The 144,179-nt window shown below is 40.1% G+C and overlaps 3 protein-coding genes across 3 annotated transcripts in view; 2 read left to right on the top strand and 1 right to left on the bottom strand.

Moving 5' to 3' along the window:
• Positions 1-5,286: 5,286 nt before the first annotated feature.
• On the bottom strand, positions 5,287-12,228 carry ap2s1 (adaptor related protein complex 2 subunit sigma 1). The gene is made up of 5 exons (XM_084716908.1): positions 12,068-12,228; positions 10,989-11,138; positions 10,342-10,455; positions 7,438-7,497; positions 5,287-5,603 (listed from the first exon to the last, which is right to left on the bottom strand). Exons 1-5 carry the CDS (start codon positions 12,068-12,070, stop codon positions 5,502-5,504), a joined length of 429 nt encoding a protein of 142 aa, XP_084573034.1. The 5' UTR covers positions 12,071-12,228; the 3' UTR covers positions 5,287-5,501.
• A 5,032-nt stretch (positions 12,229-17,260) lies between these two features.
• arhgap35a (Rho GTPase activating protein 35a) lies at positions 17,261-111,711 on the top strand. The gene is made up of 7 exons (XM_084716909.1): positions 17,261-17,931; positions 75,860-79,706; positions 89,600-89,741; positions 102,417-102,494; positions 105,032-105,163; positions 107,588-107,693; positions 109,588-111,711. The coding sequence occupies exons 2-7, from the start codon at positions 75,972-75,974 to the stop codon at positions 110,084-110,086; spliced, it is 4,692 nt and encodes a 1,563-aa protein (XP_084573035.1). The 5' UTR covers positions 17,261-17,931; positions 75,860-75,971; the 3' UTR covers positions 110,087-111,711.
• Positions 111,712-121,742: 10,031 nt separating this feature from the next.
• Positions 121,743-144,179, top strand: part of npas1 (neuronal PAS domain protein 1) — a 98,137-nt gene continuing 75,700 nt past the window's right edge. Inside the window, exons 1-2 of the mRNA XM_084716911.1 lie at positions 121,743-123,095; positions 123,191-123,331. The gene's annotated coding sequence lies outside the window, so the exon portion shown is untranslated. The remainder of the gene's footprint in view (positions 123,096-123,190; positions 123,332-144,179) is intronic.

The raw sequence follows: 144,179 nt of genomic DNA on the forward strand, positions 1-144,179 counted from the left end.
CATCAAAATAGCCATATGATTAGCATTATTTTCAATCATGTGATGAACACAATCCAACTCAGTTGTTGCTTAGTAACTAATGTTATATAATCAACCTAAATTCTACTGTACATCTCAAGTAACCTATGCTGTAAATAAGATTTGTCTATTGTCAGTCGAGGGTGAGTGTTGCTCATTGATTGTAATGATTATGCAATTCCCAGTAAACTGCTTGTTTTTTCAGTTAATACCTTTCACCTGTTTTTGTCCTGGATGTTTGTCTGTGTGTGCAGAAGAGTTGCTCTTTATGTGCTCAGTTTACTAAAGGGACAGTTCACCCCCAAATCAAAAATGCATAAATCCTCTGGCCTGGCTATTCATCCATCTTGGTAGTTATGGTGTGAGTTGCAGTGTTTAGGCGACAGACATGTCTGCTTTCTCTTTAATGCAGTTGGGCTAAATGCACTTGGCTTGTGGTTCTCAAAGCACCAAACAATAACTTTGAAAAACTAAACAGCAGTGTCTCTTTCCAGAAATCATGACGCGATTATTCAAGATCATCCACAGACCTTACAATCTTAACACTTCATTTAGCTGATACTTTTATCCAAAGTGACGTGCGTCTGAGAGCAGATACAACACAAGCAAGGATCTGGTCACCTAGTTGTGAGCAGTTTCATGTAGGAACTGTTTCTTCCTACTGAACTATACTAGGGTTATTATATGTAAGTAAAACTATACTAAAACAAGAACAAGGTGTGAAGAAACATGTTAGCTAACTGAAATAAAAACTAAAGACAAAATTTAAACTACCTGAAACAATATTGTGCCCCTGTATAATGAAAATATACAGAAATGTCTTTACTTTTTGTCTTTAACAAACACTAAAGACTCAACATGACTGAGAGTCAGTTGCCTTCACAAAGTGTTTGTCTTGTAATACCTATCCTGAACTTGTTAAACATTGCCCCATAATAATACTAAAAGTAATAAAAACTGTGATTTAACAATACATTTTAAACAATAAAAACTCAATTGAGGCGTCTAAGAAAAAAAATGGTTACACATGGTTATCCCTGGGCTAATGAGATGAAATCCTTATTTCATTTGAGTGATTTGTTATTTAATTTCCATAACAGGTGACTTTGTAATATCCAGGAGATTAGGAGTAAAATGTTTCTCATGTACAGAGAAAAATGGTCTGATATTTGGTATAAATAAAAAGGCAAATTTACTGTCTCATAAAGAATTGCTATGAAGTGGAACCATATATGAAGTATAATTAAAGATTCTTATGTGCACAGTTACATTCAGGAACATTAACTTGAGCCCTAGAGATCAGGAGGTTTAATGCCAGTCCAGAGGAGGACAGACTGAAACTGAAACTGAGGTTCAGTTTTTGTTCTGCTGTCCTGCCTACAAGGATTTAAGGGATGTGCTTTTTATTAAAATGCCCTCTATGTATGTTGATTTCTTTTGGCTGAATGAGAATGAGAAACTTGAGTTGTACTGTAGAAAGGGAACCTTTTCTGTAGCAGATTTTATTTGTCAAGCTTGGCAGAGAAGGCAAAATACTCTGTTTAAGACTGAGCTATAAGATGGACTGTAATTTTGTACTGAAAGGAAACTGAACACTGCGGTTGTATCTTCTTAGGTGTTTTGTAAACCCACGATGGTTGGGCACTTTGTGCATGCAACGAAAAGAAAATCAAATCAGAATGACTCTGAACTACACCCACTAACCAAACCTACTCGCACCAAAAATATGTAGATGGACAAACAGCACTGCAGGGAATAAGAAAAAATGTATTTTGGATTTTTGTGGTGAACTGTCCCTTTAATGTAAATCAGCTCCTGAATGCAAGTAAATCTTTTTCCCCCTTCTCTCATGTGAGCAACAAGTTCTAACACATCAGGTTTATAGGCAGCTGACTCAACAGAGCCTGAAATTTAACAATAGAGTCCATGTACATGATTCATTTTCCTCCTCCATCCTTCAGTGGAATCATTTCTCTCAGAGGCAGTCAGGGTGAGGTTAGGATATCAGACGACTCGTATGATGAAGAGTAAATGCCCTCTGTGTCCAATTGTCTGGATTTATGTTCTTGGGTCGATGGAGCAACGGCTAGAGTGGTTTAATGTAGCTGAAGTGGATATATTGACTGATTTATTGATCTGAGACAGGCTGTCAGGATGACCTCATAATAAAGTGGAAGTGCTGGTGTTTCACCACTAGATGGTGCTAAAATGTTGGACTGGAAAATCTATAGTTACTACAGGACTAACAGGTCATCTCCTGACGTTCAGTCAACTGTGTTGTTTTTGTCTTGGTGATGGATACTGAATACTTGTCAAGCTAACAAATCTGCCAAGAGAGGATATTTTAAGACAGTGGGTTGTAGCGGCTCCCCAGCAGAAGGAGGAACAGAATCATTTTTTAATTAAACAGAATTTTTTAACTTTTATCACATTTTCTGGAAGGTGGAACAACAAGAGAAGAATGGTTGGCCATTTTGATTTATTTTCTTTTATAGTGATCCCTCTTTGATCACTGAATGACTATGAAGACTTTTTCATTGTTAAACCTAAAATTAAAGAAATTACTCAGAGGAGTTTCTTTAACTTTGGGTTCTAAGGACCCACTGACTGTGGGGGTCTGTGACACGAAACTGTCTGTGAAAACCTGTTTTAAGACACATCAGTCAAGATGGAAGAAAGTCAAGATTCATTTAAATGTTCTTTTCACAGAAGATTAAAGCTGAGATAAGTAGTTTATTTTTAGCATCCCTGGGCAAAGGTTCTACAATAACCTTTAAAGGGACAGTTCACCATATTGTGTGTCATATTCTCCCCACTTAAAGTCCCACTTCCATTCGCTCCTAATTTATCTTTGAATTTTGCTTCTTCACTTCAAATGTTCTGTTTTCTGTTTCTTCGTGTGCTTTAAGTTTTAGTAGTGTTAGTAGCCCAGTGGCTCCGAGATATCACTTGTTAGCCAGCAACAAAAAGGTGGAAAGAAAATCAAAAAGTTTATGGAACTATAACATGTTTACTCACAGTAAATGAATAATGGACTATTTGGTGGCCACAGACTATCCTTTTGTGGCAACGGGCCATTGTTACTGTTACACCCTGCTTGTGCTCATGATAACGTGGGATGTAAATAATAATGGATGAGAGCAACTCAGACGGGTTCTTTGCTCCTGTGTCCTGGTACATTCCTGCTCTCATCTATGGCATCCTACTTGGCTAAGCTATAACATTAGCACCACAAAGCTAGCAAGCACGGTGATGTAGTTAACAGGTGAAACAAAGGTTCCTACATGAACTATATCACCAAAACTCTGCAGCTCACACCAAAACAATCTAAATGGATAATCAGCACTACCAGAGGAAAAGTGTGTATTTTTGATTGTGGCGTGAAATGTCCCTTTAATAAAATGTTCTTTTCATACATTAATCATCAATTAGAAGTACAAGCAGCTGATATTCATGTATCATTTCATCTGTTTATTTTATTTACATATAATGGGACGTCTTGATGTGGGCAGTCGAGTCAGACAGTAATACACACAAATACACATCTTCCATCAACAAACTCACACAGGTGGACAATAAGGGAAGCAGTACATATTTCACTATTGCCTAATCTTTAAAAAAAAAAAATACAAAAGTTCAACAACAGTAACATCTGAACCCACCTTTTGACACCTTTGTGATTGGATATGGTTAAAATTAGAGCATGACAAGCGATCTCAAACACTGAAATCCAGCGAGGGAAATGAATAAAAGTGGAAGTTTTTAGCCAAAGTTTTTGAGGCTTGTAGGAAGAATTTAAAAGCCAATTTATTTTATGCAGCGCCAAAGGAATTTATGGATCTTTCACAAGTAAACAGTGTTCAGACCATATAGTGAGCGCTCTCTCTGGAATGAATGTATTAATTTCACAATATTCAACAAGATACACTGTATGTACACAGCTTACATACACAGCAAACTTCACAGTACTGCTTTATGTAAAATATACTTTTATTGTCCAGGTCTTTTTCTGTCTGAGTGTGTTTGTGTTTTATAAGTGTTGTAAGTGTAACCAACAAGCACCATTTACTGTAACGATCTGTGTCAAATCATCTAAATAATCTGAAATGCAACGAGGGCAGCCGTCTGAGCGAACATAACCTACACTGTTTATCATCATGAGCCGTGAGGGTGACTGACACGGCACAGGTTGCCATAACACGCCGTCAAAACGGCACTCATCCTAAGTACACTCCATTCAATTATGAACGTGCTGTAGTGGGTCAATTGCTCTAAAGGGCTTTCTAGTCTTGTACTGTGATCCAGATATAAAATGAGCGAACGTAACGAGTCTACTACCACATCACAGGCAAGGTCTGTCCGTACGTGGATTTATAGAACTAGCTGTGAGGCTGGTATAAGTGCTTAATGTACACAGATCATTACAGGCGGTCTCTTTTTATACATGGCGCTTGTTAGTTACAGTAGTGCCATTAAATGAATGTTGAGGTTAATGAAGGGAGGAGAGGAGGAGGGCAGGAGACTGAGATCTACATCAGTGTTTACACACTGCACAGAAATAAATGCAAAGACAATCTGGTTACTACATGAAATGACTCATTTCTTCAGCGTCCAGGCCAGGGGTGTCAAACATATGGTCTGCTGGCCAGAACCCGCCGGTCCAATCCAGCCCACTGGATGACTTTGTAAAGCGTCAAAATTGCAGATTTATAATAAAATGCATTTCATACCTGACTTTTTCCATGGAGTTCAAACTGATAAGTAGTAGTAGGACCTATACTTTGCTTATGCTCAGACTGTGTGACACAACACGGTCAAGTACAGGCTGCTATTAATGCAGGAGTCATCAGTCTTTCTCAAAAAAAGAAGAAAAGTGGGCACAGTGTGTCAGGTTATCCACAAAAATGGAGCAGTCCCTATTCTTTTTATGTGTAGTGTCATCAGACTGACTCAACATGGAAAAACTGAGACATGTTGAAATTGCACTTATTTTTCTTTCAAATTCTGGGGCTGCTCATCATCTGTTTTGTAAATGGATTCATTAACTGTATGCTTCTTTATACCAAAAGAAAGGGAAAATTTGGAGGTTTTGTTATTTATAGGTTATTATGCAGTGGTTCTACTGGTCTGGTCCACCTGAGATCAAACTGCGCTGTTTGTGGCCAATGAACTAAAGTGAGTTTGACACCCCTGCTCTAGGCGGTAGACGAGTTGTTAACATGTTGAAATGTACGGCCTTCATACATAGAAGTCCAACAGACAGACTACTATGAAAAACAGGTCAATTTTACTTCCGTATTATATATCCATATGTAAACAATACTGTGTATTTCTATTTCTAAACACCCCCCCCCCCCCGCCTCCTGAAGTTCTGAAAGGAGTGAAGTCTGCTCTGTAGAGGCAGGCAGATGATAGGGGGTCCTTTCCACTGGAACAAGGGGTAGCAGGGCAGCAGATTTGTGGGAAAGATGGCTGGCCGTTTTCTACTCGAGCGACTGGAGCATGAGAAGCTGCTTGAGGACCTTGGTCTGACTGGTCTCCCTGATCTCTCCGGCCAGGAACATCTCATCCACCACTGTGTACACCTTGGAGTGCAGACAAAGGAAGGACATTAGAGGGCAGGAAATTAGAAGATTAAGACAATTCACGACTAAAATAGACTGTAAATACCACAAACCACATGTAGCATTGTTGGAAGGAATTGAAACCAAAGTGGAATTATCTTCTTCCCTAACTATGAAAGGGTTTAAGTTTCCTGGAAAATTGTCCTATACAATAATAAGTCATCTAACTTGTGGTCATCATTATCCAACCTCACCTCTGTGTCATCAAAATGTAAAAATAACCACTGGATGACTAAATACACGGGCTAACATGACCACACATGAATGAACAGGACATGTACAGTATGACGGGATGAATCAGCCTTCCTTTCCAGACACCTGAGAGAAAACGGTGACTGAGTGTGTGAAAAAGTTTTGGCTACAGAGCAGCAGTACGTCACTGGATGGGAAGAAGAGGGAAGTCAGAGGTGTGGACTCAAGTCACATGACATAATCGTCCCCAAGCCCAAAGCTTATTATTGTTATTTACTTATTATTGTTATTTGAAAAGAGTGAATCCAGGAATTAATTAATTTCTGTTCATTTCCTGAATCATAAATGTTAACTGTATTCACTCCCAGCAAGTCAACACTTAATTTCCAGGACCCACTTTGTTTTTAATCAATCCAACAGCATCAAGTCGCAGCAGAGAACCATGAAGAACTAATGTTACACTACTGAGCGCCAGCTGGAAAAAATTATACCAAAGATAATTGTGTTCTTGTACAAAAGCTACAAGTAGTAGTCAACAAAAAAGGACAAACTGCAGCTTGAAAAACATGCAGGCCGATTACAGACAGAGACACACAACTTCCAACTTCGTTCAACAATGGAAGTTGCACAAAAATGTGAAGTTGATGCTAATATTAACATAGCTAGCAAGCTAATGCTTAGCTAACGCTGGCTTAACAGCTAAGTAGCTTTCTAAATCCATGAGGCTGAAAATCCACTGTTACATTATGACATTCATCATAGAGTTTCACACTCTAAACGTAAAGTTGACTTGAGTGCAAAGTTGTCATAAAGATTTGAGTTGTCACAACTGCACAACTCAAAAACTTTGATACAATACCAGTGTAAAAAACAACAAGCAATACCTGTTTCAATGTCACTGCAAAAGAAATCCAAGGAAAACAAAATAGTTTTTTCTTTGTTTTTCTTTGTTCAGACACACACTGCGACTCACTCACTCACTGAAATCAATTTTTTAAAATGTTCAAATCCACCAGCCACTCAACAGTAAATCATTATTTTGTGTTTCATATTTTACCATCATTTGGCTGATGACTGGTGTTAATTTCCCACCATGCTGAACACTGTTTGTTTTTACTGTGCTTCAAACCAAATTTCAGTCAGGACAATAAAGGCTGAACTGAGGTCTTGAATGAGCACCCAGTTCATTTCAATACTGTCAAATTTTATTACTGTATTGTTTTTAAAACATGATATTGAAAAATTATCAATACTTTTGACAACCTTAAGAGAACTTGGGACTTGCACTGCAGATACTTGGTCCCACCTCCGAGATAAATAATATAAAATTAGAAGTTCCTTATATTGTCCGACAATATTGGCAATATTAGCATCTCTAATTATGACAGAAGTATATCCATCCCCCCAAAAAGTAGAATAGGATGAATCATACTGAATGACTGCTCAAGTTGTGAATATTATATCAGTTGCCATGGTACTGTAATGAAAGAAATGTTTTCTCATCTGCCTTTTGTACTCCTCTGCTCCTTTTGTCTGATCAAGGTGTTGGTAAAATAATATGAAAACCTCACAAGTCTCAAAAATACTCTTACAATGTCCTTACCTTGTAGAAGTTGAACACAAGATCCAATTCACACACGTTGTGGAAATACTCATTCAGCACCTTAAAAGAAAGAAAGAAAGAATTTAAATTCAATTGGAGAGCAACCAGGAGATAACCAAATAGTCTACTTTGAGAAGACATATTGATGTATGGTAATAGTATGTCTTGATGTGGTGCATTATTGCAGAAATAAACTGACACCGTAGCAGCACCAGAATCCACTTAACAACCATGTAATAACCTGATTTCCACTACAAGGACATCCAACTGAAATATGCTAAATTAAAATTGATGGGGTTCTCCTCTCATCTGGTTTCTGCAAGAGACCATTTTAAGCAGTGATATAGTGTAATTTTCAACAGCAGAATTACCGACCACTTGTTGAGAATTTGTGAAAGTGAATATTGAAACGAGCACCTTGAAGTCCTGCTGTGAGTACAGGTAGTGACAAAAATCTGATAAAAAAAAAAAAAACATGCTCTATAATGATTTTAAATTGGTTATTTCTCCTTCAGCACATGGTCATGTGCAAACTCAAGACTGCGTTCTGTGAATTTACAGTGCACTTACATGCATTCCTTCATAGTCAAACATTACAGTAAATGACCTTCATTCCTGAGAGTTCTAGATAGAAAATGGTCTACCGTTTGCCTTAGCCAAAAACAAACAGTAGATTGTACCTTAATCTTACAATTTCAGTTCGTACTATTTGATTTATAAAACTGAATGTGATTAAAAAAAGAAAAATGCCAGTACACAGCAATTACACACACTAAGTAATGGATCAAGATGCACTTGAGTTGCCTAATGCCTCCACATAATCACCAAGATTTATAATAATTGGACAGTTATGATTCAGTCAAATAATACAATAATTAGTTAACTAATGAGTTAGGAGTTTATTAGTTTAATTATTTCATGCAGACTGCTGGTATGAATGTTTTTGAAGGCAGCATACTACGGGGAAAATCTTTCAAAAATACAGATTCTTCCTTCCTGAAATCTTTTCCCACAGTTGTCAAGTTGGTACAAATATCTTTTGCAGAAAGGAGCTGCAAAATCTTGTTACATTATCAGCTTTGTAGGAAAAAGCTGTTGTGCAAGTATGAAATTTATATCTTGGATTTATGGTGTTTGATAAACTATGCTACAGACACACCAGCATGATGATATTATGTGCCACACAGAGTATACTATGAGGCAGGTAATGATGCACTGCAGTCATGTGAAGGACAAATTATGTTGTGACAGACACAATGATCAATACAGGCTGATGTGTCCTCAGTTCCAGGTCACACAGCTCCTGATCAGAGCGCTGGAAGTCTCGTGTTTCATCAAAACCACACTATCACAGTTTTTTAACGCTGATGCTGATACCAGTTTATACTGAATGTATTTAACCTTGTGACTCAGTTCACAAAGAGATTATATAAAGAAACATCCTGGATCACCTGACTTGAATTTGTCTGTTGAAAATGTTGAAGTCGAGATAATTACAAAACCACTTTTCTCTTAATACACATGTGAAAGTAGCTGGACTAATCCACTTCACTGAGCTCTACTGCTGTTTTAAGTATGACTGTACACATTTTCTTTATTGCTACACACTGGTAAGGCTGGGTATCAGTATTCAATACATTTAAGGTATCAACTGGTATGCCACCAAAATATTCAAATGTATGATGGCGCTACATGCCTGTTTCATCTTTTGTACAGGTGTTTAACACATTTCATAATAATTTTAACACTTTCTCAATGTGTTTTCTTCCATGCAACATGATGAGAATCAAATTAAGTAAAAAGAAAAAAATCATTAATAAAAAATAACTATCAAAGGAAATACTCTATTGGTATTGGTATGACTTAACACTTTAAGGGTACTGGTATTGTATTTTTTAAAGGATACCCAGCCCTATACACTGATGAAAAGACTTCAGCCAGGTTTAATTGTGCAATATCTACTACTAAAATAGAATAAGGTTCACCCAGTATCAGATTAGTAAACAAATATTTGAAATGATGAGTAGCACAACATATAGAAATGCCTTTAGTTTGCTGTTTTTGCGTCAGTAGCACCTTATGGACCAACATGAGCACTGATGGGAGGTAACTGTGCAGAAAGAGGTCATACAGTAGTTGGCACAGGCACTTTTAGGCAACTGCAAAGTTTTTATCTGACCAAACTGTCTGCACACTATAGAAATTCTAGCTCCCAAATCTAACATTACTATATCGTTGCTACTAGCAGCATGTCTTTTTGAGCAGGCTGTTATTAGCCTTAGTTATTACTTCAGTGTCTGTGCAGTCAGGTGCTATCAGACTAAGTTTGTTATTAGAGATCAATTTTTATTTTAGTGCTGAAGGCTTGTTTCCAGCATCACTTGACCTGGCATTATCTAACCCTGATCAAAGTCAATGATGACACACCCTGGCCTGAACATAAGAATGTAAAATGAACTTGGAAACTTGCTGTAATGTGTTTTGGAATTTGTACTGACATAGACAGTCACCCTATATTGTTAAACTGTGACTCATTTTTTGTCCTTGCACCAATCTGATAATCCATGTTTCACTGATGACAATACTGCATGTGATGTTTATTGTGGCCATTTAAACACCATTGCGAAATCATACAGTTAGTGAAATACACCCTCTGGCGCAATATAATGTGCATCACCCATAAACCTAAATACTGAATAATAAACCATTTATTTCAACTAAATGTCTCCAGTCCATACTTCCCACAAGAATGCAGGTTTGAGATTAAAGGGCTACAAGACAGCGCAGGAGGGGAAATTTTGAAGGAAATCGTTAACAGACATTCCTGAAAACAATCAGACCATGAGAAGTACATCATAGTTCACTTGCTCAGTCCATATATCATGTGTTGTGTGTGTCAGTTACCTCTACAAAGTTGTGGATTCCCTCGAGGTATGCCAAGTTGTTATCCGTCACGTCCACACAAATACAGAAGTACAGACCAGCATAACGCCGGTAAATGATCTTGAAGTTTCTGAACTGTGAGAACAACACACAAAAAGCTTCTTAGCAGCTTTGTCTCTCATATTATGACAATAACAGAAGCTTTACTTGGCCTTAGGCTTCCCAGCTTTCAGGTAAAACACATCAAGTATATTTCAAGTAACTTAATAACAAAATAAATAATAATACAGATCAACAGGCCAGGATTTCTATCCTTTTGACTTTGTATTTTTTAGAATAAGACCCTATTGTTGTCCCTAGTGTTGTAATGCTCCTTTTTCTATTTGCTTTAGAAAGCTGACTTATGATTTGTTTAAGTAGCTAGTGGAAAATGCTTGTAATGTGGGTCACATATGAGTCACCCAATTATTTACTGTAAAGTAGCAAGAACAGAGATTTTTGAACACAGTGTGGTTTTAGTCATTATACTGTGGCACTTAATAGAATTTCGAAAAAAGCTTTGGTTTAGCTGAACAAAGGAACATAACTAGACATGTCACAGAACCGCCCAGGAAAAAAGAACCATCCAACCAATGCATTCACACATATAATACTGACTAATCCCATACCTCCACAAAGTTGGTGTGCTTGGCATCCCTGACAGTTACCACAGCATGTACTTCCTCAATCAACTTCTGTTTCTCATCATCGTCAAACTGCATGTACCATTTGGCCAATCGTGTCTTCCCTGCTCGGTTCTGGATGAGGATGAAGCGGATCTATGAAAGAAAATTATTCAAAATAGAGAGATTAAAATCAGATTACAACAAAAATAGTCTTCTGAAATACTTGACAAATCATAAATCAGACTATCTAATGTTTCTTTGTTTGCTATTAGCTGTAATAATATAATACTTTATAATGTTACAGTATAAGTTCTTAATATCTTCCAACATGAAAAATTATAGATCTTTTTATGGAGCAGTAGTTATCTGCCCTCATTTAACTGTAACAATAGTATTTTTCCATTCTGCATTATAAACTACAAATTTGACAAACATAAAAAGTTCCAAGAAAGTATCATTTAAAACTGCGCAAATGTCATCAAGATCAAGAATTGGCAAGTACAAATACAAATCACTGAAGGTAAGAAAATCAAAATAAATAAAAATAAATAAATAAATAAAATAAGTTGTGGACTACATCTAGTCCATCTTCTGTGTGGGGTCCAGTTTCTGCTCACCATTATGAGACCATATCTAGTATTACTATAAGTCAGTGCTGGCAAAATAAAATTATTACTCAATACCCAAAAATCCTCCCTAAACAAAGTGTAGATACGTTGACATCAGATGTAACGTTAGCTTGTTAACTACTATTAGCGTTAGCTTTAGCTAACATGAAAGCTAGCAATACTTGAACCACACCCATTTATTTTGGCAACGTGATTGTGCAAGACCTTTCACAATTCAAAATTACTGCCGTGTAATATATTTAAGCTTAGTGCTAGTTTGTGTCTGTGGTAAAACATCGTGACTTCAACATCTGTGGCTTTAGCCTGCTATGGTAAGTTAGTTGGCTAACCAGCTAACGTCCACTGACTGAATGAAGAGGTTATCCAGCTAACTCTCAGATGCTAGCAAGCTAGCGGTAATGTGCTACTACTATGAGAAGAAAATAGAACAATGTTCATCTGTGGCATATTTACCATTGTCGTCTCCTAAAAATGGACCTTGGAGGCTTCAAAATAGCTCGTTCCTGAACAATTATGCCACGATTTCACATAGATACATCAGTAATTTCTTCGACCGCTCGTCCGCTATCTTCGCCGAGCTAACAGGAAGTGAAACACTATGCCCAGTTGCGTTGCATGGTGGGAGTGTAGTTTTTACAGCCACATTTTGAATCAATGGGAATTGATACGGCACTTCAAGAACCATCGTCCCTCCCTTCGAAGAGTCTTTTTGGATCACATGAGAAGCAAAAGTGGGTCGTGTGTAGAAGGGAACCCCAGACCCGCAAAACATCTCGCGAGACTCATTAATTTACCCCAAAACACGATTTTTCTCCGACTCTAATCAAACGTTTACTGGCCATAAACCTATTCAGATTTTAACCACAGCGTGTGACGTTCTATAACGTAATTAGTTAATAACAAAGTACACGCAGCAAAACGAGTGCAAATCTCGCGATAGTTGCGCAAATCAAAGGTTATCTTTTAGTCACGACCTCAAAAGGGACATCACTTGTTTTTATGTAGCATATACATTTTGGTGTGTAGTTACTAAATACGATGATTTAAACAAATGTGAAGATAGATAAGGATGACAAACATCAGAATATTTTAATATGACACTCAATCAGACTTCTCTGTCATTAAGTTGTCTTATATGAAACACATGGAGTATTTTTAACCATACTACATGTAAAATAATATGCCCCCCCCTTTTCTTTTTTTTTTTTACATTTTTAAAAATAATATTTTAGCCACATTTTCACAATTGTGTTTGAGTGTTTGTGTGTGTGGTTAGGTGTGCCACATTTGTGACACACCTCAGAATTACTTGCACACACAAAACAGGATGAAAAAGTAGCAATATATATTTCCAGCCTCTTGAGGTTACATCATTTGTGGTTGTTTTCTGCAGAGTCAGGGCTCAGAGTTTGTTTACTGGTCTGGTTGGGCAGCCAATTCACCACAGAACATTGCCCAGACAGCTTGGACAGCTTGCCTCTCTGAGCTTGTTCTGGGCGTTTAGGGAGTCAGAGGGGGATGGGGGAACTGTGATTGTCAGGGATTGCACAACTGTGAGTGAAGGAATGTGCTTGCCCTTGGGACCCAGAAATATTTCAGCTGCAAATACAGAGAGGTTTGAGGTGGGATAGGGAAAAGAAATAAAATGAAAGGGAAAACCAACCAGTGAGTAAACAATAGAGTTTTTCTTCCATATAATATTTGCAGCTGTGTTTTGACATCGGTGTGTCCAGAAAGGGTAATAAAAGGCACAACAGATGAGATCATCTTTATGAGAATTTAAAAAAGCACAAATATGTGTCATATTATAATACAGTAGAGTAATGAACAAAAAATTTATGAGAGGGCCCAGCCCATGTTGGAAAACAGTGGTAGGATAAAGGGATGTGAAACATTGGCAGATTATTCTGCCGAAACTTTGACCCCTGCTAATCTTGCTCTGTGTGATTGGGGTCATGCAAATATTGTTGAGAACACAGTGGCTAATGTGATTGGACAGAAGCTTGTGGACTTATTCAAACGGAGAGTAGTGCACCTTGAACCCTGCCCGGCCGTGTATTTAATGGTGGGTCACATTTCAAACTGTCACAGCACACACAGCGCACTTTATAAACTCATGAAGGAGTGATAAACCTGCAATACTTACCAATTTATGCATTTGTTTTGCCCAGGCTTTTGGAGTAATGGCTTACAGATACATTTAGTAAAAATGGGGAATATTAGCAGGATTGCAATTTTAAAATATATTTTCAAATAAAGACCAATAAAATTGTGACATTATTTTGTCTTTAAATCAGAAAAAGAAATAACATCACAGTACAGTAAGATACAATAAGTTCTTCCTTTAGCTGTGAAAATGCTGTCATCATCCAAGAACTTGACATCTAATTCAAATAAGCCTTTAACATTAATGTTACAAGTAATGCTAATGTCAGATACACAGATCAACCACTAATGTTAGCGACACAGACAAAATGCTAAAATTAGCCACACTGAAATACAGGTAGCTAGCTAACCTGTCAATATCTACTACTACTGCTAGTATTGAAAAATATTTTAGGACTGTAGGCAGTGATACTGGTGGCTATGATGGTGTGGGTAAGTTCAAGGCAGTTTCCATGAACTTTGAGCATGGAGTGTGAAAATCAGACTTAAAGAACATTAAAATGTGCATAATTACATATATTAATCTAAGTATGCATTCACGCATAACAAAGGGAAAAATAGCTGGACAAACACTTACTAAACCTATAACTAGCATAAAACATTATGATAGGCTAAAAAAAATAACCATATTTGGTATTGGGGTAATCTAAAAGTAATTGAAAGTAATCAAGTTACATTAATTTATTATTGTGATACTTGGATTAGATCACTGGGTACATTTTTAACAGGTATCAGAGCACATTTTAAAAGTAACCCTCCCAACCCTGGTTTGGCTAATATTATAACAGCCTTTACCTCAAGTGTAACCCAAAAAAACAAGCTTCTGACATGTCTGAATTGTTTCCAGTGTGCAGTGCTTCAGTGTTAAATATATCTTAAAGTGTCAAATGCTGTTTCAAGATCAATAAATTGAGTTTTACAGGCTTGTGAGGTATTTGTTTTCATATCCCACACAGTTTAGATTACCAGATTGGAATTGCATGTTTGAGGAAGTTCACGGAAGGACTAACGGGGAGAGAGAGCAGAATTCCAGGAGAAAGTAAGTCCCAGTGCAAGACACTAAACATCTGTTTGAGCTGTTAGTACAGACAGTTGTCTTGTACAACATTGCAGGCATTTCTCCAAATACGTGGAAGTAATTGCATTGTCTTTCTGGGAAAAAAAGAGCTGGAATCTACTTTGGGAGCTTAAATTTTTTATCATTTAGTGGCTAAGTCATCAAAGGACAGCCAACATCTTTGCAACTCTTTTAGTGGATGACTCAGGGAATAACACATATACTGTAATTAAGACTAACCTTTGAGAGGATTGATTTCCTCAGGAAAAGTATAGATATTTTCCCTCTGTGCTGCTGGATAAGGTTAGGGGACACCTCAGTTGAATGCAGAACAAATCTATTATCCCTTACGTATAGCCACAGAATAATAAAATCTGTTAAAGGATGACAAATGTTTGACTTTGTACATGGAAACAAAGATTAGCTGTAAGAGGAAGTGGTGTGTGAGGCATGGGGGCAAGAGGGCAAATGGACCAAAATAAAGTCTATTAATTACAGTCATGATGACATGAAGACATTCCTTTTTCTATAGCTCGGAAACAGTGTCGCAACACAACAGACTGAAATAAACAAGCAAGTAAACCGAGATATTCATTAAGGAGAAGGGCAGATGCACTCACAGTACAAGAGCAAAAGTACTGATTACAAAATAAGACCCCTGTCAGATTGGTATATTGTATTGACTATATACTGACATAAGTAGCATTTTACTTTTGTAGTTGGTCATGGTGAAGCCTACCTTACACATGCTGTGTGCTTTAATCTATAAATGTGTGTCATATTTTGAGATCCCTGAAATGGACAAATTGGATAATATGTGTGTGAAAAATAAAAATGGCAGCTGATTTATCTCCTCCATCTTTACCTTTACCCTCTTCTCCTGAATGCTTTAGTACTGCATGAAACAAAAAGTCTAAAATTTGTAATGTCTGTGATGTTGATGTGATAGTGCCTGGCCTCTTTATGTTATATGTTGCACATAAAAAGAATACAAATGTAGCCCAAGTATGAAAAAAATAACAATCCATTGTATTTTGTAATAGGGAGCAACCAATATGTTTTTTCAGGGCCGATATGGATAGATATTATTAGTAATCGAGGAGACTGATCTTTGAAACAATAAACATTTGTAGTAAAAATGAAAATCTTTGTGTCAAAATTCAGAATAACAATATAAAATACTCAAGTACCTCAAAATTGTTTTCAAAGCACAATTTACTCACCTTTTGCTTTTTCCTTTTTTTTTTGTTTGTGTATATCATAGTGTGTGTTTATTACAGCTATATATTTTTTTTATTTTAGGTAATTAATTTCTCCACTAACACACCTCCAGGTCTGTATAAATGTATCTAATTAAACTACCAAAAAAAAGTAAAGACAAAAAAGTCTTGTATTTTTGCTTTATTATGTCTTTTCACTTTTTAAGATATGGAAGCTTTTTTTCTGCCAATGTGATCAAAACAAGGAGATCTTGTAGGTTATTATAATGAAAAACTTTCTAAAAATAATGACTTTGATATTTAAGTCATTATTTTGAGATTCTAAATCTCACGGTTCTGAGATTGTATCTTATGATTTGAGGGCATTTCTTATATTTTGAGATACTGAGTAATTATTTTAGATACTAACTTGTTATTTTGAGATACTGCTCCATTATATTGAGATACCAACTAATTATTTTAATCATTTTAAGAAAGCTTATCATATTTTGAGACACTAAGTCATTGTTTCGAGAAAGATTCTTTTTATTTTGAGATACTCATTTTTAGATACTATAAGTCATTCATTTGTGAAAGCTTACATTATTTTGAGATAAGTAGGCCTCAGTCATTGTTTTGAGGTATGAATTCAATATTTTGAGAGTCTTCATTATTTATATATTTATTATTATGTATTCAAACTTAATATTTTAAGATACTAGGATACAAATGAGAAAGCTGCTAATTTGTTTGAGACACTAAGAGATTATTTTGAGAGTTTTTCATGATTTTGAGGCACAAACATAATATTTTTAAAATTATATTTTAAATATTTTTTATTAAGTCATAACATTAGAATACTAACTCAACATTTTGATAAAGTTTCTCATTATTTCCAGATACTAAGTCGTTATTTTGAGAAAGTTTCTAATTATTTTAAGAGATTGTCATTATTTTAAGACACAAAATCAATATTTCATGAAAGTTTCTTGTTGGAAATGGTCCTCCATATTACAGGATGTTTAAAAATACAGTTAGTGAGTCTTTTTTTTTATGTAATAGTCATGTGTAGTGATGAGCGGCGGTAATAATATTCATAAACAGTGTGTGTGTGTGTTTTGTAATTGTGTCCATGAACCGCTGGGCGAGTCTCTCTCTCTCTCTCTCTCTCTCTCTCTCTCTCTCTCTCTCTCTCTCTCTCTCTCTCTCTCTCTCTCTCTGTGTGGATAGGAGGGGAGATGCTCGGGAGAAGGTCCGCCATTATTGGGAAGCAGAAAAAAAAAATAGACTTAAACACACCGTCACACATTTCGCCTGTAAGAGGCTCAACGTTAGAAAGGAAAACTGCGGTTTGGGACGAGCTGCTGTTCTCTAAAAGCGGCGCTTTTGTTACATGAAGACGCAGCTTCTGCTCGCGTTTCCTACCGACTCTTTTATTTTTGACACAACAAAGGAAATAATAATTGGTCAAAACAACGTGGTGGTTGAAGCAAGAAGGAAAAACACACCGAAACAGCGCTGCTTTCCAACGCCTCCCCCTTTTTCTCACTGGCAAGACGTTTCCAGCCGTGGAGAAAAGACTGGAGTTTGAACAGCATTTTTTTTTCTTTTTCCTGACGAGAATTGAGTTGTTTTTCCTCTTCTATCCTTCTGTGCTCACACAGGGAGACAAGAGATATGCATGTGAAAACTTCAGACTGATGAAAATGAGCACTTAATGTGGGAAGCACTGGACAGATTCACTGAAAAAAGCGGAAAATGATCGATGTGAGTGCTTGTAGGAAGTGTTTTTGTCTGTTTTGTTAAAAGTCTTTCACCGGCTCAGAGTCGCAGAGGAGCAGAGAGAGAAAGAAAGGAGTGGACGAGAGCTGCTGGAGAGAGAGAGGAATGCTATGGTATGTACACATATACTAGATAATCAGCTTTTACACCAAATTATGCACGAGAATGGTCAAAATGATGAGTTCAAAGACATTTTAAGGCGTTTACCTCTCCCTACATTGCAGCTTGGGTTGATTTGAAGTGCTGCGAATAACAAGAAACTGGGAGTCAACCCCAGTCCCCCTGAGGGCTGGTGTGATTTGAAGCCCTTTAGTAATAATAATAATGATTATTCTACTGATGATGCATGGCCTACAAAGAATAAAACCTGTTCTCATGTTGCTTACAGCTGAGCGTGTTTAAATGGGAAGTTTACAGAGGAGAAAAGGGGAGGTCATAAAAATGGATCTTGTCCAAACATTAAAATTGTTTGTCCAGCAACACCTGGAATGCATTGGTCTTCTTGTCAGGTCTAGAGAAACCTCCCCTTGTATGCCTTAATATAAGGACTTTCAATTGGTAGAGGGGAAATAGGATGTTTGGGTTGGACTGTCAAGCAGCTGTTTGATGCTGTGTCTGCATATTTTGCTTCTTTATTCATGTGCTGATCATCTCCTGGTTTAAAATGAACAATTAAGTAAATTCTAAATGAGGTTTTGTGTAGTTTGACGTTTCGTGTAGCTGCCTCTGCTTTGATTTGGCATGTTTCATCAGATTTAGGTCACAACATGAGAAACTTTTGTCATGAGTAATTATTTTCTCTCTTATTAAATGCCCCACTAACTTTTGCAAACATCAAAGCTGCATGCATGTACAAGGCTTCCTGGTGACACACTTAGATAATGTGTGTACGCCCTGCCGGGAGGTAACTCAACTCCTGACAGGATATACACTGAATGTCTAAGCTTTTTTCCACTAATTAAATATCTCAGGTGGGGATATTTAACTTGCCTGTCTGGATGTTGCATATCTACCCCTATGTATTTGTAAGATAAGGTGCAGATCGCCTTATTATTAGGGTGTCCCAAAGATAATAAAACCATTAATCTATTTTTGTGCCAGGACTAGTCACGGCTTGGTGTGTCACGGCTTAATCTCACTGCCACTGCAAAGTGGTCATTGCCCTGCCAGCCACTCCCTTTCTGTCAGAGTCCTTGCACTGACTTGACTTTCATTTTAAAAGTGATCTTTCTACCTGCAGCTGCAACATTGGTTCAAGATTGACTGTGAAAGACTTCTGAGAGTGAGATAAGTGGGTGAATGTCAGTGGAGGTTTGTGATATGGGCTGTGACAGAAGTGCGTAGCAGCAAGGGCTGTGGCCTGTACTGCTGTGTCACCAACACATAGAGAGGACATTCAAAAAAGCAACTTAAGTCATTTGATAATGGATACACGGTGCTAGGTTGTGGGTTTTAGTTCATCCCAAAATCAAAAATACGCGCATATACTTTCTCTGGCGTGTAGTGCTATTTATTAATATAGATAATTTTGGGAACGGTTTTGAAACCACTGTTATATAAGCCAAATATTGCTCTCTTCAAATAACCCAGTCTCAATAGGCGTAATCAATAATTTTGCCCCACAAAATGCAGGAGTTGCTGGGCTACCGCAGCCTTGATCTGTTAGTGTGTTTTTGTTATTTTGTGACTTTGGTGAATCTGTACTATCCTTTTTAAAACACCAAAGTCACACAATAACACAAACAAACTAACAGATTGAGGCCTCAGTAGACCATGAACTTGGGTCTTCTATGAGGTAAAATTATTGATTTTGCCTATGGAGTCTGGTTGGTTTGGAGAGGGTAGTACTTGGCTTATGTAACAGCAGTTTCCCATCACAAAAGAAACCCTTCTCTGCTTCCCCAAACTGGGGCCGTACCAACTGGCACCTGCTTAAGGTAATAGACTATAAGTTCCTAGTACAACTCTACATCAAATAATCTGAGCCATACCTTTAAGGACTGTCCAACACCTCAGTGACCGAAGGGCTCAAAACAAGTTGAAAAGATTAATGAAGAATGAAAGAAAGATTCTAATGCAGGAAGAAAAAGGTTCTGTTCCAGATTCTAGAAAGAAAATAGGAACATAGTTCATGAAACTGGTAAAAACAGGTCTGTTGATTATCTTGAGTATCTGGATCATGATTTTTGGAAAGAGACGTCTCTACAGTCGATATCCCCAATACTCTGCACACCAAAACAGTCTGGATGAATAAACAGCACTACAGGCCAGAGGAAACATTATGAATTTTTGATCTTGAGGTGAACTGTTCCTTTAAGCAAATCAGTTGACTCATAACCCTGCGTTTGTTGGTGGTGCTTTGACTGAGATTCTGTCTCTTTGATCTCAATCAACCTTATTGGAAAGGCCATGCCATGGAAGTACACACACACACACACACACACACACGGTTTCCTTGGTAAGACAGTCTCTTTGCTCTCAGGTAAATGCATTAGCAGCTGTCAGCACTTCTGTTCTCTGCCTGATTGGGCCCTTTGCAGTGCAGTCACACCTCTCCAGGAAGCCTCTTCTCCCCCTAATAGCCGTGCCATTTGCCCAGGCAGCAGGTTAGCTACCAGCATACCCACTCACCCCTGTCTGCCTGTCTGTCTGTGCCTCTGGGCTGCAGATCGTGTTGTGAGTCCCTGGGCTAGAACATGTTCCTGGGATTAGAGGAGGGCAGGCTTTGTTCGTCAGGATGTAGGCCAGAGATGCGGATACATCCTTTTGATGAGGGCACTGGAAGAGAGATTCTGCCCCGCGTTCTGTGGGCAGATAAACAGGGTTTGGCATGTTTTCCACAGAAATAGTAGCTGTGGTTACATGGACAATAACCGGTTGAAATAATTCTGATTAGAGATTTCAACTTACTTGTTTACATGGACACAAAAAAGTGATTTGAGGAGATGAGTTTTGACATGCCCCAATGCATTTAATTGGAAAATAACATTTTTGACATGGGCAAAGTGTTTCCACCTGCTGTGAAGCGTCTAATCTTCTGGAAACATAACAGAAGAAGAGGTGCTTCCGCCTCTTAAAACAAACTTTTCCAACGTTTTTGATTTGGTCAGTGTTCTGTGGATTGTGTCTTTGTTCATCTTTTCAAACACTTGTTTGAACAACTAATTTTGAGCCTCAATGGCTGAAAGGTTTGCAACAAGACCTTCTACAGTGCTTAAAGGGATAGTTCGTATTATCAGATATAGTGTTATATGATTTACTTATCAATATATTCCAAATATTTTCACACCTTTACTTTGCAGTCAGACTGACTTTTCTGATGGGAAACCGCTGCTATATAAGTCAGATATCACTCTCTCCAAACCAACCAGATTCCACGGGCAAAATCAGTAATTTTACCTTGTGGAACATGGGAATTGCTGGTCTACTGCTGCCTTGACTCCTTAGTTTATTTGTATGACTTTAGTGTTCTAAAAGGTTAGTTTGGATTAACAGAAATCACACAATAACACAAACAAACCAACAGATCAAGGCAGTGGTGGACCAGCAAATCCTGTGGTCTGTAAAGTTGCCGATTTCGCCTGTGGAGTCTGGTTGGTTTGGAGAGAGTGATATTTGGCTTTTATAACGGCAGCTGCCTGTCAGGAAAGGCTGCCTGACAGCAACGTAAAACGGTGAAAATATTCTGAATAAAACGCACATTTCAACTAATATAAAACATTTTTAGGTGGACATTTTTTCAAGTGGCTAAAATACATTTCGTTGCTGACTCTGTCCGTAACAGTACATTGCCTAGCATCCATGCTGGTGGTCCTCTCTGCTTCTAATAGTATAATGTTAGGTGCTAATATTTTTTTATTGAATGGATTACCAAAGGTTTACACCATCTCAACGCAATTGAAAAATCCTTCTGACCGGGCTGGATCCGCCTGGACCAGGCCAGTCTCCTCTGATTGAAGTGGTTGTGATTGGGCTATTATTCTAATCATTTGTGGAAAATCAGGGTCCATGTAAACACACCTAGTGTGGACGGGATATCTACTCCTCATATTGAGTCTAATTATAATAGTCCTCACTTGACTTTTAGGTAATCAAATGGGAAAGGTAATTGGAAAGTACTTGAGCCTTTTAGTGTGAAACATGCCTTAAATCAGTGAGCCCAGCTGTGGGCCGGTTATTTAAATCAGGAATGATGTGTTTCTGTAATACTACTCTATTTGAAAACCTGCCCCGTACCATATTATTTCCATGTCAAGATAGGCTTTTATTTCCAGAATCCACTGTGCCGCTGAATGAAACGATGGCCTCTCACCTGCTCATTTGCAGATTTCACAGCTAGCATACCTGTCAATGTGGGGCGACTCCGTATGCCGAGGATGGAAAATTCCCCCCTGCTCCTCTCTGAAAATGTGCCGTTCGCTAAATCTCTTCCTCTCTCTTGTATTACAGGAGAGGTTTGCTTGTGAGTCAGTGTAAGCCTGTGTTTGATGGAGAAAGGAGCTAATTATAGCGGGCAGCTTTGGAGTTTGGTGGACCAGATTACAGTCACTCTCCTCTCAATGGCTGCCTTGTTCTAGTGGCCGATTATTAGGCAGAGAGAAGTGCATTCTGGGATGATTGTATCTGAATTTCCATTAGAAAGTGTGCCTGCCTCAGTTGAACTGAGGTTCCCTTCTCTCCCCACTGTTTCAGCTCCCTTGCTCATTACAGATTTTGCAGATGGGGACAGCTTGATATAAAGGCCTCTGTAGTGTGCCCCTGCTCTGTTTTAGAGCCAGTTTCACTCTGTATGCTGAATGGACGAATTATGCATGAGGGAACTGACCCCAAAATCAGCAAGGGTGGTTGTGCCTAGTTTTTAAGTAGAGCCTGACAGATACTGGACTTTTGGGAGCAGTACTGATGTAAGGAAGTTAAAAAAATAAATAAATACAATATTAATATATTGCAGGGTTCAGCATAAACAGGGGTCAAAAATCTACTTACCCAAAGTTAATTTTTACTTGTCACCAGGACAAAATGCATTATTTATTTTAGCAGTTATCAAAAAGCAAAAAAATTCATGTTAATGTAGGGATGCAGTGCCTTTAAAATGTCAGTCCAGTCAAAGGTGATGTCTTTAAATGTCTTTTCTGTCAGTCTAAAAGCCAAAGAGGCTAAAATAAGCATGTTCTGCCATTATTTGCATGAAAAATAGCTTTCACAATTAATTGATAATCAAAACAGTTTAATAGTTTAATTCTGTAGTCAGTTTAGCAATTTCTTTTAATAATTTGAAGCAACCATGAATAAAAAACGCAAATATAGCAAAATATAGGTCAGTAATAAATCTGCATTTTGAAAAAAAAGATCAGAAATATACAACATGCTGCCCATAAAGTAAATCAATAAAAACAATCTGTCTTATTCTGTCAAAAAAAAAAAAAAAGAAGAAAAAAAAAAGTTTTCATATAGGTGCATAATGGACAACATATATGCTGATGCCAGTAGAGACCAATATATTGGTTGGGCTCTACAGAAGACATTACAGAACTGATTTTACAGGCTGTGCATTCTTCCCCACGACTAGTAAATTGACTTTTACTCGTAAAATTGCTGGACTACCCCTTTAAAAATGAATTATGGTCACACTTAATGGGCATACAAATTATGGCATGCAAAATTCAAACTTGAAATGTATTATTCAAGGGAGGATAAGGCAAATTTATTAATATAGCACAGTTCATACACAAAGGCAACCCAAAGTGCTTTACAGAGTACACAGGCACACCTTCAAAACAAATGATAAAAAACAATAAAAGCAAGCTAGAAGAAACTGAATAAAAACAATAAAGCAAAGAGGCAAAGGGACATGGAATAAAAAATGCAACAATGAAAGGCACACCAGTTAAAGGCAATAAAGTAAGTTAGAATAAGTTTGATTTAAAGAAATTAAGATTAAAAGCATTAGAATTAAAAGCAGCTGTATGCAGGCAAGTCCTCAGCTTGCGTTTGTAAGTAGTAATTTCAACTGAAATGTGTTTTCATTTTCTAGCTAAATTAAAAAAGACAAGATATATTGGTAGGGCTCTATTTTTAAGGAACAATATTATTTAAAATATCACCAGTATCCCCACACAATAGACAGATAGATAGTCAGTTAATCCCTGGAGGGAAGGTACATTAAAAAACAAAATACATAGTGGTCCAAATACAGCTGAAATACACAGCTAGCAAAGAGCCTTTTCTAACTAATGGTTCACACTAGAACTTAGGAAAAAATTTTAAATGAAATCAATTGGTAATAAAGATTACATTTGCTCTTTATTCCAAGCCCACGTTATTATGGTATTGCTTTTCCAATACAAATGCAATATTAATGGACCAGCATGGATAATGCTAGTGGAAAGTAAGGGATTTAGATATGATTAATGGTTTGAATGGTGGCTCTGTAGGGCTCTGCTGAGATAGTTTGAACCGGTGTTAATATTTCTTTACTAAAAAATCGTCAGTGACACTGTTTGGAAGCACGGTGGCCATGGCGATGGAGGTCCAGGATGTAAGCCACAGAGGAATGGTGACCTCTGGACGTGAACGGCCCTGCTCTGCTAGTTCAGATACAATTACACAACAGAGGGGACAGGGGTAATGGGGCTATGGTAATTTGAAAGAGCCGTAGAGAGGGAACATGAGGGGAGAAGTGCAGTGAGAGAGTGACCCAACAAAGTTGGTAGTCAGTTGGAGGAAGAAAAAAAAGAAAAGCTACAAGAATGGGAGTGAGTGTAAAAGCAAAGCGCAAGCAAACTGCTGCCAGTTTGTGCTTCAGGCTGTGTTCCTGGTATGTGCCCTTTCAGCTTTGTGCTCAGGGATCAACCAATCAATGACAGCCATAAGTAACCCTGCTGCTTGGCTATTGGCCACGGCTGAATTCCATGACTCAGCATGTCCGCAGATAAGATGTTATGATTGAGTCACTGCCAATGAAATGAGGCCACTGCCCCGAGTTCAATAGGTCGGTTTCTGCTGCTCACAGAAAGTTTGCACCACCTACATGCACCGTGCCAACACAGGTTTTAATGTTCTACTAAGTTTTGTGGATTGGACTGAGGTTTGTCGTGCATAAATACATACTCCATTACATTATCATGTTAAGCTTTTAATGGCCTTTGATTATTTTTGGGTGAGTCAGTGTTTACGCTGACTGTACAAGGCTGTAGACACTGGCAACCTCTCGCCCTCTGAAACAAAGACGGACTGCCCTGAAATCCACCTACACACACATTAAAGGATAACGTTGAGCATGTTTGCAGTCTGTGGACACACTCACACATTTCCCACACCAACCCGACACTCACAGTAGTTTTCATTTTTGTCTTAACCTGTCGTGCTGACCTGCCCTCTTCTCCAGACTTCATTGCCTAAATTGGGCTGGAGTCAGGAGGAGAAGTCCCTGTGTGTCATTGTTTGACTTTCTCTCTGGAGATTCTCTCTCATGGCGCCCCTGAATTTCCTGTAGGAAGTCCACCTACGAGGGCTGGTTGTGAATGTGGAGGGGGGAAATGGGAGGCCAGGAGAAGTGGATAGGGTGGAGGAGAAGAGGAGGGTGGAGGGTCAAAGGTGAGGGGAAGATTCAGAGGAGAGCAACAGTTGAGCCTTTTTTACTCTTCTATTATTCAGAATAATATCCAGAAAAATGTTAGCACCTTGATGAGAATAAACTAGCCAATGCTGCTGGAAACATTTTTTTGGCAAATGATAGTTTGTTATGTTCATTCATAGTCCCATGTACATATTTTTGCAGATTATTTGTAATAATTATTAGGTTGTAACTCTTGTTGTTGTCCATGTAGAGTGACCCAGCAATAAAGTAAAGCAAAATTTAAGTAGTTTTAGTGAATGTACCGGTGCAGCACATAGTCTGGGACAAATCTTATTTGCAAGATAAAACTTCAGATAATTTCAGCATAATTGTATAGCAGCATGAGTCTTCACTGGGATGTTATGGTGTGTTCACGATGATGTCAGAAGTTGGAATTTCCCAGTTGAAATTTCCAGTTTATGACCTCAAACCATTCCAGGAGCACAATGCCCAAAGTAAACAAAAACTGACTGACCCTGACAATTTTAGGAGTATTTTTTCTGGATTCTGGATATCTGGATTTGTTTATGAGTAGGAACTTTGACTTTCAGTGGCACTCAATTGTACTTTTTTCTAGAAGGAGGTAGGATATTTTTGAGTTCCGAGTTGTCTGTAATGCAGCATCAGTCTGAGCCAACCGATCACCCAGATGCTGCAACAAGTGCAACAACACTTCTCTTTGTAGCATCCATGTTGTTTCCACATTACGACTTACAAGCTCATGAATACACCCAGGTCGGACGAAAAAATTAATGTCATTATTGGCTTTTTTTTAAACTTCATCCTCATGTTCAATGATATTGCTTTCTTTCACCTCTTCGGATGGGCAAGTTGGTCACAAATTAGACTTTATTGCGAGTATGTTCAAAGAAAATATAATTGGAGTTCATCAGAACAAGGGGACAGTGTGTCATAGATGCGAAGCAATTAACATTCTTGCATATTGAAAGTGGTATGACAGTAAAAAAAAAAAAAAAAAAACCCAATGTGACTCGTTACTTTCCCCTGGCCAAGCAGGCAGTTAATCATTGTTGAGCCCTGCAATCCTCTAAAATCCAGTATCTGTTTGGCTATTTCATAAAACAGCTGTTTAAGCCCTGCTCAGTGATTGCTTTGTCCTTCTGATTGCTTGAGACGGTGCACCTTTGGTTCCCTGTTGCAGTGGATGCTTGGACCTGGTTATACCTGCTGGCATGTCTAGTATTCCTCTCATAATCAGAATAATAGCTGGATCAGATTAAACAAGCCAGCTGTGTTTGAAACACTTCCTTTATGCAGGTGATAGTCTGTCATGTAAATGATCTTTCCAGTTACTTTCTACTTTCATAATGTCTATACACACACTTCCCATTGTAAATGGCAGGTACGGAGGGTGGCACACCTTCTTCCGCTTAATAGCTGCAGAAGTAGTTCTGTATATTCTGATCCAACTTGTTGGTTCAGTAGGAGGCTCAGGAATCGAGCAATAATGGTACTAAGCACTCAATGCATGTCTAGTACATTGCGTATGATAGAGAATTTCTTTCTTATTACCTACTGTGGAACATGTCAACAGGACACCTTGTGCAGACATTTTATTTATACTTCCACAGGCATCATCAGTCAGATTAATTTCATTCTGAAAAAGGGGAAAAACAGCTTCTATAACAGCAACTGAGAGACGTTGAGTTTGGGGTGTTTATCTGTGAAGACTGGCTTTAATACGCTCGTGTCAGGTATAATATCACAACTTAGAAAAAATGAAAACTAGCATCTTCTTCACTTCAGCTCCTCTTCTCTGCTCAAACTGTTCTGTTAGCATTGTTATTGAAATTAATAGGTTTTGTGTCTAACTACAGCTGTTCGCATTTTAATTTAATTTTTACACATTAGCCGTATAATAAGATTTGGTGTAGGTATGTGCACGTTATTGCTCATGGTTAATGCATATTGGCAGTCCTGGAACATGATGTTTAGTTTGTGTTGTCCATCTATCAATGTGTCTCTTACATGCTGTTTCTGCCTGGTGTTCTGACAACTTTATTGGAAATGTCTTGGTACACCTGCAGCACTCAGACAGAGACGAGGGAGGTGGAGAGTGGGAGGCAGAGAGGTTTTCTACTTCTAACGTATTCTAATTAAAGTTGGCAGGTTTAATCACAGACTGATAAGCAACAGTGAGGAAAGACAAGGATGGAAGTAGAGAGGAGAGAGAAGGGAAGAGGGCCTGCACATCCAAACAGAGGCCTTTGAAAGTACCTCACTTGACCCCAAGTCTTTCCCAAACTCCTCTTCCATTGATCGCTTTTATTTCCCCTCTGCTTCTTTTCTCTCTTTGTCTTTTACACATTTTCATCGAATATTTCTCTTTCTGTTTATTTCTGTTCCCATGGCTCCCACCATCCTTTAGTTTTACTGCCCTTGGAGCGCAGTGCGATGTTATTGTCAGCTGTGGTTAAGGACACAGGAAGGGCATCACCTTGTCACTAGACGTTTGTCTCAGATGCCACTTCAGGGGGATCTGGCCACTGCTGTGGTGGCCTTTGGCATCTCCCCAGTGAACATGTGCAGACGCTGTCTCTCTCCTGCACATACAAGGACACACACAACCCTTGTATTTTGACAGGGGACATTTTTTTGCAATGTTGTGATTAGGTATTCCTAACTTGGAGCTTGCCCCGGGCATTTTAACATTTGCAAATCATTACTCGGCTGTTATTGTTTAGTATTCATGTTGATGCAGCTCAACTTTGAAACTCTGGAAATAGGCAACTGTTGTTTTTGGTCATAGGGACACCTAAATGGTCTGAAAAATGTCTGTATGAGGGCTGTAATGGTATGGATTTTTTTTCTTACCAGGGTGATAAAGCAATGTATTCCTGCAGGATGGTGGTTTAATGTGACTGCCTTAATAGTTATGTTTTATTGGACTTTATTGAAGGATTCTGTTAAAGGAATAGTGTAGCTCCTTGTCTGTTGTTTCCCAACAGCTGAAGCATTGAAGGAATTCAGCTGCAAAGTAAGCTTAGGCTAAAGGCTAACACTAAGCTAATGCTAACGCTAGTATTGTAACTCCACAACTTTAGCTCCTGTGTGATCTGTCCATTTTCAGAAACTTTGTAATCCAGCCTTGAACTGCTGTGTCTTTTTGGAGACCTGGTAAAATAAATCCATGATGATGAATCCAGCACCAAATCTCTTCTGTAGTTATTAATCCATCTTTCTGTGTTGAAAACAGCTGTTGTTCAAGGGTTAACAATAAGGATTGCCTGGGGTAGTACAATGCCATGTCGGACTAGTAAATCTAGCTTACCCCACTGGGCAAGTGGTAAGAAATAACAAAAATATGAAACCGTTTTACTTACTGATTAATCATTAATGAGATTTTTCATGTAAAAGCAGAAAATGCTCCTCTCAGTCACTCAATATGGAGATTTCCTGCTTTTCTCTGTTAATGATATTAAACTGAAGCTCTAAAATAAAATTTTCAGTGATGATGACAATGACCTCAACCCTGCAGTATCACATGACCATGGTATTGCAGTAACACAGTTATCATCACATCCTTAGTCTGTATACTACTCTATACAGACATGCACACACTGTGACTAACAGTGGCTGACCCCTCCTCACCCTCATAACATAACTGTCAGAGTGGTTCTGGCCGTTAGGCAGCTGTGTGACAGTGGACATCATATCCTCTTTAAGGTGAGAAGATAAGGTGGCTCTTCATAGCCATTTGTTATCACAGGCTGGCGAGCCCCCGACACCTCCGCATCCCTTATCTGGCCCGGTCCCAGTTTCCCAGCCCAGGCTGGGGCTCATGCAGGCCCAGGGCTGATGAGTAAGCACTGCTCAGCCTGTGGATGGCCGAGCCTGCCGTTATCGATCGCAGCGCCACCGCCTGTCATCCAGCCACCACTTAGCTAATGATGCCCATGCTATTGTCTCACGGCTGGGAAAACGGCCATAAAACGGAGAGCGGCGGCTACTAACGGCGGCGTCGGAGGGAAAGATGGATCTTACCGATAGACAAGGCACACCCAAAGCAGTCCGAGCCAACTGGTGCTGTGTTCTGCTATCTTTAGGATGGTAGCACTGTCATTCTTATTATTACTGCCTGCAGTCTCTCTGTCGCCACCCCTCCCTTTTCTTTCTGCTGTTGGCTGTCTTTATTGTGGTGCTGGTTGGTCCATCTGTATGAAAGAAAGACAGACCACGATTTCCAACAGGCTGCCAGTCTCAGTGTTGGCCTGGTTTTGACCTTGTTACTCTGATTGTTACTCTTGTTGGGCAAACAACACATTTATTTGTGCAAAATAAATAGTCTTAGCGATGAATCACCTGAAATCTAGAGGCAATCAGAAAAGGATGCTCTGACTGTGAAGATATACATCCACTTGTGCCATTTTAGGGGATGTGAATGGATTTAGCTCTGAGTTGGTTTTTCATGGGAGTGACATGGGTCATTTCTCTTCTCAGTGCCATAATTTCCCAGGATGCAGTAGGGGCCCCAAGGTCCATAGCTCTTATGTCAGAGTTCATTTCCTGTTGCAGTGCTGCAGCAGCTCCTGAAGATCCACCATTTTGTAACATTCCTGATGAGGACTGGAGAAATGTGTCTCTCTTCACCAACCATGTGAGAAATGCATTTCATAGTTTGTAATTATTTTTGAGCAGCTGACCCCCAAATCCAAAATACATATTTTCCTTCTGGCCTGTTGTGCTATTTATCAATGTAGATTGTTTTAGTGTGAGTTGCTTAGTTTTCATGATGTCGGCCACAGAGATGTCTGCCATCTCTCGAATATATTAGAACTAGATGGCACTCAGCTTATGGTGCTTGAAGCGCCAAAAAAATATTACATAAAAAAAAATCCGACTCAGTAGCAATGTCTGTTTCCCGAAAGCATACCCCAGTTACTCAAGATAATCCACAGACCTTTCTTTGAGCAGGTTAATGCAGGAATTACTTTTTTTCAACTTCTATTTTAGGTGAACTGCCCCTTTTAATTTGTGAATTTATATAAAAATCTATCTGTAAAAGACTGTGATTTCATCAAAAGCTCCAGATCTGCGAATAAGTTTTTTTTTTCCAGTAGATTGCATCGAAGCAAGAAAGTAGTTCTTACATGAAACTTTTTCTGGAAAGAGATATTACTGTTGAATTTTTCAAAATGTATGTTTTGGTGCTTTGAGCACCACAAGCTGAGTGACATTTAGTGCCATTATGTTTGAGAGAAGGCAGACGTCTCTACGGCTGATATCTCCAAAAAACAACCTAGATGGATTAATAGCACTGTGGGAAGAATATGTATTTTGAATTTTGAGGTGAACGGACCTTTAACGAGTGTTGTACACAACAAAGAAAGTTCCAGATAATTCAGCCTTGAAAACTCAGCTTCACAGTGAATAAAGTGTTAGTGTAGTTGAGGTCACACTGCCTATAATATACTAGAAGTGTGAAATCACTAAATGAAAACTCAATAGTTTTTGCTGATGTTTCTATTTCTAATAATACTTACAACACATGATTGTTGGTTGTACATTGCCTGAAACCACAAACCTGAGCCCTGCCTCTTCTTCCTTTGTTGCTCTGCTGCTGACTCTCATGTACTGTATGTCCTAAGTAGAGAAGATAAAAGTAAGGGAAACATGGGTGAAGAATGTAAACATTTCTCAGAGTTGTTTTTGGTTTGAGGGTTGTTCGGAGAGAGAGAGAGGACAGGACAGCCTCACCACACCACGGCTCGCATTAGTCACAGTCGTCGGAGAGCAGAGAATGCAGACCTTTTTGCCCAATGAGGGAAAAGGTCGTTGGGAATGCAGTTTGTCAGGTCAGGACGAGCTGGGCCTGTTGTGGCTTTAATCCATGTGACTGCCAGAAAGAAAATGAGGTGGGGAGAGGTGAAGCTCAACGGGACGTGATTATCAAGACACTGGCAGACCGTTAGCGTGTTTGCTGTTGATGTATTTACTCTTTGTCATCATAATTTGTATTTCAGTTACAGTTTCAGTGCAGTCTTACCTCCACTGTAGTGTCGGATTTGGCATCGCTTGTGGGTGTAGTGAGGAGCACTATATTGCAAAGAGAGGAGGCACCAATTCCATATGTACATTTGGATTAACATTTGAATTTTGTCATTTATATAGGTGAATGTGATCTTTAAAAATTAAGTGTCAAATGCCTTATTTATCTTTTTAAATAGTGAGGAAGTGATTCACATCCTTTAAAGTGGTACTCAAGTTTATTTGGTATTTCATTTCCATTAAGTTTGGGGACTTGACAGAGACTGGAAAGCTTAGATTTTGCGCAGCTCAGGCACTGACTTTCTGTCCCCAGTATACTTTTGGCCAAGTTTCAAAAATACTGGATACTACTTTTCCCATAATGCAACTCAGTAGTGTCCAGGCCCATGTGACAAAACTCCACCAGAGTAGCAGAAAAACAACAGGGTTTTTCAAGGATGTGTTGTGTGTAAAAAATTGACTTTTACACATAAAATTGGTGGACCCCTCCTTTAAAATTGAACAATGGATACTCTTAATGGATTTACTAATAATTGCATACTGAAACTGAAGCATGAAATGCACTGTTAAGTTGAAAAATGTTTCAGTTTCCCTACACCAAAACGTTTAACACATGGAAAAACGTCTAAACGTGCCATACATATGTTATATATTTTGTTGTGAACTCAGATATGATTCCAACAATGTTCAAAGTCCGTAATTTATTTAAGGTAATGACGTGTTCACTGCCAGCCTTTGCAAACTACTGTAGTTTCTAATTGCTATAAAAGAACAGGGGATAAGTCGGATACGTTAGTGAGTGAGAGAGGAATCGGCAAATTCAACTAAACTTAACATGAACATGATTTCTGTCTGAGTCGTGTCAGATGCAATGATGGTTGTTTAAAAGTGAAGAAAATAGCTCCCATGATCCCACACCACTTCACAACATAATTAAACTACTTTTGTTATTGATTTATTGTGAAAAAAGACTCCATGGTTAGTATAGTATAGTATAGTGTTATTCAGTGGCATTGAATGTGGCCATTTGATTCTAAGTGGGTCCCAACCACAAGGGACACTGTCCCTCATACCAGTCTGAAGCTCCTGGCACTCAGTCAGTGTTTGTTCATGCAGGCTGTTGTGTTCCCAGTCATGCAGTTACTCCGAAAAGGCAAAGTAGTTCATCACTAATGACTCCGAATGACTAATGGAATATCCGTCCCGCTGTGATTATGGTAAATGCTGATTAAGAATGTCTTTTGTTCTCCGTTGCTGATCACATCTGGTCAATGAGAAGACATTAATCCACACTTATCTTTGAACAATCAAGGAAGACGTTCAACAAGCTCAGAGACATCATCGTATTGTGATTGGGATTTGTCCTTTCCTCGATCCGCATGCATCATAGATTATGAAGTGTTTGGCCCTGTTCCTGACATCAAATTCAATATATGTTATGCAAAAGGAATTTATTAGAAAATAGATGTGCTTTTAGACCAGGAGTACTTGAATCCTCAACCTGGATTGGTCTGCACTAACCATAGATTTTATCCAAAGCACAGCTTTACCCAATTTTAAATATATGAGCTCAGGCTAATTCAGGCCTTCCTAGTTTCCTACAGCCAGTCCACATTTTAGTCCACTAAAGTTGCTTGAGAAGAATGAGTTGCTAAGAGGAAATCAATTCTACTTCTCCACTCAAGTGTTGTCTGAGAGTACTGATGGTAATACTTTATTTTAACCACATATGTATTGAGCAGCCTATATTAATTTTGAGACATTATTACAGTTATCTTAGACAAACAAGAGTAGCAGCATCTAACAGCTTCCATATAGCATTTTACATTGTGTGCAATGTATATAATGAGTATGGATATATATGTGTGTATATATATATATATATATATATATATATATATGTATATATATATATATATATATATATATATATATATATATATATATATATACACATGAAGAGATCTTCAGAGAATTGTTTTGCCTCCTAAATTACACAACTCCAGTCCAGTTCTGCTTTAATTGTATAGTTTTAACATACATAACATTACATTTTCAGAATTCAGATTCATTTCTTCATTGCTTATCTTGGTTCTTACTTATCATGTTGCTATACAGGACAAACTGGGGATGTCTTAGTATGTAAATTTCCATACATATGCTCCACTAATGGTTTCTCTAGCTAGCAGTCTGATGTAAAAACAAAACAAAACAAAACAAAAAAAGAAGCTTGATGTAGAAACTTTCCCTCCAGAAATGAAATGAAGTCATGGGCAAATTATGTGATGCTATTAGTATTACTAGCACCATGCAGCTTTGGCACTTTAAGAACAAGCACCCGGCTGCCGTGTCCGAGCCTGACCAGAGCTGCACTATTAATTGCTATATTATTGAAATCTCAATATGGCCAAGTGCATTTTTTGAAAAAAGAAAAATGTGTAAGAAAACAGCATTATAATAAGTACTATAGTGCTGCATAGATGCCTTGGCTAGAGCTGCGACAATTAATTTATTGTTAAATTAATTGCCATTTTGATAATTGATGAATCCGTTTTTGTTTTTTTTTTTAAAGAAAAAAATGTCAGAATTCTCTGTGACAGTAAACTGAATAATTTTTGGTTGTGGGCTAAACAAGACATTTGAGGATGCCATGTTGGGCTTTGACAGATGAAAGCTACATCACAACTACCTGTCACATCTTTGCTGACTGGAAGATGCAGTCCAGTGTGCTCGTCTCTCCCCGCCTCTTCAGATACATATTTCTGAACAGATGGGTACATGGACAGCTGCAGACATCATGGACGTGTAGTACTGAAGCCTTGCTGTCCCATCCTAATATAGTGACATACACAATGTAACCAGTAGTATTTTTTTTAAATAATGATTTTACACGAGGCTAGTTTAAGAGGTGATTGTAACAGTGTGTTCCACTGTCTTGCAATCTTGGAAATAAACAGTAAAGAAATCACTGTGATAGCAGTAATTGCCAATTACCTTGCCTTTATGAGTTTCTGCCAGAAATGACACAAAAACTATCATTATAGGGACGTTGATCCTTCCATTATTTTTGCCACCTGCTGTGTATGTATTGTGAAAATTTGTATGCACCTGTCAGAGAGATGAAGAGTCAGAAAGGAGTGATTCTGAATAGCAAGACGTCACGAAAAAAGTGGGGAGGGAAGAATTGTAAGAGAAAAAGTATATCAGAGCCATCAGCTTAGGTGTTGCCATAAACATGTCAGTTCATTTGAGTCATGCTGGTTTGATTGCAGGGCACATCTTGTTTGTGTGCTGTTTGGTAGAATGAACCAAACAAGTCCCTGAGACTAGTTTAACCTGCCCTTGAACCACAGCTCGTGGTATTACACATGAGCACACTTATTGTCAGGCCTTAAGCAAACTGTTTCAACATACTCATATATTACAGAGGCTCCCATCCACAATATTTCAGTTTTTGCTTCCCAACTATGTAAATATGTTCTCTCTCTGCCCCCAGTCTCTCTCTGTTTGGCCATAGTGGATCAGATTCTAGGAAATTGTGCAACTCTGAGAGTTTCCACGTGCTGCTTTTTAGACCACAGAGCAGAGCTTACATCGAGGGCCTTGCCTTTTCCTCTCTGCCTCTCCCTGCTCCCTCCAGAGGTCAGAGTTGACAGGAGACATGGGTGGGTGGTGTCAGCCCTCTCCTTAGGGGATCCGGGGTTCTCGGGGGTCTTGTGAGGTTGGGCAGCCATTCCAAAGGGGAAGAAGGGAAGCAGCGATGGCAGAGAGAGGGAAGGAACAGCTCGCTGTTGTTCTGCTTTGTTTGTTTTTTCACATGTCAGTGCTAAAGAGGGAGACACAGGATGTCGATGGCTAGGGCTCTTTTGCCAAGAAGTGTGTGTGTGTATCTATAAGCTACTGGAATCATTTGGTACACCACAATGTTGACAGATTTGCATTTAAGTTGTGATTTAACAGCATCTTGTACTTTTTCTTCTCCAGAGATTTATTGTGTCTTACCATAGTTTTCAGGAACAGTGCTGCATCTAGAGATTATTTTCATCATCGATTAATATGTCCATCGGTTTGTCAAATTTTCGATAAGTTGTTTGTAAAAATGTTGAAAAATGTTGATTACTGTTTCCCAAAGCCCAAGATGACTTGCCCAAGTCCTGTTACTCGGACAGTGAAAACCCAACATTTCCCGATATTGCTGTTTCATAACAAAAGCTATTAAATAACAAAATAACAAAGGACTTTTATTGTGAAGAATTTAAAGGTGTTTATTCGCTGTTTTACAGCCACTTGATTCAAGCTGAGCTTGTCTTCGTTTTAAAGACACATCTTCAATCAGGTAACTCTGTTGTAATGGAGATAAAATTCGTGCCATGCTGCGCTGGTCAAACCGAGCCAAGCCAAGTCAGCCTGTATATGGAAAAGAAGTATAAGTTTATATTTGAGTTTGATTCTGTGTGTCTTTTTAAACAAGAAGGTTGTTTTAGTGCATGCTGGGTCGTAGACTCATTGAGAGGGTCTGTAATGTTCAGCATCATGTGTGAAACACTTGTGCAAAGGTTGTGAGAGCTCTGTGAGCGTGTTGGGCGGTGCTCCCGGGACTCCCTCATGATGTACCACAGTAAACAGCTCCCACTGCTTGCACAGCTGGGGCACACTTGACAGGCCTCTGCAGTGCATGTACAGAGGGAGATAGAGAAGAGAGGGATGGGGAGGAGGCAGAGACAGAGTGGAGAAGGGGAGAGAGAATGGACCGACACAACAGAGGAATGCTGTGAGGGCCTTCGGGGCAGGATACAAACTGCAAAAAAGGACAAGCGAGTGCAGAGGAAACAAGAGCAGAAAACTGATTATAAATGACAAATCCCTAGCTCTTGCAACCAAACAGTGTTAGCTGCCGTATCCTGAGGGTGGGAAAATGCAACAGTAATAGCTCCAACTCCAATCCAATCTCCTGTATGTATTCTGCACACATGTGTGCGGCTGTGTTTGTGTATGTGGCCTTCCTAAATTCAGCAGACAGACACAGGAAATTTTGCCCCTCCCCTCCTGCTGTCCTCCCTTCATCCTCTGCCCTGTGCTTGCTGCCTGGCGCTGATTGGCTGGGGGGAAAGCGAGGGATGAGGTTTTGTCTTCTAATCTGCCAGCAGATCGCCACTGATGGGCCTCTGTAGAATGGCTTTAGTAAATTACTGTTCCAGGGAAGGGCAAATCCCTTCTATCAGATAGCAGCTCTCTCTTCATCTCTCCCTTCATTCCAAGTCCCACACTCCCTTTCTCTTCTCTATATCAGCCAGGCTTTGGCTTTATCTCTTTATCGCTACCTTGCTCTCCTCTCTTCTTCTCTTTCTTTTCCTTTATTTTTTCATTCTGTCTTTTTTAGTCATTTAAATACCTCATGTTGTGCACCTATTTGTGTGTCTGCAGTAGACCTGAATCTCTCCGCCCAGGGGCCTCACACCTGGAGTGAATGAGATGAGTTGGTGTCAGAAAGAGACGCTCTGTGGGTTTTGCTCTGAGGCTACTCATTGACATCAGCACATTACAGTTTTCTCTATCCCCTGGTGTGTTTGTGCATGTTAACAAGATGGACCAGTTTTGAGGGTGGCCATCTTGCCTTGCCCAGTCTGAAACCACACAAGAGATAACACAGTTCATCCTCCCACAGTACCTGGATGATGGCGTTTGTGGATTAGAGGGAATTGTTTGTTTGTTTGGTTTTTTTTTGTTCCATTGTAGTTTTTCATACTCGCGTTTTTCATACTTGTGTAACTGAAAGGAAAAAATATGTAATATATTTACTGTACTAAATCATAAAATGACCATGATATGTCATAAATCATTAAGGAAACATGCTAAGTTGAAATCTCCAGCAATGCTACAGCCAGCACATTCTCTTTGAAATTTTTATTCCAATATAGTAAGACTAAATGGCACTCAGTTTGTGGTGCTCAAAGCACCAAAAAATATATTTGAAAAATTCAGATCAGTTTCTCTTTCCAAAAACCATGACCCTGTTGGTCAAAATAATCTACAGACCTTGTTGTGAGCAGTTTCATGTAGGAACTGTTTCCAGTAGAAAGAAAGTAGTTCTGGTAGATTTTTGTAAAGGGACATTTTTCAAGTGATTTTTTTTTTGTGCTTTGAGCACCACAAGCCGAGTACCATCTAGTTCCATTATATTATTTTTTAATGGCGTCCTGCAGGCAGTGAGACAGGCAGTCTCCAACTCCAGAGTGTGTATTTTTGGAGCAGATTCAGGATAACAGGCTCAGCTTTACATCAACAGACAACTGACAGTTGTCAGCTGATCAACGTACAGTGCAGGACTTGTCATTGCCCGTTATTGTCAAAATATAATGTTGTGCTTGTCTTGTGTTCCTGTTCGGTGTCCGTGCAGCCTGCAGGCAAACTGCCTGAGCTGCAAGTCTGAAGAGGAGGGGGAGATCATATATTAAATAGTATTTAATATACCATCTATGGTTTCAGTTCACTATTAGAGCTGCTCATTTTTGAATGCAAGGGTGTTACATATTTTTCCTTTTAGCAATGAATGAATAAAGAAGATTAGGGAGTGAGACACTTTACTGAAGAAGATGGGAGTGTTTTTATCGACCTGTTAGTCACTGTGTGCACTGCACTCTTGCCTGAGGTGGGGAATGCTGCCCGGCATGGAGAGCTGAGTGAAGCCAAACTCCCAGTGACCTCCTGTGTGTGTTTTTGTTGCAGCTCCCTCTAACTCCTCCACAATTGCGTAAAACCACATTGTTGCTGCGTGCTGACATATGGCAGCCAGGCATGTCTAATGTCACACGGCGCTGCTGTCACTGCGACGATGCTGCGGCTTGATAATTAACAGGTGGTGTATAGGAAGAGGTGGAGAGGCCACACACAAGCTTTTCATTGAAAGTGTGTTTTATTGCTGAACTGTTGTGATGAGAGGTGCCTCACCAAACAAGATTTACAGTAAGTTACCCAACCCTACAGAAATATCTGTTTGGAGGAGCTTGTTGTTGCTGTTGTAACCGTTTTGTAATCGGCGTGTTTACATGCACAGTTGCATCCCAGTTTGAATCCCGTTCTTGTTTTGATTATGTTTGAGACAAGATGTTTACAAGGAATGTGAGATACCTGGTAATAGATTATAACATGATAGGAGTGTTTTACTCTTTCTTTATTTCAACCATTGTGATTTTTTTCCCTGTATCATTTGCTTCAGCAGTTGATGACGGGCTGACTTTAGTTTCTGCCTGTCTGGATGCTGCTGCTGCATTTAATGGAATGTAACATTCATAAATGTGGTTTCATTAGTATATAATCATCTGAAAATAAAACCCGTGTTTATCATATGATGAGTGATTTATATCTAGAGGGTGCAGGTGCGCATTTCTCCAGTATCCCAGAACAGACGAGCCAAACGCTGGCCCTAGATACTAATGCTGATTATTTTCTCTATCAGCCTATTGATCATTTGATCCAGAAAATGTCCAGAAATAGTGAAAAATGCAGATCATAATTTTACAAAAACCATATAGATATATTCAAATTATTTATTTTGACCAACCAGCAGTCCAAAACACAAAGGTATCCATTTTACGATTTAGAGGACTAAACACAGCAAATGTTCACATCTGAGAAGCTGTAAACATTGAACTTTTGCTGCTTAAAATCTGTATCCAGAGTCTTACTGATACTGTGTTTTACCTATATAATATAGATACCTATATTGGGGAGTAAAAATATTCTGGTATCAATATATTGGCTAATATTCTTTATTTTATACATGTAAAGTCCAAAATCAGGGCACCTAATATAAATTGAAAAAAATAACCACAAAAAGGACAATTTGAATTAAGAATCAATTGTGCATTAAATGCGGCCTATAAAACAAACAAAAAATAATCAATTATAATAATGATAATTTGCATTATATTCTGAATAAAAACAAACAAACAAAAACAACAAACAAACAAGAAAATATTGGACAACATATACGGCGATACAAAGAAAAGAGCAATTTAGCTGTACTAGGCCATTACTGGGCTCTTAATATTGGCTGACTGAAATACTGGTTTGGCTCGGATTTAAAATATATATATATATATATATGTTCTCAGATTCTTTGTTTTACTGTACCACATAACTAACGATGAGGACAGTAACTCAATTTCTATCAGTTTCTAGGATTCTGAAACCAGGATATGATGTTATATGTGCACAACACGTCACCAGAATACTCCCAGAACCTCATCATGTAGCACAATGCATGAGCATGTACTCCTTATTTTGCTGGGATTATTGCTCCTCTTTGACTTATGCAGCTGTTCAACAAACCACCTGTAATTTAGAATTGATACCTGGACCACACTGGTGCCGGTCTGCTGCCTGGTTGATGATGTGTTGTTCCTCTCTCTGATAATGAGCAGCTGACTGTAGAGCCTAATCCTGCCCGGTGTACCACTTCTGATTGGAATGACGGGAGGACTCGTGTTTGAGCCCCACCCTTCTTTATCAACTCTCTCCCCCTGCAGTCTGAAAGGAAGCATCTGCCTGCCCCTCTGCCTCCCCACCGCTCGCCACACATGCTCTCTCTGTCTCTATACAGCCCGCACCGCTATCGCTGCGGCTGCTAGCTATCCAGCTCGCGCCGATGTCAGAGCCTCTAATCTCTCCAGCATAAAGGCCATGCAAAGGGAATTTATGTTAGCCTGCCACAGGAAGAAAAGGAGAAGCGGGGAATCGTTTGAGCAGGTTGACAGATAAGGCTCTTGTGCTTTCTGTGTGGTGCTTTTTAAGCCATGTTAAGCTGCTTAATTAGACATAATCTACAGACCCCAGACTGAGGCGGAACTAATGAAGTTAAAAGACTCAAATCCCATCCTACCATCACACTCTCCTCTACTCCACACCATCACTCGCGCCTCTCAGTTTCATCACTACACTCTCCTCTCTGCTGCCTACCATCACACTTTCTCCTCCTCACAGTACATTCTGCCCTCTGTGCCTCCTTACTGCCCACTCTTACCTTTTAACAATGTTAATGTCTGTCTTCACACCCAGACGCTCTGTCCAGCCTACAGTATGACCTTGAAACCTTTCCCGCAAACAGCCAGAACTAATATCATCATCAACTAATAATTGTTACTTTTCTGATTAGATGATTTACTGATTGTTTATTTAGAGCAGTGAAATGTTCCTGCTCAGCCTCAGCATGTACAAGTGAAAGTGTAACATGTTGAAACCCAGAATCAGTATTATAAAGATTTTACACTGAACTGTACCCATAGTTCAGTCTGCAGTTCTTGGTGCTGATGAGCATTTAGAGGCCTATTGTCAGAGCAAGAAAGCCTTCAGAAAGTCGGCATTTTGGTAAATGTGCTCATTTGCTGTCTTGTTTAGTTTAACACAAAGACTGGAAATAAGGGGAATCAGCTGGCCTGGCTCTGTCCAAAGATTAAAAAAAACAGTCTTCCATCTCTAAATCTCTCTTACCTAACACTGATCTTTGATCTTTACAAAGAATGAAGTGTGAAAATGACTATTAGAGATCTTACATGGGGGTCAGAGTTGCACTCTCTTGACTGTGAGCGGTGACTTTCTGGAGTCTCTGCTGGTTGCCTCTCAGCCACTCAATGACCCAATCCAGTGTTACACCAAAGCATTTAATTCACCTGCCGGTATGACGTGACGTTGTCATGTCTTGCCTCGCTTAGGCGTGAAAAGTTCGGTTAGACTAAGGTGTAGGGAAAGGGTTAAAATAACAACTTCCTTATAGCTACTACAATTTTCGTATTCTGTTGACTTTGGAGGCCCTTGTGGACAAACGTGGTAGTGTTTCCACTGTAATAACCTCAACATATGAAGTCAAAATAAAATATCCTTTTTTTTTTAACTGACTAATGTACAGCTCACTATAACTTTGGATGGGAAAATGTAAACATAGACTTGTTTCATCTGGTTTCAAAGAGAATTGAAGTTGGTGGCAGCCATTAAAAACAGCCATCGAGAAATAGCTGATCTTCTCAAGGATGATCTTGTTAACTTATGTAGGTTATATAGAGGCATCTGTATTAAACTGAGTCTGTTTCATAACTTTTCCTTGTGGTAGCTTTATAATGAGCAACTTGTTTTACCCGCCCTCCTCCCTATGCGGACTTTCTCGCTCTTTATACTGCTGTATCATGATACATGTGTGCACTTTTCACACTGCGGTGAGGCAGAATGTCACACTGACATGGTCTATTACATGCCATGAGACTTGGCTGAATGACAACAAGATTACAAGATGTCATTGTACACAGCCAGGAAATAATCCCCCCTCCTCACCCCGCCTGCAAAAACAGCTAGTCGCTGTTTAGAGAATAGGCATCAATCCTCTCACCTAATTCATTCATAAAATGACAAAACATTTCATCTGTGCTTTATACTCTGCACATTTTCTAATATTAAAATGAATGTATATGAGTATAGTAGTACAGTAGTCATAGAGCAGTTTTACAGGGCTCAATAGGCAGAATATGGCAGAAGTTCAAGTTCAAGTATGTTTTCCCTTCTGTATAATCACCTGAGAATAAAAATTGTTGTGCTTTCATTTCCTTATAATGAGCAGCTTATATCTAAAGAGGGCTCGACATGGTCCAACATGTTGCACCACCATGTTTCTACAGTAGACCAGAACAGACAAACTAAACACTGTCTGCAGCCATTGTAGTTTCTGCACGCTTGGACAGGAACGGTGAGATGAGGTGTTTACAGTTTGCAGGTTCACTCACTCACTCACTCACTCACTCGAGCTCACCTTGTAAAGGACCGGTTTGTAGGATTTAGTAGCAACAAACAGTTTAGAAAAAATCCCCCTCGCCTCATTCATTCTTGGTATCCACTGTTAGCTGAACAGAGAGGGAATCCCACACCTCTGAGCTTACAGTTTCTGTGATAAAGTTTCTCAAGAGCAGGACACATAAAACAAAAACAATAATGAGGGTTTTCTGAGGTTAGACTCTAATGGTTGCATGATCAAAATTCATAAGGTTGAAACCAGACTCAGAACCTGGGGGAAAGAGGTGAGTGTTAGAACAATTGTTACTTGGCAGACTCTGCTGTGTTTTAGCACTCTTCCATCTCTGCAGCAGTTCTGCTTCCTCACTCTTCCCTATCCTTGTTCTTAGGCCTTCCCTCCCCCTCTTGCACTAAGAGGAGGATGTGTTTCTCATGTCAGTAACACACTTTACAGACAAATCTGTGCCCTGGCTGTGTGTGAATATTTTATCCTTAGGTGGTTGTGATTACAACTTTTTTTGCCAGCTCACAATAGGCTTTGTTCATGCACCAGCTCTTGATGTGGCCCCCCTGTTGTTGCTCTGGCATGTTTACATATCTCTCCTATCTCTGCATCTAGCAGTACCAGCTTCTTGTTTCCATCATATTTTGAGTTTTCCCTAAAGCTGAACAGCAGCAGCTCTTTTTCCTTCACAGAGGAGCGGCTGGCACGCTCACTTGTAAACGCTCATCCTCTGTCCAGGAGGAGATTGCAGCTGACCATTGTTGGGTTTCATCATCGGCATGAATGCGCTGCCTCGCTGGTGATGGCCTGTCAGAGAATTTTCTTCACCCCATTATCTCTGTGCCTCTCCTCCATGCCCTCCTTTAGCCCTCCTCCCCGCCTCCCCTTTTACCTGTAGTGGTTCCGGCCTTTTGTACTGTCAAACTCATTCTCTTCACTATGTGCCATTGCATATTTACATTCATTTAGATGAGGCGAATGTAAACACCGAACGAACCCTTGCAATTATTACCTTTGGCGCTTATCAGCTGCAAAAACTTAACAGGTAATATTGCCCTGTGCAAATTTATTCTCCTCAGCTGTCTCAAATTCTCCTTCCTTCCTACTGCCTCTCCTTTTTATGCGAGAAACCTCTCCCCTCCAGTGCAGCTCGGTATCATGGTGCCGTTGAGTGGATCTGAGGGCTGCTGAATTCTGGTCTTGCTTGATTAGCCAGTGTGTGATGCTGTAGGCAGCTTTGTTTTGTTGCTGAATGGGCTGTTCCACTGAGAGCACAGGAGACGGCAAGGAGCAGCAGAGGAAGGAGGGGATGGCGAAGGGGAAGGAGAAGAGAAGGGTGGAGTGGAAAAAGGAAAAGCAGGAGAATGCTGGAAAAAAAAGAAAGATAAAAGCTAAGGGGGAAGTGTATATAAAAGGAGAGGTGGGGAGCAGATAAATGAGACGGGAGAAAAGGCCGGAGCAGAAGGGGAAAGCAGACATGAGGAGAGGAGAGAGGATGGGATGCAGAGGAGAAAAGAAAAAAGGACTGACCTCTCCTCCTGTGGAGAGGGAAGATAACTGTGAGTGTTTAGAAATGCTGAGGTGGACAGAAGCCATATCTTCCACCAACACAGCACCTGCTAGTCTGCCTGCCCCCTCCCATTCATTGACCGACTTTCTATTGTGGGTATTTGTGCGTCTTTCCTGTGCCTGAGGAAGTGTGTGTGTGTGTGTGTGTGTGTGTGTGTGTGTGCGCGCGCGCGCATGTGTGTAACTGTGCATACATATTATTATGCATACAGTTAGTATACCATTTTTGTTTCAGCCCATAAGATAGCAGCCTGAGATTTTGTGCTGGAAACATGTTAATACTCAGACACGACAAATCCCTGAATCCCTGCACTGCACCACTTTAATACATGCATGCTTTAATAGCTTTTCTTGTAAAATATGGAAGGAGGTCTGTGCTGTAGCTTCTCCCTTAGTGTCTGCACATACATACACTATCAAAATTGTACATCAAATGTTCTGTAAACCTGTGGGACCAGGAGCACAAATCTTCTAGAAGTCAGATTGAACGCTGTGATAGTCATACTGCAGGTCCACTTGGTCATGGGTGTGGTTGCTGATGAGGCAGAATAACAAACAGCAGTGACCGTATTATTAGACTGAAACATTTGAGAAAGCTATCTAATCGTGATGTGTCTTACCAATATTGTGATTTTTAAAATTTGCAATTATTACCCTATGAATTAAACTTGAAGGCAGGGATGATTTGATCATGTTCTGTTGCTGCTGATTCTGACTGTCAATTGTCTATAAGCCATATCAGTTAATACCAGTTGTTTTTTAGCACTCTTATAGGTAAGTTTGAAAGTAAGCTAAACCAGACAGGTAACACTGAGTTTCACCACCAGGCATCACAGATGACTCAGCTGCTCCTGGGTGGAACCACCCATGCATAAGAGTGAAGTGCCAAGTCAGTGAGTTTTACACAGCACATTCCTGTAAATGTTTCACAATAAAAGCCTTGTTCACGTGAAACAAGGACACAAGGGTGGAGTAACTGACACACGAATCATGTTGGCAATGAAGTGCTCCTTTAGTCAAGTTAGTGACAATGACCACCAACTCAGCTGGGAATTGGCTTAAGATTTTTATGTCTTTAATCGGTTTTTCGTGATCAACATGTATAAAGCATGAAAGAATAAAAGAAAAAAGAAAGCAAGCTGGTAACTGGTAATGTGTGTAACAACATTATAGAAAGTCTCGCTACAGAGAGTAAGATGCGTTTTGTTTAACTAGAAACAGCTGTGTTACTGCTCTCATCAAACTAAACAGACTTCCCTTTAGAAGTCACCATCTTCATTTAAACTCATCAGAAACAAAATAAATCTTGTCTAAACCATCTTGGTTTGTCTTTCCCTTGTTCCAGCAAACACCAACTCTAGTTTGCACTAGTTTACAATAATAATACTATTCAGAGTGATTTTTATTCTTTGACAAAACAACCTTTGGCAAAGTCTAAATTGTACCATATGTTTGTTTCGTCAACTCACACAATTAACAATAATTAGCTACAGCTGAGGAAACTTGCCGGTGACAGTTGCCTTTATAGCTGCAAATAGCTGGCTTAAACTTTCACTTGCTACAACTTATTAAGACATGTTTAATTATGTAAGTTATAATTAAAACTGCAGCTCTTGCTATATAAAAGGTATGCTCTTTCCATTTGTGATTTCAATATAAAATCATTCAACCCTCCCCTATTGTCCCTGTAGGTGCTAAGATTAAAGGTGACAGGCTTCAGGGCAGCTCCTCAAACACTCTTCAGCCCCCTCAGTACTCTGCTCTCCTAACCTAGCTCCTCTAATTCTCTGTCCGCCGCCCGTCTGATGACGAGACTCCGTGTTTATCTGGGCGTAGACAGATGGAGGATGATGAAAGAGAGCCCAGAAAATTTGGGTTATTTTTTCATTTTAGTATGAAAAAGAACGATTTCTCTGCTGTGAGTGTGAATATGTGTGTAATTCTGTGTGCCTGTACCATTGTGTATGCTATATTGTGCTTTGTGATAGCAGACTGCGTTGTAGATGGAATAAAGCCCACAGTGAGTGTTGACAGTATTGGCTTGTTAGCACTGATGTGGTGTATGAATGCTGAGTGCTGTGGGCTTGAATGGGAAGGCAGTGCTTTCCTGTACCGCGTGTGTTGGAATTGTGCAAATATCTCTTGATAAATTCAAGGTTGTACACTAAAATGAAAATATGACAATGATAAGCTGTCTTAAGCTCCTTCTTCACCATCTCTGCTGAGCTTCACTTCTTTTTTTTGCACTTTCTCTTATTCCTCTATCCAATAAGTGATTCCTCTTTTCCACCTCCTCTTATTTTTCCTTCTTGCTTCCTTTGTTGGTATCTCTATATGTTTCCACGCCTCGCTTTTTAACAAATGGTCTGTTTGACGATTGGAAGAACACACACTTGCACACATTCATTCACACACAAGCAAAAGACTGAAATAAAGAAGCCCCTTATCTCTCCTACCAGAGACACTTCGTTCATGTGCTCGCATGCAGATGAATAATATATGTGGATACAAGCTCACACACACACACAAGTAACCGATTGGTGGTGATGCTGACATGGGCTGTTGTGTGCTCTCTGTAACACAACTGCATACATCCGTGTGTGTGTGTGTGTGTGTGTGTGTGTGTGTGTGTGTGTGTGTGTGTGTGTGTGCTGTGCTGACTGCTGTCACTGTGGAGGGATGTAGAGTCTCCAGGGGCATCGTGATGAATGGGAGTGTTGTCACTAGTCAGGTCCAGCTGCCTTTGTGCTGTCTTTACGCTGCATGTTCTCCTATTATACCACGAGCGCTGCGTGTTTGGTGTGTCTGCATGGCGAGCCAGCTAGCGAGCGTGGGTGGGTTTTGTGTTAATGTGGCTTGAATGAAACGATTGTTACTGTATGTGAAAGGGTGTTAAGAAGGTGTTAACACGCAGGACATTTCAGTGATGTTTAAAATCCAATCAAGGGTCTAAGGACAGCTGCTGTAAAATCCCCAGAGGCAAATTGTGATTCATCATTCTGGGTTATAAACAAAAATGACTTCACTTGGCTTGACTTATAAGCCATGTGCACTAGGACTGGGGTATATATCAATATTGTGATACAAGACTAGATGTTGTTTAATGGATTTGGGATATCATGAAATGGTGTAAGTGTCCTGGTTTTAAAGGCTGCATTACAGTAAAGTGAATTATTTTCCAACCTTGTCAGACTGTTCTAGATGTTCTATTATTTGTCTTTACCCACATAGTCACTAAATCCACGTTACTGGTGATTATTTATCAAAAATCTCATTGCGTTAATATGTTGTGACAGTAGTCATCCCCACAATATCGTTGCAATTAGAGATGTGAACAACTAGTCGACTACACAATTTAATGTCACCACCCTCACTAGTTGACACCAGAAACCAGTCAGTGAGACTATTTATTGACATTTTTAACCATGTGGTTGTGTGTTATTCTAAAATGAAATAAAAATAGCAATATATCACCTTGCTTACAGTGCTGCAGTATATTAAACTGTAACCCCTGTAGTAGTTGTATCTGCAGCAATGCATCATATTCAGTAAGATCAGCCCTATTTGACAATGTACAGATGTTATTTCAGTGAAAATGTGTATATCGAGATACTGTATATCGTGTCCAAGCCTAAGAATATTGAGATATCATCTATAAGCCATATCGCCCAGCCCTAATGTGCACATGTGGGCATGCACCTGTGTGGACGGCTGATTGCACATCCTCTGCATCAGATAAAATAGCTGTGTTCTCCTCATTTGCATGGATAATTATGTGAGTGTGTGTGAGTGTTTTTGGCTTTCAGTTGATAGGAAAGTGTGTCTCCTGTGCCAGCATGTAGATATGTCGGTGTGTGTGAGCAGTGGGCTCTGAGAAAATGCTGTCAAAGCAGGAGCTGAATAATTTTCCTCCAGACACATTCATGATACGGTGACGTGTGTGCATAAATTTGCCTTCCAGTAGACTGGCTGTATGGTTTACAGATAGCGTTTGATATCAGAAAACCCATACTTGAGTGTGGATGTCTTTTTTTCCTGCATGGATACTGGTCCCATTGGGATCTCTTTTAGAAGACAAGGAGAGTAAGCGCACTACACACACACACACACACACCACATTACACACACTTGTTCTGTATGTGGAGATTTGTAGAGAATTTGTGCCTTTATGCATTATGCAGATGAATCAGGTTGAGATTTGTGTTCAGTGGGTGTGGAAGCAGGAGGCTCTGGGATGTGAAGTTAATGTTGAGCCTTGTGAGACTACGCCACACAACACTTACGATGGCAGGTGTGACTACTTGATAACTCTAAGCATTCGCCGTACCCAATTTTACACACATTCACTCATGCACTCACGCATTCAAGTCAGTTTTACACCTGCTTAAGGTGTTCTGTCAAAGAGAAACTCCAGGAATGCTCGATAAAGGCTAAATGTAAATTTGGGTCCCTGACTGTGCTATATGTCTATATGTGATGTCTGAGCTCAAACCAAAGTCTGTTCATGGTTTATTTGAATTGGTTTTTAAATTGTGGATCCTGAAAACTGCAAAAAAAAAAAAAGATCTCCCCAGTCATCCTTTGTTTGTCTCAGTGAGTGTTTGTTTGTCAGCCATGTTTTTTGTGTCCAACTGTTCCAGCCGTGAAAGCCTGTCTGTTGGGTTAGGTTTGACTGATTGATCACACAGTATTTGCCAGTCAGATCTGGGACGGCACCATCTTGGCTTATTATATGTTTTTTCTGTCACAGCAGTCAGGTGATGTGTTCAGAGCTTCAGAGATTCTGCATCTGAGGAAGCAAATACAGTTGTCTACCCTGTAACAACACTTGACAACATTTTCTATGGCTTATCCATATGTGTACAGCGCTATAGATAACTGATGTTATCATGTGGTAATGAGTTCCAGTTTCTAGGGGAGCCAATGAAAGTATAGCATGACTGTGCATAAATGTTTGGTTTATGGTCTGGAAGAAACATGCACTGCAACCCTGAACTTATCTACACATTTGCCTGAGGAGCTGTATGTGAGAACTCAAATGTCCAGGTGGACCAGACATTAAACAGATTATTCCACTTGTCCTGCGATAATGGATTATTATCTTGCCACCCACCAGTTGTCGGGGGTTTCAAAATGCAAAATAGTTACTTGAACGACAGTGGCTAAACCTATGCTCCTTACTTTACCGGACACAATACCCCCACCATTGTTGTCAGTGGTAGGCACACCACCTCTGCATGTCACCGGCCCAATATGAAGGTCCATCCGAAAGACTTTGGATTGGTTTTGCAGTGCATGTTTTTTTTTTTTTGTTTTTTTTTTTTAACTCTCTTAATAGTTGCTGCCCAGTTTTAACAATGGAATCTGGGAGATTGTCCTCAGACTCTACTGACTTGTGAGTCTATTATCCTGCCACCTCCCAAGTACAGAGTCCTGGTCTGAATAGTCTTAGTTTGAAGAACAGAAACAACAGAAATGATGTTGCGATTTCTGCAGCGTTGTTTTTGACTCACTTTTTGTCCTGCCTCCTGCACTCTACCCAGGCACCACCCCTGCCATAAACCGAATGGTGTGTTTCCAGTTGGTGAAAAGGTGTCTGACTCGGACAGTCTCTAGTTGTGTGGTAAATTTGTGAAAGGGCAACTCTGGACTATGTCCAGACCTGATTCTTGAGTGTCTCCTCATCGATGTAGATTCATGCCATTTTAAAGTCAGGCTTACAGAGTTTCTGTCTTGTTGTGAGGGAGATGTAAGTGAGCAGTGTAGCCCTTCAAAGTGTAAGAGTTTTGTGAAACCAAGGATGCAGAGTCTAACTGTTGCAAACTGTAAACAACCACGTCTTTGATGTTGGGCGATATGAAGCAGACTTTTCTGCTCCTTGATCATATGGCCTGTGGTATATAAAAAGACCTTAGTTCTCTATCTCCACATCATATTGTTCACTGCTGCTTTACGTTGTTGATGCTGCAGAGCGAAGATACTGAAATCAAACTAGACTGTAGAGGCAAGAAAGAAGACTGGCAGGTTTTGCACTGCTGCTCCTACAGCACAAAATCTGAAGATTTTGTGTGCTCACCGTGTTTCAGGTTCTTCAACATCCTGTTATTGTCCCTGGATTTGAGTATACTGATGTCGGTGTAGCAGGGAAGGATAGTTTGATACATGTAGAGATGGGTAATTTGCATATTGTACATGGATTTCGTCATTGGTTTGAATGTACCATATTAATTTTAAAGAATGAGAAACAAAAGTCAGACTAAACACATTCCGCTGTTTATTTTGCAAAGCATTTTTGCAGCACAGGTGGTAGTAATAATAAAATCACCGCAAAGCTTTATGTTATTGTTGGACACAGAGTCACAGAGTCACACAGACACACGCTCACCTCCCTGTGCTTCTTCAGGGATCTAAATGGGAATCTGACTGGAGGTAAACACGTCATTGTGTAGAGCAGCCCAGCAAACAGACAACCTGACAGGCCAGTTAATGGGGAGATAAAGGGATAGGCTTTAATAGGCAGTGGAGAATAAAGAATAGTAGATTTATTTTTAACAGGGCAATATTTACCAGTCTGGACAATGTCAGATTGTGTTTAAATTGGCCTTGCAGTTCTTTGCTGTGTCATTCGTCTTAAAATTAATCTTATTTAATTTTGCTCATTTGTTATCATACTTCCCTGATTGTGCCAAGAGTTTGATTTAGCTTCTAGCATAAGTTGTTTCTTCTGAGGCAAGAGCCTCACTTGAAAACCTAAACATCAGAGTGGATTGTGGGATGGGAGCCAGGAGCAGTCTGCTGCTGCTGCCATGCACCACAGACACCCAAGGATTTTAAAGGTTATTGGACGCTCAGACCTGATATCTAGTAGGTACATTGTTTTAAATCAGTTGCTGTTTATTAAATGAAAAGCTTCTGTATCTGGCTGCTGTGTTGACTGTTGTAAATGAAGCTTTTCTCTGTAGTAAAGATGTGAATAGATCTACACTCTTAGAAATAAAAGTGCCAAGTAGAGCCATATAGGTTTCTTAAGCTTGTTCCCACAAGAGAACCCCTTTTGGTTCCTGGTAGAATCTTTTATAAAGGATCCACCTGGAACCCTTTCAGGGGGTCTTGCCTAGAGTCCAACATAAAGGATTATACATAAAAACCATCTGTGAAAGGTTTCACCCAGAACCCCCCTATGAGAGGTACAAATGAGAGCCCAGCCCACCCAGGGGGTTCTACCAGGAACCCTTATATATAAGGTTTTCATGTAGAACTCACCCAGGAGGATGTAATGAATGTTTTCAAAGGTTTTAATCTATTACACTCTTGTCTTTCAAGGGCTGTCACCTCTATGAAAAGTTTTATGTAGAAACTTTCCTCTTTCTAAAGGTGCCAACAAAAACACACCCAGGGGTTTCTTCCAAGAACCCTTTTTGTATTCCAATGTTGTTAACTAGAACCCACCCGGGTGTTCAACCAAGAAACCTTTTATAATCCAAGGGTTTCCTTTAGAACTTGCACATTATATATGCACATAATATATATCATAATCCATCATTTTAACAATCTATGTTACAATCACAAATGTTAACACTGAGAAACATCTTTTAAAACCCCTTATGCTTTCAACAAATGTTAAAGAAAATTGTTCTTTGGATGAAAAGTGTTCTAAATAGAAGTCCTAGTCTTACAGAGAACACTTGATGAACTCTTTCTTCAAAAAAGGGTTCCTCAGAAGCACATGGTTCTGAGTAGAACCTCAGTCCTTTGGGTCGATCCCTTTTGGAACCTTATTTCTGCAGTATAGTAACAGGTTTCAGTGTGTGACTCAGCTCGCCACTTTCCCTTTCTTCCACTTCCAAGGGCCTTTTAAAGCGTTCTCTTCCTCTCTCCCCTTTTTACCACCATGGCAGCAAGTCTCCAGAGTGCAATAGGAACAAGGCTTTATCTGGCTTAATTCGTTTATTCCTTTCTTTCCGGTCTCTTTTTTTTTTCACCCCTCGCCTTCCCCAGTAGATTTTATCATGTTTGGATGTTTGGTTGTGCCCCCCTGCTATGTAGGCTGGCTTTATGAATGAGCCCCCTCAAGGTCATTTGGTCATCGTGCCTGTTGAGGCTTTGCACACACAGCTCACACATATTCCCTTTATCTCTTGTCATTTAAAAAAAAAAGAAGAAAAACTGAAACTTGTTGACTGGCTCACACCTCCCCCTCCCTCTGTCACCCTCATCCCTCCCTCTCTCTCTGCTCAAATCCCCATGGAGACGAGAGAGAAAGAAAACGAAGAAGCAAAGTGAGTCGGAGAGATTGTAAGAGAAAGAGGGAGAGATAAAGACAAAAGAGAGAACCTTAAGTCCCCTGGTGTGTGTTGAGTGGACGCTGGCAAAATAATCCCTCTTTACCTTCACATGACAGTCACAATAATGACCTTAACCTGCGCTCATCAATGGACAGACTTGTGTCTTCAGGGGGACAGGTGGGGTGTGTGTGTCTGTGAGAGTGGCCTCCTCCTTTGTCTGAGATCAAGGATTAGAACAGCTTAAAGATGGTGCGCCTAGCTGGGTGTGTGCATTTGTGTGTCTTTGTGAGGTTAGCGTTATCTAAAATGACGTCAGCACTCAAATAGACTGGTGTACTTGTTTCTCAAGTACAGAGGCTGCAGTAACAGTGGCTCGATGCTGTGAATGGGATGTTTAATAGAAACAGAGACATTCTTTGGTTTCATATCTGCAAGTCATGATAGTCTCATGGGATCATCATGACTTGGGATTGTTTTTGTCCTCATTTTTGTCCCACTTTACTTTAACACCCTTTTTAGGATTTTTGAGCAATAGATAAATATTTAACACATTGTTTATAGCAAACTATGATATATGGACAGTTTTAAGTTGTTATTGTATTTTTTCTTGGTGAACAGAACTTGCACTGCACAGCCAATTTTAGCGATCAGGTTGCAGGAACATCTTAGGTGAAGATCAAACTAAACCACCACACACTGACATGACTTTACTGTGACTTTATTAGGTGGAAACAACACATTTTGCCAATAGCTTCTTCAGCTACACTCAGCAAAAACCTACATGAGCACTGACAGGTGTGATAAATACACATGGGTCACATGACTCATTAAGACAGTCTTCATTTTTTCCCAAGTGTTTCAGTTAAAAAAAATAGCATAGTTAATATTACAGTTACAGCACTTACACCATTTAAACTAACATCGCTACAGTGACTGATTGAACATGATATTGCTAAAAATTGTAAATCAGAAATCGGAAATTTGTCCTACAGCTGCCCCTCTACATTATGAAGTGGGCTTGGCGAGTGCCAGGGTTCCTACTGGCTCATCATGTTTAATGCACAAATTAATTTCTCTTGGACTGGGTTGTACTCTTCAGTTATACATTTTCCTGTGAATTATGATTTATGATTTATAACTCAGTATACGATAGCTGTCATGATCATTATGGGTATGACCCAGTCTTTACAGTGAGGTATACATGTTTTTTGTTGTTTATACACATGCCCAAATTATTCATAGGCATCTTGAAGAACTTGAAAAAATTAAAACTAAAAAGAGAACACTCAAGGTCCACTTAATAGAGTTTTTCCAAGGCCTTTAGCTGCATCCTCATCAGATGACATTTGTAAGTTAATAAGTGTAAGAATAACAAGTAACTTGTTATTTCTAACAAAACGTTGATTTATTTGAATATAATTTGTTATTGTTTACATTTTGTCCTTCATTACCTGTTTCGCACCAGTCGCTTCACTGGTGGAGACATAGTTTTGTAAAGAACAAACAAACTAAAATTAAGATCTGTACTATTCTTTCTCTCTTCTTTTTATTGCAATCCGAGGCTGCTTTATCATGATTGACAGGGCTGATAATAGCTATGTTATGAGAATGTCATGTATTCAAATCAAATGTTACCAAAGCTCTTCTGATAATAATTGTGGTATTGGTAAGCTATAAACTCCCCTGTAGCTATATAAAAATGGGGGTACTGTACAACATTATATATAACATTAGCTATTAGCCCTGTCAGTCATGGTAAAGCCTCTGCAGCCTCTGCATCAAAATAAAAGGAAGTGAGACAGAATAATACAGAGCGTGTTAACAAATACTGAAGGTACACTTCACTTGCAGCTTTTTTTTATTAATTTGCCATGGATGAGAATTAATTTGACTTGCCATGAGCCCTGTCAAGCATGCCTATAATTATATTTGGATACTAATTGGAGACCAACAGCAAATAAATGAATATGCACATTTGGAAAAATCAATCAGTAAGCTATTCTCTTAAGTGTGTTCATTCATTTTTTAGAGGCATTTCTTCATCAAAGTACATACAGCATGGATATGTTGGGTTTTTAGTGTGCTTCTCTGTGCATCTCCCATTGGTTTGATACCAGGCAGAGCATCAGAGCATTGTTTTTGATGTCATGACCCTTTTTTCTTTTGTTTCCTTGGTATGGTATAGTTGTAGTAGGCTTATAGTTGACAAATACATTAATACACACTGGTATCCCTGTATCTGCTAACAACTGCATGATAGTTATGACATTATAAGCCATTTAATTGTTTGTATGTTTCTCATGATTATGTATCTCCATTTTAAAAATAGACAAAGGGCATTGGAGCAAACAGCAGCATGAAGGATTACACACTTTTTCCTCCTGCGGCAGGGGTCCTTGTTTTGTCTTCCTCAGGCCTGTGATGTCAGAGAGTATTTGGAACTGTATCACCTTAACCTGATTGGCCAGTGGGCTCATACGAGAACCCTGGGATATGAGGTAGTGAGGAGCAGCAGTGCCAATCAGAGGGGGAAGACGGGATGGGTGGAGAGAGGAAGGGGATCGTGGAAAGGAGTCTTGGCATCATCACTAAGTAGAGGAATTTAATAGTCTGTGTGTGTGTGTGTGTGTGTGTGTGTGTGTGTGTGTGTGTGTGTGTGTGTTCATAGGGTGGGAGGTAGGGGGTTAACACTTTGGATTCAGGCCAGGAGAACTGCTTTAAAATCCAACATGGTTGCTTTCCTGTTTCGGCACAGAGAATGGTCTAATTCTCACCCCCTGCCTTTTCCTGAGACATTTTCTTCCTCCGGGCCTGGAACAGGGCAGACCTGGCACAGAAACGAGTCTGAAGAAGAATAAATAATATAGTATACATGTAACTTTTAGAAATGAGGAGGAGGATGATGTCAACAGAGGTCAAAATCGATTTTTTTCCTATATGGCTGCATCTGTGTGTGTGTGGTCTGGTATTACATTTATTAAATTTCAGCAACTCTACAGCACTGCAGAGTATCGTTTCAGACTTCTGGTCTGCAGCCTCTCCATCTCTAATCTGCTCCATAGTCTGTTTTAACAGATCCAGACTTCTCGTCCAGATGACTGTTGTGACTGCTGGTGGCCTCCAGCTGCCACTCTCAACTCAGGCTCAGTTTTATTGGAGAGGACAAACAGACCATCTCTAGTCCAGGAAGAAAGAACTGTCCACTTCAGGCTGGACTGACTGGCCATAAATCATTTACACGTAACTGTTAGCTGGTCATTCAATGAATAATTTTACATTTTAGGAAATATCCTTATCTGCTGCCTTGCAGAGAGTTAGATGAGAAGATTGATACTGCTGTGTATTGCTGTGCTAATCAGTGAACTGTGGTCAGGCCGGTGGTTAGCACAAACTGGCATAAAGAGTGGTTGCACAGGGAAGCAGTTAGGCTGACTAGACTGTTCATTTAATCTCTTCACAAACAGAAATGTAAAAACAACAAGGTTTGGCTTTTATAAGTAACCAGGCTAGCTGTTTCCCTGTGCTTCCAGTCTTTATGCTAAGCTAAGCTAACTGCTCCAATGGCTCCAGCTCCAAAATACAGACACAATAGTAAAATATGTGTATCATGAATGATTGCACATAACCAGTCAACAATATTGTCAGTTGGTAGTGAAAATTCACTTTTTTTTATTTAGTGAAACTGCATTTGCAATAATTCACTGTGCCTGAACGAAAACAGCCAATCACAACCAGAAGTCTCTAACGCAGGTGGTTCAGACCGAGCTCACAATCCAGCGCTGGTATTTGAGGACTTGGGAGTAAGACTTAACAATCAGTGACTCCAGAACCAAAGTGATTTTTTTTTGACAAAAAGAAAAAAAAAAATAGCAATATGTCTTTTACAGTGTAAAAAGGCATGCAGAGTTGTACCTATATGTACCTACCTATATATATATATATATATATATATATATATATATATACATATATGTATACACACACATATATAGACTAAAGAATCAATTTGTCATGAATAACCACTCTAAAAAGATTAATTGGTAATGAAAATTTGTTGTAGCTGTACTGCACAGAATTAACATGTCCTCTGTGTATGAGAATACTGAATAAGACAGATATTAAAAAAGCAAGGCCACAATTACAAAATATCCTCTACCCTCCAAAGTGTTTATTTAACTGTGGTAAAAGCTGACTCTTACCCTGAAATGCTGCATTCCTCTGACTGTGATGCAGACAGGACCATCAGTGGACACCACTAAAGTGACCCTCTGCAGGCAGAGCTCGGCCTTGGGCTGTAGTGCTGCTGCAGCTGCAGGCAGATCAGTACAGAGCAGCAAAGTTTTGAGCTGTAATGGCGCTCCAGTAGCTGTCTGGAGACTGATTTAAAATGGATGACCAAGCATAACCCCTCTAACCTCTGGACGAGCTGCCCCAGAGCCTGTCAGCTTCCTCCGCTCAGACTGCAGAAGGAGCTCAGGGGTGACACTCCCACTTAAAGCACTGCTTTAAGAGTGCTAAAAGGTGATGTGCTTACATATGCGGGAGATATACTTTACTGTATTTGAAGGGATAGTTTGGAATATTTGATGTGAGGTTGTATGAGGCACTTATTGACCTTATCCTACCTACAGTAAATGATTGTCGACAAGCCCTTAACTTGGAATGGCAGAGAGAGGCACTGGTATGGAAGCTAAGCAATGAACTGCTATAGACAGAATGAGCAACAAAAGATATTTTAGCCGCAGCCTACCAAAAAAAAATCAACATCAGTTCAAGTGTATGCTGTATTAACAATATTTTCACTGCTTTACTTCACCATCAGAATGCCCTTTCTGATGGGAAACAGCCACAAGTAGCTTTCTCCAAACCAACCACACTGCATAGGCAAAATGACTAATTTTACCTTGGAGAACACGCGAGTTGCTCTTCTATCACCTTCTTGATCTGTCAGTTAATTACTGATGGATTTTGGTTGGTTTGGTGAAAGTTTGTCTTAAAGGCTGTCGGATGGCAAGATGAAGTGGAGAAAATGTTCGCAATATACTTAAACCGATTTTGGTTTTGTAAGGTGGACCTTTTTATGTTGATAAAATACCTTTTGTTGCTCATAATGTTTACAGCTGTTCATTGCTTAGCTTTAATGCTGGTATTCCTCTCTTTTTCCCTCACTTTTCCCATATTTTTGCATTCATTTCATTACCTGAATCTGCTTCATTTCATGTCACAGAAGAGACAAAGCTGAGGCTATTTTAGTTAGTAGCTATTAAAGCATGGAAATGGTTTATTTGTTTGGCTTTCTGTTGCCCCTGCATGAATTGTACTTTGGCGGAGCACGCAGGAGGGCAGAAAGAGAGAGTGAAGCAAGCCCTTGGAAAAAATGAAAGGGATAGGAAGAGGGAAAGGGAGGGTAGGGGACGTTAGAGGGGGAAAAAGCCTCTGTAGCCATCTGCCTTTGTGCCAACAGTTGGTTACTGTGGCAACCAGTAAAAAGTCATTATCTTTAATTTACACTGTGGCAGGTTCAGGTGTTTTCAATTGTATCATTAGCTTTTTTCTCTCTGCAGTGACTCACCCATCTTTGGCAGCGGTCCTCCACTTCATTCTGGGGCTCTTCATTCTTTTTTCCCCCTGTGTCATCCTTTCTTTTACTGTGCTTTCTTTATGCTGCCTCACTGGGTGATTTAAGGTGTGTGTATCTCAAGCACTTGTCTTCCTCTGTAAGGTTATCCTGTTCCTAGGGCATGCAGCATGATGCCACTGTGCTTTCAGATGGTGTGGAGGAGTATTGATGGGATGACACGATGACAGACAGAGCAAAAAGTGGCTAGAGAACAATTTAAAGAGGAAAATGACAGGGGCATAAAAGTTGAATGGCAACAGAGACAACTGCAGGGAAGGTGGAGGGCAAAGAAGTGGAGAAAGTGGTTGTCTATCCCTCTTAACAGGGGCTTATGTCTTTCATGTTGAGGCTTGTCAGGGCGGCAGCAGCACGAAGTGCAGATGAGCGATCGTAAAGTAGTCCTGTCTGTGTACCATTAGCCAACCGCAAGTGCTGAGCACTTACCAGAAGCTGCTTGTGTTAACCTCCTCCTCCTCCTCTCCACCTCCCCCATCTAACAGCTAACTCTCTCTTTTCTCCCCTTCTCACCTCTCTTTGCTGGAAACTCTTGTTCTCTTATAATATTTTTCATTGCCTCATTTATGATTTCAGGTGCTCCCCATCGTGCCCTTCACAATACATTCACATCCAAACAAGTTCATTATAGTCAACGGAGAAATCTGTGATATAATTACTGTAATAATTCATAAAGCGTCTATGATATGTCATTAGAGACTAAGTAAGCATGCCAAGTTGAAATACTTGCTTCTCCGACAATAATGCTACAGCTGCAGTGTCCTTTGAAATTTCTATTCTGGTCTGTAACTTATTATTCACTTTAATTAGAGTTCACATTCATGCACATTGTTTGCAGAATGAGTTGGTGTCTGTTTTTTGAGTCATAAGAAATTGTTAATAATCTTGTAGAAGGAGTAGATAACTGTTAAATTGAGCAATATGTTAATGGAGTCTGTCAGGCAGTGAGGCAGGCAGTCAGTGAACTCCAACTCTAGAGTTTGTATTTGTTCTTGCAGTGGACTTTTTTTTCAGGATAACAGGCTAAGCTTTACAACAACAGACAGATGACCAAACAATTGGCAGATCAATGTACAGTGTAGGACTCAATCTCGCTTGTTATTGTCAGATTTCAATGTTGCACTCATCTTGCGCTCCCACAGTGTTCCTACAGCCTGCCTGAGCTTCCTCGAGTCTGAGGAGGAAGAGCCGGAAGAAACAAATGTCTTGTTTTCAGTCTAGAACCCAAAGATATTCAGTTTAATATGAAAATAAATGAAGAAAAGAGCAAAGTCTCCATATTTGAGAGGCATTTGAGAAGCAGAAAGCAATTTTTGCATTTTTGCATGAACTATTAATTCATTATCATCCTATTTTGATAGCTTAATTCTTTTTTGCCACTTGCCTGGTTGGGCAAGAGAGTAGCCAGATTTACTATCGTGATGTGGCATTTTACTTGCTCTGGACAAGCGAGCAGTCCTTATTGATGAGCCCGAATTTGCCCTCAAGTGTTGTGATTATATTGTAATACCTATTCTTAAATCTTGCCCCCAAAAAATACCCACTTATTACATTTTAAAAAACGAAACTAATAAAAGCTCAACTAAAACTCAACATTTTTAAACAATAAAACCTAAACTGCACTAAGCAACCCCCCTCTGGAATATAAACGAAATTGTAAGCAAAAAGTAAAAAATGAAACAAAAATAAAAACAAATGAAAAATACAAAACTAATAACGCTGCATACAACAAACTTTTCTTGCTTTTGTTTGGCTCATTTCATCTCTTTTCTCTCACACCGTGGGACACAGGTTCTTGAAAGGTTGCATTTACTGATGGAAAATAATTTATTTTTTCTTTAAGCCGCTCAAAATGAAAAACACAATTTTGCTTCGGTGTCTACAAACAATACAAGCCTTTCAAAAAACATTTGTACTTTTCCAATCCATTTTTATTCTAACGAGCTGTTTCTCAGCGCCGTCGCCAGCTCAGTCAATTGGTTTGTGGGTATAAAAAGTGTCCAATTCGATGAAAAAGTAATTACACAAACAAAGCCAGTATTGGGATGTTCTGTCTACAACTATTGTTTGAATCTCTGTTTTGCCTCAAGCCTGTCAAAACCAGTTGGCAGTGCAGTGTCCAGGCCGCGCCTTTTATTACTGCTGGCTGCTTTATTAGCTTCCACAGAGCAGGAGAGGATTGTGGGGGATTGACTGGAGATGTGAGTGGAAGTGGCACCTATTGACTAGTTTGTCTTGTGCTACTGGCAGGGTACGATGATGCTATAAGGATAGTGCTGCTCAGGCCGGCCCATTAGCACCTAGGCTCCACACATGTGAACATGACAAGAACAGACCGCATGCGGCGTGGCATTCACGGCCTCACAGTGATGTACCGTCGCTGCTGGCGTGTACAGCGTTTTCACAGCCAACATGAGCTTCCCAGCAGTCTGTAGAAATTGGTTTATGTTTTCCTCCATTTCCCTCTTGGCCCATCCTTGTTCCTTCATTTCTGTCATTTTCAGATTTAATTGGTCTCACGATTCTGCAGTGCCTGAACATTTCTCTTGGCCGAGAAGAGAGAAAAAAATCCTGCTTTTTAAATGTTTATTTAAACGTTTGCTATTTAAGCAGAGAGCAGGCGAGTTCGAGGGCATGTGTACGTGTGAGAGGAGAACGTGCTGTAGCTACGTTGGAGCATATGGTGTAGGTGTTGGGTGGCTGTTTGTGTGTGTGTGTGATGACCATCTGTCACCTAGTAACAGTTTGAGTGATCTCTGGATGATGTAAGATCTCCCTGTAGGGATCATAAGACCTGATTATATACAAAGCCTGCAGGTTATACGTCCAGATGGGAGAACTTTAGCAACAGTATCCTTATATTCTAAGTGCTGATCAGACGGGAAAAATATTATGTTGATTTAACTTCACTGTAATAAATATTCAAAAGTAGCTTCAATGTGGCTATGATTTTCTGAATCTTTTGTATTTAGTGTAATGTGTGTGTGCTGATGAGTTTCAGCAGGTGCTGCAGTTTATTGCTGCAGCTCTCTGTTTGATACAGAAGAATTGAGGCTGAACAATTCATCAGAGTTTTATTGGAATTGCAGTGCAGCCAACTGCAATTTTCAAATTGCAGGACACACAATATTTCTTGCTGGCAAAATGTGTGTCAAAAGGCCATTTTAAGTTGAATGTTGTTGTGGTGCAGAGATGTCTGGGCTAAGGCATTTCTGCAATGCCGCAGTCAAGTGCTGTCTTACCGCGGGGATGCATTTGAGATCAGAGCTAGACACACAACAAATCAAGAACACAGCGTCTGATTGGTTGACACTCAACCTGTGGCATCCTGGGATTGCCAATGGATGGCTAACCTCATGCTAACAATAACAACAATGATTTTCAAATACAGAAAAATGGACAACACTGAAGACATTTGGTGTTGAACTTATCGTTATAGCTTAGACCATTGAGAAACAGGTTAGTTTTACCCTACTGATGACCTAATAACTGTAGTTTTATTTGTTTTTAGAGTTTGGTGTGGGAGGGTAGGTTAATCAACAAATAGAGAACTTTTTTTAGTGACTTGGGTACCACCACATCTAAATTAATACAAATGAAATATGGCTGTGTATATTTTGGTCAGATCAGTCAGATCCCTCAGCAGCAGACCAAGCAAAAGTACACCCATTATGGTATACGTAAAAGTACTGATTCAACTTCTTTACTCAAGTAAAAGTAAAAAACATACAGGCTCTGTAATGTACATAAAGTCTAAAACTAAAAAAGAAGCCTTCCGAAGGACTTTTCTACCAGCTGTTTCTGTGCTAAGCCAAATGAATCTCACCTTTTCTCCAGGGTTGAGTTGAAGGATACACCAAGGAATCCTCTTTTCCATGAGTTGTTGTTCCATCCATTTAGGTTGAAACCAGTCTTGATGTTGGGAAGGTGGTGCACAATGATGCAAAATAACCAATAGTTGCTTTCAAATGCATTAAAACTAAAGTAATAAGCCTGTGTTGCATGAGTAGGAAGTAAAGTAAGTAAAGAAAAATAAATACTCAAGTAAAGTAAAGACACATGAAATCTCTGCTTAGTACAGCAATAAGTTATTTTTTACTTCATATCTTCCATTTCTGCCCAGCAGCAACCATTTTGCACCAGCCTTTCCTCCCTGTCTTTCCACTGTCTAAAGCAGGAAACGAGAGATCCATAAGACACAGGTGAAGGCAGCCCATATGCTGCACGTTGGAAACTTTCTGTCATACTAAAGTGAAACAATGGAAGCTGTGTGGCTGCAATCAAGTAATTGTTGCAATCAAGACTTGTGCCGTGAGTTTAGTCTGGCCATCACAATCTTCGCAGCAGTAGATAAAGTGATAAAAATTAAACTCTGGTGGCAGCAGCAGCATCGCTCTGCGAGCCTGCACAGCTTTCCTGTCTCAGTCACCATCTGGAAAACACACCCCACACATCTATTAGGCACCCACTCTGAGCTGAGGATGAGCGCTCTGCTGAAAATGGGTTAATAATGACAATTAAATTGGAGGTAATGTCAGCGGTTGATCTGTCGCTCACAGATCATAGTATTTTATGTGACTGGCTTGTCTGTTCCTGGAGAGGAAGAAGTGTGAGTCACTGAAAATCTAAGAAACGTAGAATTGGGATATTTGTTTTGTCAAGATATTCTCTCACTGCATGAAGCCTCTCCAACCAGAGGTCAGAGTGCAGATTTATCTCCTGTAGCCCTGAAATGGTTTCTGTGTCCTGGGGGATACAGTCATTTGACAGGCTGTGGAAGGCAGAACATTAAGTGGGTGCACTTTATATCATGAGAAACATGGAAGGTCAAGTACTTTGGTTGATTGAGGATGATTTTATGTGTTCTTGTTGAAAAATAATGAATTACATTTTCATGACTTTGGTAATCAGGCACTGAATATCTGTAACCTGGAGGATACTTTGCCCAGTTGAGGGAATAAAACAGAGATAATCACTCATAAATATACTTCATACATAATCAATAATATAAAAGCTGTGAATGATGGATTACTATTATTTTATTATTATTTTACTCTTAAATGTGTATTATTGATTAATTCACCAGGGTTTGCATATTTTTGGTCAAAATGCTAGCAACCTTTTCCTGTTTCCACAGCTTCCACTGCTGATAGGATAGTGCCAGTGTCACAGCACAAGGAAGATGACAGTATAAAAACAGGAATAGGATGTTTTCTTTATAAATGTATTTATTAAAAGATTAGATTGGTTTCTGATGTTCAAAACACATGCGAAACACTGCTGTTCACTTTTTCCGCTTTTTAAAACGTGTGCAAAACATGAACGAAAGTAGCTAAATAAAAAAAATTGAAAATGTTTTAAACATTGATACTTGAGCAGTTTAAAAAAGGGGAAAATGTTAATTTATACCCTAAATGGGCAGTGTGTCTTATGAGATACAGATGGTAAATTGGAAAATAAAGGTCATATTTTGAAAAAAAAAAAAAATGTTATTTTAGTCTAGATAAGTTAGAAAACAGCAATAATTAAATTTTCAGAAATATTGTATGTGCTTGTCCAGGGGTAGTTATGCAGAAAATAATGAGAAGTTCAGCACCTCTTGAGCTGTAGTATTCCTTCAGCAGTATGAGAATATGACTGCTTTTCTGGTCTATGGGCTCTTTTTATTGAGGAAATCTATTATGCACAGTCTGATTCTATTTGTAAACACAGAGGATGTGCTGGAAGCAATTTTCACTTTACACTAATGCACCGAGACATGAACATGTATATTAACACAGACAAATTCTGGTTGTGTTTGAAAAACTGGCATAAGGTACGAAAATATTCCTCAAATGATTGTCAGGCCTCGGTATTGAAAGATGAAGAGAGTCCCTGGCTCTGAAATGACACACACACACACACACACACACACACACACACACACACACACACACACACCATTGCTGTCAAACCAATTACACCACCAGTTCGAATTGCAGGCTCATTCAGGTGGAAGATTAGCAGCTGGGTCTGAACACCCACCACCACCCAGTCCCCCTCCGCTGAGAAGCGAGCAAAATATTTAACCACAAAACTGCTGTGTGTGAAGTATGCAAGTATCCCTCTGTCTCCTGTTGAGTGTCTCGGACGTATTTGGTCTATATCTGTCTGTGTTGCAGCTGTTTGTTTGTGCTGCTGCATCGAGTTTGGCTGGGAGGACAGGACAGCTGTATTGGATGTCTGAGTGTGTGTATACAGTCGTGCTGATGCTGACAAGCCTTCTAGCAGGGGAGCAGGGATCAGATGTATGCTAATATCACCAGCAGACAGTCTGCTCGTCTGACAGGGGCTGGGCCGCGAGGTTAGTAGGTACTACTGCAGGAGGAGACGGAGCACAGCAGAGACATGGAAAGACGGAGGAATATATGGACAGGAAATACAGGGAGAATTAGACAAGGGCCAGGGGGCACTGAACGAAATGAGGAGTAAGGCAGTTCATGCCTGGCAGAGGGAATTAAGAGGGAGGGAGAGCACAGGCTCACAGATGAGCTTTTGTGCCAAAGGAAAACACAGGCTTGTCTGTCTTTCTGACCGTGCATTTAAAGCAACAGTTGTTGTTGTTGTTGTTGATGTTGTGTAGTCTGTTGAACAGGGAATTTCTGCAGCAAATGTTTCCATGTACCGAAGTGAATGTCCAAAGTGCAGGGCTTTCGGTGTTTGGTCCCCAAAATCCCTGACAGTCACGCTGCACGTTGATGATAATTGTAGAGCTGCAGTGACAACAAGTTTGAGACTGTTGGCTTGATCTCAAAAGCAAACCCTTTCTGCCCCTTAGTTTACTTTAGTTTAGTTTAATTTTTAGGTGTGAATGGGAACATGATTATGTTATTTGATCCCACAGACACTCAATAATTGAGCCAATATAACATAATATTACTGTTTTATACAACTTCAAACTACGCCCAACACATAAAAAAGTTTGTCCTGAGGAATTTATTTTTGTTTTGACTCTGGGAAAAAAAAAAACCTGAAAGTTCTCTGAACTATCATTTTAACCCACTCACCAATAACTAAATGATAAATCGATTAATCTACATTGAAAATGATAATTAGTTACAAAGAAGACAAGTACTTGGTTTAGGTTTTAATGAACGCTATTAGAAAGCAATTACTAGAAAACTGTATGGGAAGGACTCCTCCACACAAAGACAGTGGCTGTTCTTGTTAAAGAAACATATGTAATGGAGAAAAAACAATTTTTTTTAAGAATACCAAGAGCCCAGTGTGAACAAAACTGGGAAAATGTACAATAGGCAACAACTCCACCAGTGATGTAATTTTATTTTATTTCATTCTTTGTTATGACAATGCAGTAAAAAAAAAAAGTGACAAAAAAGAAAATGATCATTAAATGCTGTCCTTGTTTTTATTATTGACTATTCTGCTGATTATCTTTTTTAAATTCCTGTCTATAACTTGTAAAAATTAAACAAAAAAAGTTAATTATCAAAAAAGTTCTGTTAGCCAAAGAGACATCTTCAGATTGCTTTTTATATGACCAACAGTACAGAATCCAGAGATATTCAATGTACAATTATCAGAAACAATAGAAATCAAAGACTCACTTTTTGAAAGCAGGAACATTCAGCCATGTTGCTTGATAAATGAAATAAAAAATGAACCACTTTATTTTTTGTTGTTAATTTTCCAGTGACCAGACTACAGGACAGTTGCACTCCTCAGGCCCTATTTTTTTTTTTTTAATTAATCATCAGAAAAATACAACATCTCTAAATTGCTTGTATTGTGTTAACAACTGTCCAGAACCCAAAGATATTCAATTTACAATTAAATAAAACAGAGGAAAGTAAAGACGCATACTCTTCTACTTCAGAGGCAAAAGCATTCAGTTGCTGATGATAAATGAATTAAACGTTTAACCGCTTTATTTTTTTGTTGTAAATTTTCTATCAATCAACTAAAGAGTCAGGCCCACTTCCTTTCTTGCTTCTGATAAGTGATACAGAAGTAGGTGTCGCCACACAACCAAACAGAACAGCTTCATTCCTCAGGCTGTGACACTCCTCAATTAATCCTCTGCACTCGCTATAAAAAAATATGTCAATATGATTAATTATTCACCCATTTGTATAATTTTAGTGGTTTAAAGTAGCTTAAATGGACTACAATGGGCAGTTCATTGAACCACCCTCTTTTGCAGAATGATAAATAGATGAACCTCGTACTTTGTACCCTGTAGACCTAATCCACCAATAATTCCAGCTTCATCAGCTTTATTAGAAATTTATCATTATCTTGGGTGAAAGTGGACAGATGAAGATCATTGTAGAATAAAGTTTTAGTGACTAAAATCAAAGATAAGTTTACAGCGGACGTGTGTGAAGGTCAGAGAAGTGGTGTTTCAGCTCCAGCTAAGCTGTGGCTGCAGAAACACTGTATCCTCTCACTTTCACTCGCTTGCTGTCAGCTTGGAGAGAAGCGACCTTATCAGTGAATGAGGGAACTGCACTGTGAGTATACTTGCACATGCATGTGTGCGTGTTTGTAAGGGAGGATTTTTGTGGTAGTAGCTCAGTATTTTTCTGGCTGTCATTGTCCATGTTTCCAGCACATTATATTTAGCTGTATTATCAGTGAGGCCTTCTGGTGCAGTTGAAGAGGTTAAACCACAGCGACACACTCCTTCTCTGCCCTGCTCGCTCTCTTCATCGACGCTCTAAATAGGCTGTCCTCTTGTTCGAGATCCTTTCTTTATCTGACTTAAACCTTGCTCTTTCCTCCGTCTCCGCTCTTGAACTGTTCGGTTATAGTCTTGAATTTCAGATTAGGCCGTGAATGTGGTCTTCTCTGCCCTTTTCCTTCTGTCTTATTCCTGATATCCTGCTTTCTCAATTGTCGACTGTGAATGTTTGTTTAAGATCTTTGTCCCTCTTGTCCTTTTTTTTCTGCTCTTATCCTGCATCCTTCCTCCCTCTGTCTGTCTGTCCGCCTCTCCTCAGGGGGTCTATCAGCAATGGGCCCTCTATCACCGCAGTGCCAGGCAAAGGGAGGAAGTGGAAGTGAACTTATAGCTGAGAGCCTGGCTACGTGGCAGCTGCATTTTAGATTACTTAAGACAGTAAAACACAGATAACCTTGGATGTATCAGACAGGTGTGGAATATGTAACATATACTGTATCACTGACTACATGCACATATTTGTCGGCACACGTCAGTATGCAGATGTGCAGAGCCATACAGCAGCAGCAGCGGGATTTGTTTTCTGCGTCCGTTTTTCATGTGGTTATATGTGGTTATATCACCGTGCCATCGGATCATGCTAATGCACAGACAGCGCCACTTGTGATCCTGCAAATGGAAAGATGCAAAGAGCCGTAGCTAATCCACAGTGTCCATAATCCCAGTCACAACTGACCGGCTGTCCTGGATCACGACCTGGATATGTGATGGGCTGTTTGGGTGCTGCAGATGTGTACTTTTACTAACATAAGGTCGATTGATTCAGGCTGTGCTGAGCGTCTGTGGTTAGTCTGAGTGTTCTCTTCGTATTGGAATAATTTATTACTGTTGGATTTGCTTGCATGGATTGGTTTGTGTGTTTTGTGCACATGGCCACATGTGAAATGGATTAGCAATGGCAAAATTATGAGTGTTTATGTTTTCTGTTGGTTTTCCTCACTCTTCCCACTTACTGTATTTCTTGGTTCCTGGGAGTGATGGATGGATGTGTCGCATTGGTGGAAGAGAAAAATGACTTTGGTTTCCCTGCACTACGGAGCACTTCATGTAAAGTGTGTTAAATGTGGTGTGGGGCAGATTATTATATATTTGTATATGTGTTCTTTCATCAGTTTAGCACTCATGGCTGTGTGTGCATCAGTGAATATGTGCTATACATTTGCATTCTGTTGTTCTGGACCTTTATCAACCCCCTCTTTATTCTGCACATTCATCTGTGTGTTTGTAGTAGGGAAGTAATGATTTCAAAAACTCTATATATTAACTGTAAATATATGTTTTGTGTACCATTTCCTCATGGTTTTGTTTTGTTTTGCCTTGTTAGTCTGGGAATGGCAGTAATTGCAGCCCATTTGACATTGTTTTGTTTGGTGGATTAATTTATTGAATAAGTTGGACAAGAGCAATAAGAACCTTATTGTTTTATTATTCTGTTTGTTTAACTGAGAAAAAGATATGCATTTTGTGTCTTGCTAATTATTATTGATTAAGTGCTTATATATGATTGTTAATGTGTTCAACTGTTAAAGTTGCAACCCTAACCATTCTATGATACAATATGAATAGAAAAATTTGGAAAACTGTTGATTTGAGAAAATGTATTTATATGGTGTTCACAGCATTAGGGTTAGGGTTAGTATGTTTGTACTTTTAACATAAAGTCCTCCTGTTTTTGTTCTATATCACAACAATATGTAGCAATTACACATCCTAAAATGTCGACTGTAGTCCAAATAGTGAGCTGGAGTCATAGACAGGATATTAAATAGCAAAAGCAAAAATAAAAGCTCACTGCTATGAAACTACTCACTCTGAGTTCAGGGACTGCTTGTCTCACTGCCTGCCAGACACCATGAACATATTGCTTATTTTAACTATTATAAACATCTACTCCTTCTTATGACTCATTAACAAAGACTAACTCATTCAGAGGACATTCTGCATTTGTTTTAATTCAAATTAAAATGAAACAGGCAAACTAAAATATTCTTCTTCTTCTTCTTCTTCTTCTTCTTCTTCTTCTTCTTCTTCTTCTTCTTCTTATTATTATTATTATTATTATTATTATTATTATTATTATTATTATTCTTTGGCACCAGAATAGAAATAGCGAAGGAGCACACCGTGGCTGTAAAGTTGTTGTCAGAGAAGACAGTATTTCCTTGATCTCTGATAACATATGGTCATTTTCTTACATAGGTGGAAAAATTGGCATAAATTGGCTTTGGTTATGAATATTTGAATGATATATGTACAGTTGTAAAATAAAAGCAGCAGCAATGCTTTAAAAACACTGATCAACATTTTTCACCATTTTATGACATTTTATGGGCCAAACAATTAATCAATTAATTAAGAAAATGACTGACAGATTAATTGACAATGAAAATAATCCTTAGTTGAAGCCCTATAAATGTATTAAACATGTAATATCATGGCAGATATCATCACAGTCTGGTTTTACTGTGAAATGTATTGTTACATCGCTAGTTCATATTCTTGTGCGGTGAAAGAGTACTCCCTGAGCAGGAAGTAGTATTAGTGTAAGGACTGCCCCTACCCACCCACAGCCCCATCCCCTGCCCACAATCCCAGTTTTGTATTAATGGACAACAAGTCTCCAGAGACGGGGGAGAACAAGGGGGGGAGGAAGAGTGTGGGAGAGAGTGATGGAGACAGCAAAGAGTTAGAATGAAAAAAATCTTGACAGATGGAAATGGGAAATCTATATGCTGAGGATAATGTTTGTGGGTGAGAGCACAAGAGACAGAAAAATACTAAGGGAGTCGAGAGCGGAAGTCCAACTGGTTGCAGACTTACATCATGCAGAAGGAGTGAAAAGGAGAGAAGGAGTGGGAAAACATGTTTTTGGACTGAAGCACAGGGAGGGCCAGCAGCCAGCCATGTATCTTAGAGAATAAGGGAGAGAAGGAGTTTTTCCCTGCTGCCTCTCTGTCATCATCATCACCACCACCATCACACTGCTCCATGACTATTTCATGACCTTTGTTCCTGTAAACTCCCAGCCTTCCTGAGTGTATAATACTGTACAACTGGAGGGCATGCTGGGAAACCATGCAAACAGGCCTCCTCATTTATCCTTGTTTTGCAGTTTTTGGTATTAACTGTGTTGGATTCAGTAAGAAGTATCTGAGAGTTAAGTCGTTGCTTGAGGGAATAATATATGTAATAAGAATGATATAAGCTCCTCATTTGTATTAAAGGGATAGTTCAGATTATTTGATGAAGGGTTGAATGAGGTACCTACCAATAGTTAATCTATTATCCACAATAGATGCCGGTTGGGACGCCTGCATTTTGGAGAAGCAGAGAGGAGTACCAATACAGACGCAAAGACACGAACTAATACTTTTTGGGGATTTTTTTTTAGGTGGACCTTTTTTTTAACTGTACGCTGTATTTAGAATATCACAACTTTACTTTGCTGTCAGTCCGTTTTTTTCTGATTGGAAATCGCCGTTATATAAGCTAAATATACCTTTCTCCAAACTAGCCAAACTCCAAAGGCAAAATCAGTAATTTTACCTCGCAGAACACAGGAGTTTCTGGTGTACCGCTGCATTAATCTGTTACTTTGTTGATGTTATTGTGTGATATTGGTGAATCCAAACTATCCTTTTATAACTTCCTAGTAACACAATAACAAGAACAAACTCGATTGAGGCAGCTGTAGACCAGCAACTCCTGTGTTCTGCAAGGTAAAATTACTGATTTTGCTCATGGAGTTTGGTTGTTTTAGAGAGAGTGATATTTAGCTCATGTAAAGGCAGATTCCCATCAGAAAAGCAAAGTTGTGATATTCTAAATATAGCGTACACTTAAATTAGTATCGATTTCTTTAGGTGGATCTTTTTTAAGTGGCTAAAATACCATTTGTTAATGACCCTGTGCTGGTGTTCCTCTCTGAGGGTGTGCTGACTGAAGTATTTAATTTATTCCCGCTTCAAATAATCCAAACTATCCCTTTAACTTTTACACAGCAATGTTCCCACTTGCACACATTTTTAAATTCTCTCTTAAAGGCTTTTCTTGACTTGGATTTTCTCCATATCTGGCCTACATGCATGGATATTTCTTTTAGTCAAAGCGCTAAGGATTTTTTTTTTGGTGTATCAAAACAGAACAGACTGAGGCGATATTCTCTGGCTAACTCTTCTTCTTTGCTCTGTAATGAAAGGAATGCAGCCGCCCCATTAAGGCTACATGGTCTCTCCTCATGGGCAGTGAACACAGCCTCTTCCCTGCTGCCCTTTGTAGCACGTGTTATGGTGAACTTCACGCCCTGCCGCCCTAGCATTAGCTCCAGGCTGCACTCCAGTACCCTACAGATGCATCCTATCTTCCTCAGCTCTTCTTGTCCTTGAGACAGTCAGTGACCTAGAAAGGTGCTGGTTCAGTCAAGGCGAGATCGCTGTCTTGTGTGTGTTTTGGCTGTTAGATTAGACAGATTGGTCAATGCCCATAACAAAAAGGAAGAAGAAAAGGCAGCTGGGAAATTGAGATGTGGTATTTGGGTATGTCCTGCTTGTAATGCTGTTTGTGATCAGGAAGAGGGAGAGTGATGTGATGGGTCAGACCCTGACCCTTAACTCATCCAGGCCTCGCCACGCCCTGGCCCCCTCTTCCCTGAGGGGATTCCAATGTGCAGCTCACATGACCCAGGCCACTGACCTCTCTCCTCTTCCCCTCATACCCATTCTTCTCTATACCCCCATCCTCTTCATGTGCGCAAACTTCTCACCCTCCGTCTCCTCCCCCAACTCCTTCCTGCATCTCTTCCACCTCCTCCCACTCTCCTTTTCTGCTTACCCTCATGTTTCAGGGTCAGAGGCAGATGCAGCGCAGGCTCTAACCTATCTTTGCCTCAGCCCTAAACAGCCCGAGGCCTCGAGACAGTGGTATGTGGCTGGACATGCGCACCAGATACCAGGCCTCAGGGTGAACTGGGAGACTGGCTGCCTGACTATTTTGACGACCGGAGTGCTGAACTATGACTGGGTTGCACCAACAAAAATTATTTTAATCTAATAGTAAATTCAGCTATCTGAAAAATTAAAGCATCAGGCTGCAGTGTTTGCTAATGAGCTTAAAAAATTGCCAAATGTTACATTGATTGGCAGAGAGCTAAAAAAAATTTGCACTAGTGTAAACTAAACTTTTTAGAGTTTTAAAGACTTATGTTTAAATTAAGTCTTTCTTCATTTTAAGCTAAGTTTGTTGCGAAATGATTTAAAGTTAAGCCATGATTTTATTGTGTTTAAAATGAATCCTTGTTGGTGTAACCCAGTCTAAGCAGGCAGTGGTGTGTTTGTAGGTCTACGGGAAGAGGAAATGTGTTTCCTAAATGACTGGATCTATTGTGTATGAAATGCTGCACTTAGACTGTCAGTATACAGGCTGTTGAAACAAGCTGAATTGTGCATTTGTAATGTCATATATATTCTATGTTTCTGTCAGTTTGGCTCGAGTCATGGCAGTCAGTCTCATGCAGCATGCTGCTGCAATGTTCTAAACAATTGCATCCTCACCTCACTTAAGACTGAATTCTGAGTGGTCTGTTTGCTTCTCACATTGACACGTCAGTCTGACAGAGCAGAAAAAGGGAAAAGAAAATGGCATTAGGTCTCCTTTGTTTGCCATTCCTTTTGAGGTTATTGCAAAAAGGCCACAGCTCTTTCTCTCTCTCTCTCTCTCTCTCTCTCTCTCTCTCTCTCTCTCTCTCTCACTCACTCACTCACTCACTCACTCACTCACTCACTCACTCACTCACTCACTCTCTCTCTCTCTCTCTCTCTCTCACACACACACACACACTCACTCACACACACACACACACCTAACCTGCATTCTGCTGCAGAGAATATATCAATTGACTGTCACAAAAATGTGTATGAACTTGCAGATTCACATATACTGTGCACACATACTGTAGGAACATTCTTAGAAAAAGATAGGTGGGGTCAGTGAAGCAGATGTCAGCAAATGCATCTGTGAGAGTATTGAGCCTGGCTGGCTTCCAGGTCCATAGGGACTTTAGGAGTGCTTGACTTTATTTAATCCAGACACTCTCACAACTGATCACAAACATGACCCATTTCACACATGGCACGATGTCCACCAGGATGCTACATAGGATAGAAAAAGTGTGTGTGTGTGTGTGTGTGTGTGTGTGCACATGCTTGCATGCATGTATGCATTTGTATATGTAGGCTGATAATGGTCATTTGTGCTAATGGGGTCCTTAGCAGGGCTTCCATACTTATCTGTATGTACCACTCTCTGTCAGCTCAGTTGGTAGCTACTTCAAGCATGTCACAACAGTTCACTGTGCATGCAGAGATCCAGCTCACAGCCATTGCAGAGCTCACAAACCTACCTGAGATTCCTTTTGCCTTGATCTCCAGAAGGAAATAAAGACAATAATATCTGTACCACATAATTGTAGTGGCACTAAAAATAAAATGATGGCAGTTAGTAAGGAAAATGGCTCCTCTCTACATTTATTGAATGAATTTCACATGTCACTTTACGTTTTTATATCTATGAACCTGGTCAGTGGGTAGCACAGGAGAGGATCATGTAGATAGGGCATTATGTATGCCTTCACACACACAACCTCACAGATGTCCACTGAGTGTTTCAGCCTCATACATAGAACACTGCAGTTGTGTGTAGTGTTGTCAAAATACTGATTTATCAATACATGTTTATTGTGAATATTTGAAATGCTTTCAGTAGTCATTTTCCACAGTATTGACAGACCGGTACCAGCTGTGCTTTCAGACAGACATATCAGACAGTGAGGAAGGAAGTTGGCAAACGCGTAATGTGAAAAAAACATTAATATTACGTTGTCCAAGAACAGGATTTCTGCCCATTTCTGAATCATGTCATATAGATTTTCATCAGCTGTGGAGGTTGTGAAGAAAACTCCCATAATCCCATGCTACTTCACAACCAAACTACATCTTTTGTTATTGGTTAAATGTGAGAGAGACCTCTGGTAGTAGCACAGTTTACATATTGTATTTTTAAATATTGAGCTTTTTCAAGCCATTATATTGAAGTTAGAAATTTCGATGTCAAGACAACACTAGTTTTGTGTATGTGTATGTCTGTACCTTTTTGTTATAGGCCACTCCCACTGCCACACCCCCTGTTACCCAGTTGGCATGACTGCAAACACACTCCTAGAGTGAAAACTGTGGCCACCAAAGAGTGGGTAGAGAATTTTTTGCGGACTGACAGACTGACTAACCTCCATAGCGAGCTATAGAGCTGCTGGTCTCAGCTAAAAATGATGATTAGCAGGCTGGATACATGTTCTGTTTATCCAGTGGACCTTATCCTTGGGCAACAGGACATGTTTTTTGTGGCAGATTGTAGTTTAGGCTGTCTGCTCTGTAATGTGAACGTGATTAGGTCAGGACACAGGTGCACATTCAACATGCTGACTCCAGCTCTATAGATACCACACCTGCAGCTCTTATCATCTACTCAAGGCTGTACAGTGTATATTCTGCCCTGTTTTCCACCTGAATGTGTTCAGCTATCACAAACTTCACACAGATGTTTGCATGTGCACAATAGCAATCTTACATAAATTACACATACAGACAAGCAAATACCAACAGGTATGCAGTAAACACACTTACAAGAGAGTCTGGAAAGAAAAGACCATGAATTAACCATAATTCCCAGGTCATATACCTATACAAGTATATCGACCAGCAAGTCTGGCTGAGCACAACACACACTACACTTTATTATTACATGGGCTGAGTCTGTCTCTGGGTGCCTTGATACATTTTTCATGCATGTTTCCTCTACAAATATCAAAACACAAGACATTCTTTTTGATACCGATTCCTTTTTCTGCTGGCACTTGGTTATACACCTGCTGAAGCACTGGGGAGGTCTTGCCTCTGTAATGTTAATTCACAGCCTGATTGGAAATTGCTTTAGTGAATCTCTGGGTTTCAAGGCTTTGCCGTAACTGTCGGCTTTGAACTTCGATTAGTGGCACTCAGCTTTTAAAGAAAAACTCAGAAATGTACTGTATATGCTGCTGGTGTCGATAATGGCAGGTGTGAGGTTGCTTTTTATCTACGGTGTGTTCCACAGTAGTGAGTTTCTTACTCCTCCTACCATTTCCTTTTCATTGTCTACCCCTCTGGTGTAGCAGTGTTGGACTTTGAAGTTCATCTTTGCGCATCCCCAGTTCTCTGTTGTCTGACAAACTCAATTCAGCAGCAATGAAGGCTTTGTCTGCTTTTGTGCTCTCTGTCAAAAGAGCTATTCATGATTAATAGTGGGTTTTAATGTCTGTTTTACTACATTAACGCCTCAGTTATGACATGGAGGGGGTGGTCTCGTACAGCAAGTCTGTGCACTGGCTGTCTGGGAGGATTTTTGTTCCTTACAAATTGTGCTGTCAAATAGGGCTATTCCATAAAGAGCCTCCCCGATCCCTCATCTTCTCTCTCATTATTTTTATGTCTGATCTACTGATGGAATAAATTATACTGAGATTGGCTAGTCAACTGAGCCACTATGTATGTCCGTAGGTGTATATGTGCTATTTCTAGGCAGCACCACACCAATTTGTTGCATCCACAGTAGGTAAATATGTTGAGACATTGGTGATGGTGCATCAGCCAACTCTGATCTGTTTGCAGAGTGCTGTTTGGTGGGAAACATAGGAAAACATGTTTTTGATGGAGACGAGTCAGCCAACAGGCAGCGCAGCCTTTTAAAATGCAGATGGCTTTCCCTAGTTGGCCAATTAGTAACTTTAGCTCTGGAACACTTATCTGCTTTCATCTTCTTGTGTGTGTCTTTCATTTGGGGGTGCAGGGAGCTTAGTGGGCCTGTTTTCATAAGTGTGTTGTAGTGCATGTGTCTGTTTTCTGCGATAGTAGACCCCACATAACTTTATTCTACTGCTACTGGCAGTGAGACGACCGACCATACTGTTAGATGTCACAAAATAAGCCACAACACATATCGAGTCTGGGCGAACATCGGAATAAAATGTTGAAGGCACCACTGTTAGCAGTGCAGTCCTGGCAGTATAAAAATTAAATGTGTTAAATTAGAAAAATTGCCTTTTACTGAGCTACAGCTGGGTTAACTAATGCACAGCATTCCAGCAGCTTTGCCACTGACCTCAATCTTTTCAGGAAACATTCAGTGGAGAAATAGGATCACAGATTAAACATTATTAACAGCACATAGAAACACAGTAGGAATTTAGATGAGAGACACAATAGCTCTCGAATAATAAAGCCTGCCATTGGAATGTTTTTTTTCCTGTATTTCTCTGGATTAATTATATCTCCCCATTCTCTCTCTCTCTCTCTCTCTTTCTCCATCATGCAGGGCCAGACCCCAGGCCATTGAGCTCCTCTTGCATGGAAACCCTCCTTCCTTGGCAGCCTTCTCCTCTCCCTAGAGCTAGCGGCCAGCATGGCAGGATGAGCCTCTGCCAGCGATGATGATGGCCAAAAAGCAAGATGTCCGGGCGCCCACCTACAACCTGGTCGTGGTTGGGCTGTCCGGCACGGAGAAGGAGAAAGGCCAATGTGGCGTGGGCAAGTCCTGCCTGTGTAACCGCTTTGTCCGGCCAAGTGCAGATGACTTCTACCTAGATCACACCTCTGTTCTCAGTACCAGTGACTTTGGAGGACGTGTGGTGAATAATGACCACTTCCTGTTCTGGGGAGAGGCCGGGCGGACAATGGAGGAGGGGCCAGAATGCCGTATGAATGTGGTGGAGCAGACAGAGTTCATTGATGATCAGACGTTCCAGCCACACCGAAGCACGGCGCTCCAGCCTTACATCAAGAGGGCGGCTTCCACCAAGCTGGCTTCGGCTGAGAAGCTGATGTACTTTTGCACAGATCAGCTGGGGCTGGAGCAGGACTTTGAGCAGAAACAGATGCCTGAAGGCAAGCTCATGGTGGATGGCTTCTTACTTTGTGTGGATGTTAGCAGGGGTATGAACCGTAGCTTTGAGGACCAGATGAAGTTTGTCACCAACCTGTACAACCAGCTAGCCAAAACGAAGAAACCTGTGGTACTGGTTCTGACCAAATGTGATGAAGGAGTTGAGCGCTATATTAAAGACTCACACACCTTTGCCCTAGCCAAGAAGAACCTACAGGTGGTAGAAACATCAGCACGCTCTAATGTCAATGTTGATCTAGCCTTTCTTACACTGGTTCAGCTAATAGACAAGAGTAGGGGAAAGCCCAAAATTATCCCTTACTTTGAGGCACTGAAGCAGCAGAGTCAACAGATTGCCTCAGCCAAAGACCGCTATGAATGGCTGGTCAACCGAATTGTGAAGAACCACAATGAGACATGGCCCGCTGTCAATCGCCGCATGCAGTCTGCTCCTGAGTACAAGGACTATGTTTTCCTCGAGGGGACTGCAAAAGCCAAGAAGCTCTTCCAGCAGCATGTGCATAGACTTAAACAAGAGCATATAGAGAAACGTAGGAAGGCCTATCTAAGTACACTACCACAGGCCCTGTCCATACTGTTACCTGAGTTGGATGAGATAGACCATTTGAGCTGGTCTGGAGTTCAGAAAGTCCTGGAAACAAAGAGAGATTTCTCCCAGTGGTTCGTAGTGCTAGATGACACCCCTTGGGAGACCACACCACACATTGATAACATGGAGGATGATCGGATCCCCCAGGACCTTCTGGAGACCCCTGCAGCCGAAACTATCTATGAGACCCACCTGGAGCAGCTAAGGAATGAGCGTAAACGGGCTGAGATGAGATGGGAGTTTAAGGAAAAGCTAAGTGTCTCTCCTTTCATCACACCAGGGAAACCCTGGGAGGAGGCCCGCAGCTTCATCATGAATGAAGACTTCTACCAGTGGCTAGATGAGGCTGAATATCTGGATATCTACAACAAACACCAGAAGGAAATCATTGACCGAGCCAAAGAGGACTTTCAGGAACTGCTTCTTGAATACTCTGAGCTCTTCTATGAGCTGGAAGTGGATGCAAAGCCGAGTAAAGAGAAAATGGGAGCCATTCAGGAGGTGTTGGGTGAGGAGCAAAGGTTTAAAGCCCTGCAGAAGCTGCAGGCAGAAAGGGATGCTCTGGTATTGAAACATATCCACTTTGTGTACCACCCCACAAAGGACACCTGTCCTAACAGCCCCCACTGTGTAGACAGTAAGATAGAGCAGATACTGGCCTCTAGATTCCCTACCCGCTACCCATCATCAGACAGTTCAAGACTAGAGGGGGGGAGGGCTGAACGGATAAATCTTGTTATCCTGGGAAAAGATGGGCTAGCCAGAGAGATGGCAAATGAGATAAGGGCCTTGTGCACTAGTGACGACCGGTACGTGTTAGATGGCAAGATGTATGAGTTAGCCCTCCGTCCCATAGAGGGCAACGTACGTCTGCCAGTCAATTCATTCCACACACCAACCTTTACACCCCATGGTTGCCTGTGTTTGTACAACTCAAAGGAATCCCTTTCCTATGTAGTTGAGAGTATAGAGAAGCTTAGGGAGTCAACTATAAGCAGAAGGGAAAGGGAAAACAGCTTAGCTCAACTCCCGCTGTCCCTCCTTCTGGTCACCAAGAGGGGGGTGGGGTCCATAGGGGATATTGGGGGGGAGACAGCTCAGACTCTTATCCAACAGGGGCAGCAGGTGGCTGGAAGGCTGCAGTGTGCTTACCTAGACCCTGCCTCTCCAGGCATGGGCTATGGGCGCAATGTCAATGAGAAGCAGATCAACCAGATGCTGAAGGGCCTCTTAGAATCACGGAGAAGTATAGGGAGCAGTTCCCCTCCCTTACCCCCTCCATCCTCTGCCTTCAGAGACTCTCAGTCCCAGCCAATTCTAGAGGCAGACTTGAGGATAGTCATGTGCCTGATGTGTGGAGACACATATGACCTAGACCAGCTCCTTGCCCCCTTCCTGTTGTCCCAACATTGCCGTCCTGCCTCCAGCCTCAGCAGCGGCACCTCTGTTTTGCTGGATTTCAGTATAGGAGGTCAGAGGCAGAATATTGAGCTCTCACTGCTCTCCTTCCATTCCTCATTCTCCCTACGAAAGACCAGACTGGTCCATGGCTACATTGCAGTTTACTCTGCCCGCCGTAAGGCCTCTATGGAGACATTATGTGCTTTCCTGTGTGAGGTCCAAGACATCATCCCAGTCCAGTTGCTAGCAGTAGGGGAGAGTCAGATGGAGCTGTCAGACTCGGAGTCAGCCAAGGAGCAGGTCAGTCAGGGAGAGGAACTGGCCCATGAAATAGAGGCCAAGTTTAACACAGTAATATGTGGACATGGTGGAGTAGTAGGTGGGCTTCATAAAATAGATCTTTTCCAACCCTTTCTCAAAGAGGTGGTAGAGAAGCGCACTATTGTTGAGGCTACACACATGTATGATAACGTTGCTGAGGCTTGTACCAATGAAAGCATCAGCCCTCGCTGTGGCTCTCCGAGTCCAGTTAACATTCTCATGGACTCAGAGGATGATATCGACCCATCACCACCTTACCCCACCTTGAGGGAGGATGGCAGTCTTGGTTCCCACCTGGGAACCTTCAAGATGCCAGATCTAGATTCCAGTGACACCTTCTCTGTCATTTCTGAGCTTAGCACCTTTGAGAGCAAGCTGAACAACAAGGTTCCTCCACAAGTGAAGCCCAAGCCTGTCCGTAAGGTTAACCTCGGCCCCTACATGGACCAGCAGGGTGGCACCAACCGCCGCTCCTTGCCCCAAGCTGTTACCTGGGCTCCAGGAAGTGATGGTGGCTATGACCCGTCAGACTATGCAGAGCCTATGGATGCTGTGAGCAAACCACGACCCACAGAAGAGGAAAATATTTACTCTGTCCCTCACGACAGCACACAGGGCAAAATTATCACCATCCGTAACGCCAACAAAGGTCACTCCAACGGGAGTGCTGGGGGTAATGGGTCAGACAGTGAGGCTGATAGCAGCTCACTGGAGCGCAGGAGAAAGTTGTCTGCCATTGGAGTAAAGCCTAAGCTTTACAGAGACAGATCCAAACGTCTTGGAAAGTTCAGCAGTTTTAGGACAAGCTTCTCTATAGGCAGTGATGATGAGATGGGTGGTCCACCCAAGGCAAGCCAGGATGAGGGAGCCCAAAAGGACAACTCCATCGAGGAAAGTGAAGACCCCAAAAGGAGGAATATTCTTAAAAGCCTGCGCCGAAATACAAAGGTTAGTGTTTGTACAACCATCTGTTTTAGTTGAGTATGAGTGGGCTAAATATGCACATATATCTCAGCTATGTTAAGAGATTTAAAAAAAGTGTTAAATTGAGAGGCATTTGAATGTTATTAGTTGATTTAACTGTTCTCAAACACAGCATTTAACAAGTGTTTTCAAATTTGTTGCATATTTATTTTGGAACGTATCAATTATGAAAGTACATCAATGATTGAATATTGAGAGTTTTCTCAACCAAAGCAAAAATAACCTCCTGACTGAAAAGTACCATGCCCTAATTAGTATTTTGGCAGAAAAAGTGTCACTTGTTTAAATGATGGAAATTCAATTTTTGGGCAAAACACTTCTTGTTGTGCACTTATACCACTTTGGCGGCAGCACAGATGCATATGTATTTGTTTATGCACAGAATGGATAAAATGTCCATAATACCCAGTATAATTAGTTCTTGGCTGAGATTCAACCCCCGTTTGCTTTGGTGGATAACTGTTTATCACTGAAGTCAAGAAATAACTAATGAGTTCAAAATAATCTCTTTCTACATTCTGCAGTTTAGCTCAGTGAAAGCATGACATACTGTAGGAGTTCCTCTGAAGGCACGTCTGCAGTGTTTTTCCCCTCACTGCTCTGTGAGAGCTCGCTCAACTAGCCAGATCATCAGAGGAAAAAAGGAGACAAACTCCAGTCACTGAACTTCTATACCAGAGGGCAGAAACTCTTAATGAATAGGGACAGAGCCACAGTATACACTGCGGTATTTTATTTGTTTGTGCACATGTGTATGTCTGCTTGGTTGCATCAAGTTTCCCATGATATGAAAGCTGTCATAAGGATGTTTGAGATTCATTTCAGTAAGATTTCAAAAGCAACAACATCTAACAATTATCGTTATATAAGTACATGAAGAGGAATTAAGTCTAATGTTATGTCTCAGCAAATTAGCTGTAAACATCCCTGCTGTTCAGGAAACAACAGTACTAACAAGCAAAAAGTGAGAGAATCAGCACTGGAGTCTTGTCCAAAAATAAAACCTTCCTCCTAAATTAGAATTTATAGAAGCTTATTTATTTACTTGCTTTCAGCTGCACTTGCTGTATGGCTACATGTTTAAAACTCAGCTGCCAAAGGGTGCACTGCGTGTGCTGTTGGTGATCTAGAGAATGACATCAGCATCGTCTAGTTAAGGCAGTGTTGTTTGCTGTTGTGCTGCTGCAGTGAAGTATGTGTCAAGGCTGGTCAACTTGTTTCTGAGACTCCAATTCCTCCCTGTCAGCTTAGCTTTCTTTGCTTCCTTCCTTTCGTTCTCTCTTATTCTCATTATTTGCCTTCTCTTCTTGCTGATTCATACTTTCTGCTTCTCACATTCCTGTCAGACTCTTTCTCTCCCTATTATGTTCTCTTCATATCTCTTTCCTTTCTTTTTTGTCTACTCGAGGTTGTTTTTCTGGCACATGCAGGAATCTCCTCCTTCCTCTACCCCTGTCTCCCCCTCTCCTGTCCGTTTCTGTGATGTCTCTCACACGTGTTGTGACGATACTGTTGACCTTACACTGTTAGGCTTATCAGGCTGGTATGCTGTTCCCTCACACACGTGGCGTGGTACAGAAGTGCCAGCTGAAACAGACTTACAGCTGCTTATGTTGTGCTTGTGTGTCTGTGATAATTACCATGGCTGTCAGAAGGGTGGAACAGGAGGGGGATGATTAATGTTTTCACACACTCAGCTGTGATGTCCGAGTACCTGTGTGACGGCTGTCTTCTCACATAGTTCCTAACTGCCAAAACTATGTTCTTTCCTTTGTACACCGACTGACCTAACTCATGGTGAACTCAATGACATTTGTCCTTCCGGAAAAAGTGTGTAAGGACAACACATCACACTTTATTTGATTGGCTGTTCAGAAGAGAGTCATCACACTGTCATAATCATGTCATGACCTGTCATGAACATGAAGGAATCTTTATGAAAGCATAAAAGTTTTGTCATTAAGTGTCATTTGATCAGTTATGTTATTTTTAATGCAAAGTTAACATTGTTTGAGATGTCTTTGTTATGACAACTTGACATTAAACAGGACTGCTTAACCTGCTAATGTCTTTGTCATGACAACGGCTATCTGTCCATCAAATAACTGTGTAAGCTAAATCACCTTGGTACTGTACTCTGTTGTCAAACTGGCCTCATCTGAAAGATCTGAAACAATGTCAACTTTGCATTAAAAATTACATAATTCACCAAACGACAGTTAGTGACACCAGTCATAAACATTTATTATGGCATGGTTATGACCATGTAATGGCATTCTTATGCACATCCCTTCAAACAAAGTGTTTCCAGACAGCCCAGTTCATACAAGCAGCAGTAGTTCTGACTTTTACATGACCCCTTTGCTCTGTCCCTGCCCTCAGAGGGGGACAAGTGTGATCAATATAGTGTCACATGACACATTATAAACCTACATTTTTCAAAACAAAACCCCAAGAAACTGATGCCATGGTATTGTCATCATTATTGCTGTAATTAGTGCCTCTGATCTGTGCCCTACAGCACGTCTGGGATGTGGACGTCCACATTACAGGCCATTATGGCTTAATTGTGGTTCTGACAAAGTGATCAAGTTCCATCACCTATTTTCTAAGCAGATGTCTCAAAGATAAGAGTCCATTTTCAATCTGCTGCAGCCTGAGCTGCCCTCCAGATAACTGACATGTTATTGAGTTACATCCCATGAAGACGTGTTATAAAGCATTGACTCAGGGTCATACTTGCCAACCCTCCTGATTTTCCTGGGAGAGTCCAGTTTTTCATTGCCTTTTCCTGGTTTCCGCCCTTGGTCATAATTCTCCCATAATTCTCCTGACTTATAACAAAATTTCACACATTCTTTCTCTTTTTTGTTATCACATCCTGTTTTTGGCACTGTACAGCGTGTATAAGGCCTATGACTCTAAAAGTCTACTGTTTCCATCCAGACAATAATGCAGCCACACCAAATGTTATTTTTTTGGCATGCATGACGCGGAAGAGAGCTGTTTGCGCCTGCTGTTTCCAGTTCTCCTTAATATTTACATGCTCACGTCTCGTCCTCCTCAGTGAGTGAAAGAGGGCGAGACAAATGCAGAGTAGGCTACTAAGACAAAGAAATACTCAAGCAAATGTCAGTCGTCCTTGAAAGACAAATTCCCATTTCTTATGAAAAGAAAAGGGACACAGAGCAGAGAGTAGCCTAAATAGCATACCCTTAGGAAAACATTTTTAATTTTTATATATGTAATTTTGTTTTATGTTTTTTTTTTCTGTAATATATAGTTATGATCATTTTATATAATAAGTCAGACATATAAGACATATAATAACATCAGAGTTGATACCTCAAAGTCACACACCCCTTCCCTATGGTAATTGGTTTCTTCCAAAAGTTACAAGATGAAATTGGTTCACAACAGCAGGTACACACAGACACAGCACTCTGCTCATCAATCATCAATCATCAATCAAGTGAAAAAAAGGCATCTGTTTACAAGAAAATTTATACTTATTACAATTTTATTTTCATCCTTTACAAGTCACCAGAATGTACAAAACAAAGTCTCTGAGGACCCCCAGATCGCTTGCTTTGGTTTTGAAATCCTCCCTGTTTTTGCGGGCTCAGGGTTGGCAAGTTTGCTCCGGGTTGGTACAGAACCAGCCGCTCCTGTTAGTGGCTTGTCGGGGTTAACACAAAGTCACATTTTCAGTTGATTTTAGGGTGAAGGTCTGGCTTTATGCAGTGTAAACACTTTCCTGGTCAGAGCCTTGAGGTACTGTCAACCACTCTGAGTCATGACGGGTAGGAACAAATAATTGAAACTAGACTCTGAGCCCATTTTAAAACCCCCTTCACCTCAGGCAGTGAGCGACTGCGTCTTCGTCCCGCCCGCCTTCTCTCAGTGAGAGGCCGGAAACGTTTCCTCTCTTGGTCTCCTGCAGCTTTTTTCAAACCTCCTCAGCCAGCAAGAGGAATGCTTCAAATTCCTCAGTCACCTAGTTCCAGTCTAGTGTCCTCACACAAGAAATAAGAGGGAGGGAGACAATCAAAGAGGAGAAAACACGACAGCAGAAAGAAAATGAAACAGAGCCAGAGAGAAATAAGACTTGTCATCGTACTGAAAAACACTTTTTTTTTTTTTTTTTTTTTGGATTGCGGCTTTGTGTCTCAGCATGCTGCGTATGTAAACGCTCACCATGTTGTCTGTATGTTATTATTAAGGATGTGTTTTGTTTGTCTTTTGTGGTAGAGGTCTGTTTTGTCTTCTCAGCGCTGGCAACATATCCTGTCTCAGTCAGCAACTAAAAGGAGTGGCCAGAAGGCAAAACTGCAGGGGGAGAAGACAGTGAGAGAGAAAAGTGGGTGGAGGAGAGGAAGGGGAGAGTGCAGAGACAGTCTGCTAAACTGAGATAGGGCACAGATATACAACACAGTCAGTGTGATAGGACACCAATAAATTATGAGCTGCTACTTGGAGCTACAAAACCCAAGCTGGCAGTGAGTTATGACAATGGAGCTCCCTGCCACCACAGAGGCTGCCCTGCAGTGTCACGTCTATTATTACCACACTTTCAAATCAATTAAAGACTCATGGGGGTATGTTGTGCATACGTGAACACATTTATACACGTTTAACATGTATATACAACATAGGGCCTAATGAAGAAGCAATGTATGAACAATTTTTCTCTTGTTTTTGTTCACATCCATGAATTCTTCTTATTTTGTTAGTTACCTATTAGTTATTAGTTGATTTATGGGCTGAGTTTTTGAGGAGAGAGAAAATTTTAGGACTTGTCAAAAGCAATCTTACCAAGGTAAGAAAAAAAAAAATCTACTTATTGTTTGTCCAATGCAGGGAAAGTCAAGTTAAAAAATATAAGAATATTTAAGATTACTTCAAAGCAATAACAATAATTATTTCCACTTGTTTATTATTGTAATGCTAATTTTATCTGTCTTTAAAAGTTAAAAAAAATATTCAGTGTTTCACCTGTATTAGGTTGACTGTTGTTGGTGGGATGGGGGATTACAGAACATTTGGACCTGAACACACAAACTGTGTTGTATTTTACTGTTAATATCATCTTAAATTCAATAGTTTAGGGGTTTTAAGCTGTTGGCCGGACAAAACAAGCAATTTGAAGATGTCTGTAGAGCCCATGAAGTGACATAATGTCAAACATTGTTATCATACAAGTCAAAAATATTTATGCAGCACAATAATAAATACTACCGTTAGTTATTTATAAAAAGGAATATCGGTCTGTAAAAAACAGCAAAAACCTTTTCATGACTTTTCCTTTACCACCATAAAAAAATTTAAACTGAATTTATTTAACTCTAAGTCTTGTTTTTGGATGGTTATGTTTGGTGCATCTGGACTTGACACCTTTTATTTTATCTCTAAACAGAAAATTAAGATAAAAATTTGCTGCATGAGGCACATGGCCACAAGTATATGGATCAGGCAGAGCAGCATGGGAGGCAGCTGGAAGTGATAAGTGAACGTATTCCAGTTAGGAATCAGCTGATGTGTGGAGCTTAGAATAGAAAAATAACTGGGCAACAGTTACTGACTTCCTGGGGAAAGTCTGCGGTTATTTAACCTAGATGTGATTCAGCACAGAGCCTTCATGAGCATCTCAGGGGGAGCCTCGCTGAATGAAGTGCACACTCTTCCAGTAAGCCAGCCAGTCAGTCAGTGTTGCCGAGTTATCTTTGACATTTTGTTTTCCTGACACATGAGCACCCAGTTGACAGATGAAGTAGCGACAGTGCCCTTTTTTTCTACAGTTTATCATAGAAAAGCACCCTCGATAGAATACTTTGAATGATACTGGGTCATTGAATATTCTTTTCTTTTTTTACATAGACATTTTCTGAAATAGACATGTCGAAGGCGTCCAACAAGATTTCGAATGCAAGCTTGCCATGACAGTTTTGGACAATAAATATGTTATTCTAAATTTTAAGTATAAAGAAAAACGAATAAAACAAAACTATAAATAGTAGTTTAAACGTTTAAAGGGACAGTGCACCTCAAAATCAAAAAAACATGTTTTTCCACTGGCCTGTAGTGGTATTCATAAATCTAGATCGTTTTTGTGTGAGTAGTTTTGGAAATATCAGTTGTAGAGATGTCTGCCTTTTCTCAAATATAATGGAACTAGAGGACACTCAAGCTGTGGTGCTCAACGCACCAAATTTTTTTGAAAAACTCTACTGCAGCGTTGCTTTCCAGAAACTGATTGCTCAAGATAATCCACAGAACAGCAGTTTCTTGAGGAAATTATTATCTTTCCAAACGAAACATGCATCTACCCATGGACGAAAGGTTACAGCTCAGTCAGAGAGGAGGCCAGCAATATTTTTATGACTCTGTTTAGTATGAAATTTGACAAATATTACAGTATTGTATGATATATTCAGTGACATTGTGTACACAAATAAGACAGAAGAAAACAACATGCAACAACAGTAAACCCCAATAATCCAAGCGTGGCTAATTCTGACTTTTCCTTTTTATGGAGCAGTGGGCAATTGGACTTTATCTTTAATAAAAATAGGATTCCGTATCTTCTGAAAAGTCTGTGGAGCCCCATAATGATTCTTTTTTTCTAATTTTAGAAAGTGCAGTAAGTCTTTGATCCAGTGAGTAAAAGCAGGTGGGTGTGCATCTTTCTATTTAAGCAAGATTAGCCTAAAGTAGCAAAAGTAATACAGCCTGCATTAGACTTGGACAGTATGTGTAGAGATGCACCCCTATGCATGCATGGTTGAAAGGCCTGTGGATTACCTTGATGACCAGGTTGCAGTAATTTACTTTTCCATCTCTTTTAAGTATCCACAATATACTGATTCATCTCTAACAACAACATATAGATCTGCAGATGTATGTGTCAGACTCTTTTATGTGGCAGCTTAATGAAAGACAATAACTTGGCACCATTGAGCCAAAGAAAACATACATACCACACCAGAGTAAACTCACAAAATGTTCAAACAACAGGCAGTGCCGAAAAAGTCCAGGTGAGCCTTTTGTTGATCTGTTCAGTCTTAATTAGTGTTTGAGCCCACCGCTGTGTGTGAGTGTGTGTATATGAGGTATCGAAAATGTTTGGTGGAGTGCAGCGAGGCCAGTATCTGGAGCAGAGGGCACGCCGGGCTCCTTCTCTCTAATGAGCACTCCTCGCCTCCTTCCCTGTGTCTGTCTGTCAGGCCTGCACTGCTCCCACAGTCTGTGTGTGCCCAGCCAACCATGTACCCCTGCCTCACCACCCTGCCTGCCAGGGCAGAGCCTCAGGGGGCTGACAGACTTACTAGAGATCCAGGCCTCTGGGGCCTTCAAAACATTCCCACTGAACACCATTAAAGCGCAGTACAATTATTGCTGATGCCTCAGCCGTACGGAGGCAGGCGCAGAATGTTGCAGTAGTGTATTAGAGGTCTCTTAACAGGAGAATAACAGGAGTTAGAACATAATTAAACAATGAATAATATAGTTTGATTATCTGAGAGCTGCAGTGCAGTAAAGGGGAAGGAGGAACACAAAATGCCAAAGGAAGGAAGGTGAGGATGACAAGACCTGAGCGATGAAGGAGCTGATGTGTATCTCACTTTGTACACAACAGGGTTCAAGACAGGAATGCGTGATTACTTATCAGTTTAAGGTTTGAAGGAATGTGCAGGATGGGTGTGTGTTTTTTATGTTAGTATCACCACAAAAAGTCAATCGGCCGATGCTGATACCAGTTTCAGTAGGGAAGAAAATCACAGATTACCAATACGATGGCGAATATAATGAATCTTTAGACTCGTCTGTGTGGATTTTGCTCCAATATGACTATCCAAATATATTGATGAGGCTACTTTCTCAAACAACTGACCTTTTTGAAGAATATTTAAAGTTTCTGCATGGAGTTTTTAGTCTCAATTTATTATTGACGCCTCTAAATTACTTACATAAGCAAATGAAAAACATCCCTGCAAAGCCTTGCTTTTCCTATATAGTTATTCTTAATACCTGCCAAAGGGTGAGATTCTCCTTGAAATCAGATGAAACAAGCTTGTGTTTACATTTTTCCAGGCAAAGCCACAGTGAATTCTATGTTAGCCAGTTAAAAAGAAGCAGGAGGAGATTTTTATTTACACCATTTTATTTTTGACACTATATTTTGTGGTTAGTATGTTGAAAACACTACCACTTTTGTCTACAGGGGGCTCAAAAGTCAACACAATATGAAAGTTCCTTGTATTAGCTATAAGTAAACATGTCATGTCCCGTGCTTCGAGTCGCTTCTTGCAGTATTTAACTGAAGCTACAATCTTTCCCTCACCTTGACAGTGTACTTACTTTGAGAGCTTAGACTTGCCACAGAAAATGTTAATCATTTTTTATTGCTAGAAACCACTGTTGTATTGAGAAAGCATGCTTTGTAGGAGGAAACAAATGGAGCACGTTGTCAATGAGAACTTTGCAAAATTCGTGTCAAATATTTTTATTGAGAAGCCTGGTGGTACAAGGTTACAGAACAAGGTGTTACCATGCTTCATTTCCATATGAACATACATAATACAAGAATACAAGGAGCATCCTCCTTACAACTAAAATAAAAATATAAATGAGAAACAGGGAAGGGGGAAAAAAAAAACAACTTGTCCCGTGCTCCCCTGTATTCCAAACCCATATCCCTATCTCGAACCCCTGACTGCATTAAAATTGGGTTCCATCAGCAAGTTGCAAAAGTGAAGGTTACCAAATCTTTTCAAAATCTGTCATTTTGTCCATAATGATAAATCGGATTCTCTCAAGGTGAAGAGTGTCCATCAGTTCTGTAATCCATAATTTTAAAGTTGGAACATCTTTCTTTTTCCAAAACAACAGGATTAACTTCTTTGCAGTAATAAGACCATAGGCCAGGAGACGCTGTTGTGCCTGTTTAAGTTTCTTTACTTTTACTTTAGATATATCCAGAATTATCGAAGTTGGGTCTGGGTCTATGTGGGCATTGAGGACTTTTGACAAAAAGTAGAAGATATCGACCCAGTAAGCTTGTATTTTGGAATAGAGAGCGAAGCTGTGGAGTAAATTACCTTCCTCCAAATTGCATTTTTCACATAAGGGAGAAACCTCTGGAAAAATGTTATGTAACTTTTTCCTGGAATAGATTTTAAACTGTATCAAACAGTGATGTGTGTTTATGGTACATGTATGTAAGCTAGACTCTCATCCCATAGAACTTTGCAAAATTCATTGTAAACATTTAGATTTCATGAAATCAAAAGTTCTTTGTAGTAGTTTAAGTGAAATACTCTTTAGCATGTTACATAATGTAACATATACATTGTTGACGAATCCTAGAAATTAAGTAATTGAGAAAATAAAGAATAAAAAAAATAGCTAAATTAGTATCAGCTTCATTAATGACTTTAATACTGTTGTTCAGTTAGGGGCAGATTGTAAAACAAGGAGCCTAACTTCTCTGTATTTACATCTGCAAGAGAGCTCCTCGTCTAAATAAATTATCTCTAATGTGCTAAATCTAAATCACATCAAACATTTTCTGCATTGTATGTTTTGCAAAAAAAAAAAAAAATCAGAAAATATATACGCTCATATTTGCAGATAATTGGTCGACTGATACATTGGTCCAGCTCTACTTTAAAATAAGGTCATGGTCTTTTCGGTCTAAATCAAGTCAACTTAAGAACAATGCCTCTGGGCTCTGTGTCATTTTGGAAATGTTTTCCTATGTCAGCAGTGTCAGTGTCAATCAGGCACAAATAATGTTGACTTTTTGCTCTTAGTGCTCCCACAATACTGATCTTTCCTCTCAATTTTTGTTTTTCCAGAAACCTCGACCCAAACCCAGGCATTCTATCTCCAAACCCATCGAAAGCAACTACTTTGGCATGCCACTGTCCACCGTGGTCACACCTGAGAGGCCAATCCCAATCTTCATTGAGAAGTGCATCCGTTTCATTGAAACAACAGGTAAGAATGTGTTTTACTTTGCATAATAAGGAACATGCATCCTCAATGGCGTCCAATTGGGAGCAGCGCAGACTGTTGTTTCCAGTCATTTAAGCATTAACTGTTTTAAAATGATTTCAAAGGATACATCCTGCCTCTGCGTGTGCTATACCTGCCTCCTTTGATCTCTCCTTTTTCCTTATCTTAATCCTCCTCCCCGGCGGGATTGTTACGTACCGTGGTCTTCACCGCTAAGAGCATGCTTCTGTCGTCCTCCTTAAATCGCACGCAGCCTTTGTGTCTGTGTGCGCATGCATTTGAGCTTTCTTTTGTGTCTGCCTTATTCTTTGTTTGATAAAGGGTAGTGTTTGGCTGAGCAAGAGGCTTTATATGTGGGCACCTCCAGGGACGTGAACCAAGTTGGGCGGTTAACTTACCTTTTGATAACCTAGATAAAAAATAAAGCAAAGTGGAATGTTCTAGGTTCCATGGGTGTGAAGCAGGTTCCTTATTCCCTCCTCCAAGGTGGTTACAGTTTGAGTTGGATTTGTTTGTTTGTCTGTCAGCAGGATTATGGAAAAGCTACAGGCCTGATTTTCATGAAACTTGGTTGAAGGGTGCAGCATGGGCCAAGCATTAAATTTTGGATTTTCAGATTCAAAACACTAGTTGGATACTAATGGTATAAATCACAAGTTTCGTCACAATAGGATTTTGATGAATGAATGAATTCATTTCAGGGCCTTATGATCAATGTGAGATGATATCATATGAACATTTAACAGAATCAGCTACAGAAGAAGCTACCACCCCTTTCTTATCTGGCATTAATCAGAAAGAAAGAAAAGACATAAAAAAATATAAAATTGGCTTGCCGTGTCTAGGATCATAGATGATTTTTTAGTTCACATTGTGAGATAGGTCAACAACAACTGTGTCTCTGGCAAAATGAACTGAATTCAAATGTGTGACCTCATCATTCTTAAAGTGATTGGTGTACTGTAACTAAATTTTCCAACTTTCCAAGTTGATAAAATTAAAATAAGAATGTTTAAAGGTTATTGCAAGCATAATTTGCCTATCATAGAAGACTGGACTATTAGCCATGACAGAGTTCTGCATTTTCTGAGTGCCCTTCTACTTTGCAAGTGCATGTTACATTAATATTATGTTCATGCTTATTTTATTTAAGAAGGGACGGTGCACATTAATTAACATGAGCACTTAAGCTTATCATGTAAATATGCCAGATTTAGTCATGCAGGCTAATTTTCATCTGCAGGCCCTGACAGGTTGATGTCATATATAAACATTAAAGAAAACATACTGTACAAAAGCACAGAAGCACACACTGTCAGAGCATATACATTTAGTGAAACAATGACATAACATCTACTCCAGATTATAACAGCATATCTGATTGTGCATTAACTGCTGTTTTATAAATATTATATATTTATTGGTACTTAGAGTTTGTGTTGCAATCAAGCTGCCTGTATTTCCTTATTTTTCTCATTTTTTCTTCCCCTGAAATTATTCATCAGAGCCTCATGCAGCCTCAGTGTGGTGGTGAGAAAGGTCAACGCTGTATATTTAACTGAAATATTTTCACCTGCTCAGGTTTACCTTGAGCTGTGAGCCTGTGCACAATCATGTTCAGCAAACTGGTTTTCAGCCTCTCCTCTCCTCTCCTCTCCTCTCCTCTCCTCTCCTCTCCTCTCCTCTCCTCTCCTCTCCTCTCCTCTCCTCTCCTCTCCTCTCCTCTCCTCTCCTCTCCTCTCCTCTCCTCTCCTCTCCTCTCCTCTCCCCTCCTCTCCTCTCCTCTCCTCTCCTCTCCTCTCCTCTCTGGTAGCACAGATGTGGTTAGATAGCCTCTTCTAACATTACTACTCTGTTACCCAGATGCCAAACTCCCTGCCAGGCTCTTCTGGTGCTCCCCTGCCCTACAGACTGCCAGCTTGCCTCTCAGTCTGCCACCAGCTGTTACACTGAGCCAGAGGCGACTTAGTGCAGGGTCAATGCGTATGTGTAGATATTGGCACACACCTCTCCATTCTTGGCGGTGCTCTAACCAGGATACTGATACTAAAATAATGAGTCTCCCACCAAACAGCTCAACATTTCTCTTATATTAATTTTTTATATATTATTAATTTGATAAGCCATTTAATTGTATTTTCAGAAAGTTTTATGTTATGACATTTCTCTTACAATCAACAACAGGAACTCAAGAATACTAACTACCTCCAGTTAAAAGACCTGTCTCAGATAATGTTATCTACCTGTACTTAGATGGAGATGTTGTAATATTTTTCCCCTCCTCTTACCGATTCTGATACTTGAACTTTTCATATTTGCCTTTACTGAGCACTGATCCAACTTCCCGATACTGAAGTTTTGAAAAAATAAACTACTAACCCTGAATGGATGTGTTATGATTGTAATCTTTGTTGTATGACCTGTCTCAGATTAAAAGAAATTAGCCTACAGGATGCTGTTAAGAAGTAGAACTGGTATCGGGATCAGAACAACCCTATACTTTGTGAGAGAGTCCTGCTGTATTTCTTACCAGGAAACTTCCTACAGCATTATTAAGAAATTACAGGCCTGTAAAATAAAGCATGATAAGTTTATCTTTCAACATAAAGGTCTAAATGCTGTTTCAAAGCTCTCTCCTTGCTGCCAGGAAGACAAAAAGTGGTGGAGTAATGCTATTTATTTGTTTAAGCCTTAAAAAATTTATATTTTTAACTGTAAAATAAAAAAACTTCCCCAAGTTTCCTAACCCCACCAATATTCCAGATAAAATACATGAGAGCATGAATCCAGTGGTAGTTGGTTGTTCTGATAGCTGGGTTTTAATGTTTGTATTGTTACTTAACATGGTTTATCAGATTAATTTTAACTATATTCACAGGACTTACCTCACTCAGAGTAAGCATCATCTCATGAAACAGTTATCATTTCCAAACTAGACTTTGTGCCCAGATGGGCTCACAGATTCCTACATATGTACAGAAATGCAAGGATGTCAGGGTTATGCGCTCCCACTTTGCTAAACTTGAATGATGTGCTTCTTAAGACTAAAATGTATCATAAACATCATTTCTGCCAAAAAGATGCTGTCTTTATGTTAGAAACCTCCACACACAGTTACACAAAAACTCACAGGATTAACACATATATTGATAAAGTTAATATAAAATAAAATATGGTGCTGCAGCAATGGCATTATTTATTTATTTATTGTTCAATTTTGAAACTTATATCCTGCAAATATTAGGTTGTTGTTATGTTGAGACGCACTGGTATGGGATGGGGTGGTGGTTTGTTTGGTATAATGGATAATTGTTTTTTATAGAGCTGCAACAATAAGTCAATTAATCGATTAGTCAATCAAAAGAAAATTTGTTTCCAACTATTTGTCAAACATTTGCTGGTTCCAGCTTCTTAAATTTGAGGATTTTCTGCTTTTCTTTTTCATTTATAATGAAATATTTGTTTTTGACTGTTGTTTGGACAAAAGAAGCAAATAGGAGATGCTATTTAAGGCTCTGGGAAATTGTAATGAGCATTTTCACTTTTTTTTTTTACTTTTTGTAGACTAAAACATTAAGCATTCAATCATGAAAATACTCATCAGATTAGTTGTTAATGAAAATAATCAGTAGTTGCAGCCCTAGTTGTTTCTCTTCTTCTCTTCTTTGTGGTGTGTGAATATTTACCTGAAGCAAAAGAACAATAAAAAGTTGATCACAAACAGAAAACTCAATAAATAAAAAAAAATAAATTCAATAAAGTGAGTTGAATTTGAAATGAGTTTGTCTGTTTCTTACTGACATCCCAAATCATTCCAGTGTAATCTCTGTCCTGATTAAAGTCTGTGCAGGAGTGCATTGACGAAGCTGTAGATAACAAGGCATCACGTTAGATTTCACCTCACCGTGTTCACATGTTAACTAGAGCAGTCACAGCGTTTACTTCTGGATGAAGAGAAAAACTCCTTGAATATGTGTTCATGTACATGGGGACGAATGCACGGCTCCGCTGGAGGTGTTTTCCACCTTTTTCCCCTGACTCACTCCTTTAGTATTTTGTCTAATCCTCTTGTCTCTTCGTCTCCTCCTGTGTCCTTGTTTCTCTGCTTCTCTGTCCTGATCCAGTCGCCTCTCTCCCTCTGTACCTTCACTTGTCAGATTTGATTTCTTTCATCTTCTCGCTAACCCATATTTCTATTTCTCCCCCTGTCCTATCGTCACCTCTCTCAATTCACTGCATTTTTTTCTCCTGCTTCTTTTTTCCCCCATTTTATTGCTTTCTCTCCTTCCTCTTGTCAGCATGCTTTCTCTGTGTGTGTGTGTCTATGTGTGTGTGTGTCTGGGTGTGTTTTAGCCAGGGGGTTGCCAGGTAATGTTCTGCCCCATCACTCCCTCTGTCCGATCAATATCACAAGGTAGGAAATTGGAAGAATGTTTGGGCCCAGCTCTTTTCTGTGTGTGTTTAGCTCGCTCCTGTGTTATTTGTCTGTATATGCATGGCAGAGAGGTGCAGCAGTCCGAACCAAAAAGAATATTTTGTTTACATACTAACACATGCAGCACAGAATGACATACACCCACACAGAGAATTACTGCCACTGGGAAGGGAAATGAGTTACAATGTGCTATTTAGGTTTGATTGTAGCTGCCGTAAGTCAGACTTTACTTATCCTGTATCGGCATCCACAATCTGTGCCTGTAATGGCACTGACAGGAAATTACCGCACGGTGCTGACACTATAGTTGGAACTGATAAGGAGTGACGTTGTGAGGGTGACCCTAGACCTGCAGCTTTGACCCACATCCTTCCCTTTTCTTTCTTTCTCAAACAAAAATACCAACAGCTAACTTAAACCCAAACCCAGCATTCCTGCTTTTATCCTTATCATGAACTGTGTTTACATGTGTATTGATATCCTGGTTTTGATCCTGTTCAGAATATGATATCTATGATTCGAACTACAGATTACTTTCATTACCAGTTAATATGTCAGTTATTTTCTTGATTAACTTCTGCTTTGTCCATAAATAGTCAAAAAAACATTGATAGCTGTTTCCCAAAGCCCAGGGTGATCTCCTCAAATGTCTTATTTTGTCTACAACCCAAAGAAATTCACTTCATTGTCATAGAGGACTAGGGCTGTCACAGTTTCAATGTTAACTTTAAAATCTGTTGAAATGAGCTTTCAATCTGAAGAATCAAATCGAAAGGCAGAATTGCTGGTCTTCCAGTGTTCTTCCCCACCATCTTGCAGCATTCGGCACATATTCTAAGAAAAAACAACACCTCAAAGCCAACACAGTACAGCTTGGTGACCATTTTATCACACGTTACCATATAGGCGATCTTTTTAACATAGAATTTGAAAATGTAAATGACAGTTGTCAGAGTATAAAACCAACAATCTGTTGATCTTTACGAATCAAGACTTGATAGTCTAATAATGGCACGTCCATCAGTACAAAATTAAAAAAATATATATATCAATAATAAAATAATATTTTGAATAGAAAAGTCTTAGTGAATCATGGATTTTGAGAATTGTGACACACTTATGGAGGACTAAAAAAAACAGAAAATATTATTTGGAGGCTAAAATCTGATTATTTGGACAGCAATCTATACCTTGTATGACCTCAGCTGCTTGCCCTCATTGTAAGAGTGACTCAGCTGCCTGCTGAAAAAGGAACACAGCATGACTGGGCACTTTTAATAAGAAAACAAATAAATGGGACATGGAGATTTAACATTAGGGCAAAGACCAGCAACAATATTTTCTTTTTATTCTCTCTCTCACATGACAAAAACAGAACGAAACTCCTGCCTTACGACAACTGTGATAGGACACACTACCTAAAATACAGAGGGCCTTAAAATCACGATGTTCCGCTGGTGGACGCCTCAGTGGTCGATGCCTGTCAGCCATCAGCTTAACCCTGTTTAAGTGTGTTCATATAGTGTATCTGAAAATATATGACCTTGGTTTATGTGATAAAAAAATATTTTTTATCCTCTGACAAAGCCAAATTGTTGACAGATTTGTTGATTTGTTGTTAGAATTCATGGATACAACCATATTTTTCCCCATTTTATATGTTTTAGAGGCATATTTTAGGCAGTACCCATGGTGCATTCTCTGTTTTTGTATTTTCTTTTCCAAAGTCTCATTTCTTTGTGCCTCTTTTAATTGTGCTTCATACCTCAGTCCCTTTGTCCTGGAGAATAATTGGAGTGGTTGTGATATTTTGTGTTATTTTCGTGCATTCTTGTAGAAAAGCAGCTATATAAAATCAATCCATAGTGACTGCTGTTATCTCCCCACAGCTCTGGGCTCTCTCTCAGCGTGGTAGCTAGCTGCAGTGTGTTCTGCTCATGGGTGCAGAGGTGATGAATGTGTGTTAGCGTGTGCGGGCATATCTGCTGGCCGTAGGAGCCTCCATAGCGACATAAAGGGCAGCACCCAGCGACAGCCTGTTTTCATGGTGAACTATGAAATCAGCCTCTGGGCTGCTGAGCCCACAGAGACACGCTGGGGTCTGGGCTGATGTGGCATCAGCTGGAGCTCGGTCAGACAGTTACATGCTGCAGGAGCACAGCCGTGCTAACCGCAGGAGCGTTTATCGCGCTCTGAGTTTCTGATTGAAGGTTCACAGGTGTGTTTTTGGCCACTTTAGGTCTGTTGGAGGCTCCACAGATGGTTTTCTCACTCTTATTTGTAAGTGTATTGCAGAGAATGTAGGCAGTGGTGGAAGAAGAACTCAAATCCTTTTCTTAAGTAAAAGCACCAACTACTCCATTACAAGTAAACATCATGTACTTCCTACTTAAAAACTTGTAAAAACACAGTATTGGCAGCAAAATATAGTTCAAGAATTAAAGTGAAAGGCTTTGGACCTACTGACTGGTATATTACTAGGGTTGTTAAACCTGAATTTTTAACTTAACTAGTACAAAAAAAATGATGCATCACTGAACATTGTCAGATAGATAGATAGATAGATAGATAGATAGATAGATAGATAGATAGATAGATGGATGGATAGATAGATAGATAGATAGATAGATAGATAGATAGATAGATAGATAGATAGATAGATAGATAGATAGATAGATAGATAGATAGATAGATTTACTGATTGACAGTAATCAATAAAAAAAATATGGTAAGAATAACAAAATGAAAACAGAAAGAACAGAAAACCTGTACAAGTTCACAAAACAACAGTTTACATGCTTGAAAAGTAATGGGAAGAAGTACATACTTATTTAATCCTACACTTTTTTCATTATCTCATTATTTACACAAACTATATATATTAACTTCTATCTTATCTCATGTTCATATTTACACTTCATACTTCATATACCAATTAACTGAACCACTAATAAATTATGTTATTATTTTGTCCAGTATATATGAGCTCATTAACTTTATTCTTTATTTTTTGCTCAAGAGAAGAGATAGCTCTTGCTCACTGTCCTTTCCAAACAATTATCTTTAACTCTTTATTGAAGATGCAGTGTTTCTGTCTGTAGATCTTCATCTGGTAAAACAGAAAAAAAAACCAAATATGACATGGGCTAAATACACTCAATCTGTGGGACTACAGGACAACTCAGCTCAGCACAGGTCCTCACTCAAGTAGGTGTTGGCTTTATCTGCTTATTATTGATTGTACTGAAGTATCAATCCTTTTAACGACCTCATATTATTATATATGAAGTTACACAAATTTATTTTCAGTTTTGGGACTTTTTCCTCTTGTCTTTGATTTTTGATGAGATATTGGATCATTTGGATTTTTTTTTTTAATGAATCCATTTGGGAAGTTTTGAGAGAAAAGTCACTATTTGACAGAGCTGTTAACAACTCGTATGTGACCCCAACTGCACTCTACTTTTTGTAAGACAGCAACGATGTGTTGTACTTTAAAAGCTTGTTATATTATCCATTGTGTAAAATATTCACTGTAAAAGTAAGTAGTACCTAAGGCTGTCAAATAAATGTAATGGAGTATAAAGTACAATATTGTCCTCTGAAATGTAGTGGAGTGGAAGTATAAAGTAACAAAATTGAAATACTCAGATTACCTGGATTTCTGCAGGTCCTTAAAAAGTCTAAAATCCATTGATCTGAAAGTTAACATTACTTTTACGCTGTTAAATTAACTTCAGTCTTGGTCTTGTGTTTTTGGTAAACATTTGTATTGATCACAGTGTAACAAAACTCAAAAATGAAACCAACATGAACTAGCAGTGCAATCTGTGCAGCCTGGTCAGAATTTATCGGCACACACCCAGTTAGTGTGTCACAATGTGGTGTGTAGGATAATGTGGCATCTCCTCTCATCAAAAAATAGCTACTTCTTTAAGTAATAAGTTAAAATTGTTTCTGTTTAAGTTACTTTCATCTAACATAAATGTAATTTCAGTGACATCTCTCAGTGACAGAACAGTATGTTTAGTGTTTTGTTGGAGGCTGTAATAAATTATGTAACATAAGTAATTCTGCGACCCTGATTTTCCTTCATATTCCTTGTACTTTTTTTTTGCCAGTATAGACATGAAAAAGATCTTAAATTGCATTCATAGTAGTAATAGTCTTAAAAAGTCTTAGATTTGACTTGTTGAAGCTTGCAAAAAAACTGGTAAAATACAAGTACCTTTAAATTGTACCTAAATATGAATAAATGCCCTTATTTGCTTTACACCACTGGATATAGACACCAAATAAAAGTGATGATTTATCCTTCTGAATATCCACCATGGTAAGGAACAATAATGGCTTATAAGAAGTTAAACTTTGTAACGGGTCCAGAGAACACCGTGTTAGAGGATACTGTTTGCCACAGGACGTGCTCATATTTACGTTGACCACAGGAAGTGGTTCTGCTTTGTTTGACCCCAGAGGAAAAGGATGCTGTTGTCTGTTTTGGAGAGCTCACCTTTCAAAACCATCATTGTAAAACTCTTTTATCCACTGATTTTACTTCTCCCACTGCCTCTATTCGTTTCATTCTCCTGTAACCTCCTCTTCTATGTGTTTTGTTGTTTCAAACACATTCCCCATCCTGCTATATATCCCTCCTTATCTTAATCCCTTTATTTTTTCTCATTCTCTCTTTCATCAGTCTGACCCTCACTCCTGTGTGTCCTCACACTCCCCCACTATCTCTCTCATACTTGGGTGCTTGTCCTATTTCTCCCCACCACTGCTGCACTACTCCCCTCTCCCTATCTCTCCTCCCATCCCTGTTTTCCTAGTGTCTGGCTAGAAAAGCTTTTGTGGATAATTGATTGGTAGAAGGAGGAGATCGATGCTGTATGCCTTGACTGAGAGCTCTCTCATTTCCTCCCTGACTCTCTCTATCTCACCTTCTTTTTCTGCCACTCCCTATCTCCCTCGCTCCCTCTGGATTGCTCTTTGTCTCCCTGTATCGCCGCCAAAGTGTGGACAAAGTGAGAATTTCAAGGGTGGGAGGTTGAACCTTATCTTATATAAACTGGAAGAAGTATTAATGAATGAAAATGAAGTGAGCTTTCACTCATAGGAGCGAGCCATGTGCTTTTTCTTTCTGTTACTGTTCTGCTTTGACTTTGCTTGTGTTTTCAATGCTTGAGTACACAGATGTATTGATAAAATTAAAGACTAAATGTGATATTTACTCAGCCTACTGCAAGTAACTGTCAAGGGGCACCAGTTTCTGCATCAACACGATTCAATTCATTCAGTTTAGAGGGTATTTACTATCTCTTTTTAAGCATGCAGTCTATCTCTGAAATGCTCAGGAACATTTCCTGTGTGAATGGGAGCATGGACCACTTATCTGTGCAGCCAGTTTCCCACTTCACGACCCAGAAACATTTCAGGGAAAATGCTGACCACCTTTGTTCATCTTTGCACTGTTCCAACAATCATTAATTCCAGTGTGGTCGACATAAATCCTTAATTCACTGGTCTGGCTCTACAGACTGTTTCCCTCTCATTCTTACTCAAACTAAGTGATTTTAGTTTATGTACTGTGCTGCTGAATGCAAGTGCATCACTGACCAGCTCTCAGTCTGTAGGCCATAAAATATCAAGATTTGCCACCCAAAAACTGTCCAAAAAGACAACTGGCACTGGACTCAATAGTCAAGCAGCAATAGAGGATCTAATTGCCCAGCCCAAAGTCCACGACTACATTCATTCAGTGCTGTTTTATTTTATTTTATTTTATTTTATTTTTTTTATCAAATGCATGTCTCTGATTCAAGTAGATCATGAAAAAATATCCCTTGTCTTGCAAACTTGAGTGTTAAATCCATTATAAGGGTGCTCTTCCCTTGCAGAAATGTACATCTGGCCCTGCAACATCTTACTCTTCTTCTGTAGAGTCTTATGGTGGGAGGCATCCATTGCTGCCTCCTCCTGGACTGCTCCTTGCCTTCTATTCTGGCATTGCCATGTCATGTGTGAAGCGGTGCAAGACAAAAATGTTGCTGAATATAGCTGCAAGCGTGAATAGTGAAAATCAATCCCTAAAATTGACCATAAACTGTGTGAAAGGGCCTTCAAACTACATACGGTGTGTCAGTGATATGATATGGTAGTTAATGACTGATTCTGGGCTGTTGAAGACATGTTTAGTGCATGTCTGCAAAGCAGTGGAGCTAAAAACAGGTGCTCCCCTCTGCTGAACTTTAAATATTTTGAAGAGCTGACAGTTTTGAAGCAGCTTCTGTGCTTTTTTTCCCCACGGGATGAAAGTTATGCAGCATGTGAGGAAATATTAGCTTAGTTAGTCAGGAGTTGTCAGCTCGACAAAAAGATCAGATTGAATTAAATAGGCCCCCCAGTGTTACGAAAAATCAGTGACATTTTTTAGGGTTTTTTAAAAAATTTGAAACTGTCGACTATATTAGATTATTAGATTATAATAGAATGTATTATTGCTGTAAACAGTTAATAAAATCCACGCAGGCCTCCTTGATAAGTATTTAGTTGGTTTCTTCAATCATATCTTACCAGACTACACCTGCTGTGAGCCATTAAAAGACCGGAAAAATACATATTTAAGCAGAAGGCAAGAGGAACTGAAAGGTAGAACGGTATGAAAAATAGCATACTGTTGCGGTCCTACAATTTTGTGTTGTAGTGATGAATGGAGAGCTCTCGTGAAGTCACCCTGTGTATTCAGCTGCAGTATTCTGTACTGCTCACACTAAAGCGTTGACTGGACTGTTAGAGGGACCAAATTTGTCTTGATCTTCTATGTGGCAGTGGTCTCCTTCTGTGCACAGATTTTACTCCTGATTTTTCCTGATGTTGAGTTTCAGACACAGACATACAATTTGACTCTTGAAGTTCAGTGTATGAATCCATGGTCAGTGTATTACCTACATTAGATGTAGGTAAGCATACTCCCAGTTTGGAGAAGCAGCAGGAGTACTGTTGTAGGAAGCTAAGCAATGTACTGCTCTGGACAGGGTCAGCAGCAAAGCACATTTTAGCCATCTAAAAAAAGACCCACCTAAAAAAATCAATATCAGTTTAACTGTTTGCTATATTTAGAATATTTTCATTGTTTTATATTGCTGTCAGACAGCCTGTTCTGATGGCAAACCACCATTATATAACTCAGATATTACTAGGGTTAGATACCAGTTTTTATATGAGTGGTACCAACTGGATCGAATCACAACACAGACTACAGTGCCTCATTTCAGTGCTGCACACCTGAGCTATTGACTGAAATAGTTGCTCTCTGGTGTAAACTTGTAATAGGGTTTTATTCCATATGTCATTTTAAGTGTTTTGTATTTATTTATATTTATATGTTGGAGTATTATTTAAACTCTTAACAGTTAATATATTGTTCAATTTCAAGTTTAAATATGACTTAGCAATTTAAAAAGACTGTTCTTCCATGTCATTGGCCAAGACTTTGAGCTTCCTTTTTAAATAGTATTGGTTCAGGCACCATTTAGACACCAGTGCCATTTCAAAAGTACCTTTTTAATCTCTTTAATGAATCAAATATTGCTGAAAATTACTGTTTTACTCACAAGTCTGGTTGCTTTTGAGAGAAGGATATTTGGCTTATGTAACAACAGTTTCCTTTTGGAAAAGGCTGTCTGATGGCAGGGTAAAGCGGTGCTCCTGCTGCTTCTCCAAACTGGGAGCGTGGTGACCGCCACCTACTGCAGCTAATACACTTGTATAAGTACCTTATACAACCCCACTTAAAAAGTCTCTGTACCATCATTTTAAGTGTCTAAAGAAAGGCTGTGTATCCTCAGTAAATATCCTCCTAAGTGTGAAGTTGGGCATCTGCAGTTCCTCAAGTCATTTTAAAGTGTGTGGCACTAAGGTAGCCTCAGCTTGTCACAGAGCACCAGCGGGCTCTTAGCTGGCCTGCAGGAGTGCTTTATGGGTTTAATAAATAGTGCTAATAGTGTGTTTAGATGGAATGGGACATGGGGAGAGGCCATTAGAGCAGCCTGCATTAGCTCTACTTTTTCAGCCCTTCAGAGTGCATCTGTACTCCACGTCATGATGGTTCTTGGAACTGATTGGCCAGCTGCTGTAAATACTTGATTCTTAATGCAAATTAAACACATGAAAATAACACTGAGCTAATGACATTAAACTTTTCTCCTCTTTTTGTCCACCAGGGTTGAGCACGGAGGGCATCTACAGGGTCAGCGGGAACAAGGCAGAGATGGAGAGCATGCAGCGGCAGTTTGACCAAGGTGCGTTACTTTTTCCTCTTACAGCATTCACATAAACATGAGTGCACTTGCTCATTCTTGCACCTACTTAATGTGTAGAAAAGGCCATGTAGATATGTGCGTGTGCATGTGCCTCTATCTATAACAAGCCTGGACCCCCGTAATTAACCAAGCAGCATTAATTCCACCGAGGGAATTGGCCTTGGCTTCCTTTTCGACTACAGAGCTGCCTCCTCAATCTTCGACCTACTCCGTGCGTGCGTGTGCCTGTACTGTACAAGTGCTCTCAATGTGTGTCTCCATGTGTCTGTCTGGTGTGGGCAGTTAATTACCTCCAGATTGGTTTGGTTAATGAAGCGTGTCGCTGCAGAGATAGATAGCAGAGCAAGATGGTACACACACATGCGTACACGGGCGTCCACGCCTGGTTGAGGTTAAAATCCAGCTCAGGTAATCAGAGTTGAAGCCCCACGTTGAATCATTTGGAGCCTCAGGACAATGGGACAAGACAATTACAGGCCAAACTACAGCGGAGGTGTCTCATCACCATACTGAAGATGGCACTTCATCAGCCCCCTGAAGATTCAGATAACTCATTACAGCAGAAAGCAGCATCAGAAGCACCACACGTTGAAAACTCTCCCCAGACTGTTCAAGAACTCGCCATTCGTATCTGTATTTCTTTTTTCTTGCCTCTCTTCCCTCTACACAGACCACCTTTGTAAAGTAAAAAGTTATCAGAAAATGGCTTTTTTAATTAAGTCTCTTGCTGACACACACATGCTCTCTGTAGAGCACTAGAGCACCACTCTAGTGGTTTTGCTGTCTGGCTCTCTCTCTGTTCAAATCTACTTTATAATTGTCTTTACGGTTCATTCTGCTTTTATTTAGGTATGTTTATTAATCAAAAATATCCTATGGTACATAACCAAAGTAGCTCTTTAGTATTATTCATATTGATTAAATGATGAATTGAGAAGTCGAGCACAGACCTGTTTGGCTGATTATGTGGGTGATATGGATAAACCCTCAAACACTTAGAGTGTAATTTTACTCAATATGTCTGTATATCATAATTAAATACTTTTTATGGATAATCAATAACCAGACAGGAATGTAAAAGGTTGGTCCATTATTTTTTGTTTTGTTTGTTTGTTTTTTGAGGTTTCTATATCATTCACAAGCTTGCCAGAAGTGTTTATGTATTCAAATCTGAGCACTCAAACTGCAGTCAAAGTACGTATCGTACTAGCGTCAAAATGCTACTTTCCCAAGCCTTTCTAATGGGGCTTTTCCACTGTCACTTTTTGTCATGCCAATTCAAACCATGCCAGGCCTCCAGGCAGGCTGCATTGACGTCTCGTCCACTGCGGCCAACTGTGACGAGCCCCCTTCTCCCCCTCAAACAAGTGTGTGTTGAGACTGATTTATGTCCGTGCAGAAGAGCAGAAAGAAAGGTGTTTTTAGAAGTTTCTGTGTTTTCATCTCTCCACACTTCCGTAGCTTCTAACTGAATCTCTTTGGTTTGATCTTTAGTTTCTCTCATGCATCCCTGTTTTTACGCTCAGGTACCTGCATTATTTTTGTACAAATATGGTTTCTGCTGAGGAAAATCTAACATTTCCTTATTTTGCTGTTTCATAAAAATGACTTTTTAATAACAGAATTTTGTGCTTAATCCAAAGGAAATTAAGTCTTTATTCGCTTTTCACCCTCAAGCAGGTAGCCCTGTTGTAATGGAGGTGCAAATAACTTCCATGCTGGGCTGACATGCCGAGTCAAACTGAGTGAACCCCAGCCAGCACGTGTATAGAAAAGGGTATAAAAACATTTAACTATATGACCTGATGTAGGCTTCTGCATGATGATGTTGCTACATACAGACCCCAAAGGTTGAGGGCATCAGCGCTGTAACCAAAGTCATTGCTTTCTGCTAATGGCTCAATGGGCAATTACTTTTAAAACAATGGGGGAAAAAAACGCAGGAGTCCCCTTTTAATACCTGACAAATAAAAGTACTTTATCACATTGATGAAAACTCATCAATGTCCATTATTTCCAGTACACGTCAAAACAGTTGTTGTCCAACTGTTGCAGCCAGTTACAGCCAAAGTATATATATACAATACTTTACAACACAAAAGTGCAGAGGCAGGTAGAAAAGGTGAGTTTTAGACATCTTCATCAGTTTTTGTTAACCTTTTTTATGTTGGTACAGTTCTGATGACATTGTTCTAGACTACTACCCTAAATTCCTTATGTGGACCTTTAATGGGAAAAAAAAACTTGAGTCACCCTTGAAATAAACAATATAGCAAAATCTCTCATGGTTGACACATTTTTATTGTCAAAAGTCATGTATCATTTTATAGCCCAGTCTAGCTGAGTCAGTATTTCCAAAGAGAGTTTTAGCTATTTTACGGGACTATTGATGGGGAGGTGTTTATCAGGTATTTATTTATTTATTTAACTAGTATGTTAAATTGTGATGTATGTACAATATGTAGTATGTGTGTTTTATACTTAAAATGTCTTCTGTCCATGTCATTTTTCCTCAGACCACAACCTGGACCTGGTTGAGAAAGACTTCACCATCAACACAGTAGCCGGAGCTATGAAGGCCTTCTTCTCTGAGCTACCTGAGCCTCTGGTGCCCTATAGCATGCAGGGAGAGCTGGTGGAGGCCTTCAGTAAGTCCTGGGGCTGTGGTGTGAGGGGACATGGGGTAAAAGGATGTGGGGAGAGTTCTTCACAAAATCCGAGGTGTATTGGATTTTGCTCTAAATCCTTTTCCCTTCATTGTAACTTTTCTTTAACCTAACAAGCAAAACTCTTGCAATCCAAATCCATCCATGGGGAGAATTGGATTTACCACTGGGTGAGGAGCCGGGTAACGGAGGAAAAAGTGGATGCAGGAAAGAATATTTAAGGCTGCAGGAGGAAGGATGTGGGGATGATTGCACATGATGGAGGGATGCAGGAGCGCTATGGATAACAGGGTCTGGATGAAGTCATGAGAAAACAGTCATACGTTAGATAAACGAGGGTGCTCCTGCGCTCTCCACAGCCCCTCTTTTTCTCTTTGTGTCCTGTAATCTGTCGGAATGGAGATTTAAGGCGTAGCTTAGTCTTGCAATCGTGCCAGAGAGATTTACCCCTGGGCCGCAAGGCTGCTGTCACTCACCAAGCTCTGCATGTGTGCGTGAGTGTGTGTGTTTTTAACGGCCCCAGCGAGACCCTTCAGCCGTGACAGAGACCTGATAAAGCTCCTGCAGTCTGTGGCACAATAGAGGAAGAAGAAGAGAGAGTGAAAAAGAAAAGTGAGGTGGAGCTAGAGATGAGAACGCCTTCATTTGGTTGAAAATGGCAACTTGTGCTTGGCCTTTTCAGAATCTGATAGGTGGAGAAAAAGAAAGATGTAGAAAAGGCTGGGGTGGGTGGATTTTATTGGATATTGTAATGGAGGCACTTCTTTAAATAAGCATTAGGAAGTAAGTTAAAGATGTTGTATATGAAATTTACTTCCCTGAGAAGTTGCAGTAGACTATTGGCATCTCAAATTAAAACAAATGCATGCTTTGGTTACTCAATAAAGTTTGGAAAAAAGTGTCCCAGAATGCACACTGCTCTCAAAACTCAGATCGAACAGTCAAACTAGGCAGTACTGATCAAATATAGATCAAAATTATGTTATGATATTGCCAATCTCTCAGTGAAAATGTTTTCAGAAACATATTTTAGTGCACTGTTTAACTGTAATACAAGATATATTGTGACCAATTAGTCACCATGCTGGCTCTGGTTTCCAACAAAGACTCCTAAACCTCAAATAGTGAAAACTGTGAAAAACTAGACAGTGTATGGATGTATGTCTATTTCTTGCCTAAAATGTTTTAGAAACATTTTAGTGTACTGTTTAGCTGTAATATGAGATACATTGTGACCAGCCCACCGCCATTCTGGCTCTGGTTTCCGATGGAGACTCACAAAACTCAGATTTTACTGTCAAACAAGACAGAGCTGATCAAATATGGATAAAGATAAAGGTTCTATGTTGCATATTTCCTGCTTAAAATTTTTGTCAGAAACAATATGAAATCATGTATATTGTGACCAGGCAGGCGCCATTTTGGTTCTGATTTCCAGGGGAGACTCACAAAACTCAAATGAAAGTGTGAAACTGGGCAGGACTGATGATAGAAAGCTCAAGATTCTGTTACTTCATCACATATTTTTAGTCTAAAATGTTTTCAGAAGCATGGTGTATTGTTAAGGTGTAATATGAGAAAAGTAGTCACCAGGCAGCTGTGTTGAAAAAGGACAGACAGAGAAGACGGAGAGGTACTCGCATGCAAATCCGGCATCCCCAGTGAACAAAGAAGCTTGGATAACAACATGAGTGAGGCTGACTTATTGTATTGCACCTTTAAGTTTTGGTTGCTGGCGATGGATGTACAGCAGGAGAAACCGGGGCTGTGTGAAGTCACCATGCCTCGAATCTGTTTTTGATCCACACTGACCTCATTGAGGGAATACAAACTCAAATTTCTCTGATTGTAAATCATGTTTGTGATGTGGAGGAGAACATCTGCTGTGCTCTCGCCTCGCTCACATTCACACAGGATGGACTGTGTTAGCTGGTGACGTCAGCTCTTCTGACTCACTCCTTGCTGCCATCAGGCTTAACACACCCAGTGTATGAGTGTGTGTGTGTGTGTGTTTGTGTGTGAGTTGCAGTAATCTGTAGGACATTGTGATGGGTGTATGCACAGTATGTTTCTCCGCTGGAATGTGTGTGGTCTTTGTCTGAGAACTGTAGTTTGGAGTCCTTTTGAGTCGCGCGTGTGTGTTTTCATCACAGAGATGTGTGAAACTCGCACTGTTGTAGGATGAAATCACTGTGTCCTGCACGGATTTTTTGAGCGCTGAATCCAATTGCTTTCACTATGCTCTTCAAACTCTCCTCTTCTCCATTGTAACCCCCCCTTCCCTCCCGTGCCTCCTCATCTTTCTGTACTCTCACTCCCCTGACATCTTTTCCTCAGATTCCCCCTAATCTTTCTTTTCAGCCACTTTCCTCCTCTAACCTCTCGTCTCTCTCTGCCACCATTCAGAGATCAACGATAGGGAGCAGCGCTTCCAGACGATGAAGGACATTCTGCGCCGCTTCCCCAAGGAGAATTACGAGGTCTTCAAATATGTCATCAGCCACTTGAACAAGTGAGTGAGTGACGGGGTCAGAGACGGCCTCTGACAGCCGTGCTGACTACACCGCTGGTCACCCAGTCAAGTGACCCTGTGGTGACATCACCGCAACAGCACACTGACAGAATAGAGGTTTTACTCAGGTTGAGTCATGTGTTAACACAGTGGCTATTTACTCTCTATTTCATAATGGATGTTACAGTTTGTTTATGTATTAGCAGTTCTGTCAGCTTAAGCATGACAAATTGACCACCATGCTCCAAGAGTGCCAGAAAGACTCGTAGTCTAAATTCAAATTCTAACATAGATCAGTGGTTCCCAACCCCTGGATCAGGACCCTAAAGAGGTTCTGAGATAAATCTGAAGGGTTTTTTATTGTTAAAGATACTTTGGTAACACGTTATTTGAAAGTGTTTATGAATGTCTTTATGAATGTTTATGGCTCTTGTCATTAAGTGTTATTCGGTCTATTATGTAATTTTTAATGTATAGTTAGGGTTTAAGTGTTACTGATACTTTTACCTCCTTTATGAGGCAAGAAGGATCAAAAATGGATAGCTCACTCTTTGATTGAAGGGCTCACAACTCACATCTACACTATGGCCATAACCTTTAATAATGGTTCACAAGAAGATATTGCTTCAGCTGATGGGGTCTCAAGCCAAAGAAGGCTGAAAACCATCGGTATAGATTAACTATAGTAAAGTTTATAGTAGTGCTTTCATGACAGAAGTATGAATTGGGTATGTGCAGACACGAAGGGCACATTAGCATCTGATATCTTAAACGATAGCCTAAAATTTTTTAAGAACATTAGTGCATTGTTCTAGGACTGATTATGTTGGTTGGTCTGTCAGTCCACCACTTAGTTTGGTCTAGACTGAAATATTTCAACAACTATAAAATCTATTGATGTGAAATTCTGCACAAACATTGAAGTTCCCCAGGGGATGAAGCCTACTGACTGGCCTGACTCTTCCTCCATGATCAGGTCAAAATTTAAAGGTCCAGTGTCTGAAGATTAAAGTGGATATTACAGAAATTAAATGTAATATTTCCAAGTAAGGTTTCATTGGTGTAAAAAGTGAAAATAAGAATGGCTGTGTTTTCGTTACCTTAGAATGAGCCGTTTATATCTCTCTAACACAGTCTGCCATGGTGCACTGCCATGTATCTACTGTAGCCACGAATGGACAAACCCCATACTGGCTCGAGATATGGCTTCATGCTTTGCTCAAGTTTTGCAGCTTGCATAGGTGCTCCTACCTGCTTGGAAGGAAAGAGTGACATGAGATATTTGCAATCAGCAAGCTCATGACAACACACACAACAGTTATATAACAAATAACAGATTCCTGCAAAAGGAATGACTTTCCCATTGGTACACCGGTAGCTGCAATGCCTTAAAAATATTTTAATGATTTACCATCCTTTTGATGTAACCGTCTTCTTCAGGGTATAGACTATCATGTCAAAATGTTGGTAAATTATTCAAATATTTTTGGCATTGTGGCTATGAGTGTGCAACTGTCTGCTTCCACACCAGCACTTCTTCATGATCAGCACCTCTCCAATATTAGTGTGCACTCCTCCTTCCTACCCACCTTGAAAAATGAATCAATAATGAAAATAATCGTTAGTTGCAGCCCTGCAGTAAACCGTATACATGAGTCGACTCTTCTATCTCACCATTTTTGAAAAAAGAGACCCCTGCTGTTTATGTTGCCTATTTTATGTCATATTAGGAGCAAAAATCTTGCATAATATAATCAGCATATGTGATCAGGAGACATCAGCTTTTCATCAGCAGTACATCATTTGACCCAGTCTTCTTTTAAATTTTCTCTTGAAGAGGTAGTGATTTGTGACCACTGATTAATTTTATTTTGTTTCTTTGTTTGTTCCACAGGGTGAGCCAGAACAACAAGTTGAACCTGATGACCAGTGAGAACCTGTCCATCTGTTTCTGGCCCACACTGATGAGACCAGACTTCACCACCATGGACGCCCTGACCGCCACCCGCACCTACCAGACAATCATCGAGAGCTTCATCCACCAGTGCGCATACTTCTTCTACAATCAGCCGCTTGCCGACGGCCTTCCTGGCTCCCCCACCTCCACGCTCTCCTCTGGGGGAGGAACCTCAGCCTACTCCTGCATGGCCGGAGGCTACTCGTCCTCGCCGACTCCGTCCCCGACTCCCTATGTCCTCCCCGCCACCCCTCCCGTCATCCCGCACTATGGCCCTCCTATCCACCACCACCACCACCACCACCACCATCAGCAACAACAACAACACCAGTCCCCGCCCCACTCCCCACCTCCTACTCCACAGTCCCCAATCCCAGCCCTGCTGCCGCCCTCCCTGCACCCCCACCACCCTCCTACGGAACAACACACGCTGTGAACCAGGGATCAAGGGAAAGAGGGAAAAAAAACGAAGATTCAGAGAGATTTAAGGGTTCGGAATAAGAGATTTTGAAGTTTGGGAAGGAATGGATGAAGATAAATTGAGAACAGAAGGTAGAAAGAAGAGAAGTTGGGAGAGATTGAGTGAGATGCAGTATGTACAGGGAGAAACCTACACATTTGGGAGAAGAAGAAGGGGGCGTTTGAGCCTCCATCACTTTTAGAAAAACGGACACACACAAGGCAGAAAAGTGGAAGAAGAGCATCTGAACTGGCAGTATGATCTTTCTCCCTCCTTGCCATTTTATCCCTTTGTTTCTCAGTCTCACTTCATGTAGACCTGCCCTCCTTGCCTTATAGAGAACCTACACACAAAAACACACTATTGAAGAGCGAGATGGTGCCAGTAACTGTTAAAGGGACTCAGGGAGGGACTCAGAAGTTAAGTGCATGGAGGGAATGTGAACTTGATGTTGGGATTGCTTCACCACATACACAAGCAGACACACACTTGACGCAAACACCCAGTGGCCAGTGTGCCTCCGACAACCATCCTCCTCAGTCCTGTGGCTTCGAACTGTGCTGGGAATTTTGCACCGACCCACCTGCTGCACCTACCTGGAGGCAATGTGGAGCAGAGAGCCCGTTGTCCTTAGCGTGTGTTTGTTTATTTCACCACTGTACAGAGAGGACTCAAGCAAGAAAAACACGTGTTACTACTCACCCGACAGGATGTTCTGTCCTCCACGACTTACGCATTCCTATCTATCAAACACACACACACACACACACACACACACACACACACACACACACACACACACACACACACACACACACACACATTCAGTTTCAGTCGAGGCAGTATGCCAAGCACAGAAGAGAAAAAAAAAATCTCAACCGACCAGATCTGCTAGGCAGCAAATTGGAGCAAAGGATTATGGGGGCTCTCACACCCCTTGGCATTCTGGGAAGGCTCCTCCCACTAGTCTCCTGTTTGCTCTCTCTCTTGGTTTGAACTTCAACCCCATCTTTATAAACAGATGAAGAAAGCATCTTAAAAAGTGGATATTTTAATTGGTCCAAATCTTGATTCTATGCTCACAATCCCACTGTCCTCATGCCTTTTTTATTCTGTTCTTTATTTGATAAAAAAAGAAATGTTGGGATAACACAGAGAAAACCCAGGCCAATCACTCATTGAGAGGCCTTGTGTGTCAGCGTCCGTGTGACTGTCTGTCTCGTCCGTGTGCGCATGTATCCATGCTTTTTTGTGTTACCTGAATTTCCCTGTATTAGGCAGATAGTGGGAATAATTCCAGGGTTGGACCTTCACCTGTCATGTTGCTTCTTTCACGCTGAGGTGGTTTCACAAGCGAGTCAGCGCTGCAGTTTTCACAGTGAGGACCTTGTTCAAAAAGCACTTTTCGGAGCACTTTGAAGGCACATTTTAAATTGGAGCTGCCATGACATGACATGACAGCCACCATTCACTTTATTGTCAGTCCACCCTGTCCTCTCTTTTCTCTGGGAGCACACCACTGACATCTAGAGGAAGAAATGGGTATCGCAGCCATAGACCTTACCTCCACTACTGCATGGGCGTAGCACCATTTTCCCTACTGTGGTTTTTGTAGCGTCAGGTGCAATTGTCAAGATTTTTCATCATTGTATGTCAGGTAAAATAAACTTTAGAGCTCATGAAATGTAAATAAAAGAGCAGCAGCAGTTTTAAATCTGGTACAAATCAACTGAGATTATATAGATTCAGGCTCTGATTGCAGTTGATTAGACATGCAGTGCATAAAATCACGTCTCTGTCTTTTGTTGTCAGTTTCCACTTCACCAAAGCACTCAGCCTTTTGTAAAGGAGTGCATGCCACTTCCCAGACACCATATTTGAGTGGTATGAAATGGAGATTTAGAAGATTGTGGCACAATGTAGCATTACAGGCCAGAAAGTAAGAGCTGGAAGCAAGGTGGGAGGCTTTTTATTTTCAAAAATAATTGGTAACCACTGCCCAGGCCTCTGGAAAGGAAACTCAAGTGGACTTAAAATATGATTTCCGAGAGTGTAACCACTACACCCGACTCCCCCCACTGTCACTGTTGTGCCACCACATCCCCTAGTCATTCCCTGTCCAAGAGAGACGGTTGGGTGCAGGAGAGACAGCAGACAGAACAGACAGTCCATTCATCCGTCTGCATGACTGGAGTGGAGCATCACAGAATTCCTCGGCCCAGCCTGCTGTTACCGTAGAAACCAGCGAGATGGGGCTCGAGGAGAACTGCTGAGCCCTGATCGAAGCAGCTTTTTGAAGCGTGTAAGTGTGTGTGTGTGCACGAGAAAGAGTGTGCGCATATGAACTTATGCGTGTTAATGTTAAGCAGATGCTCACCAAGGTCACTTATTCTGTTTGACACTGAATTGTATCTCCGCATGTCTCCTCCAGAATGTCCTCTCCACCCAAAAGGCAAAAACAAAACCCTTTTAACCAATCACTGAACTCTTAAAGGAGCTTTTATCAGTCTACGCTACCTATTTACCTTGTGTGTGTGCGTGTGTGTGTGTGTGTGTGTGTGTGTGATGCAGGAATTAAGAGAGTGTGTTTGGGTGGGTGGGTTTGCGCTAACATGCTAGCAAGCTGTGCTTGGCAGACGGCCAGACACCAGCGTGATCCAAACAAACGTGAAGGAGAGGAATGCGTCTCTCCTCGCGGTCATTACCCCGCTGTGTAACCCTGTTAGCTCGTCCAGATTACACACACTGATCCTCAGAGAAAGTGTGAGAGAGATGGGGGAGAGATTGAGGGAGGGAAGACAGACAGCGAACGGGTGAATGGGATCATTATTTGGGAGATGGAGGGAGGGAGGAAGGAGGGGTGACCACTGGTACTTGTGTGTGAACGCCGGCCAGTGGCGTTCCCTGTGTATATCAATGTGTTAATACTGAACTGACTGTGAGGCAGCCAAAGACTGTGGAAAAAAGGGTCGAGGGAGAGACGGGAAGCAAAGTGACAGTTTAGAAGAACAATTGAATTAAAAATGTGACTTTGGCTCAGCGATAATATGTGGCTGCATTGCTTTTCTTTTTCTTTTTTCTTTTTTTTGCAACAATGGTGACAGATGTCTGTTAAGTTAAAATGAGAAACAAGCAGAACTATATTCAAATGGTTGTTTATTGGTATGTTAGGGGGTCTAACATTTTGCCCTTTAGTCAGTGGTGATAGAAAAAAAAGTTTCTTTTTATGTTTTATTTTAATAATTAAAAAAATACAAAGCATTTTTTTTTTTTTTTTTAACAATTTCTTTGTGAACGATTGAGAGACCAGCCCAGTATAGTGCATGATTTCTTCCCAAGCAAGGAAGAGGGCTCCACCACTCTCACTATTTAAGAGATGATAAAAAAAATATTAAGAAATAATGGGAGGAAAAAGAAAATGATAAAAAAAGAAAAAATGAAGTACTGTAAAGTGAAAAAATAACATCCAACAAAACAACTGTCATTATTTGCTGAGTTATGGTAATTTGTCTCAATGGGAATGGTGTATACAGCAAGGCCTTATGTGATCTGTATCATAGTTAATAAATCAAATCTTGTAAAACGTCTGCTTCTTGTTTCTTTGTTATGCAGAATTATTCATGACATGTGGAATGGATAAAGAAATCCTGATCAAGTCTGAAGGTGAATGTCCGGGGACACTGTCTGCAGTTACACTCCTGTCAAGAAACTATTGATATCAACACAAACTGTATTAAATTCCTGCTCATCAATGAGTTGAATTTGGGACAACACATGTGATGCTAATTGTAGCACATTAGTGTGTTAAGGACATTAACACAGTGACTGTGTTACACAGATTAACACAGAGATGTGTAATTTATAAATATTAACAGTTTTGTCCTGACATAAAAATATTCACGCACATTCATGTGTGAATTAGGCAGTGATCTAACGCAAGCATGTGTAACTGTACTTGGAATTGTTTTAAGAAATCATTTTTAACATTTTAAGACATTTAATATTTCATGTTAATCCGATGAAACTGAAAAGTTCTCCTCCTCATATCTAGGGTCAAGAAATTTAGTCAACATTTCATGTTGAACCCGTGTAATGAATGCAAACACTCTGGAAAAGCCAGTAAGAGGACCTTGAGTTTAGACTTTTCTTTTGTTCTCAAACAACATCTAGAAAAAACTCATACATTGTTGTTTATTGGCTTCAAATAAAAGCACTGATAACTTTTAATGTGAGGAAACCTTTATACAAATTTCCAAAACCAATTTCAGAAGTGCTGTGCAGTCAGAGCAGGTAATGGTCTACATCAGTGGTTCCCAACCTTATTGGCTTGTCACACCATAAAACAAGGAGATGTTCTCTTGCAGGCCCTCATCAGCAGTAGAACATTTACTGGTTGTGACCTGTTTTTCCTTAAAAATCACAAAAACTGCAGGGCACCCTCCTTTAAAATATGTAGAATACTTCTATTGTCACAACATGGCCAGACCTTAAAAAAACTCATTTCAGCATACAAGCCTTCATCAGGGATGAAGGACACACTGTACGTGAAAACTGGGTAAAGAGCAATTTCCATAATCTTTTGAATGAAATCTTTACAGTCATAGAAAGACACGTGCACATTAAATTCCTCCACAGTGTTCTGAAAAGTTTTGTTCCACAACAGATTGTTGCTCTGTTCTCTCTGCACACTGTTGAAGGGACACTAAAGTCACAGGGGGCCCAGACGAGGTCAGGGGGGCCCATGGGAGCATCCTGGTTCCGGTGAGAGCGTCCCCACCGGGGCTGGGGCTGTGCCATTTCAGGGTGATGTAAGGACTCTGGTCCCTGTGAGGGCGATGTGAAGGCCTGACTGCCATTTCATGGTGCCCTCATCTGACCTTTTCATTGAGTCAAACCAAAGGAAATCCATGTCCATGACCTTTGTGGTGCATCTCTCCATTCTGGCACAGGAAGAAAAAATAGGAGAGCGAGGGAGAGCGGCTGATTGGGAATGAAAAGGGCAGGCCCGTGTGCACACAGGACACACGACCCTTGAACTCTAACCTTTAAGAAGTGTCATGAGGGAGAGACCGATGTGGGATTTGATTGTAAGTCAAATATGGGGATCGTCAACATTGCTCAACTGGCCAATGTGCAAATGAAACCACTCAGTTTAGGTAATTTAGTAATGACTCAATACAAACAAACTTGATACTGATTCAATTGTACTTGAGAAAATATGTTCAATAAGCTCAAGAAAAGAAGTTGAATCAATAACTCTTCAGTCACACTGATGAACATTAGATACAAATTTCCTTTTACATTTTCTCAGTTTGAAAAGTCAGTACTTCATTTCACACAGAAAACTTACCGCTGCAGCTGCTCCTGTTGGAGCTACTTCCTTCCACCATTCGGACAAAAACAAAATATCTGAAATTGATTTTATTATTTATTGTAATTTAATTAATTTATTTTTATTAAAAGACTGAATTCAACAATCTTCATCAGCTCACAGTGAAATTTTCATTATCATGAAAACAAACAATGATGACTTATCTTGAAGTACATTAGACATACAGCAAGTTTTTTTTTGTTTTTTTTTATCAAAGGCCTAAACACTTTCTTCAAACAGTAAATGCATGCTGTGGAGTCAGCTAATATGCTGATTATTTTCCTATAAACTTAATTTAATAAGCTGATTGAACTCTGAACAGCACATTCATTTAATGCATCACTAAAAGTCAAAAGACTTCAGATTGGAAGAACTTTGAAAAGAAACAAGCTGGACTGATGACAGTAACTTTGCACATGCTCAGCAGGATTCTCTCTCTGCCTCTGGAAACAGAATCGTTTCACCTTGGATTTTTTTCCAACAAAAAACTGATTTAAAGGTATGAAAGTTACTTTTTTATTGTTCAGTATTTTTCCTCTGTTGTGTAAGGGTTAGCTGCCTATAAAGCTAAACTTACATCAATTTTATTTCTAGGTCACTGGTTAAAAATGGACATGAACAAAGTATGTTAATACAGACATTGCTAGCTAGCACACAAGGCACATGACATTCAATGGAAGCACCTTGCTTGTTTGTGTTGACATACTTCTGTATCAGAAAATAAACGTACTTCACTAAATTTAAATGCAAAATTACATTTACGTACATTCAAATAATTAAAACCTAGTTAACACTAGAATAACTGGCCAGTCATTTGCTTTCAGTGCTCATGATGCTGGACAGCCAAGAGAATTTTAATCATATATAAAAAAATCTTAAGTAATATTATAAGATACTGCAGTGGTAATGTGATTACTCTGAGGTGTGCTTTTATTTGAGATACAGTGAGTGAATGTCTCACTCAATTTAACATTATAGTTTTGTACGTATTAGTGAAAATATGTAAATTGTATTAATAGGCTAAGTATTGTACATGTTTCACGCATCAAGATATGATTGGTGTATTTCAAGTAGTCTGTGAGGGAAAATGAGGGGAAACATTTTACCATGTCCCACTTCTACCTTATATTTACATCAAGTTAAGGAGAAAAGAATATTTGATTACATTAAATTTCATGATTATTTTATTTTATTTTTTTACAGGTCATGCCAGCATTAGTCATGAGTATGAGGAGAATTTGAACCATTTGTAAAGTGAAACAAGTTAATACAGCTCCATAATGCTCAGTGAGCCATTTAACTAAATCACAACTATCCAATACTCCCTTTTTTCTTTAATACAAATGTTTCTCCACAGGGCTTTTGGCTGCGTCCTCTGTTGTGCGTACATGAACCCGCCACTAGGAGGCCGACTTGTCCCACACACTACCCATCAAGCATTGCTCTCTCCGCTGTATCCGGGTAGAGGAGGCAAACGGCGGAGCATGGACCTAATTGATTGGGTCAAGGTTTGGATGTCAACAGCGAGACGACGTTTTAATCCCGCGCTCACGGTGAGATGAATGAATGCCTGAGACGAGCATCTGAAGACTTTTCTCATTGATGTCGAGCTGCACTTGTTCCCCTCTCAGTTTGAAGTTGGAGGAGGAAATAGGTTTGACTAAACTCCAGAGAGTGTGTGTGCACGGAGGAAAGAGGAGGAGGAGGAGGAGGAGGAGGTATAAACCGCGGAATAAAGACAAAGAAGTTAATTTGAAGTCATTGTTGCTCTGTATTAGAGGCATGACCAAAAAGAAAAAAAAGTTCAGAGGTAGACAGTCAGAGAGGAGGAGGAGGAGGAGGAGGAGGAGGAGGAGGGGGACATGTATGGAGGAAAAGAGACTGGTCTTATGATGAGTCGAGGCACGTATCTCCGCTCAACCGTGTCTTTCTGGGCTTCGAGCTCGCAGCTGCGGCGGCGGGTATTGAATTCAGATGCGGCCTGTCTCTCCGCTCCGGCCAGCCGCTACAGGTGGAAATGCTCTTATCAATACGGACTGTCCGAGCCTGACTGCGGCCCGATCCGTCTCATTGATGATTTTAGGTGCCCCTGCCCTCCCCTCCCCTCCCCGAGGAGCCCATTGATTAATGTCTGGGTCACAGTGGTATTTCCATATTGATACCTCGATTGATGACGGCGCTCCAGGAACAAGCCGTATTGACCATCAGGAAAGTGATACGTTTCAAACTGCTGGGCGGATGTATTTATGCATAATGGGCATAATGAGAGGGAGAGACACATGTGGTGATGGAGGCACAAGAGATGTAGGTGAAAGATGGGGTTAATACTTTGTATCCTGTAGAAAGAATCACATCAATATACCTACAATAACAAGCTGTTATACTTTTACTACCAGCACTACTGATGTAGATATTAGAAGGGCTGATAGTGCACAGAGAGAGCTTTTTTTTTTTTTTTTCCATTGTCAAGACGTTTACAAAAACACCTCGACAACAATAATTCAGAATATGTTGAAAAGTGAAGGTTTTTACACGGACTGTTAGAAGACGTCGACTGAAGGTTCACATTTAGAGCATATTTCACTCTGTTGTGCAATAGTGACATTTTTGTCTGCTACAGTTTGTAAATAATGTTTCCTGTCTTTGCCTTGAAGCATCACTAAGAAACTACATCATGTTGAAAGGTGCCACACACAGGACTTGAATCCTGGTTGTCTGGATGAAAGTCCTGTATTTAACCTCCTCATCCCCTGTATCTCCTTGTTGGTCTTTATAATACATCCTGGTGTTCATGCCTTCGGATTAGGTGAAACTATAACCAGTATGCACATGTGTTATTTTACATTGAGAACTTTTGTTATGACGTCCTGGAAGCTTCTTGTTGGCAGCACACAGCCTGTATAGTTTGTTTTTATGAGCTCTTACATGAATCATTAAAGGGATAGTCCACCCACAAATGCAAATTCAGTTATTATCTATTTACACTCATGCCAATTGAAGGTCAGGTTTAGTTTTTTATTGCTGCACAAAAAACTGCTGGATTTTCACAGGAAAGGAGTGTTGTAGAATCTCCCAAGCAATGGAAGTGAATGGTGACCAGTTTTAAGACATAAAAACACAGAATAATGAAAACATAAAATGCCTCCATAATGTTTGTCTGGTGTAATCCAAGTCTCCTAAAGCCCCGACATGCCAAGTCGACTAAATAAATGTTACTCACACCATGTTTTTGAATTTTCACTATCGATCCTTATCTTGGAGCCACGTTCACATGCACACTGTCTGAACTGGGTGCGTTTGGTGTGACAACGGCATGTCAGGACTTTAAGAGACTTGAATTATGCCAGACAAGCATTATGGAGGCATTTTCTGTTTTTTTTTTTCTGTTTTTTTTAACGTTTGAAAACTGGGCACCATTCACTTACATTGTTTGGGAGATTTTGCAACACGGTTTTCCTGTGAAACTGCAGCAGAGTTTTGAGGACTAACAAAATAAACCTGACCTTCAGTCGGCACAAGGGGGAGTATATAATGACTGAATTTTCATTTTGGGGTGAACTATCCCTTTAAAATGCTTTGACGTTGTGTCTTTTGTAGACCCAAATTTCGACACCAGTGAAATGTGACTTTGGAGAAATACCTTCACATTAATCAATATCATCTCTCTCTCAACCTACAGCTGAACAGATTATTGGAATGATAAAACAGACGTGTTTTACGGCACATTGATGTTGAAACCAGGTTTTAGTTGGTTGACAAGAGGGTGAAAAGAGATCTTAAGATGTTCAGACCAAGTAACAACCACAAATTAACATTGGTACTCACTGGGCGATATTAGGGAGTAAAAGAATTCTAATATGGATATATAGGCCAGTACTCTTCACAGTGGATCAAATATACAGAATATAGATTAAGTGTATAAACAGATTTTTTTTTTTTTTTGCAATGATCCCTCAAATGTGGTTAACACTTGTGACATAGAAAGGATGTTTTATGCTTTTATGCAATATTTTATATGTTGTTGTTCAAAATGGCACAAAAGGGCACTGAAACAGTAAACTTTCACCAGTATTTCTTAACCAGATAAATAACTATAAATAATATATAGTACAATATGATACTGCTTTATTGTCAGTATACACTAAAATTCAGTTTGCACATACACATTCACACATGGTGCACATATGACACACGTTATACAGATGTAAAAAAAAAACAAAAAACACTAAGACAAATATACAGTGCGTATCAAATTATTATCCTTTGGATTTAAATGTCAGTTAGCAACACTGATTTTGGTTTAGAGTAGACTGATGTTTAAAAGAGGGAGGACTCTAAATCACCTACTGGAGGACAGAAGTTGTTGTTCACAGTGAAGGATGTCTCTCTTGGCTGTAGGAGAGAGCGGGATGGAACTTGTGGGTTCACCTGTTCACATCAGCACTCAGGTGTTTTGTTGTGTTGTTGTTGTACGAGGGCCAGAGACCATAGTCTCAAAAGTGTGATGATCCCCATCAGTATTAGTGTAATCTGTAGATAATTCATGTTACGTATGACAGTAATTTTACAGTAACAGAAAATAACAGCATATACAACAAATAATAAGACTTAAAACAGAGCTGGAACAGGATGTGTTTTCCAGCCAAGCAGTGAACCAAAAGGCTGGAAGGAACAGTCAGGATCAAAAACACATATAAAAAACAGTAAAACAGTGTGACTGCAGCCCAGATGGCAGATTATGGCTTTAAATTATTATTCCTTATTATAAGATCAAATAAGATAAAAAAAAACAAACTTTATTGATCACTAGGAGGAAAATTCAGTATTACAGAAGCACAAACACAGAGTGAGGATGTAGGATAGAGATCAATGACAGAAACACAGACTACAAACTACATAAGACAAACTTAAAACAATATAGAATTAAAAAACAAAGAATAAATAGCAAAACTGTAAGAAAATCAAAGCATTCTTCAACATTCAAAACATCTACAGCCAGATGTTCTTCTTCATTCTTATGTCATTCAGAAACACTTTAAAAGTGTCCAATGAGACCAGCTCACAAAGATTTAGGTGATTCTGCAACTGATTCCAAGCTGAGGGAGCAGCATACCTAAATGCCCCTTTCCCAGTTCAGTACAGACTTTGGAGACCGTCAGTAGAAATAAGTCCTGGGAACAAAGACAATAACCTCTCATTCTTTTTAGTTGGATGAAGATCTGTAGAAAAGAGATAAGTAGTCCAAGAACAGCCCTGTAAATAAACAGCTGACCGGGGAAAAGGTTCAAAGTGTGGACTCACTCTACTAAACTGGTAGAAAATGCAGCTAAATGTAATAACAAACGATTTAACTTTATTTTTTGTACTAAATTGTGGTGAGGAGTATCAATAGAGATGAAACAATACTGTCAGACCATATATATAGATTGATAAAATCCTGTAGATGAATAGGATTTACTTGATGTAAATGTCTCGTGTAAAATGACTCCCTGTCCTTAAAGTCAGTTGTTCCAAACCTGGGAGACAGGACACCCTGAGGTATACTTATATACTGCTTATTTTTTACTAACCTTTCTCAAATGTTCGCTCTTTTTATTTATACAGCACAGTTTCACCATATTCAGGAGCCCAAACATTATTACAGAAAATGACTGAAACTGTTAAATATCAAAACAGCTGCGACTAATTTACTTTCGATTGACTAATTGATTAATCAGCTACTCTGCTTTGGATGAGCTGCTTGTATTTCAGCTCATAGACTTCTGCAACATGTGACAAAGGATGCTGGGGGCTTAAAGGGGTTTAAAGCGGGGGTCTCAAACTGACGGCCAGGGGGCCATTTCTGGTCCCATTTCCCCCTTCCTCCGGCCGGTGACATCATGACAAAAATATGATCTGGCCCACAATAATTTTTTCAGTAATCTTTTGTTGTGTTAGTTATCAAGTGACATTTATGATCATTTATGCGACAGCGCTTAAGTTTTCATTGTATACTTGGTTGCGTTTGACGAAATCATGACAAAACCGACAGTGCTCAGCTCGCCATTTTCATCTGGGGTGTTAGTGAATTCAAAGTTACAGGGGAGCTCCTGAGTTTGTGTCCAATGTAAGACTACAAAATGTTTGTTTGCAAGTTTTTGTGTTAAGTATTATGAAAATATGTTAGTACTGGAAACAAAAAAGTAAATTTCCAGAAATGTTGGGCTTTCTTGGAGCATTTAAGTGTTGAATTGCGCTCCCTCCTCCCATGAGATGACAGTGTCATCACAAGCCAAAAGTGTTAGGAACCAGCACTTCAGGGGGAAAGAAACTGGATCATAAATTTGCCTTTTCTAAATCTTGTTGATGATGAACTTTTTGTAAAGATGCCTCAAAAATATCAAAGCAAAACTAACCACACTGACTCAGAAAGGGGGCTAAAACTAATTCATCATTAAAATCATTCAGATCAGTCTCATTAGGTTGGATGCCAAACAGCAGCATTTTACAGCTACAAAATAAGACTGGGCAAAACAGACCTGGTAATCAGTAGTTTGATAAATGAGTTTTCAAAGCAACATGAGACAGGTAACAGAGCTTCAAATAAGCCAAATCATCTGTGCCCAGCTCACAGGTGCATCTGCAAAATGACTACTAGTCTTGAAAATTATTGCAATATATTCCAAAATCCAACAACAAACAACATCCAAATAGAGAAACAGCTGACATGGGGATCCCGCATGATGGACATATCGTACTGTACTGGAGGTTAGCAAGTGCTGCTAATCAGCACACAACTTAGTGTGACCTTTGTGTGTTTGCAAAGGGGATTTACTGATTTTATCATTTTCTGTGAGGTGTTTATATGGTTTTGTCAGCTCATTGCTGCTATGTGATCATATTTCTGTGATATTTCCAACTATCTCTCTAAAAGTGGCTAGTTTTTCCTCACCGGGTCAAGTGCACACACTGCATAATGCAGAACAACTCCACAGAGAGCCCGGAGTTGTGAACCCAATTTTGCAGACACCCTAATTTAAAGGACGAGGGAGACAACAACACGATTCTGTGGGACTTGTTCTGCTTGTTGTGGAGATTACTTTGGAGGCAGAGGGCATTGTGTGGAGATGATAGTCAGTGAAGAAAAAAATAAAGCGTTGAGCAGAACTGATCCCACTTTACGCTTTTAGGGTCAGTGGTCGAAATGGGCTCTCGGCCTCCAGGTCCCCGTGACATGGATCAGGGGGCCCCGACGTATATCTGCTGATTACATCTCCTGAAGTGGAAAACATGCAAATAATAAATGTATGAGCAACGTGCTTGTTTTTTTGCTTGATTAATTATGCCGTTTAATTCCAGATCCACCACGCCGCTCCACCGTATAATTTCCCAGTGGTCTTGGCTGTTTCTTCTCTCACATGCGCTCTCTCCTTTTTTTTTTTTCTCCTCATTGCAAAATGAATCATGGATCCAACCGTCTGTACCCGGGGGAGAGCGGCGAGCTGGCGAATAGGCTGACCAATCATGAGCATCAGAGGCAGACACACAGACGGAGGGAGCCTTTTGTTGTGTGCTGCACTCATCAAGTTAGAAGACAACTGCTGATTTGCCCTGAAGAAAATTAAAAGATGGAGTGTAAGGAAACGAAATAACCAACTTCATCTGTGTTTATGTGTTTTCCTCTCTTCTTCTTACGTTAAATCTCCACTTCCCTCCTCTTTGCTCTGCAGCTTATCCAATCAGACCGGCCAGTGTGTGTTTATCTGAGTGGGTGGCAGAGTTTCAGCGCCATTCATAATGTCAAGTGGGACCATGACTGCTCTTCTATTCCCAGCCTGGCCAACCCTCTCTCAGCCTCCTGACAGTTCCAGGTTAGCCTTCTCTCCTCTCTCCCCTGGCCCTCCTCTTCTCTCTCCTCCAGCTTTCCTCTCCAGCTCTCCCAGGGGCCCCACTGAGAATACTGCTCAGATCCAGGCCTCTGAGCCCCAAAGCCGGCCCTAATCCTCCGCATCGATCGCCCTGAGAATTTCCTCCCCAGCACAGCAGGCCTCGCTCCCCGGCACTCACACTCCTCGACCCTGAACAGCTAGCACTTCTCAGTCAGAGACAGAGAAAATAGGGTCAGGCACGTTACCTGTGTCTTTCCAACAGATGGGTCTTGTTGATGTGATGTGTGTTATTAGGTGGTTATGGCAGGTGGCACGTTGCTCCTGAGAGTGCTGGTGTTGTTGCCGCTCCAAACTCAGCTAGACTTGGCTGTGATTGGCTCAGTCGTTATCATTCAATGTTCAAAACGAGTTATCTTAACAGAGTCTTTGTAGTACAAGTGGTAGTCAGGAAAGTGGTTTAGATGTCTTTGCCATTGTATTTCTCTATGAATCAGAGGTGTTATGTATGTAGGTCTTTATTTATCCCCATGGGGAATATATTATATATATATATAACTAGTTTGGAAAAAAGAAAAATTACACCACATGTTGCAGTTAAGAGTGTGTGAAAACTAGTTAGCAAGCAAGCAGAGAAGTTTAAACAGTTAGTTAACAGTAAAGGTTAAATTAATAGAAAAAATAGTTAGCTAAAAGTAATAAATAAATGGTTAAGATAATCAGCTGGAAGTCGTGGATAAATTGGTAAAATAGTCAGATAAAAGTTACAGATAAATGGGTAACATAGCTGAAAGTAATAAATAAAAAGGTAAAACAGCAAGCTAAGTACTGTGGATAAATGATTAAAATTGGTCAAAGTAATAGGTAATTGGTTTAAATAGTTAGCTGTAAGGTAATGGATAAATGCTTGAAATAGTGGCTAAAAGTACATTTACATGATTGAATTACATAAAAGTAATGGATATAGTGGCTAAAATGGTTATCTAAAAGTATATATGATTTAAAATTGTTAGCTAACAGTAGCTAATTTATATTTTGGTTAAAATAGTCAGCTGAAAGTAGCTTATGGATATGTTGGTGAAAACAGCTGGTGAAAAGTAAAGAATGAATTGGGTTAAAGTAGTTTGATAATGGTCGCCCTGGTAGCTCACTTTGTAGAACAGACGTACCATGTAGCTTACAAAGTCCTCACCACAGCGGCCCAGGCTTGACTCCAGTCTATACCCTTTGCTGTATGTCACTCCTTCTCTCTCACCCCTTTCCTATCGTTCTTCAGCTGTTACTTTCCAATAAAGACAAAAAGCCAGAAAAATATGTATATATAAAAATAGCTGCAATGTCCAGCTACTGTCAATCCAGGTGGTACGCAAACCAAAGTGCCCTGAATACTGACCGTTACATTTCATGAAAGAAAATTGTTACAATATCCAATTTTACACGATTAATAGTCTTAAATAACATCCAGTTCAAAGTTGGTTCAGACTGGTGGAGTCAGTGGGCCACTTGAGCTCATCTGACCGGGCTGTGGGATTATAAAAAACACTGGGAATCACATGCTCTGCTATTCATTGTTGAAAACGGGTACCCTCTGAGAAACCTAAAACACAGATCTCCTGGTGTTTTTTTTCCATCTATCATGCTGACGAAGATGGAGTAATGGAAGGTGGTGTACGCTATACAACTCTGCTGGAAGATGAGAAAGCATCATTACCACAGTCCTCCTGGGAAAGCTCCCAACCAACAGTCTATCCCGCGTAACATACTTGTTCATAATTTATTTACGGGGCAAGCTTCCCCTGGACTCTGCTGTGTGTTTTACTGTGAGTGTGGAGGTATTCTGAGGTATTTTCCTCGATTTCTGTCTGCTTGTGAACAAGGCCGGCAAGGCTGTGTATCCAGTACAATAGTAGATGATTAAACCTCATACTTTATTAACACATTGGCTGTGTGGCTGGCATGCTAACTTCATCCCAATCATGAATGAGAGAGGGAGGAGGGGGAATCTGGAACATTTGGCCCTGTCAAAATGCTGCTCTGTGGACCAGTTAGAGCATCTCTGTCTATACTGGCATTTAAGAGCCAGTACAGATGGTAATGTATCAATACTCTGTTTAAACGGGGCTCTGAGCCACATTTCTAAATCAGCCCTAGAGATATTTTTGGCAAAATCTGTTTCCAACCCTTCTTGGGTAAATTTGCTAATTCGGTTGACTTGTGGTTCGGTGCGTCATCATAATATACTACAGATGCATCTTTTATCTGCATTTACATTTTTTTTTGCAAGGGATAAATTCAATGCTTATGTACATTTTATTCTCTCTGCATCCTCTTCAGCTTTTCATTCATTAGCTTTTTTCTACCTGAGCTGACTGCACACCCTTAGCCTCCACACACACACACACACACACACACACACACACACACACACACACACACACACACACACACACACACACACACACACACACACACACACTTTATATTTGCAGCTTTTCCCTCCATCTCCTCACTCTCTCCCAGCTCTCTATACTTCAGTGCGTCGCTCTTTCCTCTCGCACCTCTCCTTCCCTGCCCTTTCCTCATGCTTACTTCCTTCCTTCCCATTTTTACCCTTGCTCTGCCTGCTCTCCTCTTGTCCGCTCCCTCCCTCCCTCCCTCCCTCCTTCCCCTCCTTCTCTCCTCTCTCCCTCTTTCTCTTTATTAATTTATTGGGTTGTTATTCTCCTTGCCTGGCTCTGCTAATGAAGGCAGGATGCAGATGAGGGCGAAGGTCATCTCCGTAGCGATCGACCCCACCGCCCCGCAGCATGGCACTCTGACTGGCACAGGTCAGTGGCAGCTGTCAATCAAAACATGCACATGCACATGCACACATGCACTCACACACACTTACTGTGTCACTGAAATAAATTCACAGACAAAGATATCAGCTATGTTGTTTTACAATTAGCAATGTATAATTAACAATACAAATTCACGTACTTTAGGTCCCTTATAGCGGTGGTTCCAAACCTTTTTGGTTTATATCTTCTTATAATGAAGCAGGCCGGGGTAACCAGCGACCCCTCATCATAGTCTGTGCATGTCTGTGAGATTCTGAGCAGCTTAACCAGAGTGACTTTTCCTCCTCAGATTTCTGCATTTTAATGATTTTTAAAGGCCTGAGGATGTAAAACTGTCCAGAATTCACAAGAAAAAAGCAAAGATTAGAGAAAAGTCTAAAAAAAAGAACTGAATTTTGAGTAGCAGAATTTAACTCCAGTATTGCCTTTATTTAGTCTTCCATCTTTGATATAAATAAGATTGACAGTGAGATGGTATGCTATAAAACACCTGAGATGATATATTCAGATCACCTCTCAGTATAACTTACAGTTCAACATTACAAACTACACTCTATAAAATGATCATAGCGCTGAATAAACACATCTCTAAAATATTAAATCCTTCATGAAAGTAGGATTTATAGCAGAGCTGTTCAGTCAGACTGCATTTGTTTTAATTAACAAATTGATAAATAAAATTATGATGTAATGTCTGTCAGCCTGGCCTATGTCTTTGATCCAGACTGTAATATTTCAATATCTATTGGATGGTTTGCTATGTGCTATATGCTACATTCATGGTGCTCAGAGGATAAATTAATATCAGTGGTGGAAAATACTCAGAATCATTACTGAAATATTACTCAATTACAAGTGAAACTACTGGTGTTAAGTATTCTTATCAAAAACTACTCAGAGTAGTAGTTACTTTTTAACCATGTTTAGCAGGCGTTCCAAGTGGCTTCTTTTTCTCCAATTCTTTTGTCTAAATTACTCCAAACTCCTGCACTGTTCTGCTCAGCGGTATCTTATCTTTATCTTATCTTATCTTATCTTACAATCGCCTCTTCAAACCTGTGCCTGCTACAGTGTGTTTTTTTCCGTCCATATGTCATGGTGTTCGTTAGCTTGTTTAGCCTTACTGGCTACAAAAATGCAGATGAAAGGTTTGGATATTCATTCAAACTGTAAGCTTGCTCACTAGTAAATTATGACTTTTAAAGTAACAAAGATTACAAGACACTTGGAAGTACAGGTAACCAAAAAATGACTTAATTACAGATATTTGAGTGGCTGTAATTAGTTCCAGCTAGTTAGTAAGTAGTTAAGTTGAGTGAAATATCCTGAAGGTTTGATGGTTCAGACTTTCATGTTACCCTGAGGATGAAGTGTATAACTTTGGTAATTTGTGTAATAATTTGGTATTTGACTATATATCTGTAAAACTGACATTCCCATCAGCCTCAGATGCACTTTGTATGTGGTCCTGTTTAGTAAATGTTAGCAGTAAATGTAAACGTACTAAAGATCCTCTACAAGAAGATGATGCATCAGAAGGTGCAGTATTGTTATGACGTGGTACACACTTCCTGTCTCCTAAATGAGCCTGTTTGGAAGTGTTGTGAAAGTCATGAGGATGGATGAAAGCAGATAAACATACAGTAGACACAGCACAAATTTAATGTTTGCGCCTCATTTTACGGCTTGTTTTTTTATCTGCTAGCCCAGGGCTTTTCAAAGCCTGAGACTGCGAGACTCCCCTCAGACAAAGATTGATAAGATTGGCTTACTTGGTTTCGCTCCATTCCTAGATGTCTACGGGATCATTTTTAAACAGACAGTCACTAATTGAGTCATGATAGTCTAATATTGCTGTTTGACCTCGTCAAACGTCAGACTACACCAAATACATAAAAAGGTCTGTCCAAAGGCACTTATCAATTTTGGACTCTGTGAAAGTGGGAAAAACACTAAAATTCCACATCTGTTTAACAAAATCACACATTTAGGCTATTCTATTCAGTGTCCCTTTGATAACTACTGTGATCATTTTTCACTTCCATTGACTGAGCTTCCCCTGAAACTGTTTGGGGGCCCCCTGGGGAGGCTGGACTCCCACTTTGAAAACCCCTGTGTGCTAGCCTGTGCTTAATATTGTTATAAAGCATATCTGTGTTACCAGAGTGCACAAGAGTGCGTTGCTGACACAGAGATAGGTCTCAAAGTTAATTTTCTCTCAATTTGTCTGTCTGGAAATGTCATTTTAGTGTAACAATGTTGCTAGATATGTGGCTTTTGAAAGATTCAAATTTATTTACATAGCACCAAATCATTACAGAAGATGTCTCAGGATACTGAGCAGGCCTAGACCATATTCTTTACATTTCTATACAGAGACCCAACACTTCCCACATTCACTGTGCTCACATTCACTTCACATTCACTCCCATTAGAGAGAAAAGACTAAGGACCCGCTGCTAGTCTCCTAATGGAGCGGGACAGTGTTGAAACCCATGTGACACAAATACAAGACATGACTCTAAAACAGAGGTGGCAGAGATACAGGTTTGTGGAATTTTAGTGTTTTTCCCACTTTTCCACTGGCACTTTTGGCCGTGCTGAGTCAAACCCTACCATGTCGATTTGTATTTCCAGTACCACTTTTATTGTGCCGAGCTGTGTTGAGTCGCTCCCGAGATGGACAGACTTTGGAGGGGGGCCAAAGCGAGCCCAACCTGCCTCCAACCGGGCTACTGTGATGTTTGCTAACAATGGCCAACCCATGACAACCCTCGCTCCCCCTCAAAAAGCATGTGCCGTGATAATCAACTCTTGTCTGTGCAGGAGAGCAGAAAGACGTTTTTAAAAGCAGACTGTGGTCACTTCAGTTCTTTAGCAGCTAAATTCTGTGGTTGGAAGTTTAGTTTCTCTCCTGTGGTGCTGTTATTACATTCAGGTATCTGCTGTATTTTACTCTCAAGTTTGCTTTCAACCCTACAGAAAACATGTCAAGTTACTGCTGATGAAAACCTGGTTTTGCTGCTTCATAATAGAAGTTTATGGTAAGTTCAGTGTTTATTTGCCATTTTACAACTGCTTGACTTGAGCTAAGCTGCTCGTCCTCAGTCATGAGACACACCTTCAAGCAGGTAGTCCTGCTGTAATGGAAGTTCAAATCCCTGCCGTGCTGGACGTGTATGGAAAAGGGGTATCAGTGTCAGAAACTAATAAAAGCCTTTGGACAGATTTTTTTTTATGTATTTGTAGAAGTCTGAAGTTAAACAGCAGTATTAGGCTATCTTGGCTCATTTGTTGAATGTTAAATCAAATGACACAATCATAATCACATAAACATCCAAGAATTGAGCAAAACTAAGCAAGTAAACTTCAGGGGAGCACCTTTCTCCAAATGTTGTCTGAGGGGAGGCCCACAGTCTCAGACTTTGAAAATCCCTGATCTAAAGTGTGCTTTGTCCTTCTGAACCATCCTTGATTATACTGACTAAAATTCAGCATGTTAAAATTGTCATTGTGAGCAATTTAGCGTGCTAACATTAGTATTTAGCTTAAAATATTGCAGTGCCGAAGAACAGCCTCGCTGATCACCGTCTTTTAGGGGGTCCTGACCCAAAGATGACACACCGTGTCGTTCATTGGCCTTGACATGGTGAAGATCTCTGAATCGCTGCTTCCTGCATCCTGTATCTCAGTACTTGTAGCATTTACAACCTCTGCTCTTCATCACAGCATGTCAAGAGATTGTGTGTGTGTGTGTGTGTGTGTGTGTGAGTGTGTGTGTGTGTGTGTGTGTGTGTGTGTGTGTGTGTGTGTATTTGTGGATGCACTCTGCGTTCAGACATTCTGTATGCATGTCGATTTTGTTCATGGTTATTGTTGTGGGTTTATTTGTGTGCTCAGCCATGTTCTTGAGTGTGTTCACCTGCATCTGGGCATCCGAGCAGACACACACACACACACACACACACACACACACACACACACACACACACACACACACACACACACACACACACACACACACATCTCTATTAGCAGTATAGTAGTGTTAACAGTGTTATGCCATGCGTGAACCTCCCCACCTTTCCCTCATATCTATGCAAAGCTGGGGTCCTGTCAATCAGTCACCTTGGTGACACAGAGCCCCACCTCCCCAATTAGAGCTGACAGGGCAGGATTAGGAGGGGGGCGGGCCCCCGCCGACCTGCCTACGTGTCAATCACGCGCTGGGCATCCACACGCCTGTTTACTGTCAGATCCCATCTCCGTCTGTCAGACTGCACGGCAACCGTCGCCCAGGGAGGAGAGAGGGAGGGTGGGGGAAGGCGGAGAGGGGGGAGGAGGAGATCTGATCGGAATTAACTATGCTTCTCCCCACAGACCGGCCGTGCTTTTAATTCATGAAAGGGATGAGAGGAAAGTGGGAAGAGAGAGGGAGTGATAGAGGGAGGAGAGCATTTAAAACCCAGAGCAGGGCCTTCTTTAGAAGTTTTCAGAGTGATGTTTCTTCTCTCCCTGACAATCACTTTTCTTCTCTTGCTGACTCTCCCTCCTGTCTTTCGCTCGCACTTAGACTTCTTTCCAAGGTGCGCTTCATGGCGCCTTAAAGTTGCTGCGATTCATCAGCGGCCTTCCTCTCTCTGAAGTTGTTATTTGACCCTGGTTTTTTAAAGTCGCACAAATATGTATTAGTGTTTTTTTGACTTAGAGAGTTAAGGTCAATTTATTTAGTTCTGCACATGCTCATGCAAATTTGTGTCTCTGTTTCAGTTCGTGTCTGGGGATGAGGGTCCTGCCTACACACCTACAGTATGTGAATACATAATGCTGTTATGCTCCTCAGACTGTGTGTGTGTGTGTGTGTGTGTGTTAAAGCAGTGTCATGTGCGCAGAGTTTACACAATGCTAATGTGTGTGTATTCGCGGCTCTGTGCTCCCTGGTGTGTGTGCATTTCTTCTTTTTTAGGCTCTCTGGCGGTGGCCTCACTTTGACCTCACTGCCCTCACTCTAATCCTTTAGCAAATGAGGGCTGTGTGGGGCTGAGCGGGGTGTTTGGGGGTCTGCGCCAAGCCACAGTTTTAGGATTAGAGGACCAGAGTGAAGGTCCCGGGGTTATGAGGGATAAAGACAAGGGAAACAATAGATTGTACTGGAAGGAAAGGGAAGGATATTATCAGCATTGTGTTGGCCAGCAGTTTTCATATGGATTGCCTTGTTACCTCCACCAGGTTTTGGTCCCATCATGTTTGTTTGTTTTTTAGTTAGCAAAATCAAAATCTGCATGACAGATTTTAATGACTGATGACTATAGTCTGAAAAACTAATGACTATATTCAAAATGTGTAATATTGGCCAAGGCCAGTTATATCTGAACAGAATATCTACATGAAAGTTAATTTATTTGTTTTCCTTTTTTATATCATATTTACTGTATTGCCAAATTGTTGGAGACATGGTCTATTTTAAAGGGACAGACCAACCCAAAATTTAAAATACAGAATTTTCCTATGGCCTGTAGTAGAGGTGGGTGAAAACACTGAGCACATGTAACGATTTTGTAAGACCGGGCTCTATGTTTCTTATGGCTGAACCAGTTAGATGGTGACACATTACAAACGTAAAGATGTGCGTCATATTCATGACAAGAGATGAGACTTCTAATTGGTCTTAACTCACTGGTCATGAGTTCGACTTGGCATAATCCGTCCTTGAACACTTATATTCTCATAAAGAATTTAGGTAATCTCCAAAAATTTATCATGATTGAAACCTGCAATAAGTGTCTCAAGAAAAGATTAAATCGAAGGCAACTGGACTGATGAAGCTTCTTGGGTGAGAGACGAAACGTCTTCAAAGACCTATAAACAAGTCCAGATTGAATCTTTTCTTGAGGTTACAATGACCTGGACGATTGAGAACGTTCACAGACATCCTGCAGTAACTGATTTTTTGGACACTTGCTGATATGGTGAACTTGCTTATTTACATGTCCAGCAGTTTTGGAGCAACAGTATGTTTCATTTGAAGTTGTGTGTTCGGTCAGTTGATGAGTGCAAGCCCAATAGTTCCTCTCTTTTACCTCTGTGTTTGGTCTCCACCACCTTCTGAGGAAAACATCTGGTCACCAGCTAATCACTAACTGTATCTGTCTGTTGTTTGGTGGTGAGCAGGTAGTAAACAGTGGGTTTGGGAGTGATGGGAGTGAACCAAAACAGTACAATTGTAGCCAGACAGCTAAAAAAATGAGCTGAAACTCATAAACTCATGAAGCTCAGTAAAGCTGAGGGGAGCTGCAAATGCTGGTGATATCCACTACATGTGACCCTTTTTCACATTGTCACAGTGTTTTCACTGTCATTTGATACAGTATCATAAAAATATAGATTATAGCTGCTTTAAAGAAAAGGTATATATCAGTATCCTATCTAGTTCAGATTTGGATGTGCTTGTCCTCACATTCTCTGTAAAATAAAATATTTGGTACAGTTGTCACAATACCAGAAATTTAAACTTCAATATAATACTTGAATTAAATAAACAGTTCTTGATACCTTTTTCAATACCACAGCAAAAAGAAAAAAAAATGCTTGGCACACAAAATAAGACAAATTGTTTATTCTTTCCTTTTTTTTTTTTTAATTAACAACCTGCACATAGTGCTGGTACAAAAAAGGCATTGAGCACTCTTTTGCTTCAGCAGGCAAGAAAATGAAGACTAAACTGAACCGAGGTCTTGAATGAGCTCGCACATCTTTTCTTTTTTACAGCTTTGGTACTTATGATTCAGGATATTAATGATTAATCATCAATTGATTAATCGCTGGTAAAAATTGTTTTGTTTGGCAGAGCCATTTGCTGAATAAGGAAACTTTAACTGAAAGAAATAAAAAAAAAAGAGAAAACAGAAAAAATAAAAAGAGAAAAGAGTATGTTTTGTATCTTACTAATTATCAGCGATTAACTGATTAATAAATTGTTAGCATTTCAGCTGTCTGTTAAGGAAAATGCATGCAATTTGGACCTGACATTTGGTGCTATCAAGTGTTATAATATTGTGTTGTATCAAATATGTAATATTGAAAAATAGTATTGGTGAAGGTAGTATCTCCCTTATTATGTCAATTTCTTGCCTCCATATTGTCTCTTAAAGGTATATTTTGCATTTTCTCTTCATGATTGTCAAGGTGAATTAATGAATGTCAGTGTATTTTGAATAAAGCGTTTGTCAGCTATCATGCAATATGCTGCTGACAGGTATACATGTACCGTGTCATTTCTGCTGATAGCTGTGTGCTCGCAGTATTTGTTGGTACGAGGCATATGTGGGGTGAACATGTTTGTGTGTGTTTGCATTAGAGATGCGTTCCAGGGTTGTGTCTGAGACGCAGCTCAGGTGTCTGTTGGTGTCTGTTGAACGACCTCGCTGCAGGGAACAGGCTATCAGGCTGAGAGGGAGGCTATCATGTTAATTACTTTACACACACCCCGCCAGCCAAGCGTGCAGCACAACTGCTGAGCTCACACACACACACACAGACACACAAACACACTCACACACATACACCTGGGCACATACACACAAAAACCGTCTTTCTTTCATTCTGTCGGTTTTCTGTCTTCCCACTCTCGTTGTTTGAAGGCCTTGGACATCAATTCCCCTTTGCTTTCAAGAAAGATTGTTTTATATTCTAATCAATTCAACTCCGTCCTGTGAAATTAATTGACATTCATTCAATGATTTTAAATTCCTCCGAGGCTGTTCTTTTGTTTCAGCCTGTCAGTGAGCTGCAAGTGAGATCGGGCTAAATGTTTTGTCATCTCACACTCCAGGGTAAGCCAGCTCCAAAGCGTGAGCCTGAGGTCAGCTTAACCTCCCCGCAATCTCGTCTCTCGTCATCTATACCGCTTGTGAAAGACGGAGGAAAGGGGGTAGACGATACCGATTCATGATCAGAAACTTGGGTGAAGCTCATCCTTTCTGTGGCAGCCTTCATATATGTCTCGTCGGGAGGATTTTTTTCAGAATCATGTCAGGGGTTTGGACGGCAGGTCTGGCGCTCTCAGGCCGGGGAAAACAGAGGAGTGGTATTGGCTGGGGCAGGTTGATGCCTTTAGTTAAATGATGCTGGCACACAGAGGGATTGCTTTGGGAAGTTGTCATCCATCATGATTTTAGAATGACTCAAAGCAGCACTCTGCTTTTGGGGTTATGGACTGGGATCCATGATTGATGTGAAGTGCATGTGTGTGTTGGAGGGAGGAGTGAAAAAGAGACCGTGTGTGTTTATGTCCTAAACATGAGTAAAGATAGGCTGGTAGTTTAAATGATCCTCTACGGACGTTTTACAAAAACTTCCTAACTTGCAGATCCCACCTGAACTGTTTTGCAGCCCCAGGTTCCATTCATTCCCTATGTTGACATTTCAAAAAATCCTTATATAAAGAGTTTTAAGCCGGGAAGCAAGCCAACCAACTACAAGACGAATTGTGACCATACAAAATTTGACTTGGAACAAAAGCTGATTGGAAAATGGTGAAAAGGGCAAAGGTACAAGACTGTGTACATAATTATTTTAAGAGTGAAGATTGTCCCATAAACCACTGCAAATTATACCATTTCTTCTTAAATTTAACTTTTGTCATTGTCAGGTTTTTTTATTGTTGCTAACTTGTTGTTTTATATTGTAGTTTGTGTTTTGTGTATATATTATATTCACTATGGAATAACAGATGAAAAATATACAATAAAACAAACAAACATCCAAAAATATAAAATAAACCCTTTTAACTTTAGGAAAACGGTCCTAACTTTCAGTTTTTCACTTGTAGTAGTAGCAAACTTACTAAGCTAACTAACTAACTAGTTAATGGTAGTGTTTGATAACAGTCGTTAAAGTTGGTGTTGGCTAACAGTAGCTCATGGTAGGTAAAGGAAGTGTTTACTAACCGTGGAGTTTGCTAATAGTATCTAATGATAGTGTTTGTTAATATTAGTCTTTGCTAAGAGTAGCAACATTATTAACATTATTTCTTTTACACATGGCTGCCAGGTATGGCAAATACTTTCTTTCTTTTATTGTCTGAGTTAACATTGTTGTAAATTTCCTAAAACAAAATCTCTCTCCAGATGCTACAACACCTCTAACTCATCCGTGTTGAAATTAACATTGTTTTTGCATGTTTTATGGTATGTTACAGTAAGTTGTTTGTCTTGATGAGATGAAAAACCAATGTCGGTTGCTAGGTAACAGACATAACACCCAATCCAACATTACTTAGCAACTTGTTTAGGATTTCCTAACCTGAGTTCGAATAGGATGAAGTAAGATAATGTATAATTTCTAAAATTACTCAAAGTTGCTCATTTGTTCTGTAATACCATATCTTAACTTAAGACTTAAGACCACAGGTTTTTTTAATACGGCCCCTGGAGAATGTTATATTTTTTTCATATTTCATTAAGGTAGTTAATGGGAGCTCAGGTGATTAAAGTTACTTCACATCAGATAATAATGATCAATAAAACATTTTGTGAATCCTACCATGTTGCAGATTGTCTATACTATTTATCTTTGAGGGAGCTTCAATTCCTTTCATGTCTTTTCCCCATTTTGTACACGAGCAGCCGTGCGTGCGCCCGGCTGTGCTCTCGTCTGTATGTTATTGTATTTCTTTAAGCTGAAGCATTTTGTCTGTCTTCGCCTATCTTTGCCTTCTGCTTTTTCCAGGTTCAAGTCTCACCTAAGTTAATTCTTCAATTAGCGTGATCCCGATATTCAGGAGAGATCATGGAGAGGATCCTGCCAATCGATGTCCAATTAGCGAGGCTCCCTAGCCCAGAGAAGAGGGGGACGACCGCTGTGGCCATTTTAGAGAATGGGAGGTTGGGGTGGGGTCGAAGGAGTTGAAGGTAGGAGCTTTAGAGGAGATGAAATGGAAGGAAAGAAGGAGGGAAGAGGAGAGGAAGATGAAAAGTGGCTAAGAAGAAAGGTCTGTAAGTGGGTGGAGGTGAGGAAGGAGCACGGGGGGTCTGAGGAGGTGGGGTGTAGATGTTAGATGCTCAATCAAGCTGTGTGAGGACAGTGTAATTAATCCATTGAAGATGTCTGATTGCAGATGACTTTGGGAATACCAGAGTGGTGGCCGGGCCTGAAGAGGGGAAGGAAGGGGGGAGGGCGGCAACAAGATGGATGCAGGGCTATGGGGGAGTGGAAAAGCGGAAGGGCAAACAGAGGGAGAGAGTGAGATTAATTGAGACAAGGGAGATACAGTAGCTTTTAAATGAGAAGGATGAGTTTCAGTGACAATGTAGGAAAAGGAAAGAAAGTGGTGGGGGGGGGAGAAAGAATTGATCGAGTCAGGGTTAGGTCGAAGCATCACTCACTGCACTGTAGGGATAAAGACCTCCACCAGATGTCACATGTATGTAAAGGAAGAAACACAAGGCTGCAAACTCATCCCTGAGTTTCTCACTGCTAAAACACTCTCTTAGCAGACAAATGAGTGTCTATCCTGTTCTAATGCTAATATGCTTTTAAGGCACTATTAGCCGGCAGAGTTTTGCTTTTATTTAATGGACTATTAATTTGTTCGAATGCATTTTAGTCTCTGTGGCTACAGTACAGAGTTGGCTTGGCTTTAGCTCAGCTCCTGAATGGCACATGATTTACTTACCCACAGCTATTTGGAGGCTAAGCCTTTATAATCTAATTAAATTTGATAAAGCAGAGTAATCATCAGAGTATTATGGCGAGTACTCATCGTACTGATATGGTAATTTTGTTCTATCGTGATTTAATGTTTTCATTAAGGGTTTTTTTGTGCATTCATGTCTGAATATGTTTTAAGCTGCATCCACTTTGTTGCAGTATGTGGTTGATAGCAAAGCAAATGTGCATTGTTTTCAGTAGAGAAAGGCAGAAAGTGAAGTGGTGCTGGATAGTCGCAAAGCGCCACCTCTTAGGTGGAAAACGCTGACAAAAGTTCAATTCTCTTAGTGTTTGGCATCTTTCATGGCAAAGAAGACAGACTGGATCTTGACGAGTTGAAAAGCACTTTTCCTCTCTTCACAGTTCAAATCAGATGGGTGCACACACCTGTAAACAGTGCGTTCTGTAAGTACTGGGACAGTGACACATTTTTGTTGTTTTGGCTCTGTGTTGGTTTTAGTTTTCTTTTTCTGACTCCCTGACAAAGGCCTGATGCTGAAACACTTCTGAGTTTGTTTTTTTAAGGCCTGATATGACCGTGCTGTGACAACAAAGGCATTTTAAATGTTTTAAAGGACGGTGTCTTGGAATTTTTGTGATTTTTGTGTACAGGTGTCCCTGTCCAAAGAACACCTCAAACAAGAAGTGATCCTGCCAAATATTTTTTTATTTTTTATTGGTTTACATTTCATTCTTATGTTGTGTCTCCACTCTATATTCTGTCACTTTTATCTGTTATTGTAAAGCAGCTTTTGACATCTGTTCAACAGAGGTGCTGTATGAAACAGTCAATCCAGCAAATTGGATTTAATGAAGAAATTACTATCTGATGCTTTCAACTTTAATCTGAGTGTTTAATTCATATCAGAGGTGTGTATAGTCTAACAACTGTGGCCCTTTTTTTTATCTGTAGTGGCTGAATATAATGAGTACATATAGATTTTAAAAAAAAAGGGGATAGGGATAGTTATGATTATTTGAAATTGGGTTCTATGTGGTACCATAGCCATTGTATTAATTTACAATAAACTACACTAGATGCTCCCAGTTTGGAAAAGCAGAGAAAAGCACATGTGAAGGCTCAGCATTGTACTGCTGAGGACAGGGTCAGCAGCCAAACAGAACCTTTTCCATATGTGACCTGGTTTCACTTGGCACATCGTCTTGGCATGACAGGGATTTGCATCTGCATTATAGCAGGCCTACCTGCTTGAAGGTGTCTTTTAATGGAAGACAAACTTAGCTCAAGTCGAGGGTCTGTTAAACAGAGAACAAACACCTTATTTTGTTGTTGAGATTTAGTTAAGCTACAAAAGTAGTGAGAGCTGAACACACAGAGACTGTTTCCGATCAGGAAAGGCTAAGGTAAGCAGAGAAAATATTCTGAATATAGTGTACACATAAATTGATACTAGGTGATACTGATTTTTTGGGTGGCTAAAGTACATTTTGCTGTTGAGCCTGTGCACAGCAGTGTACATTGCTAAGCCTCCATGTTGGTACTCTTCTCTGCCTCTCCAAACTGGGGGCCTGTTGACTGCCAGCTACTGCAGGTAATACACTGTCTATGGATCCGTAAAAACCACTAACAGTCAAATTGCTGGTGATGCACTACTGCATCTGTACTGTAACCAGCTTCGCTTTGTGTTTGTATGAAAACTGTTCTGATTCCCAGATGGTTACAAATATCCTTGAAAGCTGCAGGTCAACACTTGACCCTTATTTCAAATCCAATTCTGAGTACAAAACCTAAACATTGTAATCGCTGTCCTGCTATTTCTGGACTACACAGTACATTTGTCCACTTGTTGTCATCCTATAATAAAGATAAGATGGTAAATGAACAGCTTTTTTTCCCCTGCAGACTGCTGGACAGTCTGAGAGAAGGAAATGAAATCTCATGTTTTGCTTTTGGCTGCGTTCTTCCATTTTCCTTCTTGTATTCATTTACAGAAGGAATTACATTTAATAATTAATGCAAAAATGCAACCTTTAATACATTCAATGAATAATTGAAAATGAACATGATATTATTTAATGGATTGCTTTTTATGTATCTGCATGTGTGGAGTGGTCAAGGCTCGTGTTTATTAAAGTCACCATGGCAACAAAGAGGGAGTTTGCCGTTGCACTTAACTGGCATCCTGCAACACAGACTTGTATGACTGTATCTACACACGTGTATGATTCAGCAACATTGTCATAGAATTAAATTTTGACTTCAGATTGACCTGCACAATTTGTCTATATTATATTTGCAATTTTAATGGGAGCTAATGATGTGATTATAAAAGAAATGGATTGTGATACAGCATGTGTACAGACATGTTTCAGGAGTGTGTGTTTGTGCATGTGTGAGTATATATTTATTTGCTTTATATCTATTATTGATAAATAAACATATTACATTTAAGTGCACACACAGACACACACCAGCTGACACCATGATACAATGCGTACCCTTATGACTCACTTCTAGCCGTCATGGCTCGAGCTGTTCGGTTTTCTCACCGGCAAACAACAGTCTGGTTTCTAAAGGAGACTGTGGGGGGCACACGAGGTCTCGAATGAGAATAAGATGAAGAGAAAAGGGGGCAAAAATAGAAATTAGCGGCAAGAAAGATAAACAGAAAGATGACAGTGTGAGATAGAGTGATGGGAAGATGCAAGAAGACTGCAGAGAAAATTGTCCAGAGTGGAGAAAAACAGTGACAGGCAGTGGCAGAGTGGAGGCAGAAACGTAACAGACAGACTCGGCGAGAGGGAGACAGGCAGAGACAGACAGAGCGAGAGATAGACAGTGACAGAGGGGAGAGATAGACGAGCTGTGTGAGGATGCAGAGAGTGTCCCCCTCTCTCGGCTGCTGCCAGAGGCAAACAGACAGCCTCTCTGCTGGTGGAATGCTAATGCAACAAGCTGCTCCTCTCTTGTCTTCCCTCCCTTCTTTACCTTTCTTCTTCTTTAACTCTCCTCCGTGCAGAAAGTTTAGAGACTATAGACACAAGGATAGACTTTGATAATGGAGACCCTGATGCTTTTATAGCATTTGCACTTTGCAGATCTTTCTGCGTGTGTTGGTTCTGCAAAAATCAGGCACGACGAGAGTCATCTAATCTTAAAGTAATGATTTTTAATGGGAGATTAGTTGTGTGTGAATGTACGTGTGTCGAGGGGAATCTTAGATGAGTTTTATTTGACCTCTCTCCTGCACCTCACCCCTCCTCATCATCTTATACTGACATCATGTTTGTCTGCAGCTCAGTAGCCATGGCTACCGCGGTGTCAGTGGGGGGTCGCCATGTCAAGGGGCCAATCGCAGGTCAGTCAGTCGACCTTTCTCTGTCTGTGTCACAGTCGGCTGACCTCTGACCCCCTGGCCCAGAAGAAAGACACAAAGCAGTTGTTCGGGAGACGATATATGTCTCCTGGCTTTATTGTCCAGCCAGGTTGTTTACTTCCCAGTGAGCATTTTTCCAGTGACAAGACGTTTAAAAAACGACTATGGTCACTTGTGAAAGGAAAGTGAAAGTTTTGTCACAGACTATTTGAAGAAGTTGATTGAATGTTCACATTCTGACCATATTTCACTGAGATTTGCAGCAGTGACATTTTTCATCCTCTACACTGTGCAAACAATAGGACCCTTGGACCCTCACTGAGAAACAACATCAAAATTTCTCAGTTGAAAGCTATAGAAAAATTTGAAAAGGTAGTTCTTGAATCCCAGTTGCCTGGATAATAGCACCATGTGTAACCTGCCGATTCCAAAGGGCAGGGCACATCTGTGTCACAGTTTTTATCCATCCTCCACATGGTTGCATGTCCCACCAGCAGCGTTTCACAAATGGAGCTTTTTGCCACCTGATTATGTAGACTTGCTCAGACTTTGTTAATTTTGTCCTCTTTCTTTGCTTTTTGTGCTTCTACCATGGTTAAATCGGCTATGTAGTTAACTAGTTTCTTTTTTTGTCTGTTTTTGTGATTGCCAGTCTGCTCGGGGTCTTTTATTTTGAAAACTGACCAGATTCTTTATGCCGTTTCTGTATCTGACTTCCTGGCTGCTTGATCTGCTCTGCAGAGATTGATGGGGCATCTGCCAAAAATAGAGCAGGCATGTATTTGAAGCAGCTTCTGGGATGCGCTGCAGTGCTGCTGGTGGAATCACAAGCATTGTGTAGAATGGCAACGATCAGCTCCAGTGGACGTGGCACAGCCGTGCTGAGTGTAATCAAACTCACACGTGCATTAGGCCACGGCACAATTTCTTATTTTACATCAAGAACTTTTCCCACTTCCTGAAGACTTCTGGTTGACAACAGGCAGCCTGTTGCTTTGAGATTACGTCTTTACATAGACCAGATTTCACCTAACAGTGAAATATGACTTGGGAGAAATGCCTTCATACTAATTAATATCGTCTCCCTTTCAATGGAAAAAACTGAACAAATAACGAGAATTATTAAACAAATGTGTGTATTGTGACACCTTGATATTGCAACTGCATTTCAGCTGGTTGAAAACAGGGTGAAAAGATGTCTTAGACATTCAGACTGAATATTAACTAGTTTCCAACTAGAACTCAATGTTGTAATTTTAGCCTCCTAAGAATTGAAAATCAAAATCGGTGTATGCTAAATTTAGAATATTTTTACCACTTTTCTGATAGGACATCACTGTTATATAAGCCAGCTGTTACTCTCTGCAAACCGGTCAGACTCTATTAGAAAAATTTTACCTCACCGAACACAGCAGTTGCTGGTCTGCTGCTGCCTTGTTTTGTGTTTAACAAGTTTAGTGTGGATTCTCCAAAGTCACACAATAACACAAACTAAGTAGCCGATCGATCAAGGCAACAAAAGACCATCAACTCCCATGCTCTGCAAGGTAAAATGACTGTTTTTGTCAAAGGAGTCTAGTTGGTTTGGAGAGAGCAATATTCTGCTTATATAACGATGTTTTCTTGTCAGAAAAGGCCATAACCACATTTTAGCCAAATGAATAGAGGTCTTAGATATTCAGACCGATTATCAACCAGTTTTCAGCTAAATCAAAACCTGGCTCATGCTCACTGGGTTCATTCATTTAAGACATTCACCTCACACCGTGCAGAGAAACGCCTGCAAGTAAAGACCACGGTTATTTTTCCTCTTGGACTCGGGCAACATTTTCCCGCTGTGGCGACAGTCATCAGTTCTCAACTTCAGGCAGGACATAACCTTGAGTGGAGCAAGCCGGCTGAGCCCGTCTCCCACCCCCCAGTCTGCCTGCCTGCCTTCCTGTCTGTGTGTCTGGCTGTCTGTCTGTCTGTCTGCGTGGAGATGGCAGCTTCTGAGAAATGGCGGCACACTCTGAAGTGTGATCCATTTAGATAGTGGCGAGGAGGTTCTCTCCCTGCACACACACACGTACGCTAAACACACACCGTGCAACAAACAAACGCGGGCGTGAGCGTGTGTGTGTGTTTGTGTGAAGAAACAGAAACAGATCTCTCTTCCCTCCACACACACACACGGCAGTCTCTTGACATGGACTTGCTTGGTTGACAAGTCATCTTAGATAAGCTTGAGTGACAGGTCGGGAGTGTTGACTACTAGTGTGTGTAGAACACTCTGCTAGATATCACCACCTTATGATTATTGTATAGTATTTGCTTAATCAGATTTGTATTATTTACTTCTAAAATAACAACCAATCCATTTCTAACAGATCCGCGGCAGATAATTTTCTCTTTCTGCAGAGTTCATCTTGTATCGGGTGTGTTTTTTTTTTTTTTTTTTTTTTTTTGAAGACGCTGCCTCTCTCTGTTTCATTTTGGTTGTTAATTTCCCTGCCACCTTTTTCTATCTCTGTTCAAACATATTGCACTGCTTCTGTCATCTAGAGAGAATCTTGTCAGTTTTTTGGCAGCAGATGTATGTTCAAGCTATATTTTGAGGATTCAGGCCTTGTATACCCGCTCGCTTACACTCCCTCCCACCTCTCCCTCTATCCCCAGGCCTCCTCGTGCTCCATTCCTCTATTTTCTTATCTACTTTCTTCTCCTACTTGCTCCTCTATGTCATTGCCAAATCTCTCCTGTCTGCTCTTCTCTGTCTTCTCCTCCTCTCCCTCCTCCCCTCCTACCTCTCTCTGTTTCTTTTTACACACCCTCTTCTCTCTCTATCAGTCTCTCTATTCTGTGACTGCTCTGGCTGGTCCCCCTGTGGCACACCGTGTCGTGTCCCTAATTTATTTATAATTAGTGCTCTTTGTCGGGATGCGCGGGGAATGTTAAAGTACACGCCACCTCGCTCTGGGTACAAATGGGGCTGGTGTTCCTCTATCCTTTTCTGCCCGCCCCAACTGCCCAACCGACACGGCCACTGGGATGGACAGACCTTACATCTCAAACCCAGACACAGACTCTTAAAATTATAACGACTCCACAGAGAAGAAGGCTGCGCGTGCACTGTGAGAAATCTCCATCTTATCAAGTCATGTCTGACTGGAACCTGAGTCTTGAAGCACTTACTTTGTTACAACAAGTCAGTGCGAAGCCTTTTATAATGAATTTTGTAAATTTCTAGAAGTGATTGTCTGTATAAAGTGAGGAAGGAAAAAGCAGTTTTCTGCGCTACAATCAAGACAGATGCTACTTGGATATACAAATACAGAACAATCTCATTCCACTTCCAAACAGATTTGCTGGTCTTACATTGCCTTGATTGGATTGTTTTTTTTTTGTCATGGTGTGAATTTGGTGAATCTGAACTAACCTTTTGAAATGCAGAAGTCACACAATAACACAAAGAAACTCACCGATCGAAGCAGCTTTAGATCTGCAATTCTTGTGTTCTGTGAGGTGAAACAAGTAATTTCGCAAAAGGAGTCTGGTTGAGCATGAAAGAGTAATATTTGGTTTAAGTTTCCTGCCAGAAAAAAAGCTGTCTGACAGTACGGTAAAGTGGTGAAAATATTCTGAAAATACCATGTTCAGTGTTTTAAAAGGTTAGGGTTAGAAAAGAAGTTAAAAAGAGTCCTGCACTGGTTCAGTTTTGCAAACCCGCCCCCACCAGAACCTGTAAAGCTGGGAGCCGGAACCAGCCAGAATATTTGTGTTACCCACAAATCCGCACTTGCCTGGAACTGTGAATATAAGCCTCGCAACTCGACCCACACCCTCAATTAAACACACATACACAGTTACTCTATTGTGTTCTCAGCTGGTGCAGCGCCTGTGCTCCTGCAGCTGTTGACGTGTTTCCATAGTGACGATAAGCCTAGTTTGTGGCTATCAAAA

The sequence above is a fragment of the Lutjanus erythropterus genome, chromosome 4 (assembly GCF_056507025.1).
Source record: "Lutjanus erythropterus isolate fLutEry1 chromosome 4, fLutEry1.hap2, whole genome shotgun sequence".
Lineage (NCBI taxonomy): Eukaryota > Metazoa > Chordata > Actinopteri > Lutjaniformes > Lutjanidae > Lutjanus > Lutjanus erythropterus.

What these genes read in the sequence shown, in the direction of transcription:
- ap2s1 (XM_084716908.1), bottom strand. An exon ending in AGCACACCAACTTTGTGGAG is followed by an intron (nt 10,456 to 10,988) that starts GTATGGGATTAG and finishes TTGTTCTCACAG; the next exon opens with TTCAGAAACTTCAAGATCAT. An exon ending in GAATCCACAACTTTGTAGAG is followed by an intron (nt 7,498 to 10,341) that starts GTAACTGACACA and finishes CTTTCTTTTAAG; the next exon opens with GTGCTGAATGAGTATTTCCA.
- arhgap35a (XM_084716909.1), top strand. Translation starts at nt 75,972, where the DNA reads ATGATGATGGCCAAAAAGCAAGATGTCCGGGCGCCCACCTACAACCTG. An exon ending in CCGTTTCATTGAAACAACAG is followed by an intron (nt 89,742 to 102,416) that starts GTAAGAATGTGT and finishes TTTGTCCACCAG; the next exon opens with GGTTGAGCACGGAGGGCATC. An exon ending in GCAGCGGCAGTTTGACCAAG is followed by an intron (nt 102,495 to 105,031) that starts GTGCGTTACTTT and finishes ATTTTTCCTCAG; the next exon opens with ACCACAACCTGGACCTGGTT.